This window comes from Dendropsophus ebraccatus, chromosome 1 (assembly GCF_027789765.1).
Source record: "Dendropsophus ebraccatus isolate aDenEbr1 chromosome 1, aDenEbr1.pat, whole genome shotgun sequence".
NCBI classification, from domain to species: Eukaryota; Metazoa; Chordata; class Amphibia; order Anura; family Hylidae; genus Dendropsophus; species Dendropsophus ebraccatus.
Window position 1 is genome coordinate 55,181,041 of NC_091454.1, and position 144,179 is coordinate 55,325,219.

The 144,179-nt window shown below is 44.1% G+C and overlaps 1 protein-coding gene across 1 annotated transcript; it reads left to right on the forward strand.

The window, feature by feature from the left end:
• The first annotated feature begins 9,152 nt into the window (after positions 1-9,152).
• On the forward strand, positions 9,153-74,514 carry RAD50 (RAD50 double strand break repair protein). Its single transcript, XM_069971061.1, has 26 exons — positions 9,153-9,273; positions 12,110-12,271; positions 13,066-13,149; positions 13,559-13,710; positions 17,504-17,689; positions 18,362-18,566; positions 20,129-20,257; positions 20,374-20,539; positions 24,636-24,829; positions 24,952-25,158; positions 30,084-30,266; positions 30,997-31,154; positions 32,109-32,284; positions 33,879-34,116; positions 37,922-38,111; positions 39,171-39,297; positions 43,311-43,504; positions 44,870-44,980; positions 45,611-45,703; positions 45,810-45,923; positions 61,021-61,148; positions 61,874-62,098; positions 70,122-70,207; positions 71,129-71,271; positions 72,921-73,054; positions 74,235-74,514. The coding sequence occupies exons 2-26, from the start codon at positions 12,143-12,145 to the stop codon at positions 74,419-74,421; spliced, it is 3,939 nt and encodes a 1,312-aa protein (XP_069827162.1). The 5' UTR covers positions 9,153-9,273; positions 12,110-12,142; the 3' UTR covers positions 74,422-74,514.
• The last annotated feature ends 69,665 nt before the right edge of the window (positions 74,515-144,179 follow it).

Consider the following 144,179-nt stretch of genomic DNA (forward strand, 5'->3'; position numbering starts at 1 on the left):
TGGATCGGAGACCCCCAAAAGAGCATAATGATGGGACAAGGGGTGTAGGAGGGGTCTGGTCCCGCTTTGGGGGGAAGGGGGACGGGGTGGTAGTGGCCTAGTTGGAGGCGTGAGGTCGAGCGGAATACTATGGGAGGAGCCATGGACCTGTGACGCTTGATTACCTAAGAAATTTAAATAATGAGTACGTTTTAATATCAGTTGATAACTTCCGGTTAAAGCATAATAGGGGTGATACTGAGAGCTGTTGGTTCATTATATATGGATCAGGGCTTGAAGTGATGCCCTTGAGTCTGGGAGTTTACTATTATTGATATCAGTTAAGGTTCATAATGATAAGCTGGAGTGTGATTTAAGGGGGAGTAACAGGGTTTAGTGGTTCATTATATATGCACTTATGCCTCGGAGTGAAGATCCCCTATATATATGCGTACATGTACTTGTTTTTTTTTTCGTTTAATAGTTGTTATAATGTGTATTATAAGTGACTAGGGGTACCTGGCGTCAGAATGGTGACCTGACTCGACCTTGCGACCCTGTGGGTCCGTGTCCTTCCGTCCTCCGGCCCAACTTGGGGGGATAGGATTCTCTCATTAGAGGAGGGTTCTTCTCTTCTGTGCTCTTCTTTCTACTTTTTTGGGGTTGTCTAGATTTCATTATGGGTAAATAACTAGTAGGGGGTAATTAGGGGAGTGGGGGGGGGCCTCCGAAACAGTAGGTTGTACAATGTTATGGTAATTGAGTATAGGAATAGACCAATGAAAGATCAACTCAATGTCTATGTAATGGGAATCAATGGCAGAGAGAAAATCTGAGAGGTTAATGTTTAGAAAGAAAAATAGAAGATATTTAAAGTGTAAATATTTGTGGTTTGGATTTTGCCTCTTTTATATACTTATTTTTATTATTTATTTATTTTCATTTTTTTATTATTATTATTTATTTATTTTATTTTATTTTTTTGGGGGGGGGGAGGGAGGAAGGGAGAGGTAATTTTGTTGTAATACATTGTGATATGGCGTTTTTCTTAAAAAAAAAAAGTTTAATTTAAAAAAAAAAAAATAAACCTGCGCGTCCCATCTATCGTTTGTCTCCCAGGTACAAACCCCACTTGGTCACCCCCTATCAGGGAGGGCAGAACCACTGCCAATCTATTAGCTATCAACTTGCTATATAATTTCAAGTCCCCATTTAACAGGGAGATGGGGCGGAAATTAGCAGCCAAGTCAGGGGACTTCCCCGGTTTAGGCAGAGTTATAACTAGGGCCTGAAGCATTTCAGCTGGAAACTGGGTGCCATTAAGAATACCATTGAATACTCTAGTTAGATACGGGACTAAGACCCCTTTATGCTGTTTATAATATTCATTAGAAAACCCATCGGGTCCAGGTGCCTTATTATTCTTAAGTGATTTAATTACGCTGAGTACCTCTTCATCTGTTACTGGTTTGGATAGTTGGGAAAGTTGAGTAGAGGACACAGAAGGGAGATTTATATTATCTAGAAATTTAGCAATCAGTGATTCTGTCGGTTGGGGTGTATTGGGATCTTTTTTCAGGTTATAAAGTGCATCATAGAAATCGGCAAGATTATCCGCTATGCCCTGAGGGTCCAGTATTTTTTCCTTTTGTGCATTATACAAAAAGGGGATACGTGCTTTAAGGCCCTATTCCACCAACAGATCTGACGACAGATTATCTGCCAAAGATTTGAAGCCAAACTCAGGAACAGACTATAAAAAGAGAACAGGTCATAAAGGAAAGACTAGATTTCTCCTCTTTTCAAATCCACTCCTGGGTTTGGCTTCAAATCTTTGGCAGATAATCTGTCATCAGATCTGTTGGTGGAATAGGGCCTTTAGCTGCTCTATTAGTGAGTTGCTTGGCCAATAATGCTGAGGTTCTATTACCCTGCCAATAGAATTGCATTTTCAGTCTCCTCATAGCTAGGTCAAATTTATGAGCGTTTAGGTCGTGGAGTTGTCTAGTGAGGTCTGAGATCACAGTCGCCCTGTCTGCTTGAAATACTAATTTATTCAATCTGTGAAGTTCTGATAGTCGTGATTGGAGAGACAGTTGTAGTTGTGTTCGTAGTCTTTTATCTGTAGAGGCCTGTTTCATAAAATGTCCTCTCATGGTGGCCTTATGGGCACACCACAAGACAGTGTCAGACACTTCTCCATTATCATTAAAGGCAAAGTATTCTTTTAGAGCTGAGTTCGTGGCTAGGGAGTATTTGGGATGCTGCAGACTGTATCTCTAACCGCGATACAGACACCACACTTCTTATGGGAAGCTGGTGCGGAAAGGATAAATGGGAAGTTTTTATGTTTAAACCTATATTGATCCTCAACGTTAAGATGGGACTCTTGTATAAAAATCACATCAGCTTTTTGCTGTTGTGCCTCCCTCCAGGTCCGGGATCTCTTATAGGGTGATTTGAGGCCCTTAACATTTATAGATAATATTTTAATACCCATTTATAACCAGCATAATGTGTTGTGTGGACGCCTCCCACAAGCGTGGTGTCTGCACCGCAGCACTCCCATGAGGGACTGGTGTGAATTAAGATGATCGTACTATAGGACTGTAAGAACATATAACATAAAACTACAAACATAAAACTTGTCAGTGAAAAAAACATCAATTTGGCCACTAGGGGAATTAAGGCACTTAGTACCATAATCTCACATAAACATGCCCTGGGCAGCCAGAGGATCAGAATATGACCAGCGGTCTCATAGTGTGAAACAAAACAGTATAATTACTATGATATATAGCCACCATCTCCCTTCAGGTAGTCGTCTTCGCGAACAGAAACTGAGAATTGACCATGTCCTCAGTCACGAGACCTCTTCTTGTGATGTTGCACAGTGCTCCAGTCCTGTTGCACATGAGAGCGATTCGCTCTATTCTCACTGGATGCTGCCGATGCCTTCCTTGTGAGGTTCCACTTCTTACAAAGCAGCATAGCGTCCTCCGGGGAGTGTGCAATGCTTTTGGCTCCGTTATAAGTAATGAGCAATTTGACCGGGAACCCCCATCTGTATTGCACGTTGTTTTCTCTGAGGATTTGTGTACTGTCAGCAAAAGCACGTCGTCTTGTCATAGTTTCTGCAGATAAATCTGCGTACACTGAAATGTCCTGAAACCTTGGAGGCAGATCAGGTTTTTGTCTGACTGCGGTCATGAGCTTCTCTTTGACATGAAAAAAATGCACACGCAGTATAACGTCCCGTGGGACAGAGTCAGAGAGATGTCTGGGTCTGGGGAGGCGATGTACTCTATCCACAAGCAAATCTGATGTTGAGGCTGACGGCAGCAGACATGTAAAGTAGTCAGTCACATATTCCCGCAGGTCATCGTTGGTGACTGATTCAGGGACCCCTCGCAGGCGTAGATTATTCCTGCGGGACCTATCTTCAATGTCTGCTAACTTTAGTTCCAAGGCCTCCACTTTTTCTTCCAACACATTAACTATATCCACCACCTCATTGTGGGCTGAGGTTAAGGCACCCATTTTATCTTCTATATGGGAGGTTCTTTCTCCTATACCATCCAGATCTTTGCGTAGACCTGTACACATGTTTTTCATATCTGCTTGCCATGAGCTTTTCAGATCATTCATAAAGTCCCTCATAACTGCCACAGTGATCGGTGCGTCATCACTCATGTTATCAGCAGTGCCTTTCCTATTGCCAGGGGTAACTGACCTGGCAGGTGTAGGGTAAGACGCTTTCCATGATAGAGGAGTTGGAGGCAAAGAGGGGGGATCGTCGGCTGTTATATTGCCTCTAATACTGAGCTGCTGCTCATCGTCCTCCCTGATAAACGCCATGCTTGATGTGGCCCCATCCCTGTCAGATGCTGGACTTGCCGTGCTGGAGGCCGGTAATGACAGTAAGGTGCCCGGGGTGTCGCATATGTTGGCTTCCTCTGGAAGAGTCGACAGGGGTGAATAGCGTCCTGAAGAGGTACGTGGAGGAGTTATCTGCCCCGCAGCTCCTACCTCAGATCTTGCATGCTGTGCGGCGGCGCCATTTTGAGAAGGCGCGCCTGCCGGCCGAAACATCTCCAGGTGCATTTGCTTCTTCTTTTTCTTCTTGCCGCCTCTCATTTTGTTCCTGCGGTGTGGGGACACAACGTGGACCCGTCAGGGTGGTAGGTCACTCGCCAGAAACCGCTTTTTTAAGCCGGGTTGGGCTGCTGTGGACGGGAGCTCGAGTACTGCACGTCCTACTCCATCAACTTCCGGGCACGCCCCCCTCACAGACCTTTTAATTTAAGTCCAAAATAATGCATTTCATGGTAAGGGTGGGTTCACATTGAGGAATTCTCGAGGATAAACTCTGCGGAATTCCGCTGGCTGTACGTGGCCTTTCCGCCCGCTCCATAGCCAGCGGAAAGGTGCGCGTCCATGAGTGCACACAGTCGTCGGAATTCCGCGGAGTTTATCTGCGAGAATTCCACAATGTGAACCCACCCTAATAGTAACCCTTCTTCAGATCATGGACATATAAACAACATGCACACACACCAGACCTATATAGGAATCTGTCTCAAAGGAAGTGCAAGTCCTTTGGACCAGGAACCGGTTTGACTTATGTCCCTGGAGCCACTTAAAAAAGAAAACATTTTTCTAGATTTAACTAAAAAAAGTAAGAATGCTCCCATCATCATGGTGTTCATGTACAGATCAAGATAAAGGTCAGTTTTTTGGATTCCATTTTTGTCTATACTTGAGCATCCATATCTGTATCACGATTGCAGTGTGTATTCCACCTCGGTCTGTTGGTGGAACCAGAAATGCGTCACCTGGTATGTGCGTCACTCTGGACGATGCATGGAAAGCAGATAACAATGCCAGACGCACAGAGAGGGCTCGGAAACTCGGTGGAAAGCAAAAATGATTTATCAATGCATGGAGTGCACATGGAATGCAGATAAAATTCAACAATATGTCCAAATGGAACCTAGATTGATTACAGTGTCACAATCGCTTCCACACCATATTCATGGATGTACAAGCTCCACATAAAGACAACATACTGTACATATAAGATGATCAGGATTGTTTATGTGATTTTATCTCTGTTTTTAAAGGGAATCTATCAGTACCCGGGCTCTACCTGAGGTGCTGACAGTGTGCTGTAGTTAGCTGGCCTCTGAAGAGCATGTTGCCTTTTGGTAGTAATTTGTCCATGCAGTGGATTATGCACAATAGAGATCTTAAAGGGGTTATCCAGTGCTACAAAAACATGGCCACTTTTCCCCTACTGTTGTCTCCATTTCAGGTGCAGTTTGCAATTAAGCTCCATTTACTTCAATGGAACTGAGTTTCAAAACCCCACCCAAACTGGAGACAACAGAAGGGGGAAAGTGGCCATGTTTTTGTAGCGCTGGATAACCCCTTTAACTTCCTTTCTGCGCTATGTCCAGGATTAGAAAGAGGGTTGTAGTATAGTTCCAGTTTGGACAAATGCTTCTGCATCCATAGATACACAAATGTCTTTATAGACTAATGGATCACTTTAACAGAATCAGAAATTTCTTATAGCCAAATAAACGTTCTTAGTCTCTGAGTAAGACTGTGGCCCGCTAGGAAGTTCAAATGCAGATCCGCACCAGGGGATCACTGTGCGCAAACCGATGTACTGAAAACCCGTAACCAGGAATGATGGTGGTAGTAGTGTTATGGTCACAATGTTGCCAACACATAAAAGGGGAGAACAAACACCCTCTGCGGTGGCGCGGCGGCTGGGTGCAATTTCCTCGTGTGCAATGAGAGTGCAGTTAACTTTGAGCAACAATTGATACATAGACATTCTATATTGTTTTAATAGTTACTTTGTTTGTACCATTTGTAAGCAACCAAAAGGGTCCTGTGGCATATGTTATATTATTTTATAAATGATTTTATTATGTTGATTAAATCATTGGGTCATTTGTCTAAGCACTTATGGAGCGTTTACACAGAGAGATTTGACAGATCTTTGAAGCCAAAGCCAGAAACAGACTATAAACAGAGAACAGGTCATAAAAGAAAGACTGGGATCTATCCTCTTTTTAAATCCATTCCTGGCTTTGGCTTCAATGTCAAATATGTCAGATAAATCTTTCTGTATAAATGCACCGTTAGGGGACAGACTCATTTACTTTTATTAGGCATTATTAAACTTTGTATACTCTTTAATGGAGAAGTTACAAGCTATCCTTATACTGCATTATGTTTAAGGGGTTTTCCCATAATAATTACCTCTTTTTTTGCAGTTAGTGTAAACAGGATTTTACATAGTTATGCCGTAGTCACTGTTCTCTGGGATTTCTGGTATCACTTATCATCAAAACAATCCCATGATGAGCTCACATGAGAGATACAATAGACAAAATGAAACAGAAACATGTGAATGGCACCCAAATAAACACTGTAGCTATTGCAAGTTATTGCACACACTCTTTATGTAAGATCATACAACATACACAAAACTGTCTTACAGGTTTATTCATTTGTACAGATATTAAAGGGGTACTCCAGAAAAAGAATAGTGCTTTCAAATTAACTGGTGTCAGAAAGTTATACAGATTTGTAAATTACTTCTATTTAAAAATATCAAGTCTTCAAGTACTTATCAGCTGCTGTATGCCCTGCAGGAAGTGGCATTTTCTTTACAGTCTGACACAGTGCTCTCTGCTGCTACCTCTGTCCGTGACAGGAACTGTTCAGAGCTGTAGCAAATCCCCATAGAAAACCTCTTCTGCTCTTGACAGAGGTGGCAGCAAGATTAAGATTTCACACAGACACATACATCACATACATTACTGTAGGGTAAGGTCTGCAGCGGCTGATATCTCCGTGACCCGACCGGATCCAGAAGTGGGATCAGGTGAGTATAGGGGGCTGTAGCGGGGGATCGGGAGCCTGTCACCCCGGCACGGGGGGTGACAGGTTCCCTTTAAATACAATGCAACAGATCTGAGGTGGAAAGACGAGTTTCTGGTTTCTGTAAAGTCCACCACACAGCATGGCACATGACCTTTCATCCGCAGCCATGGCTTATCAGACAGGGGCATCCACATAGCAACACATGTTGAGGACTTGGGACTTCTGTTTGGTGGCACTGATCACGGCCCCAACACACAATCGTAACTACTTCATGGCACAAGTCCATGAAGCAAAAAAGAAATGCAGCACTCACCATAATGAAGTGGTTTTAATCTTCCATCCCATCTGGCTGGGATACAGGGAGCAAAAAGAAAAAAAATCACATCGTTTATTGCAAGGCTACGACCGTTTCCGGGCTTACCCGCTTCTTCTGGCCAGAGCAGGTAACCCCGCAAAACAGTCATACTTTTTCTTCTTGCTCCCTGTATCCCAGACATGAATGGAAGATTAAAACCACTTTATTGAGGTGACTGCTGCATTTTATTTGCTTTATAGACTTGTGCTATTATTACAGTATCCTATTTTAAATACTACATTGCTGAACCCCATTAGTAAAGTTCAGAGCCTGAGTTGTCCCATGCGATTTGCCTACACCCAAGTGCTCTGTAGAGTGTGTAAATACTTTCTACTATTGGCATGATAGTGCCGTTTTTTCCTCTGACCTTTAGTGTATAGAAATGAATGGGTCTGCATCCTGTCTACATTTGCAGGTCCACAATTATGGACAGAATATGTGGATGGGGAAATGGGGGGCCTTAAAGGGAACCAATCACACTAAAATTGGGCATAAAGGTAAGGAAACGTGCTGGTACATCAGCCAGCAAGCTTCCTAACCATCCCCCCCCCCCCCCCCCCCGTCCCATGAACATTCAGCCCGCAAAGTTAGTTTAATTGTGTCCATGCGCAGTACAGTGGGTGAAGCCGCTGCTGTACTACGCTGCGCAAGCACAGTACAGCAGCGTCTTCTCAGGCTGCACTGCGCATGCGCAGCTTAGTAAAGACGTCGGCGTGGCCGACGTGCAATGCCGCCCCCCCCGAGTGACGTCACCAGGCGCCGCTTTACAACACGCCCGAAGGGGCGTGATTACAGCGCAGGAGCCGGCCCAGGACCCAGTGACTACTTGACGAAGACCCCGCCCACCGTGACTACTCGAACAGCCGTCCCGCCCACCGTGACTACTTGTATGGTAATTTGCAGAGAGCGCGGGACACGGTTAAACTAACTTTGCGGGCTGAATGTTCATGGGACATGGTTAGGAAGCGTGCTGGCTGATGTACCAGCACGTTTCCTTACCTTTATGCCCAATTTTAGTGTGATTGGTTCCCTTTAAAAGGACTGTACCAGCAGGCCCAGGCTGAAGCACTGGGGCGGGCCGACCTACCCTTAGTGGGAGGAAACCCCCGCCCCTCTATGATAGGGTTCCATTGATTCTAATGGAGTCACGTCATGGAGGGGCTGGGGTTTCTTCCCACTAAGGGTGCTTCAGCCTGGGCCTAATGGTACAGTCACTTTAAGGGTGCCTTCACACGTACCGTATCGCTGCGTTTTTATCGCGTTTTTTACATGCGCGTTTTGATTTTCACATGATTTTCATGTGAAAATCTAAATTTGCATGTAAAAATCGGACCAAAAACGCAGCGATAAAGACGCAGCGATACGGTACGTGTGAAGGCACCCTTAGTGTCAGTCACACGTTCTGTGCAATTTTTTGCACAACATTGTTGCACAGATATTAGTTTTTTGTGTTACCCAGCTAGTGACTACATTCAGTTATTTTGGACAGAATTTTGGATGCCAATTCCAAAGTGTTATCCAGGCTTACAGACAATGGCTGCTATCTCCCGGCACCAGTCTCAGTTATGGGTTTTGCAGCCCAGTTCCATTGAACACCACACACAAGCTGAGAATAGGGGGGATGGTTTTTTGTTTCTAATCCTGGATAACCCCTATAATTCATCCTAAATACACAGGTGTGAATGAGGCTTCTCTACAACTTCCTGGCTGCCTTTCTCTTTTTATGAAGCTGTTGACATACAGGACAATAATCTGCCATTGTTTCTTATCACAAACCGGAGTACAACGTAACCAGAGAGCATATAGCAGCTGTACGTTCTGTCTGTGACTCCTGCGGTACCGCCTGGTGACTTGTCAGTGAGACGCGTCACCTAACCTGACCCGCGGCACACGGAGTCACACAAGCTTTGCTGCTGCCCGTGCAGGCTCCGCCATTGGCTGACAGCGGAGAGGCGGGCAGAGGAACGGGGACGTGACCACGGGGGACGTCACGGGCAGACCTCGGTACAGGCCAGTGGTACGGTGGCGGATAACGGGTGGGTGAGCAGCCCGGGCAGTGTGAGGCACTCCGGTACCGCGTCCGTCCTGCGCCGCCGCCTCCACACGTGTGTCATGCGGCCGGCGTGACAGGAAGTGGCGGGAAAGTAGAAGCTGCTTCTGGTTAGAGGTTACACGTCTCCTAATGTGCTGCAGCCTGAGAGTGTGAGGGAAGAAGGGGATAAGATGTTCTGCAGCAGCTGGGCCTGTGTACATTAATTATAGTAAACATTGCAGCTCCTGCAGAACCCTTTGAGGTAAAACTTAGCCTTTAGTTTCCTCAGAACAGCTTAGATGAGGCAGTGAGGAGCCCATCACAGTATGATACCAGGCTGCGCCAGGTTGGCACCTGTCAGGAAGGGATGCCCATGTGTTCTAGTTAGTTCCATGGGCTAAATGCAATACATTTCCTGAACACAGACTTTGGAGGGGAGAATTTGCCTTGAGGGGCTCATAGCGCTGATCTGAAATCCCCCTCTCTGCTGGATTTATCAAGAGACGCAGGTTTCAGGGTTATCTGGCTGCTTAGTAGCCTCAGAAATCCCCACCAGCTCCGAACACACAGATTTTAAAATCTTCTTGGTGGGCAGGCCATGTCTCCATTCACACAGTACAGTGCCCCCCCCCAACCCACACCCACACCTTTTATGTGCAAGACGCAAAAATGTGGCCAGCCATGTTTAAGGCCAGGTTCACACTGAGTTTTCTATATTTGCCACAGATATCCTTTGGAATCTTTAAATTATTGGGTCCTGCTGCTGTCTGCCACAGTATAGGTCAGAATCCTGTTTTCTTACATCCCCATATGTACAGTATATCCATTAGGGAAATGGACTTAACACTGTCGCAGTGGCCACCAGCACACCCTTTTACAGAGGTCACTAAGTGACCCTACTGCAACCCATACAACGTTTTACAGCGGGGTCCAAGTAAGGCGATTTGGGGCTCCCTCTGTAACTGCTGCACTCTGGTAGTTTAACCTGTTACATGCTGCAGTAAGATCATAACCATGTCATGAAATGGATCATTGTCAGTCCAGCGACGCAATTGCCAGATGCTGATGGGTATCCATAGCCTTTAGAAGGCCCCCTGGCCTGCCATGCATTTCTTTCCAGCATGGCTTTACAGATTGCCTCTCCAACAATTTGTGCCTAATAGCTTCTCATGTCTATCTGTAATAATGCACAGAGAGATTTATCTGACAGATCTTTGAAGCCAAAGCCAGGAACAAGACTATAAACAGAGAACAGGTCATAAAGGATAGACTGAGATTTCTCCTCTTTTCAAATCCATTCCTGGCTTTGGCTTAAAAAATATGGCAGATAAATCTCTGTAAACACACCGTGTGTCTTGGGTATCCATGATCTAGTTATCAGTTCACAGGTTTCCTTTTTTGGGTTAGTTTTTGAAGGTACTATCCACTACATACAGGACTAGGAGAGCTTGTCTTTTAACTTTTTCAAGCGAATGTACCATGAGGTACATTCACTTTAACATGACCCACGGATAGATCGATTTATTTCAAATTTTACGTAACAACGGCAACAATCGGGTACAGCAACAGGACAGGGGAGACTATCAGGTACATCAACGGCACTGGGATAATGATCAGGTACAGCAACGGGACTGGAATAATGATCAGGTACAGCAATGGGACTGGGATAATGATCAGGTACAGCAATGGGACTGGGATAATGATCAGGTACAGCAATGGGACTGGGATAATGATCAGGTACAGCAATAGGACTGGGATAATGATCAGGTACAGCAATAGGACTGGGATAATGATCAGGTACAGCAATGGGACTGGGATAATGATCAGGTACAGCAACCGGATGGGTGACAATCAGGGGTAATTCGTGTCTGTTTTTCATACTGTATTGTACCACAGGGCTGTACAGGATTAGAGCAGGAAAAGCTTTCAAAAGCCTGCCCCTCCTGACACTTTGGTCCGTCATGGGCCAATCGCAGCAAGCCCTTGCTGAGGTAAGTGGTGATAGGTCACTGGCTGGTTGCTGGGACATGTCACCACTTCCTGACTTCCGTTAAATGGAAACCAATCACCTCCCTGGTAAAGTGTGAACTGGCCCCATTACCTTATAGCTGCCGGGTACAGCTCTACGATGCTCTGCCCGGCAGTCTATGGCAGGGCGGCAAGTAAAAAAACAAAATTTTTTTATCCCTGGCCTCGGACAGCCCACTCAGCCAATTACTGGCTGCAGCATTGTGCCGCCTATCAGTGCCACTTTCTTTGCAGATATTACAAATATATGTAAATGCTTTAGTTAGGTTACTTATGCACACTGTAGGTACACCTGCTGTGCCTCAGGTAAAGTCCTGCTCCTTGCTCCCTCATCTATCACAGCGGTTCAGATGGCAAACCCATCCATAAAATGGCTGGCTGTGGAGGACCGTTTGACCATGCACCTTGCTGGGCATCCTCAATTGCATTGCCATTTAAACCAAAAGAGGAAAAGGGAAGTCTTCACCTATCTGAGCAATGGGACAAAGCAGGACTGCAGTATTCATAAGTAACATAACCAAAGCATTAAAGGGGTATTCTGTCATTTAAAAAAAAATGCTGGAGCTGTGGAAGCCGCTGCAGCTCCCACTTTTTTCACAATGGCGGTATACGACTTTGACATACAGTACATTTCTTATTTGGTAAGAAAATGTCCAACCCATTTAGTTATTTATATTTGTGACACCTGTTTTGATTTTATGGCTTTTTGATATTTAGCTATTTGTGTTTCTGGTTGTAGTGCAGTAGTACATATATATGGCATATACAATGTAGTGTTTAGTAATAACAGTTCTATGTTTGTGTTTTTTTAGGCGTTTCAAGGACATAAAGTCATATTCATCAAGATGTCCAAAATAGAGAAAATGAGTATCATGGGTGTGAGAAGTTTTGGAGTGGAAGATAAAGATAAACAAGTTATAACATTCTTCACTCCACTGACAATTTTAGTAGGACCAAATGGAGCAGGAAAAACTGTAAGTTGTATATGTATTAGTATGTATATATAATGAAAACATTGTTTGGCCTCGGTATAAATGTGGCTAAGGTATAATATTGTAGAATGGTGGGGAAAAAATCTGTGCAGCCTACAGAAAGTGTGAATGTGGCCTACTACTGATGGTTATGCTGCACTGCAGTTACTATAACAGATGATTGCAGCTTCAAGTCCCGTAAGGGTGTGTTCACACGTACAGGATCCGCAGCAAATCCGGAGCTGATTTGATTCCACAGATTTGATGCTGTGCCCCACCTAGGTGACACTGTCTACTGATGAAATGAGGCGAGGGTAAGGGGGGGGGGGTGATAGTATCAATTTACGATTACAATCAATTGATTCTAATGGAGGAGCATCACAAAGGGGAGGGGATATCATTACACTGGGGGCGGCTGCCCCCCTCCAGTGTATAGAGCAAGTCGCTGCACATGAAGAATACCAGTGCCGAGCGCAGGAACCAGGTGGTGTTTTGAAAAATGAAAAGCATGACCGGGATCCCCACTCTGGCACAGACAAGGTAGTTGACTAAGAAAAACTTTCGGTTAGCAAATGGTACATTCACTTTACAGCGCACTTCCAGTTATAAAGAAAAATTCTACAGGAATGTGCACTATAATTATTTTTCTAAAAAAAAAAAATTTCTAAGCATGTTAAGAATAGTTAAGATTTTTGTGGAAAAGATGACTTCTTGAACCCAATGTGTGCAGATGACTGTATTACTGAAAAGCACATTATTCAAATATAAGTAACAAAAGTTCTTTTATGCAATTTCAGACCATTATTGAGTGCCTAAAGTATATTACGACAGGGGATTTTCCACCTGGATCAAAAGGGAATACCTTTGTGCATGATCCTAAGGTAATTCGTAGATATTTTTGTAATCACTCATGGGCCATTCTAATACTGCATACTAATTTAAAATAATTGTACAAATGAAATTTAACATCTTCTTCAGTCCTATTATGTTTAAATTTATCGTCCCTGCACCCAGCGTACTCCAGGAAAAAGCTGCACTTCTGCACAAATCAGCTGGTTTGCGCTAAAATCTATGACTTTTATTGCAAAGTATGCCCTGCTTGTCTGATGGGGCAGGTCGATACGTGTAATACGGGCTTTACACCTGCAAGCAGAGGCAAGCCTCACATTCGGCAGATTTACTGGTGTGGGAAATAGGGGCGGAGATTTAGCTAAGACCAGTGTACAGATAAGTAATGATATAATTATTTATTGGCTAACTGTTTAGATCCATTTAATTTCACATTCCCAGGTTGCACATGAAACAGATGTAAGAGCCCAGATCCGTTTACAGCTACGGGACGTGAATGGAGGAGTTGTAGCTGTTCAGAGGTCCATGGTGTGTACACAGAAAGGGAAAAAGACTGAATTTAAAACACTGGAAGGAGTCATCACAAGAATGAAGTAAGCTAGTTACATTTACATTTTCAGACCAGTAGAGGACCCAAAAAATGTATGTGGACCAATGACATGAGGGAAATTTTAAAAGTGCAAAAGTTTATGGGATCTTTAATCCGTTAGTGAAAAAGAAATGTGGTGGGACACTTACGTCATCCCATAAGTCATGTTTAACATGAAGTTTTCTGAAATTTTCGCTAGTTTAGCAGGTTTAATCACTTCTGGAATGCCATGAGATCTGTTGGGTTATTTTTTAGTCAATGTAAAAACATCCACAACCCTTATTCTGGTGGATTTGACAAAGCTACGAGCAACTGTATCAAGATGCGCTGATCCATATTATGCATGTTAATAGGGTTTTTAGTCACAGTGTTGAAGGTAAATTCCTAGGCTTATGGGTTTGATAGATATATAGGCACTTCCCTCCCCCTCCCATTTCATTCATTTGAACAGCTCAATTCTATTTTGTATCTGCAAGAAAGATTAGAAGGTCACTGAGAGATGAGGTTACATGCTTTCTATACAGGTCTATGGAGGGGGGGCAATGAGGGAGAAGGGAGGGGAAGTCATTGGAGAGAGCCAGAAGCAGTTAGAAGCCCCTTTAACCAGCCGACTGGAGCATACTGTACCTGCTCCGCGCTGCGGCTGCATCTGAGGCTCCCGTTGGTTCCGCTCAGCCAATCAGTGCTTGGCCCCGCCGCAGTCACTGATTGGCTGAGCCGACCGACGGGAGCCTCAGGTTCAGCCGGAGCGCGGAGCAGGTAATGTATGCGATGGTTTAAAGGGGCGGCATTTACATACTCGCAGCAGGATGACAATCTCGTTGTGAGTATGTCTTCTCATTGAAAACGACTGGTATCCGCTGCGGATTTCGCTGCAAACTCGCAGCGTGAAATCTGCTGCGGATACGATACGTGTGAACCCGCCCTAAAGGAGTATTCAAAGTCAAATCAGTTATCGTCTGTCTACATGGGGGTGTCAGATAACAGAGGTCAAGCTGGGACCCCTTGCAATCTCGAAAGTGGGAAAATGTCAGCAGCACTCGGCTATCTTTAGCAGTTCCATAGACAATGAATGGATCAGTGTTGCTTATGTGCATGCACAACTTGCCACTTTGTTTAAAACAAACACTCAGGTCCACGTTCTCTAGATCAGGGTTTCTCCACCTGTGGTACCCCTCGGGGTACGCGCCGCAGTTTGAGGGGGTAAGCAGGAAAAAATAAACTTTTGGTTTTAGTGCCGGGACACTGCTATCACTCAGCAGTGTCCCGGCACCAATCACCATTGCGGCTCTGATCTTCCTTCCTCCAGCAGCAGCTCACCCGCGGTACTAGGATTCTGTGTGGGTAATGCTGATGGGGGGGAAATAGGGAAGTCAGGGACGTTCCTATCAGCCGGCGACCACGCGGGAAGCTGCCAGTGACACCCTCCGGACCCCACTCAGCTTGCGATAGTACCCCGACTCCCCTTTCCTCCCTGACCCCACTGTGAGGATAGCAGCGGCCCACCCTCCCCCTGGCTCAGCATAGATTGGGTCCAGGGATGGAGGGATGCCCCCCCCCCCCAACTGACTTCTCTCCCCCCCCCCCCAGCAGCAGAGAAGGGGCGCTTGCGGATTGCGCCTCAGACACCAAATTCCACCCCCTCTCTCTCCCTCCTTTACTTCCTTTCTCCCCCCTTCTCCTCTCTTGCCCCTACTCCTCCTCTCTCTCCCCCCCTTCACCTCCTCTCTCCCCCTTTACCTCCTCTCTCCCCCCTTTACCTCCTTTCTCCCCCCTTTACCTCCTCTCTCCCCCCTTTACCTCCTTTCTTCCCCCTTTACCTCCTTTCTTCCCCCTTTACCTCCTTTCTTCCTCCTTCACCTTCTCTCTCCCCCCTTTACCTCCTCTCTCCCCTTCTTCACCTCTTCTCTCCCCCTTCTCCTCCTCTCCCCCCCCCCTTCTCCTCCTCTCTCCCCTTCTTCACCTCTTCTCTCCCCCCCTTCACCTCAACTCTCCCCCTTTCTTCTCTTCCCTTCAGACCTCACTCTGCAGCACCATGGCTCACTTAGCTTTTTCTGGCTCAGGGACTGGAGAAGAGAGTTTAAGGATAAGGTGAGTATGAAGTTTGTTTTATCTGTTTTGGGGCATGGGAGGGGGGCATTACTATGTGACAGGACAGGGGACATTTACTATCGGGCACAGTAGGGAGCAAGGCAATATTACTATGAGGGCACAGCAGGAAGCATTATTACTATATGTCGGCACAGCAGAGGACATTATTACTATATGGGGGCACAGCAGGAGGCATTATTAATACATGGGGGCACAGCAGGAGACATTACTATATTGGGGTAAATCAGAGGAACATGTATACAGGGGGCAACCCACATATCTACTCACTTTACTACACATGACACCATGATTATTGTATGGAAGCCTATAGGTGGGGAAAAAGGGAAGGAAGTTGCTAGAAATTTACCGAGCCTGAGATGTTTGTCTGGCAGGTTCTGAAAAGATGAATTGTAGCTGCAAGAAATCATCATGGAGCGCTAGTGAAAAAAAGGGTGAAAAAAGACATCACCTGTGAGTCACTGAATGATGACTTATTATTTTGTATTTCGTAGAACGTTATTTGGTAGGGGTGCCCCGAGGTAAAAAGAAATTTCCAAGGGGTGACCCCTCACAGACCTCTCTCAGTTCAACATTAATAGATCGCAACGTCAAATCAACCATCAAAACAACTGACTACATGGGGGAGGTATCTGACTACATGGGGGAGGTATCTGACTACATGGGGGAGGTATCTGACTACATGGGGGAGGTATCTGACTACATGGGGGAGGTATCTGGCTATATGGGGGAGGTATCTGGCTATATGGGGGAGGTATCTGGCTACATGGGGGAGGTATCTGGCTACATGGGGGAGGTGTCAGGCTACATGAAGAGGTATCTGGCTACATGTGAAGGTATCAGTATATTGGGGGAGGTATCTGACAACATAGAAGGAGGTGTCTTGACAACATAGGGAGGTATCTGGCTGCAAGGGGGAAGGTATCTGGCGACGTTGGGTGTGTTTTTGGCTGCAGGGGGACATATCCGGCTCCATAGGACACATCTGGCTAGGGGCATTTCCAGCTTCAGGGGGCATACATGGCTAGGGGCACATCTGGCTCCATGGGACATACCTGGCTGCAAGAGGCATACCTAGCCAAAAGGGGCATATGTGGCTGCATGTGACATATCTGGCTCCTAGGGGCATATCATTACCTGTCCAAGCTTCTACCCGCTTCCCTGGCTTCCGACTCACTGACTGCCCGCCGCAGCCACTGATTGGCTGGGTGGGCAGTGACCTGCAAGACTGAGAAGCAGAGGGAGCGTTGTCAGATAAGTATGATCTGTAAGGCCAGGCAGCTAATAAGTAAAAATAAGTAGGCTGTGGCTTTTCATAGCGGAATGAAAATGTGCTGCAAGAATGCAGAGCCATAGGCCATAACAGTACCGCAGCGGAGTATCGCAGCAGATTTTGCTGCAAAACATACGCGTGAATGTACCCTAGGGCAAAGATTATAATCGATCGCATCCATCGGGGTACTCGGCTGGAGCATCTTGTCGCATGGGGGTACTTGTCTTGAAATGGTTTAGAAACACTGCTCTAGATCACAGGGGGTCCCAGCGAGCAGACCTCTGCGATTTGACACTTAATCTGTAGATAGAGTATTTAACTTGAAATATCCCTTTAATGATAGAGGCTGTATTGTTTTGGAAGAGAAACCTACTGCAATGTGTATATGCTGATAATAATTTCCCTTTGCTTATAGGCATGGTGAAAAAGTAAGCCTGAGTACAAAGTGTGCAGAAATGGACAAAGAGATGATAAGTGCCTTAGGAGTGTCGACTGCTGTTCTCAACAACGTCATATTTTGCCACCAGGAAGATTCTAACTGGCCTTTGAGTGAAGGAAGGCAGCTGAAAATAAAGTTTGATGAAATCTTTTCAGCAACTAGGTAAATGTTTAATTTTGTTTCACCTCTAAAATCTAAAATCCCATTATAATAATATTTATTCTTAATATTTCTGTCACTCCTTTGCACATTCCTACTGAGTGTATTTAAAGGAATTGTATCACCTAGATTTTTTTACAGATTAGAAACAGATAATGAAACGTGTTCTTTTTTTAACAACATTATGGATGTAGCAATGTTGTCTGACTGTGCGTCTCTTAGTGAATTTGGCCGGGGAAAAGGGGACAGGCCGGGGAAAAGTATGCAGTTCTTCATAAATCCCCCCTAGGTGTAAGGCTATGTTCTTGCACATTATTTTTATTAGCCTTTGTTTTGTATTTTGGACAGTGTTTTAACCCAAAACCAGAAATGAAAATGACACACAGAAAAACTATTACAGACAGATTGACACCTTGTCCTGTGTTTTATGCTTAGGTTTTGGTAAAAATACTGACCAAAATAAGAATAAAAATACTGTCCATTTATTTGTGTATATGTTTATGTCAGGTACCTTGTGAGTGTGTTTTTTGCATTACTGTGGTGAGCGTTAGCACTGAGTATTTCTTTATTATAATATGCCAGGTATTCAGTATAGTATGAGATTAGTGAGTTACATCAATAGGGCACAACTTAAAGAGTTATAAACTTTGCAGTCAAATTTATTTTCCTCTACAGATACATTAAAGCCCTAGAAACGTTGAGGCAAGTGAGAATGAAGCAGGCCCAGCGTATAAAAGAGTGTCAGGCAGAACTTAAATATCTTAAACAGAACAAGGAGAAAGCCCAGGAAATCCGAGACAATCTCCGCAGTAAAGAAACGCAGCTGACAGCTTCTAGGGAAAATGTGAAGTCTATTGACAATCAACTTGAACCTCTCAAAGTATGTAAGAGATTCGTTATCATATTTGTCATATGTCAAATCGTCATACAGTCAGTTTTGCTTCCTTATTTCCTGGCCACTCTGAATTGCAAGTGTTAAAATGACTAAGAGCTCATTGGGTAACTTGTAGTGTCAGGATTGACTTGTTTGAACAACTAAGTTTCAGATTACAGGTCTATCCACAGAAACTTAATCGTAGGTGTTCCCCTCTTGGAAGTACACAAATCAGCTATGTGCAAGTGTGGAAGTAAATATTGTTTCTGTTAATGAGAGAAAGCAGCCCCCAATAAATTAGTGGACATCCTTGTTCCTTTTTCACTATGTTTATCCAGTGTGTGCAATGACTATGGCTCCTATGAAAACTTTAAAGGGGTTGTCCGGCGATAAAAAATTATTCACAGAATAACACACATTACAAAGTTATACAACTTTGTAATGTATGTTATGTCTGTGAATGGCCCCCTTCCTCGTGTTTCCCCCCACCCACGCTAGACCCGGAAGTGTGGTGCATTATACTCACCGCATCTCGTGTCGTCCACGGTCTCCGATCGTCAGCAGTGACGTCTTCTTCGGGAGGCCGGCGGATCTTCCCGAGTGCCGGCAACCCTCTGCAGCGTCATCCGAAGCTCAGCCGCGATTGGCTGAGCATAACTGTGCTCAGCCAATCGCGGCTGAGCGGCTGATGACGCGGCCACGTCATCAGCTGCTCAGCCGCGATTGGCTGAGCACAGTTATGCTCAGCCAATCGCGGCTGAGCTTCGGATGACGCTGCAGAGGGCGGCCGGCACTCGGGAAGATCCGTGGCCTCCCGAAGAAGACGTCACTGCTGAGGATCGGAGACCGTGGTCGGCACGTGACAGGTAATGTATAGCGCACCACACTTCCGGGTACACGGGTGGGGGTGGTGGGACACGGGGAAGGGGGCCATTCACAGACATAACATACATTACAAAGTTGTATAACTTTGTAATGTGTGTTATTCTGTGAATAATTTTTTATCGCCGGACAACCCCTTTAATTACAGGACAAACAGTGTTGTAAATATTTAGCCACAATGTCTCCCAAAGGTATGACCTTATGTGGGGCACATTGTATAAACAACAAACATATTAGTATAAATACAAAAAATACAATCCATAATATTAGCCCCAGAGAGGCATCACAAGACTGCCTGTGTCATAGATGAAAATGAGGAAACCAGAAAGGGAAATCCATGTTACGTTTTTATATTAGTGTTACTGCATTCAGATTATTAACTTGGGCCTGTGCAAAGCGCAAATACATCAACAGGTGATTTTTAGATTATGCAAACATTTCTGTGTCTTAATTCAAACTTGTTTGAATTAAGTTTTTGAAGGTATTAACCAATCATATTTGAGATATCTTTTAAAAAAGACCTTTTTCTTTTCTTTTTTTTTTTTTAAATCAGAACTACATGATTGGTTTATGTGCCCCTGTCATTTAAAAACCAATGATCCTGAAATATATGGTGCCTTGCAAGTAAAGTGCACATTTTATCTGTATATTTGAATATATTATACTTTAATAGTGTTTCATTTTAGAGTCGTCTATCTGACATTCAGAGAAACCTTTCTAAAGTGATGAAATTTGACAACGACATCAGATCTTTGGAAAGCAGAAAAAGAACTATGGAGAAAGATAACCAAGACTTGGAAGAGAAAATTGAGAAGGTCTTACAATAAGATATTTATACTTGACCACCTATTAAAGAGAACCTGTTATCTCACTGTAAAATTGATAAATTTATAGGTGTATGGTTGTATAATGTAATGTGTTGTCACTTAAGGTCTTTCAAGGAAGTGATGAAGAGCTAAATGAGATGTATCAAAATCACCAGAGGACTGTCAGAGAGAAAGAAAGAAAACTGAATGATTACCAGCGTGAAATTGACAGATCGGCTAAAGACTATCAAAGATTCAACCGAGAGAAGGCAGACCTGCTAGTGCAGCAAGGTTTTTGAATATTTTTTTGTAACATTTCACCTTACTTTACAAATATTTTCTAAGCTGAATGCACCAGAATTGTGACTATACCATGCACTAAAATTGTGTTTTACTGAAGGGTTCATGGTTTAAAATGTGCCCAAATTGCACCAAAACTTTGGTGCAATATAATGTCTTGGGTCAAAATGTTATATTCATCAATATAGTGTATAGAGATACAGGCCCTAATTCATCAAAGGGTGTAAAATATACACTGGAGTAAACTGCCCACAGCAACCAGTCAGAGCTCCTCTTTCATTTTCCCAGGGCTGAAAGCTGAGCTCTAATTGGCTGCTGTGGGCAGTTTACACCATTGTATATTTTACACCCTTTGATAAATCTCATCCACAGTGTAGACATTCAGGGGTGTAGCTACAGGCTGATGGGCCCTTGGGCAAAATTGTATGTACTGTACCACTGCCTTCACCTCATGTGCTGTACCACTGTCCCCTATACTCCTATAATTAATGGACTGTACTGTGTCATTCTCCAATCATTGACTCTCCAGCTGAAAAACTACAACTCCCATCATGAACCACTAGCAGCCTATGATGAGGTTGTAGTACTGTAATCTGGAGAGCCACATGTTGCAAAACTACTATTCCCATCATGAACTTCCAGCAGGACATGATAAGGTTGTAGTGCAGCAACCTGGAGAGACAGAAGACTACAAAAATTCAACTCCCATCATGAGCTTCCAGTAGGACATGATGGAGGTTGTAGTGCTGCAACCTAAAGAGACTGCAAAACTACAACTCCCATCATGAGCTGCCAGAAGGCCATGATGGGGTTGTAGTGCTGCAACCTGGAGAGCCACATGCTGCAAAACTACAACTATCATCATGAACAATCAGCAGGGCATGATGAAGGCTGTAGTTCTAGGGATAACTTGTCCAGGTTCCTGCTCTTCTATGGGGCTCACATCTACACACATACTGTACATACATACACCATAAACATACATTGTATACACATATACTGTGCAGGCATACATCATATACACACATACTGTACATGCATACGCCATATACATATCACATACACACATACTGTACATGCATACACATATACACACATACTGTACATGCATACACCTATATATACCAGTCCATAATGAAACACATACAATACTTCTTTTTTCAAATGCTCAAATCTCCCCCAGCACATACGCCCCAGCTTCAGAGAAGTTCAGTCTTTGACATCTCAGGTGCTGCAACGTTTCAAGGGAAAACGCTCTCTTTGTGAAGGCTTGAAACGTTGCACGTGTATCATGGAACCTTTTGTCTCACCTCTGTGAACAACGCCTGAGATGTCAAAGACTGAACTTGGAGGAATAGATGTTCTCAGAAGCTGCATCGTATGCACTGGGGGATATACATGGATGTTATTTACTAATGTACATTTGTATATGCTGCTGGAATTTACCAATAATGAAGATTTGACCATTTGAAAAGAAGTATTGTATGTGTTTCATTATGGACGGATACATGATTGTGACAGCTGTGGGGCGGCTGTAGTGAAACACACCCAACACCCAGGTACAACATAGCATCCTGTTCACACTGTTATATAGACTACACATATACATACTGCACATATATCACCTACACACATACTGTCCACGCATCATACACCCATACTGTACATGCATCACATACACACCCATACTGTACATGCATCATATACTGTACACACCCATACTGTACATGCATCATATACACACACCCATACTGTACATGCATCATATACACACACCCATACTGTACATGCATCATATACACACCCATACTGTACATGCATCATATACACACCCATACTGCACATGCATCATATACACACCCATACTGTACCTGCATACACATATACATACATCATATACACACATACTGTACATCCTTTACACACACAATACACATACTGAGCACATTACATAGAGAAACACACTTTATACACATATACTTGCACACTGCATATTTACATCCACAGTTCTCATACACAGAGACAGGCAGACAAACACAGAGCACAGAGAAACACACAGCACAGACACTTACTTATTATGAGGAAACGTCACTTTCTCAGCAGCTCCATGCCTCCCTCCTTCTCTTCCTCCTGGTGCCGGACCATGCTCTCCCACCCCTCCTTCACACGGACAGCAGAGTGCAGCAGGAAACAGGTGATGGGGAGGAATCAGGACTCTAAACTGCAGCGTTAGACAGCCTGCTGGATCACAGTGCAGTTCTCCCGAATTGTCTGCTATTAACACAGCTGATTCTGGGGAAAAGAGAGAGGCAAGAAGTGGCGAGGGAGCTCGGCGGGCCCCCTGTAGCTAGGGGCCCGGTCGTCGTTGCGACCCCTATAGCTACGCCACTGTAGTCATCGAACTGTCAAAAGGAGATGAAAAGAACAGGTATACCAAAAGGAGTTGAGTTTTCTAAATGAATGTATTTGCAGAAGTATTTATCTTGACAAGCCCTACATGTTTAACAATGTTAGTTATGATGGGAATACCCATTTAACAGGATATACTGAGACCATCAATTTCTAAAAACCTTATATCTGACTTACCGTATTTTTCGCTTTATAGGACGCACCTTTTGATAAGACGCACCCCTGATTTTAGGGGAGAAAAATAGAAAAAAAAATATTTTGCTCATTGTCACAGTTTGGAGATAGCATATAGTGCCCACATAGTAGCCAATCCCCCATAAAGTGCCCCACATAGTAGCCAGTGCCCCACATAGTAGCCAGTGCCCCCCATAGTAGCCAGTGCCCCCCATAGTAGCCAATCCCCCCATAGTAGCCAGTGCCCCTCATAGTAGCCAATCCCCTCATAGTAGCCAATCCCCCCATAGTAGCCAGTGCCCCTCATAGTAGCCAGTGCCCCTCATAGTAGCCAGTGCCCCTCATAGTAGCCAGTGCCCCTCATAGTAGCCAGTGCCCCCATAGTAGCCAGTGACCCCCATAGTAGCCAGTGCCCCCATAGTAGCCAGTGACCCCCTTAGTACCCTGTGCCCCCCATAGCAGCCATTTCCCCCCCCCTAAAACAACAAACCAGTAACTCACCTGTCCGGCGGCCCCAGCAGCTCCTGTCTCCCGTCGGCCATGCGCACTTCCGACATCCTCCGGGCACAGGCAGCGGGGTACAGAGACGCTGCCTGTGCCGGAAGTGTCCTGCAACCTCTATCATGAATGATAGAGGCTGCAGAACACATCCAGGACACAGGCAGTCTCTGTACCCCGCTGCCTGAGCCCGGAGGATGTCGGAAGTGCGCACGGCCGACGGGAGACAGGAGCTGCTGGGGCCGCCGGACAGGTGAGTTCCGGGACCACCTCCGCCCGCTCGCTCGCTCAGCTGACAGCCGATCAGGAGCCCAGGAAAGTGCTGCTCATTGCACTTTCCCGGGCTTCTGATCAGCTCAGCTGAGCGGCGATGGAGGGGCAGGCTGGGCGGGCGGAGGGGATCGCTCAGAGCCGCTCACTATGCATATGCATAGTGAGCGGCAGTACAGGGGGCGGGCGGGACGGCTTCCATGCGGTGCTCTGCACTGCTTGGGAGCCGTCTTCGCTTTATAAGACGCACTTAGATTTTCCTCCCACTTTGGGAGGAAAAAAAGTGCGTCTTATAAAGCGAAAAATACGGTAGTATGAGTATTTATGTTTTTTAGTTTTTTTTTTTCACAGAAGTTCACTTGCTATATTCAGTAATGTACCTTTAGGCCCCATTCACACTACAGAATCGTCGCTGAGATCCCTGTGTAGATTCCCTTGTGGATCCCATGTAGATGCGGACTCGGCGCCAAATCCTGCCTTCAATGTGTTTGAACGGGAGGGCTCATGCGCCTCCGCTCTCCACTTAAATAATTGACTTGTCAATTCTCTGAGCAGAGGCGCGCGCAATCCCTCCCATTCAAAGAGATTGAATGCAGGGGGGTTTCTGCACTGAATCTCGGTGCTGATTCTGTAGTGTGAACGGGGCCTTATTTGCGTTATTTGTACAATTAGTGTTTATTTTTAATCTATCTATCTATCTATCTATTTATATATAAATTGTCTTTTTTTTATCCAGGACGACTTCAAATGGAGGCTGACCAGCATCAACAACATATCAGAACACGAGACTCTCTTATAAAGGCCTTGGCAGTTCAACTGGAGTTAGATGGATTTGAGCGTACTCCATTTAACAACAGACAGACAACTAGCTTTCAGAGACTAATCAAAGAGAGACAAGAAAAGGATGAAGCAGATCTAAAACAAATGATGGTAAGGATGCAATGCAGGTATCTGTTGGGTTATTACACTCTCGTTTTTCACATGTTCCTAATGAAAATGATCTTTTATTTTCTCTACTACATGCTAATGCATTATTTTTGTCTGCATTGAAGAAAGAATTTTCAGATAAGGAAACAATTAAACAGAGACAAATAGATGAAATAAGAGACAAGAAGACAGGCCTTGAACGTACGGTTGAACTAAAATTGAGTATGCAAAGCAAAAAACAAGCAGACCTAAAAAACATTAAGTTGGAACTTCAGCAGCTTGAAGGCTCCTCAGACAGACTTCAAGAACTTGATGAAGAACTCATAAAAACGGTGAGCTGTATCTCAGAACCATTTTAAAGTGATTGTGTCATAGGTTGTCAAACCTGCTGTTGTCTTTTCTGTCTACTGGTGTCTTTTTTCACTGTAAGGCCCCGTTCCCACTGAGGAAAGGTAGCGGAATTCCGCGACGGAATTGTCCGCCGCGGAATGCCGTTAGCCTCCCGCTCATAATGGGAGTCTATGGGAGGCGCGCGCTCCTGCCCTGTCCGCGCTGAAGAATGAACATGTTCATTCTTCAGCGCGAACATGTTCATTCTTCGCGCCTCCCATAGACTCCCATTATGAGCGGGAGGCTAACGGCATTCCTCGGCGGACAATTCCGTCGCGGAATTCCGCTACCTTTCCTCAGTGGGAACGGGGCCTAATGCTGAACAGATCACTTTCCAGCAGCCTTCTCTTTATCATCACACATAAGTGGAAGCCACAGCCTAGTGCCCAGAATAATAACTACAAGATTTCAGGATTAATTTGTGATATACATATCTTAAAAATAATGATATAGTAAAATTTAAAATGACAAAACAAATCAAATATTTTAATGGGAAAACTTGATTTAAATAGGTAGCCTTCTGATTACACATTCCCTTTAAGTATATCAGTGTGTTACCTGCTGCAAAGACCATCTTCCCCTCCCCTGGAGGAACTCTGTGCATCCTTTTTGTCATTATAAACCATTCATTGAATGGATGCTATGACATTGCCCACATTGACATCTCTGTTTACATTACCATCCTGGAATCTATTTATAACAGGGTTATTACAATTGTAAGGGTCCTGTTAAAGCAACCTTAAGGGATCCAGTATTTGGATGAGAATTGCACTGCAGACTGTGTATCATTATTATTTTTATGTTTATTATTATTAGCATTTTTTAAATCTATAACCCTATAGAGCATGCAAAGTAAAGGAAGTTTTTACTTTTTCTAACCAGACAAGGCTTTAGGTTTAGCGAGTCGTAATATTATCATTACAAGGGGTTTCCTAGTCAAAATGGCCTATCCTTAGTCATCAGTAGTTAGAACCCAGACAATCAGCTGTTTGGGAAAGTTGCAGCACCCAGGTAAAACACAGTTTATCCAGTTGGATGCCTGCCAGGGCTGTGGAGTCGGAAAAAAATGTACCAATATACATTGATTATTTTTTTGTTGTTATCATGCTGTAACACAAAGCTGAACTTACCAGAAATCCAGGTCCAGTCTCCTGAAGGCAGATTTTCTGACTTGTGCTGGTTGTAAAAAACAGACTAAACACAGGAATTCCAGCCAATACAGAGAGTCACGGCTCAATGTGTCTGTCAGTCACATGACTGTCGTCTCTCTGTGAGTGCTCAGATGGCCTGGGATACACAGGGCTTCCTGTTTTTTTGAGAAAAAAAAGAGTCAGAAAATAGGTTGTGCCGTGTTCTGCATGATAACTAAAAAAAAATAATGAATGTATATTGCAAACTTGCTTTATATAACACCTACGGTTGATTTAGAAAGTTATAACGACAGTGACACTAAGTAGTGTAGCAGTAATCTCTGTCTTCAATGTGGTGTTTTCTCTCTGTGAGAAGATTGTGTGTTTTTCTTTACTGTGCTATGGCTGTAGCAGGCTGTGTGTGTATGTGTGTGCGCTATGGCTGCAGCAGGGTTTAAGTATGTGTGCTATGGCTGCAGCAGTCTGTGTGTGTGTGTGTGTGTGTGTGTGTGCTCGCTATGGCTGCAGCAGGGTGTATATATGTGTGCTATGGCTGCAGCAGTCTGTGTGTGTGTGTGTGCTATGTCTGCAGCAGGCTGCGTGTGCGTTCTCTGGCTGCAGCAGGCTGTGTGTGTGTACTATGGCTGCAGCAGGCTGTGTGTGTGTGTGTGTGTGTGTGTGTGTGAGAGAGAGGCAGAAGTTAAAGGTTTATTCTGGGCAACAATAAAAAAAATCCAGGGGGACGGGGATGGTGGGATCATAATAAAGAAGTCCTATTTACTCATCACCACTTGTGGTCCCCGTCAGTCTCCCAATACTGTAATGTCAGGCCCCACTCAGAAATGCCCACTAAGTATATAAGTAAGTGAGGCGGGATACAGCTGCAGTCACTGACTGGCTGAGAGGGTAGTTCCTGTGGGGCCACAGTGATTCAGTAGCACTGATGCTGACAGAGAGCTGATAAATCTGGGCCTGTGTCTGACCTTTTACATCACAGGTATCTGGCATTTTCAGTTTTTCTTTTGTGTATGGTGAATAGTTAGAAACATTGAAGGTTGTTAGCAGAAAACGAACACCTGCTTTATCTAGTCTAGTTTTGTTTTCTTCAGGACAGGGTGGCTGGAGACACATGCACAGAGGAGAATCTGCTTTATATTTATTCCTTAGGGCCCTATTCCACGGGACGATTATTGTTCAGATTATCGTTGTCATTTGAATCTAAGCGATAATCGTTTGTTTGAATAGCAGTCAACGATTAACGACCGCACAAGAAATCGTTGAACGCTTAATAAGACCTGGAACTATTTTTATTGTTGCTTGTTCGCAAATTGTTCGCATTGAATAAGACGTCGTTCAGTCATTCGTAGTAGTGACAAACGCAATAGCGACGACAGCAAGAACAATCATAAGTAACAATTATCGTTCCATGTAAATGGGTGAACGATTTCAGGTCTTTCGCAATAGCGGTCGTTTGAGATCGTTTATCGTTAACAATTATGCGAACGATAATCGTCCCGTTGAATGGGGCCCTTATTCCCTCAGATGTCGCCCCAGGATCATGTAGGGCATTATGAAGAAGCTGCTGAGTCAGTGTGATAAATAGCTCCCCTGGTATCTGACTGACCATTTATGAAGGAGTTAGAGTTGGTGGTTGATAAAAAAAAATTCAGGAGTTGTAGTCAGAGCTGCGGGTTACGGACTCCATAGTCATGGCCACTACATAATGTACAGGGCTAAGGCTTACAGCTCCCTACACTTTGTTTACTGTACAATTAGAAAAGGTGTGGTACCCCAGTTTAGGCACCCCAAAAGTGTCAGTTATACTGTACATACCACCTACCCCACTGCATATGTTTCAGCCAGTTCCTTTTCACATCCATTTACTTTTGCCTGGATTTTTTTTATTTTTTAGAAAACTACAAAAAACTCCACACATGCAAAAATGACATAAAACAGCACTATGTCTGTTCCTATGCTGCACTTCCAATTCAACTCCACTTTCCTTACTGCTAGGATAGGGGTGCATAGACATTGCTCTAACTGTGTAATAATGTCTTACTTAAAGTGGTTGGCCACTTTATACTAAAATTGTTCAGTGTACAGTATTAGTAAGTGTGCTCACTGTATATACTGACAGCAGCTCACTGTGTACCTCATAGAGCTAAAATCAGACTCCTCTCCTCCAGGCTGTGCTGCCCTGCTCTGTGGTGAGTCTGTCAATAAGATGACTAAAATGGAGGAGCATGTGACCAGGCCCCATCCCCCAGTGTCCACCACTGAGCCTGTATATGCCTATGGAGGACACTGGAGGCAGGGCATGGTCCATGTCGGCCAACTTATGGACAGAATCACCACAGATCAAGACAGCACAGCCTGGACGAGGAGAATCAGATTTTAGCTCTATGAGGTACACAGGGAGCTGCTGTCAGTACATACAGTGAGTACACTTACTAATACTGTACACTGAACTATTTTACTATAAAGTGGCCAACCCCTTTAACAACTGATACCAGTTTGAGCCATGGTATTTGTCATCCTGTACCACTGTACAGTGTCAAAGTAACTGTACCATAGTTCCCAGGCTGTTCACAAAACTTGTGCCCCCACCACCACTGTAACTATGGCAGCACTAAAGTGGCGTTTAAGGGATAAATGTTGTATTTAATGATGTTATATTTAACATATGTCAGCGATTTTGCTCAGATCATGGTGAAACTGCAACAGTGTGACAGTGCAGCAGGTAAAGTACATGTCTGTTTTGGGTAGTCGGAAGCCTAGTTGGCCACCCAAAATGTATCTATTAGAATCTCTGTCTTTGCAAATAAATTTGTATGTAGGTCATATAGGGCTTGTGTTTGACCTCTCTAACCTTGCTATCTTGCTTTATGAGTCATTAAGGGAGTTCTGTAGGAGGTAGTCACACTGTCCTCATACTGTGCTTTTGTTGTGGCCATATGTACATTCATAGCCTGGGAGGAATTTACATTACTTATTTCCATATGGGGTACTTGGCATACAAACATTTCATTTTATGTATTCTTTATAAGCTTTTATATGCCATGATTTATGGCCTCTATAAAGAACATGACAAAGTGGGGTTTTAGCATTAAAGAAGAAAGCACAATAAGGGTGAAAGTTAATTTACAAAAGAAAATGTGCTTTTGTTCCTTAATTCGAGCCAGTAAATAGAGACAAAAGTATACGGCTTTCTCAAGCCAGAGTCTCTCCATATGCCTTGTCAGAGTCATTTCACCAGACCAGGAAGACCCTGAAACCGCATACAGAGAGACTCTGGCTTGAGAAAGGTCCAGGAGGACCAAAATGTTGCCCCATATACTTATTGTCTCTGTTAAAATACTGGTACTAATGAACAAATGCACTTTCTTTTGTAAATTACCTTTCACCCGTATCACATTATTACCAGAGGGCCAGGGTTTCTTCCTTCATGTTGATGTAGTCTTGAGGAACCCTTTTCTACAGAGAACCTCATGTGCATGGTGTGCTATTAGAAATCTCCTTGAATAGGAAGTGGTTTTTAGGGAAAAACAAAGTACCCAATTTAAGGCCACTGTTTTACTTGCCAATGTATCGAAGTGTATGTTTTACTGCCACTGATTTGTTACCGAAGTTCTTTGTATTATATGTTCAAATAGGGTTTATATAAGGATTTATTAAAACAAAAAAAATAAATCGGCCAAGTATGAACATTAATTAATTATTTTTTTAATTAATGTCAGGAACGTGAGTTGGAGCGTGTAGAGAGAAGTTGCAATGTGGAGGCCCTAAAAACTGAAGTCTTGCAGCTACAAAATCAGAGATCCGAGTTGGATAGAACAGTCCGTAAGCTGGATCAGGAAATGGAGCAAATGAACATGCATACAATGACTCGTACACAGATGGACATGCTAAAGAAGGATAAGGTGAAGTATTTTGTAAAATAGCATTTATGCAGTATTGTTTGAATTATTTTCTTTATTTCCTTGTTTAAAGTGTCACTGTCGTTAACAATTTTTTTTTCAGAAATCAATAGTCCAGGCAATTTTAAGAAACTTTGTAATTGGGTTTATTAGCCAAATATGCCACTATCTGCATGTAAAAAGCCTTTTCCCAGGTCCCCCCCCCCCCTCCTCTCCTTTCTGTCATCCACTCCTCAGAATCAGAAAATCTCGACTGTTTTTTCATCAGTCGGACCTGTGTGGTCTATGAAGAGGCGGGGTGGGGGGGGGTTTGGGGGAGGAGGGAGATTAGCGGGCAGCTGAGAGCCCAGAACAAAGGATTACACAGTGGGGGAGCTATTCAGGGACCTAATTAGAGGTCAGAGAGGTCCATGGTGCCTTTGAAAGGAGAGAGCCCGGGATGTGGATGTAAATTAACTCTTTGTTGTCCTGTTTTGCTGCTTTTACTTTCTCTCTCCATAGGAAAACCATGAAGACAGGGGGGAGAGCTTCAAACTGCTTTTTCATGATAAAAATTCATTTTTCGGCTAATAAACCCAATTACAAAGCTTCTTAAAATCGCCTGGACTATTGATTTCTGCAATAAAAATTTTAACGACAGTGACACTTTAGGATTATTGGCTTTCCCTTTATACTATTTTCACTTTACTAATAAATATTTTCCACTGTATTTTTTCACCTCATTATGATTTAGGCCGAAAAAGATGAACATATTAGAAAAATAAAGTCTAGACACAGTGATGAGTTAACTTCGTTGCTGGGTCATTTTCCAAACAAAAAGCAACTTGAAGATTGGTTGTATGCAAAACATAAGGAAATTAATCAGACCAGAGACAAACTGGCCAGGCTAACGTAAGTGTGTTCTTTTCACATAATTTTTTTTAAGGTGGTGTACTTGCTTCTTTAGTTTTCACTTGCCTGGGTGAGGTAAAGGTGACCAAAGGGGCCCATTTTCTTTACATCTTTCACACACTGCGAGGAATATATAAAATCTGTGTAATTTTAAAGTCTCTTTGTGACTGTGTAATTTAAGTTTACATCTTTTGTAAGTTACTGTAGATTTATTTTCAGTTTGTATTTGGTGCATTTGTGGTACATTTCTAATGCATTTAAAGGGGTACTCCAGAGAATAAAAAACCTTTAAATCAACCTGTGTCAGAAAGTTATACAGATGTGTAAATTTCTTTTATTTCATTGTGGCACAGAAGTGTTTTAGTATTTGGAAAGAGTATACATCCTCAATGTACTTTCTTTGTGAGTGTAATACATTAGATTTTCCAAGTTGCCTAAATAGGATCAATCCCTTCATAGTACTTCCCAAATTTCTGCAGAAAAAACAAAGTCCTGGTATAGATTCTTATCTAGTGAAGTGATTCTTGAAAAGGCACATTCATCCTCCAGTGTGTGGTTTTGGATGCAGCCCTTGCATCACCGAAACTGTGACTGATAATATAATTTCCTCATTTTGGCAGCACAAACAAAATTCCTCCAAGAGAAGACTGGCGTTTAAAAGCATACTTGTCATGATAAAGCTTTTCCTGATCGGTGTGCAGACGCTTTTATCACTGAGCAAACTGGTACCCATGCACACATGGTTGCCGGGAGCGACTGCACACAATCAGTATCATCATGACATGTACACTGTAAGGCTGGGTTCACATTACATTTCTGCAATCAATTTTTTTTTATCCGTTTTTGCAAAATGCGTTTTGATCCGTTTTTTAAAATAATAGAAGTCAATAGAAAAATGGATTGCAAAAAGGTAGTGTGAACCCAGCCTTAGCTATTTGAATTTTTATATCGCAGAAAGGAGCTGGTCTCAGCTGAACAAAATAAAAACCATATGAACAACGAATTGCGTAAAAAAGAAGAACAGTGTGCATCATACGAAGAAAAAGTCTTCGACGTTTGTGGTAGCCAGGACTTTGACAGTGATTTGACTCGTCTTCAGGACGATATAGAAAAATCATCTAAACAGCGAGGTAAGGGGCTTTTGTTTAATTGGATTCAGTTAGGCCCGATTCACACATCCGTATTGCTCCTGGAGCCGTGGACCATCTGTGATCGTCTGCATTTGTGCAGATCCATTAATTTAAGAGGTGGATCCATTTAAGGCCTTATTCACACGTTCCGTAATTTACGGATCCGTATTTACGGATCCGAGTTAGTGCACATTGAAGTCTATTGGGCTATTCACACGATCAGTAGCAGAAATGGATGAAAATCAATCCGTAAAAAAAAAAAGACATGTCCTAGTGCGGACCGGGTGCGGACCCATTTTTTTTTGCGGATCCTCTCATTGAAATCAATTGTTTACGGATTGTAACATGTTGCCATCCGTATTTCCGCAAAAAAATCCGGATGAAGTGCATTGAAAAGCAATGAATAGTAAAAAAATGGAATTACGGAAATACAGATGGAATACGGATGGAAGGGCCTTAGTGTGTTCAAGGTATTTACTAGCATGTGTTTTTAACCTATTTTTTGTCTATGCAGCAGCTTAGCTTAGACAAATCTGATAGCGAAACAAGAGTCCGTGGAGTCTCGGTTGCGAGTCTCAAAACACGGGATAGCCAGATATCTCTAGCCTGTTGCCACAGGGTGCTTCCATGATGGGGAGAGCACCACACCAGCCTGATAGGTAGCCCCTTAAGTCCCACTCGGTTGCGAGTATTGGAACATATATAGGGAAATACCAGGGTGGACCCTTTTTGTCAATGTCTAACTCATAGTACGAGTATTGCGATCATGACAAGGGCTTGCCAAGGCAGGCTTCCATCCACAGACAGCCGTTTCGGGGTATTTGCCCCTCGTCAATGTGGAGTAGGATTCTGGCTAGTTGGGGTGATGGAGGCACCCCGTGGCAACAGGCTAGAGATATCTGGCTATCCCGTGTTTTGAGACTCGCAACCGAGACTCCACAGACTCTTGTTTTGCATATTTACATTTTTGGGGGCATCAGTGGGGACTCTTGAGTACTTCATTGAAGTTTTTTTCACTGTTCTCCTTGAGTTTAGTGATTACTGTGTTTTGTTGGTAAATCTGATAGCGCCCTGATGTCCACGGGGCACTGAGGTTTACGGTAAGTCTCTTACCTTTATCCTTGGCACCGTTCCCACGCAGTTTGTAGTGTAATACTGTGTCCGATAAAACCATTTGGAACACTGTGAGTGGGGCTATTGGTGCTCTTAGCTAGGGGGAGGGCACAGGATTACACTACAAAATGCACAGGAACAGAGCCAAGGATGAAGGTAAGAGACTTACCGTCATCCTCAGCGCCCTGTGCACAATAGGGAGCCTTCAGCAGGTTATATTAATCTTTAAGAAGAAATACCTACTCCACCTCAGTCAGTGATTGGCTGAGCAAGCACTTCTTGCAGGCAGGACGCTTTATCGGAAACCAGAAAGAAGTAGCACTGACGCATGGGGGACAGGGAACATCAGTTTAGCAGCTGCGGATGTCAGACATATGTACCCCTTTAATCCCTCCTATTGTTAAGCCATTTCACATGTTAAAATGTTAGACTAGCTTTATACTAATTGCTTTAAAAGCTATAATATTTAAAATTTTTACAGCTATGTTGGCTGGAGCAACTGCAGTATACACACAGTTTATAACTCAGCTGACAGAGGAGAACCAACCCTGCTGTCCAGTTTGCCAAAGAATCTTTCCATCAGAAGCTGAGCTGCAGGATGTAATCAATGACATGCAGTCCAAACTCAGACTGGTCCCAGATAAGCTGAAGACTACTGAAACAGAATTAAAAAGAAGAGAGAAAAGAAGGGATGATATGATGGAGCTAAAACCAATGAGGCAAGTGTACCATGATTTGTTTTATTCATCTACTAGTTAGACTAATATCAATTTAGGCTGATGTGTGTAAGGGCTCTCTGACACACTGCTGTTTTTGCTCAGGTTGTTTGATACAGCTTTAAAACAAAAAACAGTTTTGCATCATAATGAATTACATAATATATAAAGCATGCTACTTCTATTTTTTTTAATCCACTCCCAGCGGAAACCAAACCCACATCTCTCCCCCAATTGCTGCACATTATCTGCAGAATTGCACAACTATTGGGGAAGAAATAAGGGTATGGTTCTAAAGCATTCGGAAAGCATATTTAGAAAAACAGCCTTATTGGCTTATTTATTTATTACAATTTTCTTTTGTTTCCAAGAAATTGCACTTACAGTCCTCCAGTACTTTCAACTTTAAACAAATGGGTAGTCTACAGTTAACTTTAAAATGACGTTCCATAACATCCTTACAAAGTCTACAGCTGCACAGAAATTGAACCATTGCAGGTTAGTTAGTCAGCAACAGCTAGGCTGTCCTGAGAGAAATTGTAAAGAAACCAATCATCCACGGCACTGTTCACACTCGGAGCAGTATATTTAGGGAGAAGTGAGAGGGTGATTGTCGGACACTCGGGGGAGATTTACAAAGGCTGCAGTCAGGGCGTACACCAGGGAGAAGGCACAGATTCGCCCCTTCTCCCTGGCATATGCCTGCCATATGCCAGCATGCTTGTTTGGGGTTAGGGGAAGGCACAGCATGGTGGGGAGGAGGCGTGGCCTCCCCCCATGCCTGATTTATCATGATACAAATCCGGGTTTATCTAGAGGCGTGTGCCTCTTAGTAATTCCAGACAGGAAAAAGGGAATGGGGATTAATTTAAGTTTGCCGGTGTTCATAATTGTCCCCCTCAATGTTGTTCCTCAGCAGCCATATAGTTACAGTCCAACGATACATTTTTCTTCAGAAGAGAAAAAGAAGCTGCAGTGCACACTATTGTATCTGGTTATAAGTACAAGGATATCTAGTATGGGTGGGTCTGGTTTTGAATCAGCTGTTGACAAAGACTCTAAAAAAAAAGCCTACGGTGGCAGAGTAAGCCTATTCCTTACTTCGTCAGGGCTTATTCCCATGTCCCCTATTCCACGGATCTTACAGGCTGAGAAGCCCTGCATTGGACTCTTTCCCCGCTCGGCATCATGTATCAGCATGATGCCGGGAACAGGAAAAGTGTTTGAATCTTCGCGGCACTGTAATGAAGTAGCTGCTAAAATTTACCAAAGAGATCTGTTCATTTGGTGGGCTTTTTTATGTATGCTTTGTAGAAAACATGTAAGGGGTCAAATGTACATATCTAGCTTATATGGTGGTGCAAAGTAAAATGAAAGCAGCCTTTCCAACCGCATTATACTTAAAGAAGAAGTCCAGGGATTTTGAAAATGTGTCAGGGGAAAAATTGATAACAAGTACCAACTTACCTCTCCCCATGCCTGCGTTGAGTGGCGGGACCAGCCTCAGGACCACCGCCCCCCCCCGAAAGTCATTTTCCCCCAAGTTGTGATGACGTCCCGCCCCAGTTACTGACTGGATATGCTGCCAATCCATCAGCCTGGTCAGGACATGTACACTCCAAAGATCCCGTAGCCACTCACCACAGGCACGGGGAGAGGTAAGCTGGTACTTGTTATCAAATTCACCCCTGCCACATTTTCAAGATCCTCGTACTTCTCCTTTAAAGGGAATCTTTTATTTGTAGTTTACATTCCAAACATCTGATACTGTTAGGACAAGGAGACGTGGCACGTTTCATATATCCAGCTGTGCTTCCAGGAAGTAGAAAAATGCTTTTATTCATTTGTACAGAGCCAAAGAGGCTTTCCAAGTTCCTGAATATCTGCAAGCTGGAATATCTCCTCTCTCCCCCCTCCCTGCTTGATTGACACCTAAAGCTGAGTCCAAAGCAGGATAGGGGTGTTAGGAGGTGTTACAGATTGCTGCACTTCAGGAGCTCAGAAAAGCCTCTTTAACTCTTTGTACTATATAATAAAAGCATTTTTGTACGTTCTGGAAGCACTGACAGAACTATGAAAGTGTCTTCTTTACCGAACAGTTATCTAACAGTGGCATAAGTTACAGCTGACAGATTCCCTTAAATTTGATGAAATCTTATTTCTTGCCACAAGAGGGCAACATTTAGCAAATTTCTGCTGCAGTAGGTCAACATAGTACCACAGGATGGAAACATTTTACAGGTTCTGTGCAGTAAGGGTCCGGTGAGCAAACAGCCACAGACTTTTGCTAAATAAATTGCATTGTCAGAACACATAAACATTGAATGAATGTTCTGAACAGGATTAAAATAATGGGCTATCCCCTTGTTTGTCGTTGCAGTCTAAGGTAGGTAGGAGTAAAAGTAGATTCAGTCTTTGTCTTTTTGTGTAGCCATCACAATTTGGCCATTTTTGGAGATGCCCAGATACCTACACCTGTTCTTTTTTTGTTGTTTCCAACATACGTTCAAGAACTTACTCTTCTGCTGCATAATATATAATTGCCTCACCAATCAGTAGTTAATCTGTGTGTGTGTGTATGCACGTGTGTTTACATACACACGTATATTTGTATAAATATATACACTTAGGCTACGTTCACACAGAGCAAAAGGGGCGGATTACACGAGGAAATATTTCCGCCTGAATTCAACTGACGCTGAGTTCCGAGCAGAATGTAAGCAGAATCCCTGCGTATTCCGCTAGGAAAGTGTTCAGCTCGTAATCAGCTCTTGACAAATTCGTCGCGGAATACTCGAGGAATCCCCGCTGAATCCGCATGCATTCAGCGCTGAAATTCAGCGAGTATTTGGCGAGTAAACTAGACTATACCAGAATATATACTAGAATCCTCCCCCCCCCCTTTTTCCCCATTTCCGCGCTGATTCAGCGCGTAATTTCCGCTTGTATTCCGCACTGAAACAGAAAATCAGAGCCCCATTGGTTTGTTTAGGCTTCCGCTAGCGGAAGAATGAACATGTTCATTCTTCTGGCGGAAAGCGGATTAGTTCAGTGCGGAAATTCCACCGTGTGAACTGCAGAGCAGAATTTCCATTCAACACAATGGAAATTAGCTCTGCACCTATTTTAACGGATGAAATTTCAGCACTGATTCAGCGCAGAAATTCAGCTGCTTTTGCTCTGTGTGAACGAGCCCTAATGAGCCATTATAATGTATGTCCCCCTATTACCACCAAAACAGGTCTGACTTGTTGAAACATGAACTTTACAAAGATCCTTTTAAGTCCTTTAAGTTATGTGGTGGGGGATTTTTCAAGCACATTTTGGGTCCAAATAAGGTCTGCAACATCCTTATGAATGCCAGGACCCAAGGTTTACTAGCTGAACACGGTCCAGGGCGTCACATCTTCTCAGGCCACCCACATGATGTGAAAGAAAATGTGATTACCTAGGCTGCATGCACATGTTCATATTCTGTCTGTAAAACACGGTCCGTGTGCTGGCCGCATTTAGTGGACTGAGATTTACAGCATCATACTGAATTATGATGCAGTGAGCTCCTGAGAAATATACATAGTGAGAAATTATTTACAGCTGTGCAATAGTTTTCTGCAACAAAAAGGCACATTCCAGAGTATGAAATAATCGTACTAAAACAAAAAAAAATGTTTTTTTTGTTTTGGGGTTTTTTTTTTCTTGCTGTTTTATGCTTTGCTCAGCTCAGCTATTTACCATTGAAGTTCAGGTAGTTAGGTTATGATGTAGTGCATTCGTATAACATGCTTTTTTCAAATCAATTTTTTCTTAGACAAATGCTCACTGAACTTAAGGAAAAAGACATCCCAGAACTAAGGAACAAGCTTGTAGCAATAAATAGGGAAATACAACGGCTGAAAAATGACGTGGAAGAGCAAGAAACTCTCATAGCAACATTTATGTCTGAAGAGGAGAGCGCAAAGGCCTGTTTGCAGGACATTTCCCTCATGGAACGATATCAGGTAAATCCTTACATGGTTATAACTTTTATACTCTTTATCTACACAAAGATTAAGTTTCAAACTGGAAATATTAAAACTAAGAAGCTTTAAAAAAAATCTTATACTGTATACTGTGAAACATAAGACATGACTTCTTATTCCAAATAAATAGAGCTAAAATTCTTATATGAATGAATGCATCCAAGTCAGTAAACTGTGTTTGATGTTACAGGGGCCTTTGATATAAAAGCTTTGATATTCAAGCCCCAACAGAGAATTTACTTGACTCCTTTACATTATGTTACAACTTTTTTTTATTTACATGGGTAAATAAAGTAAAATATTTATCACTTTTCTTTCACTTTTATAAACCCTAGAGTGATTTGGTAATTTATTTTGGAACCTAGTCATTGGTTGCAAAATTAGGTTATTATAAATGTCCCTTTTCTCTGTAATTTGGACTTATTCAGTATTGAAAAGTGTTACCAGTCTTAAGGCCCTATTACACGGCCCAAAAATCCGAGGGGAGAGCACTGACCTGTCAGCTTAGGGCTCACTTCCCCCTCATTGCCCATTTGCTGCCTGTTCTATTACTTAGATAGTGATTGGGGAGCAGCGGGAGGCGCAACCCGAATGATCCTTTGATCGTTTTGGCAGACCTTTAAACTACATCCTATTACATGGTGCAAAGTTCTGCAGACCGTCGCTAATTAGCTGATATAGTGCATTTTACATAATATGTCAGTATAGACCTAGTTTTCTTCGTAAAACAACCCCTTTAAGAAAGAGTTGGCTAAAATTCTTTACAGTGGACATTTAAAGTCTGCCTAGTCATAGTGCAATATTATTGTAATTACTCTTTAGCCTGGATTTTAATGTACTGTATGAGCATTGTTCATCACTCGTTCCTGTCCTGTTCTGTGATTAGCTGAAAAATTCCCTAAGGTGTGAAAAAGTTACTTTAATACTGGTGAAGTCCTATATTATAAAAATCACAAGATAAACTTACGGCTCGTCAATAGTGCTTGCATACAGTATGACTATCCCTTACCTTTTTATTATTGAACATTGTTATTATAGATGGAGTTGAGAGATGTAGAGAGAAGGATAGCACAGCATGCTACAAAACTGCAAGGAGTAGACCTCAGCCGCACTGTTCAAGTGGTGAACCAGCAGAAGCAAGAAAAGCAGCATGACTTGGATAATGGTAAGTAGATGTGACAGACACCAGTTTATGTTCAGAACACCTTATTATGTTGCCTTCTAAATGCTGAATTAACCTTTTCCAATTGACATAATATTACATTATTTATTAGGTGGAAAAGTATAAAGCAGGGTTAAAGGGGTAGTCCAGGCAAGAACGAAAAATGCAGTGCGGCCAGGGGAGATCATAATAAAGAATGTATACTTACCAGTTCCTGTGTTGAGGCTCCTGGACCCCACTAAATATAATTTTCTTCTCTTTTAGAGTAGAGTTCTTAAGAACTTAAAGGATACCTGTCACCCCCTGTGCTGGGGTGACAGGCTTCCGACCCCCCGTTAGAGCGCCCTATACTTACCTAATCGCGCTGGGTCCCGCTTCCTGATGCGGAGATTTCAGCTCCCGAAGCCCGGAGCGCGCGTGCTGACAGGAAAGTCCGATGCGCATAGAGAATGACGGAGCATCGGACTCCCCATTCATTCTCTATGAGCTGAAATCTCCGTGACCCGACCGCATCAGGAAGCGGGACCCGGCACGATTAGGTGAGTATAGGGGGATCTAGCAGGGTGTCAGGAGCCTGTCACCCCGGCACGGGGGGTGACAGGTCCTCTTTAAAGGTATGCTCTAGAAACCCGATTGAAGAGCAGTGTTGTTTGATTTGGAGAAAGGTGAATGGGACTTAGATGTTTGCAAGTAAAGGGCTGGAATGTGGATGACAGGAGAGTAGTGATCTATTGCTTTTCTTTAAGGCTTTGTTTACACATGCAGTAATTGTGCAGTTTTGCGGCAGCTTGCGTAATTGTGGTAAAATAGCGCTATTTCAAAATCATGCCAAAAACGCATATTTAATGCTTATTAAACACTGTGTGATCATGGCCTAAATAACGAGTCCACTTAATTTTGTACATGGATTTCTAATCGGGAAATACAGATCGATATTCTGCCCTGACCCTGGGTTATATTGGGCACAGACACCCTTCAGGATGTTTCTTGAAGGATGTCCATTCTAGAAAATAGGTCAGGAAACTATAGAACCTGTCCTATTTTTGTCCAAAATTTAGTCACAGATGCCCCCATAGAAGTCTATCGGAGCGTCCGGAAATTATTCTGGATGCTATATTTTTTTTTTTCCTGAAGGTACTCCTGGTGGTTTCCTGACCATAAATACTAATTACTGTCAGAAAATCAGGATCTGCCCAGAGAACCTGCTGATATGCTGCAGGAGCTCTTTACCGTATAAGTAGATTGCTGTTATTAACGATTTTCTTCTCCTCCACATTCTTGATTTAAAGGGGTATTCCCCCCCAAATTATTTTTGCATTAGTACTTTGCCCACCCCTAGCTTTCCATCTTTCCAATATCAATTTATTATAAATTCTGCACAGTTTTGCTGTTATCTAGGTACATTCACCCCCACCAAACGCATAAAATCATTAAATCCCAGTCCAACCCGTCACCACTCCCTGCTCCTGGCTCCCACCCTCCGAGACGGCATCACTGTCCTCCATCTCTTCAATGGGCCGGGTTAGCGCTTATAACCCAGTACACTGAAGTGAAGGAGGACACTGACGGGGGTGGCTGCTGTTAAAGAGGAAGACAGTGATCAGTGGAGCTGTCTCTCTCTCTAACAGCAGCCGCCCCCGTCACCCGCACCATGTGCCCCCCCTCACCCGCGACACCCCCGCGGGTCACTCGCAGCTGCGTTTACCAGCGGCGCTTCCGCCCCCCCCCCCCCCCCCCCCCCTTCGCTGGGCTCATTTGCGATTGCGGCACCTCCCGCGGCACCCCTGTCACCCGCGGCTCACATGCTCCGCTCACCCGCGGCACCCCTGTTACCCGCCGCTCACCCCCCCTCTCGCCCTGGTTACCGAGCTTATTCGCGGCACCCCCGTCACCCCTGGCACACAAGCGCCACTCACCCGCGACACCCGCGGGTCACTGGCGGCTGCATTTACCGGCGGTGCTTATGGCCCCCCTTCGCTGGGCTCATTTGCGATTGCGGCACCCCTGTCACCCGCGGCTCACTTGCTCCGCTCACCCGCGGCACCCCTGTAACCCACCGCTCACCCCCCCTCTCGCCCTGGTTACCGGGCTTATTCGCGGCACCCCCGTCACCCCTGGCTCACAAGCGCCACTCACCCGCGACACCCCCGCGGGTCACTGGCGGCTGCTCTTACCGGCGGCGCTTATGGCCCCCCTTCGCTGGGCTCATTTGCGATTGCGGCACCCCTATCACCCGCGGCTCACATGCTCCGCTCACCCGCGGCACCCCTGTTACCCGCCACTCACCCCCCCTCTCACCCTGGTTACCGGGCTTATTCGTGGCACCCCCGTTACCCCTGGCTCACAAGCGCCTCTCACACGTGGCACCTTCGTCACACGCGGCACCCCCCCCAACCCCCTCCCCCCCTTGGGATCATTTGCATCATCACCATCTCAGCTCTGCTACTTCACCGTCATCAGGCATAAGCATTGCATGATGGGAAATGTAGTTTCCTATCTTGATAATAGACCATCTTTTAGAAAAACTTGTAACTCAGGAACGGCAGCAGCTAGAAAGATGGGAGATGGCTCAAAATACTCAGGGGGAATTGATGAGTAAGACCAGCTAGGTTTGGGAGCATTACATTTTTTTTTTGCTCTTGGGGGGAATACCCCTTTAATTTCCTAATTGTCCCTATGCAAATATGTGGCTTAAGAGCATTTGGGGCGTTGCTCACTGGCTCCGAGCAACACCGCATCCCGCCCAGCCCACTATGCATATTCAGAGATGCATAGTGGCCTCTTCACTGCGCAGTGCCTGGAAGATGTCCCGTCGGAGACGGGCTGCCTTTTCCGTGCACGCGCAATTCTGCCAGCCATCCTGACATAGTAAGAAAAATCCTGCTTCAGCCAAGTTGTCATCATCCCTGAGGTCACTGACAAAAGTAAGTATGATGAAACCTTCGCTGCAGCAGGATTCTTCTTACTGCATCAGAAAGAGGCCACTATGCATCTATGCATTTCTCACAGACTCTTTAGAAAATGAAAGGTGGAATCTGACTGGTTGCTAGGGACAACTGAGCCAGTTTTACTTTTCACCATGTTTGATAAATCTCCCCCTATATTTTGCATAGGTAGAACAATAGTACAAATGAATATAAGAAACACATATATCTTATTAGACAAAAATGCTTTCTTCTCCTGTCACAAAGCATCATCTTCCCTCTTTCCTCTTCCATAACTTTAGTAACAACTTTTGTTTACTGGTTGTCATCCCTGATCTAGCTACAAGTCTTTTGAGGGAGAAGGACTTTCTGCAACAAATCTGAAGTTACCCTATGGGTAGCTTCAGACGTACCGACTCGCAGCGTTAATAACGCTCCGAGTCGTTTAGGTCCTGGCAGATCACTTTCACTACATACACACAGCGAGGACAGGTAATGTATACAGAGCGGAGCGGGAGGCGGGCGGCAGCTGAAGGGGTTAAGCAGCCAGCAGAATTACATACACGCAGCGGTCGTTCAGAACGCTGTGTGTATGTAGTGAAAGTGATCTGCCAGGACCTAGCCGACTCGGTACGTGTGAAGCTACCCTATAGAAGGCTTTGTCATTATAAAAAACAATTTACACGTTGCAGGGACATGTCATATGTTTCAATCTGTCAGGTTGTGAACATTCAGTCCCCCTCCAATCTCTAAATAAGAGCAAGGAGAAGCGCTAATAATAAGACTATAGACCTTAGATATCACTGTAATCATACAGTACTTTGAGCCATTCCTAAAAGCAAAACCACAAAAGGTCCTTTGGTACTCTCCCTAGACAGTGGCAATCCCAGCAATCTGCTGTACAGTAAACTGAAACATAATCCATTAACTTCAAAATCTGTCATGTACTGGCACTTAACTTGTACTGAAGCCCCTCCAATCAAACAGCCACCAATGAGAAAGTACTCTTTTAAGTTCATTTAAAATAACACACTTTTAGGAATCCATATGTGTTTATGTAGAAACAAGTTAATTACTCCTCTTAATTTTTAGTTTCAGGTAAAATTGAGCTGTTACGTAAACGAATACAGGACCAACAAGACCAAGTCCAGCAACTGAAAAGCTCAGCGAATGAATTAAGGGCAGAGAAACTTAATATTTCTAGTAGGCTCCAACGCCGACAACAACTGGAGGAGCAGAATGTTGAACTTACTACTGAGCTCCAGTGTTTGTCAAGAGAGATTAAGGCATGTTTATCTACTTGATGTAAATGATTTGTAAATAAGGTTTTTATGTAAAACTTTAACAATCTAATGTAAACAATTTAATGTAAATGTATGTATATCAAGAAAAATGGTCATAACTATCATAGTTCACATTTGGAAACCACTTTGGGATTTAACGTTTTAGCCTGCTATGCTGTTTGGCACCTCAGAAAGAACTTTTTAGGATACAGTCACAATGGACAAAGTGCTACAAATTTATTGCCTAAATTTGCAGGCAAAAAAGAAACATTTCCACATGAAATCCACAGTGGCAAATCCATACCAGACTGTCCAGATTTGTTTGTGAAGATTTTGGTGTGGAGTCTTAGTGGAAAAAAAAGTCAATTAGGTAAAAGGTAAAAATAATGGTTTTGCTCAAAAGTAGTATAGATTGAATTCAGTGGAGAAAATTTGCAACATGTCGGCAGCATAAATTGCTGCAGATCTAAAATATTTTCAGTGTCTGAGGCGGTGCAAGGAACTGCACTGTTATCCTAATGAAGGGAACAGGGCAACCCTGCAGTTCCTTGCACTGCCACCACTTATAGTAATGCAGTTGCAACGATTAGTGCAAGTAAAAGGGTTGCACGGTCCCATCAAACAGCTGATAAGGAGGAATGCTTATCCAAAGGATAGGTCATAACTTCTTCAGCCTGGATAACCCCTTCAATTCATTTTTGTAGTATAGTTCATAAGAAATTGTATATCAGAATAGGGATATATTCTTTGAAATGTAGGGCATGAGAGTATGACATGAAAAACCCCAAAAGAGGATGTGGTTCTTGTATACTATGAGATAATGCAAGTGCAATTATCAGATAAGTGTGTCCCATTCTAAGAATATGCCCTCTTTAGTGGCTATATTAATAATTATGCTAGGTTCACATTGGCTTCGTTAGAAACTGGCTTGTGGTTGACAAACTATTTCTAAAGTTAATTGATGTGTCTTATCTACAGCGCATTGTCCATCACACATATAATAATCTATCTTGGTGCTGCTACTCAGCACCTAATGCAGTCATTTATAAAATTAGAAAAGTGTCTTTAGCAACATAATGCCTACATACAAACTGAGTCTCAGCATCTCCAGCTCTGGCATACTTTATTTAGTTAAGAGTAATAGTTGTTGGAGCAGATCACCACTAGGATCTTAATAGCCGCCTTTACAACATAAATGAAAAACGTGCTGTTAAAAAAAAATATCTGTACCTGAGTGTAATTTCGTGTTTACGTGTATTCTTGAAATTGATCACTCTCCTTTTAAAATACTCGACTTAAGCAGTATTTCTGCATGTAAAATACTTATACAAGGTTTTATCAAATTAACTGTTGTTTATTTCTGTTCAGGAAGCCAGAGAGCAAGTTTTCCCATTGGAATCAACTCTTGAAAAACTACAGCATGAGAAACAGGATATTATGGAGAGAAAAGACTCCAGCAACAGAGCAGCACAAGAAAAGGTAAAAGGTCCCAGCCTTTGGTGCACGATTATCGAGCTGTGTAATAGGCTCATTAAATGACAACCAGATTTTACAGCGTTCACTGCATAATAAAATTGACATGTTATCTGTATTCCTCAGGTTGGCACTGTTACAACCATATGCAATTTGTGTAGTTTTTGTCATGCTTTACTACTTTGAAAAAAACACTTTCACACACTGTAGCCCCCCCCCCCACCCCTTCCCCGGGAGACTTATATAAGCAGTCACTTAAATGCTCATACAGATCAGTGCACTATATATGTTTTAAATTGATCCATTAGATTAATGCTTTATTGTTATGGCCTGTTGTAGGCAAGCTTCATCAACTACTTTGTCACGCAGAGGCCTTAGACTGCACTGACAATGGATCTGCCTCCTGCAATTGCCCTTTGCCCTTTTTTACTGGGTATGGAGTGAGCAACAGTCCCAAGCCCTCTCCATACCCCCTTAATGGTCCCATGACAAAAATAGTGTCATGGGTCATTAAGGAGTTAAAGTGAATGTGTTGTCTAGCATTTAAACATGACTTGAGCAATAGGAAAGCTTTTTATTCCCTTTCTTTTTTACATCCTATTTAATACATTCTTCACTATTTAATTTTTTTCCTAGATCAACGAGATTAAGGAAAAAGTGAAAAAAATCACCTTATTTATGAAAGATATTGATAAATATCTGAATGATGGGCGAGAGGAATACAAAGAGGTAATTTTTTTCTTTAAATTAAAGATAGCCAAAAAAAGAATTTTAATGAATGTTTTAAAAGATAATAATATTATTTTATTTATTTATTTATTTATTTATTTTACAGCAAAAGGATGCTGAACTACAGGAGTTAATTAATCGACTGAATGATTGTGAAAGGGAGAAAGAAAAAATTAATAAAGAGATGATCACTCTTAGACAGGATATAGACACACAAAAAGTAAGTATGATGTCACTTGGCATCATCATATTACTTTATATAATATAGCGAGCTGTGTGTATTAGCACAGCTAGGCTTACACAGCGTTTTGCATACATTTCACTGTATCGTTTTTGAAGGTTTAATATTAACATACAGAAAAGTGTGGTCAACCATGTTTTCTTGTGCGTCTTATTGGGGGGACACAGACACCATGGGTATAGGCTGCTTCCACTAGGCGGCTGACACTAAGAAAAAACAAAGTAAGCCGGCCCCTCCCAGCAGGCTATACCCGCCCACTGGCACTGAGCTAATTCAGTTTAGCTTAGTGTCAGTAGGAGGCAGACGCAGGTCTGGTTACTCCAGACCAGTTTCTGCTTGTTTTTCTTTACATTGTTTAATTTTTCCTTCCTAACAGGTTGGGGCACGGTGGGTCACTAAAGACTCACCCTGATCCCCCCTTTATGCAACCAGGGCACAGAACCTAAATGGAAAGGGGCTGTTTACCCTAGGTTGCCACCGGCCGGACCCAGCGCCCAGGACACAGACTAGCCCAGCTGTCTGTTGCTCCTTCATGTGGACTTGCTCTGCCAGCACCTGCCCGCCTAGCCTCCCAAAGTTGAGCGCGGCACAGTGTCGGCAGAAGATCTGAAAGCATCGGGGGTAAGTATATTCCTCCCCTGCTCTCTCTCTCCCCGGGCTACTCAGGTCCCTCGGTCCCCTCCTGCGGCCTATTCAAACTTTCAGCCCGCCGCCGCCTTCCCCATGCACCTCCAGCTTTCCGGGTCCCCCCGCGCTCTTTCAGTGCCCCAGCTGTGTTACGGTCCTCCCTTTCCTGACCGCATGTGGGGGATCAGTAACCGGGATGCCGGTATTCTGTGCCGGGCGTGGGGCCTCTTTTTCTGTACGGACCGCGCACGGCCCGCGACTTCCGGTGCGCGGCCCGTGACTTCCGGTTCGCGGTCTCTGCTCTGCGCGCACACCGCTCCTCCTCCCCTCGGATCCTCCTGCCATTTTTTTAATTTCCCACGTGCGGTTCTCTGTTCTCCCGCGCGGGCCAGTGCCTGACGTCACTCTGCACGCAACACGGCATCCGTGCGGCCCTGTTGGTGCGGCATCCGGCATATTGCACAGCTCCACGGTCTGCAAGAGACCTCAAGCCATGGAACTACAACCCCCAGCCTATTTACCTGGCTGGGATTCTTCTCCTGAGGACCCATCCTTGCCCTCAGCAGCCGTCCTGTGCCCTGACCAGACCTATGCCATCTTTCTGACTTGTTCCTGGTAAGCTCCCTTCTGGGACTATCTATTGCCTATTATTTCTGTTGCCTTTCGCTCCTCTCAAAGGGAGTGATTGTTCCCGTCCCTCCTCTTTAACGGTTCCGCGGGTTCTATTCGAACCTCTTCGTGGTCCCAAAGAAGGACGGTTCGGTACGTCCGATTTTAGACCTCAAACGTCTGAATCGTCATGTCCGACTATCTCATTTCCGGATGGAGTCCCTGCGCTCTGTGATCACATCTCTGGAGCCGGGCGAGTTTCTCTCTTCAGTGGATATTCAGGACGCGTATCTTCACGTGCCGATTTTTCCTCCTCATCAACGGTTCCTGCACTTTGCAGTAGGGGCAGAGCATTATCAGTTCGTGGCTCTCCCGTTCGGCCTGGCTTCGGCCCCTCGGGTTTTCACAAAGACCATGGCGGCGGTCATGGCTCTTCTTCGGGCTCGAGGAATCTCAGTAACCCCTTACTTGGACGACATACTCGTCAAAGCCCCGTCCGAGGACCAGAACTTAGAGAGCCTCCATATCACCCTGGACACGCTCTCACATTTCTGTTGGCTGCTCAACCGCCCCAAGTCCTCCCTGATCCCTTCCCAGTCCATTGTTTTTTTGGGAATGCGTTTGGATTCACTGCAGGCCCGCGTCTTCCTTCCGGAGAAAAAGTTGCAGTCCCTTCAGTCCGACATCAGAGCTCTTTGCAGCCACCGCCCAGTTCCCATACGTTCTTGTATGAGGGTACTGGGGAAGATAGTGGCGTCTATGGAGGCAATCCCTTTTGCCCAGTTTCATTCCTGTCCTCTGCAGCTCTTCCTGCTGTCACGGTGGGACAGGTCTCTCCCCTCCCTGGATCGGAGGGTGAAACTACCAGCTCGCCTCAGTCGCGATCTTCAGTGGTGGCTGCGGTCTCCGAGCCTCTCTCTGGGTCGCTCCTTTCTTCCCATTCGTTGGCAGATCGTGACCTCTGATGCCAGCCTGCAGGGTTGGGGAGGAGTTTGGAACGATCCGACGGTTCAGGGAACCTGGTCGTCCAGGGAAGCTTGCCTCCCCATCAACATCCTCGAGCTGCGGGCGATTCGTCTCTCCCTTCTGCACTGGCAGTCACAGCTCCACGGTCTCCCCGTTCGGGTGCAGACAAACAACGCCACTGCAGTGGCTTATGTGAATCATGAGGGCGGGACCCGCAGCAAGGCCGCCTCGATGGAAGTGGCGCTGATCCTCTCCTGGGCAGAGGAAACCGTGCTTGCCTTGTCCGCTGTTCACATCCCGGGATTGGACAATTGGATGGCCGACTATCTGAGTCGTGCACGAGTGGATCCAGGGGAATGGACCCTGCATCCCGAGGTGTTCTCCCAGATCTGTCGCAGGTGGGGGACACCGGATCTGATGGAGTCTCGCTTCAACCACAGACTGCCGAGGTTCGTCTGCCGGGCACGGGACCCTCTGGCTCTGGCCTCGGACGCCTTGGTGATTCCCTGGCATCGGTTCAGCCTTCCTTACATTTTTCCTCCTCTCCCGCTTCTGCCGCGGCTGGTGAGGAAGATCAAGTCGGAAGGAGTTCCAGTAATCCTCGTGGCCGCGGCGAGCCTGGTACACTGATCTCGTGAACCTCGCCGCCGACGTCCCCTGGCATCCCCCAGACCGTCCAGATCTTCTCACTCAAGGACCACTCTGCCACCCGCATTTAGCCACGCTTCGTTTGACGGCGTGGCTATTGAAACCTGGATTCTGAAATCACGCGGTTTCTCTGATACGGTCGTCAGGACCATGATTAGGGCCCGGAAGCCGGCGTCTGCGAAGATTTATTATCGTTGTTGGAGGGCCTACCTCCGTCATTGTGAGGCCTGTTCTGCGCCCATCACTTTCTTTCTCTCTGGCGCGACTCCTTGCCTTCCTTCAGGCAAGCCTGGACTCCGGCTTATCCCTGAGCTCTCTTAAGGGCCAGGTCTCCGCTCTTTCAGTTTTTTTCCAGAGGCCCTTGGCGTCAGTTCCCCAAGTCAGGAGGCATGTTGCGCCTCCTTATCAGCACCCAGTTCCCCCCTGGGATCTGAACCTTGTCCTGGATGCTCTACAGTCTCCACCGTTTGAGCCCCTCCGGGATGTGCCTTTGGCCATCCTGTCCTTTAAGGTGGTTTTCCTGGTGGCGGTCACGTCTGTCCTGGCGGATTTCGGAGTTGGCAGCTCTTTTGTGCCGTCCTCCCCTGCTGGTTTTGCACCAGGACAAGGCGGTCCTTAGGCCCGTGGCTTCCTTCCAGCCCAAGGTGGTTTCCCCCTTCCACCTTAACGAAGATATTGTTCTTCCTTCTTTCTGCCCGGCCCCCTCTCATCCGAGGGAGCGCGCGCTACACAATCTGGATGTGGTTCGCGCCCTGCGCATCTATCTCTCCAGGACGAAGTCTCTTCAGAACTCGGACTCCCTCTTCGTCATCCCTGAGGGTCCTCGGAAGGGGTCAGCGGCGTCTAAGGCGACCCTTGCCCGCTGGGTCCGCTCCGCCATCGCTCAGGCTTACCGGAGTAAGGGTAAGTCACCCCCGTTCCGGATTGCAGCTCACTCGACTCGTTCGGTTGGGGCTTCGTGGGCTATCCGTCATGGGGCCTCAGCTCTTCAAATCTGCAAGGCCGCCACATGGTCCTCACTGCACACCTTTTCGAGGTTCTACCGTGTGGACACCTTTGCATCGGCTGATGCGAGTCTGGGCCGCAAGGTCTTGCAGGCGGCAGTGGCTTCTTCCTCTTCTTAGCTCCACTCTGTCTCTTCCCACCCAAGGGACTGCTTTTGGACGTCCCATGGTGTCTGTGTCCCCCAATAAGACGCACGAGAAAGGAGGAGTTTTTACTCACCGTAAACTCTCTTTCTCGCAGTCTTTATTGGGGGACACAGCACCCACCCTCTGTTGTCTGTCTTAGAGTTGCCTGTTGGCCTGTGTTTTCAGATTTTGAGTGTGGACTTTTTTTCTGTTTATTTCAGCTCCTCCTACTGCTTTTTCACTACTGAATTAGCTCAGTGCCAGTGTGGGGGGGGGGGGGGTATAGCCTGCTGGGAGGGGCCGGCTTACTTTGTTTTTTCTTAGTGTCAGCCTCCTAGTGGCAGCAGCCTATACCCATGGTGTCTGTATCCCCCAATGAAGACTACGAGAAAGAGAGTTTACGGTGAGTAAAAACTCCTCCTTTTGTGTACGCTAAAAAAAATTGATCCACTTCAAACCGTTTTTTCTTTAAAATGTAAGTCAAGGGAGAATGGTTACTGATGGGTGGCATACTACTGTATTTGTTTTTACCATACGTTCCCCCCCCCCCCCATAAATCAAATCCACATTGTCTCCTGCTTCTTCTGCTATCCCCCCTTAGGAGACAAATCTTCCATTACTCTGTCTCACATTGTGTGTGTTTTCTGAGATCAGGCTGATGATGCAGACAGGGGGCAGGGCGTGATGTCACAGGAGGCTTGGTTGGATCCCCCAATCCCCTGAGTGATTCTCCGTCTCTGACTGGCCAGAAGCAGGTGTTGCACTGATTTCTCATTTCTAACTGTGCAGAAGTGTGCAGTTCACACATGTTGGAGTGTTATTGCAGTACTGCAGCGTATTCACAAATATGATGCAGTAACACAAGTAAATGATGCTAAGCGACAGAGAGGATCAGAGCTTTATTGTGGGGCTCAACTTCAAAGATAACAGATGCTTGATCATAATAAGTTCTTTACTTTATTCCAATATCAGCGTTACAGGTAGAGAATACAGCGTGCTGTGTGGTGTTACAGGTAGAGAATACAGTGTGCTGCTGTGTGGTGTTACAGGTAGAGAATACAGTGTGCTGCTGTGTGGTGTTACAGGTAGAGAATACAGTGTGCTGTGTGGTGTTACAGGTAGAGAATACAGCGTGCTGTGTGGTGTTACAGGTAGAGAATACAGCGTGCTGTGTGGTGTTACAGGTAGCGAATACAGCGTGCTGTGTGGTGTTACAGGTAGAGAATACAGCGTGCTGTGTGGTGTTATAGGTAGAGAATACAGTGTGCTGTGTGGTGTTACAGGTAAAGAATACAGTGTGCAGTGTGGTGTTACAGGTAAAGAATACAGTGTGCTGTGTGGTGTTACAGGTAGAGAATACAGCGCTGTGTGGTGTTACAGGTAGAGAATACAGCGTGCTGTTTGGTGTTACAGGTAGAGAATACAGTGTGCTGTGTGGTGTTACAGGTAGAGAATACAGCGTCCTGTGAGGTGTGGGTGGGACCACAATGAAATCAAATTACTGCAAATAATTCAGTAACACAGTGAAACTGCAATGTGTGAACACAGCCCAGATATTCTGCTACGGCTTTGGGCAGAGAATAGTCAGGGTGGAGAACTGTGATGAACAGCTGAGGGAAAGCATTGCATTCTGGAACCTGTAGTACTGTGTACAACTGATAAACCAGGAAGTGCAGAAACACAAAACAGAACAAAACCCCCCAAAACAAATGGATATTTGGTAGTTTCAAAACTGGAATAGATAGGTAAGTAATGCTTTATGCTTCTGCAGAAGTTTAATTTTTTTTAACCTCTACCTGGAGTTGCCCTTTAAGGAGAAGCAGAGAGGGCTCACAGCATCGGCCCTCTCCACAGAGCGCGGCACCCGGCTGTTATGTATAGCCAGGGACCGCACGTATTATCCGCCGCGGCCGATCGCCACCCCCAGATAATTAGCTAGTTAGATGCAGCTGTCAAAGCTGATAGCTGCATCTAAATAGCTGTTACAGCCCCATCCCTGGTGTCTAGTGGGGGACATTGCCGTCCCACATGATGTGATCGCGGAGGGGCGATCCCTTCTTCCTTTCTACCCTTGCTGGGCCTCATCATCTGAATAACGCTGATCCCGGCTCGTTAATAGATTGCTTCTGGCTCCAGCAGCCCTAAGCAATCTATCACTGATCTAATGGATCATTGTATTATAATTATACTACTCTGATCTCTATGAGAGATCAGTGCAGTAATAATAAAAGTCCCCCAGGGGGACTAAAAGTTAAAGTAAGGGGAAAAAAAAATATTTGGTCCCATCAATAAAAAAAAATCCCCTCCCATAATAAAAGTCTGAATCACCCCCCTTTTCCTATTTTATATATAAATAAACATACATACCTATTTGGTATTGCCGCATGCGTAATCGCCCAATCTATTAAATTATCACATTTCTGATCACGCATGTTTAATGGAGTAAGCACAAAAACCCGCCAAAGTGCAAAATCACATCAAATCCCGAAACAATGTAATAAAATGTTATCAAAAAGTCGCATTTACTGATAGAAAGTACAGATCATGGCATAAATAAAGCAATTTTAAGAACTTTTATTTTTTTTTAAAGGTTTTCATTTTTTAAAAGCCATCAAATAAAATTTATACAAGTTTCCTATCATTGTTATCGTACTAACTTGAGGAACATAGAAAACATGTTAGTTTTACCATAGGGCAAACTGCATAAACATAAAACCTCCCCAAAATAAAAAATGCCCTTTTTTTCAATTTCGCTGCACAAATAATTTTTTTCCCGATTGTACAGCATATTTTATGGAAAAATTAAGTCGGTTATTGCAAAGTACAACTGGTGTCATAAAAAATAAGGGCTCATGTGGGTCTGTAGGTGAAAAGATGCAAGTACTATGGCCTTTTAAACACAAGGAGGATAAAATGAAATAGCTAAAATGAAAATTGGCTCTGTCCTTAAAAGTTTAAGTGGTCCAGCCAGAGCCCTCACTCAATTGAACATCTCAGAAGAGACCTTAAAATACTTGTCCACCGATGATGCCCATCTGACCTGACCGAGGATCTGCAGAGAAGGATAGCAAAAATCCAGGCAAAAACCCAAGGGTACCAATCAAGCATGCATGGCTGGGAGGAGGGCGAAGGCAGCGTGACCTGGGGGGTTTATAAGGTACTGGGGGTTTACAGACCATGAGGAACATGACAGGTTCCCTTTTACCACTTATAGGTAGCTGTTTTGTCCCCTAGCAGCCCTAGTCTAGCAGCTTTCCCGTCAAAGTCGGTACCTTTCAGAGAAGAAAAATCTCATCAGATTGTAATTTATCTCTGTTAAAATAAAAGTAAAATCTGTTTCCCTGTAATAGTGAAGGGAAATCACCAGATTTTCTATTAATATGTATTCGAGAAAAGCCTTATAACTTCTTTTGCTGTCATTTATTTATATTTTCTCAAAACTGAAAGGTCCTCTTTAACCCCTTCAAGACCAAGCCTATTTGCACCTAAAAGACCAAGCTCATTTTTCAAAATCTGACCTGTCTCACTTTATGCGCTTATAGCTCAGTGATGCTTTAACGTATGCTAGCGATTCTGAGATTGTTTTTTCGTCACATATGGCACTTTATATTAGTGGCAAAATTTGGTCACTATTTTGTGTGTTTTTTGTGAAAAACATCAAAATATCATGAAAAATTTAAAAAATTAGCATTTTATGAACTTTGAAATTCTCTGCTTCTAAAAAAAGAAAGTCGTATCACATAAATTAGTTACTAAGTCACATTACCGATATGTCCTCTTTATTCTGGCTTTATTTCATAAACATATTTTACTTTTTTAGGGTGTTACGGGGCTTAGAAACTTATCAGCAAATTACCATATTTTCGTGAAAGTTTCCAAAACTGATTTATTTAGGGACCAGTACTTTTTTTTAAGTTGATTTAGGAGGTTTGTATCCTGAAAACCCCCATAAGTGACCCCATTTTGGAAACTACACACCTTAAAAAATTAATCTAGCGGTATAATGAGCATTTTAACCCTACAGGGGCTGGAGGAAAGTATTCACCATCAGGCCATAAAAAAATGAAAAATTAAAATTTTCCAATAATATATACGTTTAGATTAAATTTTCTCATTTTCAAAAGGAACATGAGAGAAAAAGCACCCCAAAATGTGTAATGCAGGTTCTCTTGAGTACAACGGTACCCCATATGTGGGCATAAACCACTGTATGGGCACACAGCCGGGCTCAGAAGGGAAGTAGCGCCAATAAGCTTTTTCAATGCAGATTTTGCAGAAGTTTCTGAGCGCCAGGTGCATTTGCAGAGCCCCTGTAGTGTCAGCAGAGAGAAAAACCCCCATAAGTCACCCCATTTTGGAAAGTACACCCCTCAGAGAATTCATCTTGGGGTAGGATGAGCATTTTGACCCCACAGGTGTTAGAGGAAAGTATTCAAAATTAGACTGTAAAAATCAAAAACTCGAATTTTTCCAATAATATGTTCCTTTAGTTTGAAATTTCTCAATTTCACGAGGAACAAGAGAAAAAAAGTGCCCCAAAATTTGTAACGCAGGTTCTCCTGAGTACAACGGTACCCCATATGTGGGCATAATACACTGTATGGGCACACAGCCGGGCTCAGAAGGGAAGGAGCGCCAATAAGCTTTTTCAATGCAGATTTTGCTGAAGAAGTTTCTGAGCGCCTGGTGCATTTGCAGAGCCCCTGTAGTGTCAGCAGAGAGAAAACCCCCCATAAGTCACCCCATTTTGGAAAGTACACCCCTCAGAGAATTCATCTTGGGGTAGGATGAGCATTTTGACTCCACAGGTGTTAGAGGAAAGTATTCAAAATTAGACTGTAAAAATCAAAAACTCGAATTTTTCCAATAATATGTTCCTTCAGTTTGAAATTTCTCAATTTCACGAGGAACAAGAGAAAAAAAGTGCCCCAAAATTTGTAACGCAGTTTCTCCTGAGTACCACGGTACCCCATATGTGGGCATAATACACTGTATGGGCACACAGCTGGGCTCAGAAGGGAAGGAGCGCCAATAAGCTTTTTCAATGCAGATTTTGAAGAAGTTTCTGAGCGCCAGGTGCATTTGCAGAGCCCCTGTAGTGTCAGCAGAGAGAAAACCCCCCATAAGTCACCCCATTTTGGAAAGTACACCCCTCAGAGAATTAATCTTGGGGTAGGATGAGCATTTTGACCCCACAGGTGTTAAAGGAAAGTATTCAAAATTAGACTGTAAAAATCTAAAACTCGAATTTTTCCAATAATATGTTCCTTCAGTTTGAAATTTCTCAATTTCACGAGGAACAAGAGAAAAAAAGTGCCCCAAAATTTGTAACGCAGGTTCTCCTGAGTACAACGGTACCCCATATGTGGGCATAATACACTGTATGGGCACACAGCCGGGCTCAGAAGGGAAGGAACGCCATTGAGCATTTTTAGCACAGATTTAGCTGGAATTGGATTCAGGCACCATGTCACATTTGCAACATTACTGTGGTATCAGTAGAGTTGAAACCCCCAGAAATGACCCCTTTTTGAAAACTAGACCCCTCAAGGAATTCATCTAGAGGTATAGTGAGTGTTTAGTGTTTGAGGAAACCTTTTAGAATCAGGCAGAGAAAGTGAAAATTTGCTTTTTTTTCTTAAAATTTCTACTTAATAAACAAAAAAAAGCAATTTGAAAAGGAATAAAGAGATAAAAGCACCCCTTATTGTATTCAGCAATTTCTCCGGAATAAAAAAACACCCCATATGTGGTCCTAATATACTGTTAAGGCCCTTGGCAAGGCTCAGAAGAGAAGGAGCGCCATTGAGAATTTTAAGCACAGATTTTGCTTGAACTGGATTCAGGTACCATGTCAAGCACTATTTGCACCATTTGCAATGTATTCATTTATATGTATATTGATATTTGTAACAGACATTCTGATTTTGTGTGAGTAAAACTATAATGACGCTTGTCTATGTATTCATCTAGGGGTATATTGAAAAATTAAAAGGGGGAGGGTTGTGAATTTTACAGCCCACAAACTACAAGTTACTAAAGAAAAGAGATGGGAACACTGCTCAGTATGAGCGTGCCCTACTTGTGTACGTAACCAACTGCTAGGGCATTTCATTGTGCCCAGACCTAAGATGGACTCTTTTCATTAGCAAATGGGGTTACAATACTTTACTATAGAACAATAAGTTTACGTTTTTAGAAACAAATGAGATAAAGGGAGTAACAAAAATTTATTTTCACTACTGAGGCTATATTTTTTCTAAAGAACAGCAATTTTAAAAGTGTGGGGCTGTGTGATAGATTTTAAAACAGTGTTGTATGCACAGTGGTGGCAGAGAGGGGCAATCAGGGCACAAATATCTTGTGTCTCGCCTTAAACCTTTTTTTGAACAAACACGGCATCTTCTCTGAGGACTTCTTTGGTTTAGTGTTGGAGGAATTGCTGCAATAAAATGCCTTTGAGTCAGTCTGCTTATATCCTCAGGTTGAATTGGCAACATAGGGCCTGTAGTGGGGTACAGCAATTTTTCTAAAATTTCTTCCTGGTATAAAAGAAATGTATGAGTTCCTCCAGAATATTTGTACAAGACAAAAGAATTGTACATTGAGGTCTGCATGAGATATATTGCAACTTTTTTGTACCATACATACATTTTGCGCATTGCCTCGTAGGGTTTAAGAACCTGGTCTGATAAGTCAACCCCCCCCATGTATTTGTTGTAATCTACTACACACACAGGTTTTTGTTTTTCAGTGGTTGACCCCCTTTCTGTTACGGGCACTGTGGTTTCTCTGTGAATAGTACTCACCATAAGGACATCTTTTTTGTCCCTGTAGCGCAGTGCCAGTAAGTTGCCACTACGGAGGCTATCAGATTGTCCCTTTTCTAATTTATTGGCCAAAAGAGATTGTGGGAAACCTTTGCGGTTTTTCCTGAATGTGCCACATGCTCCTGTATTTGCCTTTTGCAGGTTTTGTAAAAGGGGAATGCTTGTGTACTAATTATCAATGTATAATTTATATCCCTTGTGCAACATTGGGCCCATTAGTTCCCAAACAATTTTTGCACTTGTTCCAATTCCAGTTGGGCATCCAGGGGGGTTTAATTGACTATCTTTCCCTTGGTAAATTCGAAACGCAGAAGTGTAGCCTGTTGTGCTCTCACATAATTTGTAAAGTTTTATGCCATATCTGGCTCGTTTTGATGGAAGAAACTGTTTGAAATGCAACCTTCCTTTAAATTTAACAAGTGACTCATCAACTGATATATTTTCAGAGGGTGTATAGACTGATAAAAAATTTTCAGACAGATAATTTAGAAGTGGCCTAATTTTATACAACCGGTCATAATCAGGAGAAGAACTTTGGGGGCATTGACTGTTGTCATTGAAATGGAAAAATTTCATAAGGATTTCGTATCGATATCTGGGCATAACAGCTTGAAAACATGGGGTGCTATGGATGGGGCTTGCTTCCAAATAAGACCGCAGTGTAGGTTTTTTTACAATACCCATTAAAAGTGTTAACCCTAGAAATTTTTTCAATTCATCTACATTTGTGGGTGTCCACTGTCCAGTCCTAGCATAGTATGACAAGGGGTTTTGGGAAATAAATTGGGCTGCATATAAATTTGTCTCTTTAACAAAAATCTCAACTAGTTCATTAGTTATGAACAGCTGAAAAAAATGTAGAGGGTCAAATCCTGTTACATCCAAATTAACACCAGGGACCACATTAAATTCTGGGACAAAGGGGGAGCCTGTATTTGGTGTTTGCCAATTCAGAGTAGGAAATTCAGGGAGCTGCTCCGGTAAAAGTTCAGCAGACACCTGCTCACTGCTTGTAGTTGGCATGTCTGTACTGGTGCTTGGCATGGCTAAATTTTGCATCCTGGTTCTGCGGATTTTTGCTAATGGGGCAGCATGCCCATTACTATCAGAGCTTTCAGTGTCACTTTCCTCAAAGCCTCTAAAACTGATGTCACTGGCATTCTCAGAATGATCACTGCTCGAGAACAACAGTTCATATGCCTCCTCCACACTGTACCTTTTGCGAGACATTTTTTTTTATTGTTTAGTTTTTTTTTTGTATATTTTTTAATGTAGATAGGTAACCAATTTAGGGACAGACTTAAAGCAATATATTTGCAACAGTATCAGTGAGTGCACCTTAGTGATTTATGGATATCTAATACAACAAATCACTTAAGAACAGACCTATAGAAATATATATAACACTATGAGCAAGCGCACCTTATTGACCGATGGATATACAGTAGATGTATATCTAATACAACAAATCACCTAAGAACAAACCTATAGAAATATATATAACACTATGAGCAAGCGCACCTTATTGACTGATGGATATACAGTAGATGTATATCTAATACAACAAATCACCTAAGAACAAACCTATAGAAATATATATAACACTATAAGCAAGCACACCTAACTGACCTATAGATATAGATGTATATCTAATACAACAAATCACCTAAGAACAAACCTATAGAAATATATATAACACTATGAGCAAGCACACCTAACTGACCTATAGATATAGATGTATATCTAATACAACAAATCACCTAAGAACAAACCTATAGAAATATATATAACACTATGAGCAAGCGCACCTAACTGACCTATAGATATAGATGTATATCTAATACAACAAATCACCTAAGAACAAACCTATAGAAATATATATAACACTATGAGCAAGCGCACCTTACTGACCTATAGATATAGATGTATATCTAATACAACAAAAGATTTAAGAACAGACCTACAGAAATATATATGTAATACTATATTATAGATTTATATATGAAATGCAACCTAACTGTATTTCTTTATTAGATATAACAAGTTATCAGTCTATATATGCAATTGTATATCTGTAACTTTTCTGAGTCTTTTTTTCTCTTTATTCTTCTCCGGCTCCTTCTTCTTCTTTTCTTGTTTCTTCTGCCTTCTTTTCTTCTACCCTACCTAACTGTATCACTAAGATGGACAAGAGATAATATGTATAATGTGTGTAACGTATTTGATTCTCCTTCCCTACCTGCCTAACTGTATCACTAAGATGGACAGGAGATAAAATATAGATAGAACTTTTCTAATTCTTCTTGACTTTTTACACTATAGATATATATTCTTCACTGTAGAAGCTTTGTAAGAATTTTCCCCTCTCTCTCACTCGCAGCCAGACTGAAACTGCAAGCTGCTCAGAGTTCAGAGCAGAGGGCAAGTTTGTTTTGCAAATAAACTTTCTTCTGCTCACTATGATTGGAGAATGATGGAAATCATCTGCCCAGAGATTGTTCATTGGCCCATGATCTCTGGGCAGAAACCAGGGAGAAGGGAGGAGGTGACACTAAGGTGTGGGGGAGTGTGTGTGTGTGTGTTGGGGGAGGGGGGATATGACGGGAGACTGAAAAAGAGAGGAAAGAATTCTGGAGTTCTGGGCTGTACTATTGATTGATGGCTCTCTTCACCCTTCACCAGATAATGACTTTCCAGCTGCTGTCCCATGAGATTTCATTCATTCCCCTACTGTATGATCCCTGGCAGAGCTTAGATTTACAGTGCTGAGAGATATAACATCAGAGAAGATCGTTTACTGCTATTATGTGTAGCACTGTAATCTAAGCTGTGTCAGGGATCGTACAGCACGGGAATGAATGAAATCTTATGAAACAGCAGCTGAAATTTCTAAAGAAAGCCATCATTTAGTAATCTACAGGGTGGCAATCAATAAAGCACTAATAAGAGCTGTAATACACACATCCCTGCTTCTACTATGTGTAGTACTGCATTTCTAAGCTCTGACAGGGATCGTGCAACAGGAGGGTGAAGGAGATCCCATGGGACTGCTGCTGAAACTTATAAAGTTAAGAAATATTGAGAAATTTCAGCAGCAGTCCCATGGGATCTCCTTCACCCTCCTGCTGCACGATCCCTGTCAGAGCTAAGAAAGTGCAGCGGTACATGTAATGGAAGCTGCAAACTCTTCTTCTCTATGCTACAGCTGTCAGCAGTGCTTCAAAGACTGATAAGCTGTAGTTTACTAAATGATAGCTTTCTTTAGAAGCTTCAGCATCTGTCCCATGAGATTTCATTCATTCCTGTGCTGTAGGATCGCTAGCAGAGCTTAGATTTACAGTGCTGAGAGCTATAGCAGAATATCGGCTGCTTCTATTATGTGCAGCACTGTAAATCTAAGCTCTGCTAGCGATCCTACAGCACGGGAATGAATGAAATCTCATGGGACAGATGCTGAAGCTTCTAAAGAAAGCTATCATTTAGTAAACTACAGCTTATCAGTCTTTTAAGCACTGCTGACAGCTGTAGCATAGAGAAGAAGAGTTTGCAGCTTCCATTACATGTACCGCTGCACTTTCTTAGCTCTGACAGTGATCGTGCAGAAGGGAGGTGAAGGAAATCCCGTGGGAGACCTACTAGAATATATAAAGAAAGGTTTCATGCAGTAAAGCAGTCACTAAAGCAGTCCTACACACTTCAAATTCCCCTCCAAGCCAGGAACGTATATATACATTGCAACTGCACGGGGCATCGGCAATTTGAACGTATATAGCCGTATGGCTGACGTGAAGGGGTTAAACATTATGGCTGGTGAAATGCACTAAAACAAATTATAGAAATAACCTTTGTCCCCAGGGCTGTGCCCTTAAAGGCTTATAGAGGTCCCATACTATACCCTTTATAATTTTTATCCCTTTAGGATCCACATCTATTTTTTAAATCAAATTTGTATTTGTTGGTTTATGGTTAAGTAAAAAAGTTTTAAAAAGTAGTTTGTTCTTCCCTTACAGAGAATTCCTTTGCATTATTAGACTAAAAGAAGCATCTTTGGAAGGCATTTGTTAATGTATTGTAATGAGACGATTCTAAGCTGTGTTCACATATAAATATTTGTAATTACAGTTATCAAGTCCTTCATTTTTGACCTGTTCCTGGTTTTCTAATCAATAATTGCAAAAAAACCTCAATGTTTAAACACACCCTTCGAAAAAGCTGTAATTGACCATGAAATGAACCTTAATTTAGTGAAGATTTCCATTTACTCAGATACAAGAACGATGTCTACAAGACAACCTAACTCTCAGAAAAAGAAAAGAAGAACTTAAGAAGGTTGAAGAGGAAAGAGACAGGCTATTAAAAGAGATGGGACAAATGAATGCTACACAACTTAGAAAGTAAATATGGTTTCATTTTTTTCATGTATTTCTTGACTACTGTAGTTACTACTGTGTATTTAGGACTGTTAGGAATGTTTCAAATATACTCGCATGCAGAATTGTTTGAACTACTAAAAGATAATTTTGTTCTGTGTAAAAAGTAAATAAATTGGTACCTATTAATATTTTTGACATGTCATCAGGCATAGAAGGTGGAAAAATTCAACTGCAGTCAGTGTTCAATAATACTCCTCAAGCTTTATTATATATCAGGGACATTTTGACTCTATGGGTGTAGCATAGGGTCGAGCCAGAGATACTTTATCAGCGACAGAGAGTATTATGGACATCAAGCTTGTAAAATGACCCAGTGGTGTCCCGCAGTCATGTTGCAGGGGTGCTAATCGGTCACCTGACGAGCACGGCACCTGTTCAGCCTATTCATAGCCACAATCATTTTGGCATTTAAACTTTGGCATTGAAAGAGTTAAACGATTGCACCAGAGGGGATCACTGGTGTCAGTCATTAGTGTTGGGTTCTGGTACACATAGCTGTCTATGGAGCCGAGGAGCTGAGCCTATTAACCCAATGTAAATACCCGTATGGCTGACATGAAGGGGTTAAAGACGGTGTATTTCTTTTGAAGTTTTAGGGCCCTACATGTTTGATGAAGCTTCTAATGTTCAATTTCAATGCTTGCAGCTAAGTGGTAGGACTTATTTTTTTTTTGTTTACTGTTTAGCGAGCATCAGGAATTGGAAAACAAAATTGAAACATTAAAAACAAGCCACAGCTTGGCCCTCGGCCGACAAAAGGGGTACGAGGATGAAATCATGCGTTTTAAGAAGGAATTGCGTGAACCGCAGTACAAAGATGCCGAAGAAAAGCACAGAGAGATGATGATAGTTATGAGGACTACAGAGCTGGCTAACAAAGACCTGGATATTTATTACAAGACTTTGGACCAGTAAGTAGTTATACCTCAGATTACCTAATTGTTATATTGTAATGATGCAGAAAACACAATGTGGTTAAGAAGCATGAGAAGTCCTACTTTTCAGTCCTGGTTGCCTGTCTGTAAACTCATAAGGACTGTTTTCCAATGTGTTTAATGAAGTGTAGGGGCAGCTGTGAAATATTTGAAGCTAAAAGAAGTTTGTGGAGATTACTTTGACTGTAGTCAGGGGTGTTACTAGGGTCCTAAAACATAATTAACCCCTTCAAGACCAAGCCTATTTGCACCTAAAAGACCAGGCTCATTTTTCAAAATCTGACCTGTCTCACTTTCTGCGCTTATAGCTCAGTGATGCTTTAACGTATGCTAACGATTCTGAGATTGTTTTTTTGTCACACATGGCACTTTATATTAGTGGCATTTTATGAACTTTGAAATTCTCTGCTTCTAAAAAAAGAAAGTCGTATCATATAAATTAGTTACTAAGTCACACTACCGATATGTCCTCTTTATTCTGGCTTCATTTCATAAACATATTTTACTTTTTTAGGGTGTTATGGGGCTTAGAAATTTATCAGCAAATTACCACATTTTCGTGAAAGTTTCCAAAACTTATTTTAAGTTGATTTAGGAGATTTGTATACTGGAAACCCCCATAAGTGACCCCATTTTGGAAACTAGACACCTTAAAGAATTAATCTAGGGGTATAATGAGCATTTTAACCCTACAGGGGCTGGAGGAAAGTATTCACCATTAGGCCGTAAAAAAAATGAAAAATTTAAATTTTCCAATAATATATACGTTTAGATTAAAGTTTCTCATTTTCAAAAGGAACATGAGAGGAAAAAGCACCCCAAAATTTGTAACGCCGGTTTTCTTGAGTACTACGGTACCCCATATGTGGGCGTAAACCACTGTATGGGCACACAGCGGGGCTCAGAAGGGAAGGAGTGCCAATTAGCTTTTCCATTGCAGATTTTGCTGAAGAAGTTTCTGAGCTCCAGGTGCATTTGCAGAGCCCCTGTAGTGTCAGCAGAGAGAAAAACCCCCATAAGTCACCCCATTTTGGAAAGTACACCCCTCAAAGAATTCATCTTCGGGTAGGATGAGCATTTTGACCCCACAGGTGTTAGAGGAAAGTTTTCAAAATTAGACAGTAAAAATGAAAAACTCCAATTTTTTCCAATAATATGTTCGTTTAGTTTGAAATTTCTCAATTTCACGAAGCACAAGAGAAAAAAAGTACCCCAAAATTTGTAACGCAGGTTCTCCTGAGTTAAAAGGTACCTCATATGTGGGCATAAACCACTGCATGGGCACACAGCAGGGCTCAGAAGGAAAGGAGCGCCAATTAGCTTTTTCAATGCAGATTTTGCTGAAGAAGTTTCTGAGCGCCAGGTGTGTTTGCAGAGCCCCTGTAGTGTCAGCAGAGCAAAATCTCCCCATAAGTCACCCCATTTTGGAAAGTGCACCCCTCAAAGAATTCATTTTGGGGTGTGGTGAGCATTTTGACCCCACAGGTATTAGAGGAAAGTATTCAAAAGTAGACAGTAAAAATGAAAAACTCGAATTTTTCCAATAATATGTTCCTTTAGTTTGAAATTTCTCAATTTCACGAGGCACAAGAGAAAAAAAGTACCCCAAAATTTGTAACGCAGGTTCTCCTGAGTAAAAAGGTACCTAATATGTCGGTATAAACCACTGTATGGGCACACAGCAGGGCTCAGAAGAGAAGGAGCGCCAATTAGATTTTTCAATGCAGATTTTGCTGAAGAAGTTTCTGAGCGCCAGGTGCGTTTGCAGTGCCGCTGTAGTGCCAGCGGAGTAAAATCTCGCAATAAGTCACGCCATTTTGGAAAGTGCACCCCTCAAAGAATTCATCTTGGTGTGTGGTGAGCATTTTGACCCCACAGGTATTAGAGGAAAGTATTCAAAAGTAGACAGTAGAAATGAAAAACTCAAATTTTTCCAATAATATGTTCCTTTAGTTTGAAATTTCTCAATTTCACGAGAAACAGGAGAGAAACTTCACCTCAAAATCTGTAACGCAGGTTCTCCTGAGTAGAACGGTACCACATATGTGGGCATAAACCACTGCATGGGCACACAGCCGGGCTCAGAAGGGAAGGAGCGCCAATTAGCATTTTCTGTGCAGATTTTTCTGAAGAAGTTTCTGAGCACCAGGTGCGTTTGCAGAGCCCCTGTAATGTCTACAGAATAGAACCCCCCCAAAAGTCACCCCATTTCGGAAAGTACACCCCTCAAAGAATTCATCTTGGGGTAGGATGAGCATTTTGGCCCCACAGGTATTAGAGGAAAGTATTCAAAATTGGCCAGTAAAAATGAAAAGCTTGAATTTTTCCAATAATATGTTGGTTTAGTTTGAAATTTCTAAATTTCACAAGGAACAGGAGAAAAAATGTACCCCAAAATCTGTAACGCAGGTTCTCCTGAGTACAACGGTACCCCATATGTGGGCATAAACCACTGTATGGGCACACAGCAGGGCTCAGAAGGGAAGGAGCGCCAATTTGCTGGAGCAAAACCGCAGCTAGTAACAGTTATTAGAATAGCGCAGTTACTAAAATAAAATAAAAAAATTAGATTACAGGTAATGTGGGGTAGTTACGGACAGTCTGGGGTGGTTCCGGGTAATCTAGAGGTGGTTACGGGCAGTCTGAGGTGGTTACGGGTAATCTGGGGTGGTTACGGGTAATCTGGGGTGGATACGGTCAACATGGGGTGGTCACAGGCAACCTGCTGTGGTTACGGCAACCTGGGGTGGTTACAGGCAACCTGGGGTGGTTACAGTTAACCTTGGGGTGGTTACGGGCAACGTGGGATGGATACGGACAACCTGCTGTGGTTACAGACAATCTGGTATGGTTACAGGCAACCTGCTGTGGTTAGAGGCAACGTGGGGTGGTTACGGACAATCTGGGGTGGTTACAGACAACCTGGGGTGGTTACAGACAATCTGGGGTGGTTACAGGCAACCTGCTGTGGTTACGGATAAACTGAAGTGCTAATAGGTAATCTGAGGTGGGTACCTGTAATCTGGCGTGGTTACGGGCAATCTGGAGGGGGTCACTGGCAATTTGGGGTGGTTAGAAGCAAGGTGCGGTGGTCAGAGGCAAGGTGCGGTGGTCAGAGGCAAGGTGCGGTGGTCAGAGGCAAGGTGCGGTGGTCAGAGGCAAGGTGCGGTGGTCAGAGGCAAGGTGCGGTGGTCAGTGGTCAGAGGCAAGGTGCAGTGGTCAGAGGCAAGGTGCGGTGGTCAGAGGCGACGTGCGGTGGTCAGAGGCTAGGTGCGGTGGTCATAGGCGACGTACGGTGGTCATAGGCGACGTGCGGTGGTCAGAGGCGACCTGCGGTGGTCAGACGCAACCTGCGGTGGTTGCGTGCAATCTGGGGGGTTACATGTAATCTGGCATGATTACGAGCAACCTGGGGTGGTTATGCCCAACCTGCGGTGGTTACGGGCAACCTGGGGGGGTTACAGACAATCTAGAATTGTTACAGATAAACTGAAGTGCTTATAGGTAATCTGGGGTGGGTACATGTAATTTGGGGTGGTTACAGGCAATCTGGGGTGATTACGGACAATCTGGAGGGGGTCACTGGCAACGTGCGGTGGTTACGGGCAACGTGCGGTGGTTACGGGCAACGTGCGGTGGTTACGGGCAACGTGCGGTGGTTACGGGCAACGTGCGGTGGTTATGGGCAACGTGCGGTGGTTACGTGCAATCTGATGTGATTACGGACAACCTGGGGTGGTTATGGGCAACGTGCGGTGGTTACGGGTAATCTGGGGGGGTTAGGGGTAATTTGGGAGTAAACTGCAATTATTACTATAATAAAAAGTGTGTTTTTTTTTTTTATGTATGTTTGTCACTTTTTGTACTTTATACATTCATGTTCACTGTATTACTATGATTACTGTGATATTTTCTATCACAGTAATCATAGTTCAGTGACAGAGACCAAATTGGTCTCTGTCACTTTAAATTTTCAGAGCTTGGCCGGTGGGGGGAGATGAAATACAGCGGCGGCACCGGCCCATTAGTGAGCGCCGTTTCGGCAGTCACTAAGGGGTTAATGGGGGTCAACTGCGGGATCGCAGCTGATCCTCATTATCTCCGGTGCTGTACACAGATGAGAGCGGGATCGCTGTCCCTGCAGCGATCCCGCTCTCATCAGAAAGCACCCACAAGTCAGGAACGTATATGTACATTCCTACTGCACGGGGCATGTGTAATAGGAACGTATATATACAGATTGCTGACGTGAAGGGGTTAACAATGAAAAAAATACCCAACACAATAAAATCCCAACGCACAGTTCAATATATACAAACAAAAGAGAAGCGTTTATAGGGAAAATATGAATATTTTTTATTTATTGTTTTAAAAGATATAAAAAACACACACTTACACAAACACCATAACTGGGGTGAAGAAGGACACTTATGACCACACAAATGCAAAAAATGGGATCCCATGACACCCCTAAATGAATATATCTAGTATAGTGATATTGCCATCATGCAATGTCCCCCCTACACATAGAATAAAATCAATAAGTATATATACAGTCAACCAACCAGTTATACATCCAATAGGCAGTAACATGAGGGGGAAAAAATACACATAAAGTATGCAGCATCACAAGGACAGGGGGGGTTTGACAGTAAGGCACCAGTACGCCTATCACACATCCCCTGCCACAAACCTGTGTATCAGCAGTGGAGGGTCTTGGGTCCACAACCCGATGCACGTTTCGCTACAATAGCTTCTTCCGGGTCCTAAAACATTCAGGACACGTGGGCTTTGAGTTGATATACTGTAAGACGATCATGGGAGAGATCTCTGCACTGATGATATACTGCACTGCTTACCTAGCAGCTGCTGGCTCCCTCTTCCAGTGGATCCGGCTCCTCTACCTGTCCTGCAGCAGCTCCCAGCACCATTCTCTAAGCCGCTGGTGCCCATGCTCCGGCACTGACAGCCCTCCACAATACAGAAGACAGCTCCCCCTTCTTCCCGCCACCTCTGCTGACTCCCCAAGCTGCAGGGATAACCCTCGCCAGCCTGCCCCAGCTCCTGGCACCCCTCTCCAGGCTTCTAAGCTGTCCGCTGGCCGCTGATCCTGCGCGAAATTCAGGAGCCTAGAGAGAGGTGCTAGGAGCTGGGGCAGGCTGGCGGGGGTGATCCCCGCAGCTTGGGGAGTCAGCAGAGGTGGTGGGAATAAGCGAGAGCCGGTGGCTGTGGTGCCTGCTCCAGCATCGGCTGCCTAAAGGAGGCTGCCAGGAGCTGCTGCAGGACTAGTGGAGGAGTCGGATCTGCTGGGGGAAGAGGGAGACAGCGGTTGCTAGGTGAGAGGTGGAGGGGGGGCGTCAGTGCAAGGGATTCCCTTATTCCCAGCAGCAGAGAGAAAGGCAGGAGAAGCCGGCTGTTTAAACTTGCCACGCACTCCTGCTTCTCTCAGCTGTTGGGGACACCCTGTAAAGAAGCAGGGATTCCTGTCATAATGACCTGAATTCCTGCTCATGTTCCCGAACACCTTAACTGTCAGCTGAACAATAGTTGAGCTGACAGTTATCGCTCCTGATTTTGTTCAGATACCAAACAATGTTTGAGTACCAAGCAAAGCTTCAGGGGGAAATTTTGTTCGAACACAAGGTGTTAGGGAACCAAGGTATTACTGTATTTGCAATGATGTCATTTGTTTCATTGACGTGGTTATTCTTGATAAGCTGCTGTGGTTTTAAACCTTGAGTCACAGTTAAGGGTGGGAATATGCAGAATTTTCTGTTTTGACTTGTGACCTTGTTGGATGATATTGCAAGTAGAGATAACAAATTGAGGTAATTTGTGTAATGATACACATCTCTCTCTCCCAATGTCACTATTACTCTGATTCATTTCCTGTTTCTGAAGCATGCAAATAATAAATAATAATAATGCTTTTATTTGTATAGCAAATCATGCAAATAGCATATTTGTAGTGACAACCCCGTCCAGTAAAATAAAATTGAAAAACAATTGAGGCAGTGGGGCAACTGACCATCGGCTAGCAGTCCGATAGTACCCAGGTCCCCCCTGATCTCCACTATGCTAGATCCTTTTTCCACACAGGAATTGCCTACTTAGCCAATCACTAACTGTGAAGGGTGCTCACCTTACACATTGATTTGTTGAGCCATTGAATAGCACTAGAAGCTCAATACAGTGTATAGTGTCTGTGCTAGGTTACTGCAGCTTAACTTCCATTGAAGCGAATGGGAGTGTTAGCACCCTGCTGATGCCTGATGATGGCCTATTCCTGTGGATATGTGATGTGAATATATTTTCTCTGGAAAACCCCTGTAAGGCTGGGTTTGAAAAAAACAGGTTGCAAAACGGCAGTGTGGCCCTAGCCTAACACTTATAATGAAGAAAATCAGTAAATAATTATGTTACATTTTGCAGTTAGGTAAACTACTAAGGGGGTGTACACATGTTCCAAGATTATTGCCCGTTCTCGGAAGATGTGACACGTACCATAATCACAGAGCTTGGGAATGTCCCCTAAGTTTACTATGTACAGTGTATATTTCATTTCATGGAGTATTTTAAAGCAAATGTACCAGTGCTGTATGAACTGGCCTCGGGCCCAACGCCCCCAGTTTAATGGTATCCCCTTATCTCTGTGACATGGCCAGATGTGATTCTAATGGAGGCGTGTCACTGAGGGAAGGGGATATCATTACACTGGGGGTACCAGGCCCACCTCCACTGTATAGAGCAGACCGATGCACAAATTTTCAAAAATGGACCTCACCACCAGGATCTCTGCGTCAGTGTATTTTACTAAGCGAACTGGTGTAGTCCCTTTAAATTATTAGAAATTTAAATGTGTTTTTAAACAAACACACACTGCTGTTACTCCCCATCAGCTTTTTCCAATAATCAGTCATCCTGATAGGTTGCTGTCAAATGCTGCGTTTACAAGGAGCGATAATTCGCCCGATCGTATGATTAAAGAGGATGTACCACCAGGTACATCCTCTTTAACCTGAACCCACTGATCGAACGGCGTCGGCGCGGGGAAGTCGGTTCCCGTGCACGGCGCCGTTCTATGCACTGGAACCGGCTGGTGCTCAAGCACTGGAGGCCGGCCCGGCCGCCCCCAGTGGGAGGGAATTCCCTCCGCTGTATGACACGGCTCCATTCATTCTAAGGGAGCCGCTGATCGAACGGCGCCGTGCGCTGGAACTGGGCCTCGGTCCGAAAAACAGACCACGGCACCGGCTTCCCCGTATCGGCACCAGTCGATCAGTGGGTTCAGGTTAAAGAAGATGTACCTGGTGGTACATCCTCTTTTAACAATATCGAAAGAACAATGTTTTTTTAAGAACAATCAGCGTTTAGATGGAACGATATATTGTACGGAAAAATCGTTTTGCGATCGCTTAAGCCTATCTCGCACATAGGTAAAATCGGTGAACGACTGTTTACACTGAACAATCTGCTAATTTTTTGCAAACGACGATTTTAGAACATGTAAGATGAAAATTAACGATTTCTCACTCGCTTGATCGGTCGCTGCGTTTACACGTACAATTTTCGTTCAAATTCGATCGTTATCGTGCAAATTCGCACGATAATCGTTCTGTGTAAACGCAGCATAACTCTAAGCAGACAACACACTGTTCAAATATTTGTTCCCCTAATATTTGAGCCCCTTACTTTCATGGACCTGTCACACCTGTGCTGTACTCCTGTTCCCCTTCTTATTGGGGCAGACATTCCCATTACTGTTAGAGGACATATCTTGCAAAATCTTTGTGACGCTCCTGAACTAATCCTACTCATCTGTCAACTTGGAAACCTTGTTGGGGCAGGCCCGATCAGGATCAGCCACCCTGACACTCTACTTTTCACTTACCTAGCTACCTCATTGTCCCGCATCCCACACTGTCATCCTTTGCTTGTTGTTCATATGTAAAAATGTGTGCAAGGGAACAAAACCATATTTTGCATGTTATTCTTACAGAGCTATAATGAAGTTTCACAGCATGAAAATGGAAGAAATCAATAAAATTATTCGTGACCTCTGGCGGAGTACCTACAGAGGACAAGGTAGTTCCTTGTGTATTACTATGTTTGTTAGCATTTATTTTTTGTCAAGTATTTAAAACGTTTGCTCAATTGCCTTGTTAGTCACAGTACTAGAAGACCTACAACAACTCTTATCTGGCATAGAGAATGCACTAACATTAGATGCATTAATCATGGGTCTTGAGACATTTTAGAATATGTCAAAGTATATAAAATGTACTGGCAGCTTTAACACAGCGCAAGAACATCTTCATACAATACCATCATACAGCAGGTGTGACCTATTGTCTTTTTAGTTAGAATAGTAGTAATAGTAAATGAAACTACTGGTTTGGAAAAAAAATGCTGGTTATTTCCCAGTTACACAAAATATACCAAACACAATGACAACTTAATTTTTAATAATATAGTTTTATCAGATGAGATGTGTGGGAGGTGAAAGATAAATATCTTATAGAGTAATGTACTTCTTGGAAGTTAAGCAGAATGCATCATGTTCCATAAGTGTGCTAAAATACGTTCTGCATAGGTGTCCTGCGCCTCCTTGGAGCATGTGCACTGCTTATGACAGCATAGCCCGACTTGTTACCGCCAATAACTTTTTGGTCATCTTTTTCAATCATGGTCACAGTTGGATTAAGGTTTTTTTTATCTGGGACTGGGGAGCCCCCACATTTAGCCTGGGAGCCTTAGAAAGGATTTAAAATCCTGTTACAAGCCTGTTGTAAGGGCACACTCAACATTTCCCTAAGAATGGCATAATGATACAGAGGATAAAATAGCAGCATACACACAAGTATGAGTTAAATAAAGGAGAAAAATAGAAATGCCTTTATGGGATTTGAATAAAAATTTGATAGCGTATGATGTACATGATGTGTTTTACATTACAAAATGTAAACAAAATTACATACCGAAAATGTGTTTTTTGCTTCTTTCCAGACATAGAGTATATTGAGATCAGATCAGATGCTGATGAAACTGTGTCAGCTGCAGATAAAAGGAGAACGTATAACTACAGAGTAGTAATGATAAAAGGAGATACCGCATTGGACATGAGAGGACGCTGTAGTGCAGGCCAAAAGGTACAGTCACATTCTATATTACAATAACAGGCTGCCATGGTTGCATATTTTATGTTTTTGTTTGTAACCATGCTAACTTAAATCTTTTCTGGAGGTGCGGATAATTTACAATGAGAAAATAAAAACAATTGTAAAAAAATAAAGAACACGTCAGTATCCAGCTCAAAAAAGTAAATAAAACAAACAAACATATTCTTTAAAGGGTAACCATCATTCTGATTAAAACTCCAGCAGGTACATAGTCTGCTCATAAATCAAGCAGTCTATGAAACTGCCGGAAGCGCTATAGCCTTGAATTGTAAGTGTATTTCAGTGCAAGTCTATGGAGCTTCCGGCAGATCCTTAGACTCTTCACTTTAGGAGCGGACTACATACCTGTCAGAGCTTTAATAGACTATCCTGTCGTGCTAGCGCAATGGTAGTTACCACTTAAAGAGAACCTATCATCTAAATTTCACTGTCCCTAATATTAAAGTATATCTTTCCCTAAGTCTATCTATGAAGATACAGACTGCCTTTGCAGTCTGTATCTTATGCCTTACCTACTCTTTCGTATCTGTGTAAGCAAGGCCGGGCGCCGCCATCTTGATGACGTCATTTGCGTTCCACCGTTGGAACGCAAGTTGCGTCATCAAGATGGCGGGGCCTGGCCTTGCTTGCACAGAAACAGAGGATTAGGTAAAGTAGAAGATACAGACTGTAAAGGCAGTCTGTATCTTCATGAAGTCTATTTATGAAGATACAGACTGCCTTTGCAGTCTGTATCTTATGCCTTACCTACTACTTCGTGCCGGTGCAGCAGGGCCGGCGCCGCCATCTTGATTACGTCTTTGCGTTCCACCGCTGGAACGCAAGTTACGTCATCAAGATGGCGGCGCCGGCCTTGCTGCACAGAACAGAGTAAGTAAAGTAGAAGATACAGACTGTAAAGGCAGTCTGTATCTTCATGAAGTCTATTTATGAAGATACAGACTGTCTTTACAGTCTGTATCTTCTACTTTACCTAATCCTCCGTTCTGTGCAGCAAGGCCGGCGCCGCCATCTTGATGACGTAACTTGCGTTCCAGCGGTGGAACGCAAAGACGTAATCAAGATGGCGGCGCCGGCCCTGCTGCAACGGCACAGAGTAGTAGGTAAGGCATAAGATACAGACTGCAAAGGCAGTCTGTATCTTCATAAATAGACTTCATGAAGATACAGACTGCCTTTACAGTCTTATACTTTACCTAATCCGCTTGTTTGGTGTAGCTAGGCCGGGGGGGGGGGGGGGGGGGGGGGGGGCGCCATCTTGAAGACGTGACTTGCGTTCCAGCGGTGGAACGCAAGTGACGTCATCAAGATGGCGGGCCCCCACCGGCCTTGCTGCCGCTCTGCATGACGGGAGTTTCCTGTCTCGCGCTTGCTCTTTTGAAAAGAGCCGGCGCGAGGCAGGAAAGTAAAACAGAAATATTTTAAAAAAACGCAGCTTTAAAATTAATTAATTATATTTACAAATATTGTTAAAATTAAGATTTACATCTAATTAGGGAATAAAAAAAAATTCATTTTTGCCCGTGATTGGTTCTCTTTAAGCTATCTCTGTATAATTTGCAGACATAACTACATTATATTTTAAGACTTAATGTATTACCATTCTCGCTATCATCCAGGTTCTAGCCTCGCTCATAATTCGTTTGGCACTAGCAGAGACATTTTGCCTGAACTGTGGTATACTTGCTCTGGATGAACCTACTACGAATTTGGATCGTGAAAATATAGAGTCTTTGGCCCATGCATTGGTTGAGTAAGTTAATTGGTTGCTGTATGTCAATCATATTAAAACTTCCGTAATAGGTAATGAATTGCCCAAACACTAGTTCAGTCATCTGGGGATCTCTGTTAGGAAGGGGGAAAACTTACCAAAGTTTTGTTTGGCAATGTTAAGGCCATTCACCTTCAATAACTGACGGCCAAATCGCCCTCTCCACACATGGAAACATTTGACACAACAGGGTTAAGCCGTCCTCTCGCTGTGGCTTATCTTTCCATGAAAAAAGGGGTCCGCCTGAAATTTTCCATGACATCACTACCGACATTTGTTCTAGAAGGCACCTTACACCTTAGATTAATGTGGTGGATTTGGCCGCACAAGTCTAAGGTGTATGGGAACCTTTAATCCCTTTATGACCGTAGTATAGCTATATACAGTATGTCAGCATCCAGGAACAGATGTATGTAAAAAGGTTTTTTAAATTCCTCTTCCTTAAATTTTAATCACCACCTTTTCCTATTTTGCTTTAAAAAAAAAAGTAACATATTTAGTGTCACCTTATGCAGAAATGTCTGAACTTTTCAAATATAATGTTGTATTTACCCTTTTAGCTGATGTGGCATGCATAGGCATGTCTATTTTCTTACTACAATTATGTCCTAATAGTATCCTATATTTCCCATTATGCCTCTGGCTCTGCAGAGATCTGTAGTTTTTGCTGCGATATTCCAAAATCACAGTAAAAATTGTGAGAAAAATTTGTGCAGTCACAATATAATGGGTGGGTCAAGGTTGCTGTGCAGTCCCCCTTTACTTGCCTTAGCTGCAATGCAGTGCAATCTACACAATATGACACAACAATCTTTGGTTGCGCAACCCGTCACCATGTAGCCCAAGCTACATGGTGACGGGTTGCGCAACCAAAGCTAATTTGTCTATGTTACAAAACTAAGTATCTCTGCAACTATTTTATGTAACATGTCTTTCTGTGTCTATGTCTTTTCAGTTTTCCCATATTTACATCTTGTGTAACATTTTGTAAGTGACTAAAAAGAATTCAATGTAAATACAAGGCATACAATATAATTTTTCTTCACTTGCAAAATTAGATCACTGCCTTCCTGTTTTTTTACAGCCTTCCTTTTATGTGGCATTCTTTCTGCTTTAGATTTGGATTTGCTCGATGTTTACTTTATTTTGTCTATGTCTGCAGGATCATTAAAAGTCGCTCCAGACAACGAAATTTCCAGCTTCTTGTGATCACACATGATGAAGATTTTGTAGAGCTGTTGGGACGCTCAGAATATGTTGAACATTTCTATAGGATTAAAAAAAATATGGACCAATGTTCTGAGATTGTTAAATGCAGTGTCAACTCCTTGGGAAATTATGTTTATTGAAAATTATGCTTTTTGCACATGTAATAGCACATTATACCTTGTTGTGAAATTTACTTTTTTAAAAGTAAATAAAAACACTTTTGGTTTGCCTGAGCCTTTACTATTAATAACCAGACACACAAATGTGGACACACATTTCACTTAGCAGTTCCAATAGCTAAATCTTGGAACATGTAGTTGAAGGTAGAATATTTAGCTATTTTGTGTGGCGTCATCTATTTACGGAGCCTGCATAGTTTACCAGTACAGGGGTGCCTTGGATTACGAGCATAATTCGTTTTGGGACTGTGCTTGTAATCCAAATCCACTCTTAAACCAAAACAAAATTTCCCATAACAAATCATTGAAATGCAGACAATTGGTTCCACACCCAAATATATGATTTCCCAATTCTCACTAACATGTAAACCAATGAAACAACCATTCAGAAACAGCTGAATATTTCATATTATAAGTTAATGTACAGTATAGCAATCAGCATGTGGAGTATAATATATAGTATGTGGATAAATCTCAAAAAACAGCATCAGTTTGTCAGAGGTCTGTGTGGTTACATGACAGCAATGGGGAAGAGGTGTGTGGACCAATTAGGAAGTGAAAATCACAGAGCTGTGCAGGAGGACAATGACAGAAACTTTTCTATTCAGCAGTGTGAATTGGCTGAGTGTAAGTGCAGGCACATTATAGCTGCAGTGTGTATAGCTGAGTGTAAGTGCAGGCACATTATAGCAGGAATGGAGAGGATCGGAGAAACTGACAGAGACTGAGGGGAGCATGAAGGAATGAGCAGGGCATATGTGAGTACAGTATATCAGTACTCTCTGTCCAAGGAGAGAGGGGTTACAGCTTTGAGATTAAGCTATGAGCTAAGAGATTACCTCCACAGTCCACTCCCCTAATGTAAGCCCCAGCCTGAAGTGGATCTGCTATGATTTGGAAGGTGAGGGAGACTTCCTGGGTCAGAGTACAGTGCTGTAGAACAGGCTATGCAGACCATGCCGCTCCCACCCAGTACAGGTTGCTCTTAAACCAAAGCAATGCAATTAAATTTTGAAAAACCTCTTGCAAAACGCTCTCAGTCCAAGTTACTCTTAAACAAAGGTACCACTGTATTTTTATATCTCTATATTGCAAAAGTCATTTTTTTTTTTTTTTTTTTTGGCATAGTAATATGACAAATAACATTAACACAAAAAACAATGCTTTTCTCTGAAATGCTGAATCATTTTTAGAAAAATCATAGGTTTAAAACCTACTGGAAACAAACGAACTAGTCAATGAGGCTCCGTTCTTTGTCTACCTTGATTAATAGGGCTCTTCCTATGTACATTTTGTCCTTATGCACACTGGGGGAAATTTATCAAAGTTATGACTGGTGTATACTTTGCACGCCTGACGAACAGACGAGCATGGCAAGGAAGGGAGGCGGCGTGGCCTCCTCCTATACCTAACTTATCATGATTTATGCCTGCTAGCAGGCATAAATCATAGCAGAGACCCATGCCTGCTCCAGAGTAGGCATAGATTTTTGTGCCTGCCATGTGGGCTTTGCCATAGTAAATCTGGTGTGGTGGGGATTAATATAAGTCCAACATACGGGTTCATTGATCTTGATAAATTTCCCTCATTGTCTTTCATGCTACCTATTTTTTTTTTTTTTTTTTTTGTCACCCTCCAAATTAAAGCCATATGCAGGCTTGTTTTTTGCAGAATTTTTTTTTATTATTAGCGCTATTTTGAGATTCATGTAACTTATTGATTAACTTATTGAGGGGATAAAGAGAAAAAAATATTTTATTTTTTATTTTTTAATATTAAGTTAACAATATTTAGCAAGTAAGTATTTTAAGTATTACAGATTTGGCACAATAGAAATGTTTTTTGAAAGAAACAACAAAAACTGTTGCCACATTTTAAGATCCATAACTTTTTTATTTTTCTTGTAACTGGGTGTGGGCTCAAATTTGTAGGAAGAAGTATAGTTTTTATTGATTCCAATTTTTACATATACAATGGGGAAAAAAAGTATTTAATAAACTGCTAATTTTGCAAGTTTTCCCACCTACAAAGAATGGGGAGGTCTGTAATGTTTAATTGTAGGTACACTTCAACTGTGAGACACAGAATCTTTAATCCCGAAATCATATTGTATGATTTTCAAATAATTAGTATGCATTTTATTGCATGAAATATGTATTTAATCACATACCAACCAGTATTCTCACAGTTAGTTGTTCTTTCAGAAGCCCCTCCTACTCTGCACTTATTACCTGTATTAGGTTGCATTCACAGGTCCCGTGCTCGTTCCGTGAAGCATAGATGGGGAATCCCTGTACTGGAGTGAACACAGGACGTGTGAATGCAGCCTTGATTGCTGCTGTTGGAACTCGTTACCTGTATGAAAACATCTGTCCACACAATCACTCTCCAACCCGTCCACCATGGCCAAAACCAAGGAGCTGTCTTAGGAAGTAACACCTTCCACCAGCACCACTGCTGCACAGGGAATGGAGGCAGCTACTTCCCACTCCATTCTCACTACAGCTGTAGTTCGAAGGCCGAGCAGCTGATTGGAAGGCAAATGTTTTATCCCGGACAACCCTGTTAAATGACACTATCCACAGGATTCCTAACAACAGAAAAGCAAGAAATTCAATCAGGAAGTTACACTAGTTATACTAAATAGTTTTCCATGAAGATATATTATCTGCTAAACTCCTCCTGCTCTGTAACATAATACCAATAGCTTATAAAGCATTTTCGTGGTAACAGGTTCCCCTTAAAAGATTTCAGAAGATTGAATGTTTTCCCTCTTCCATACATAGGGTTGAAGTTTGAGAAAGACATTTTGTAAATGGCAGAGTGTTGCTTTATTCAAGATGGTTCTGTTGACCGAGATAGTATATGTTGTGGGTAAAAGCTCAGTGTGGGTAAAAGATAAGGGGGAAATTTATCAATGGTTTTGAGTAGGTTTTGGTGTATAATTATCTCACATTTTTGAACAGTCCCTTTTTTGCTAAAAATATGTGACTTTTTCTGTGTTTGCACAAGAATTTGAGGGAATTGTGCAAAAAAGGCAACTTTTTTCTGCACAAGGTTGTCTGTGAAAGCATTGATAAATTCCCCAAATGTGTTTAGATAGATAATAGATAAGGGTAGTTTTACTACTGAACAATGTGCACCAAAAATCTGCTCACATGCCGTGACCCACATTTATCATCTGTTTAGACACTTTATCCACTGCATATAAAATATGGAGGCTTCAATTTAAAAAAAAAAAAACAGGTTTTAGGAACTTGAGGATTTTAAATGAATTTTATAAAAAGTTGAAAATAAATTCCAGTGCACTTGGTGGTATAGAAAACCATAGGACAAAAAAGTGTATTGAAAAATGTGCCAAGTTTATCATACTGTATATTGCGTTATTATAGTGCTTAACCCCTTCAAGACTAAGCCTATTTGGGCCTTAATGACCAGGCTCATTTTTCAAAATCTGACCTGTCTCACTTTATGCGCTCATAGCTCAGTGATGCTTTAACATATGCTAGCGATTCTGAGATTGTTTTTTTGTCACATATGGCACTTTATATTAGTGGCAAAATTTGGTCACTACTTTGTGTGTTTTTTGTGAAAAACATCAACATATCATGAAAAATTTAAAAAATGTGCATTTTATGAACTTTGAAATTCTCTGCTTCTAAAAAAAGAAAGTCGTAGCACATAAATTAGTTACTAAGTCACATTACCGATATGTCCTCTTTATTCTGGCTTCATTTCATAAACATATTTTAATTTTTTAGGGTGTTACGGGGCTTAGAAATTTATCAGCAAATTACCACATTTTCGTGAAAGTTTCCAAAACTGATTTTTTTAGGGACCAGTTCTTTTCTTAAGTTGATTTAGGAGGGTTGTATACTGGAAACCCCCATAAGTGACCCCATTTTGGAAACTACACACCTTAAAGAATTAATCTTGGGGTATAATGAGCATCTTAACTCTACAGGGGCTGGAGCAAAGTATTCACTATTAGGCCGTAAAAAAATGGAAAATTAAAATTTTCCAATAATATATACGTTTAGAGTAAAGTTTCTAATTTTCAAAAGGAACATGAGAGAAAAAGCACCCCAAAATTTGTAACGCAGGTTCTCATGAGTACAACGGTACCCCATATGTGGGCATAAACCACTGTATGGGCACACAGCGGGGCTCAGAAGAAAGGGAGCGCCAATTAGCTTTTTCAATGCAGATTTTGCTGTAGAAGTTTCTGAGCGCCAGGTGCGTTTGCAGTGCCCCTGTAGTGCCAGCGGAGTAAAATCCCGCCATAAGTCACCCCATTTTGGAAAGTGCACCCCTCAGAGAATTCATCTTGGGGTAAGATGAGCATTTTGACCCCACAGGTATTAGAGGAAAGTATTCAAAAGTAGACAGTAAAAATGAAAAACGCGAATTTTTCCAATAATGTGTTCCTTTAGTTTGAAATTTCTCAATTTCTTGAGAAACAGGAGAGAAAGTTCACCGCAAAATCTGTAACGCAGGTTCTCCTGAGTAGAACGGTACCCCATATGTGGGCATAAACCACTGTATGGGCACACAGCAGGGCTCAGAACGGAAGGAGCGCCAATTAGCATTTTCAGTGCAGATTTTTCTGAAGACGTTTCTGAGCGCCAGGTGCGTTTGCAGAGCCCCTGTAGTGCCAGTGGAGTGAACCCACCCCATAAGTCACCCCATTTTGGAAAGTGCACCCCTCAAAGAATTCATCTTGGTGTGTGGTGAGCATTTTGACCCAACAGGTATTGGAGGAAAGTATTCAAAATTGGCTAGTAACAATGAAAAACTCGAATTTTTCCAATAATATGTTCATTTAGTTTAAAATTTCTAAATTTCACAAGGAACAGGAGAAAAAATGTACCACAAAATCTGTAAAGCAGGTTCTCCTGAGTAGAACGGTACCCCATATGTGGGCATAAACCACTGTATGGGCACACAACAGGGCTCAGAAGGGAAGGAGCGCCAATTTGCTGGAGCAAAACCGCAGCTAGTATCGGTTATTAGAATAGCGCAGTTACTAAAATACAATAAAAAAATGAGATTAAAGGTAACGTGGGGTGGTTACGGACAGTCTGGGGTGGTTCCAGGTAATCTGGAGGTTCTTACGGGCAACCTGGGGTGCTTATGGGTAATCTGGGGTGGATACGGACAACCTGCTGTGGTTACTGGTAGTCTGGGGTGGATACGAACAACCTGGGGTGGATACGGTGAACATGGGGTGGTCACAGGCAACCTGGGGTGGTTACGGGCAACGTGACATGGATACGGACAACCTGCTGTGGTTACAGGCAACCTGGGGTGGTTACAGGCAACCTGCTGTGGTTACGGGCAACGTGGGGTGGTTACAGACAACGTGGGGTGGTTACGGGCAACGTGGGGTGGTTACGGACAATCTGGGGTGGTTACGGGCAATCTGGGGTGGTTACGGATAAACTGAAGTGCTCATAGGTAATCAGAGGTGGGTACCTGTAATCTGGCGTGGTTACGGGCAATCTGGAGGCGGTCATTGGCAATTTGGGGTGGTTAGCGGCAACGTGCGGTGGTCAGTGGCAACGTGCGGTGGTCAGTGGCAACATGCGGTGGTCAGTGGCAACGTGCGGTGGTCGGAGGCAACGTGCGGTGGTCAGAGGCAACCTGCTGTGGTTGCGTGCAATCTGGGGGGGTTACATGTAATCTGGCATGATTACGGCAACCTGGGGTGGTCACGGGAAACCTGGGGGGGGTTACAGACAATCTGGCATTGTTACGGATAAACTGAAGTGCTTATAGGTAATCTGGGGTGGGTACATGTAATTTGGGGTGATTATGGACAATCTGGAGGGGGTCACTGGCAACGTGCGATAGTTACGGGCAACGTTAGGTGGTTACGGGCAACGTGCGGTGGTTACGTGTAATCTAGGGGGTTACGTGCAATCTGGCGTGATTACGGACAACCTGGGGCGGTTACGGGTAATCTGGGGGGGTTAAGGGTAATTTGGGAGTAAACTGCAATTATTACTATAATAAAAAGTGTGTTTTATTTTTTTTGTATGTTTGTCACTTTTTGTACTTTATACATTCATTTTCACTGTATTACTATGATTACTGTGATATTTTCTATCACAGTAATCATAGTTCAGTGACAGAGACCAAATTGGTCTCTGTCACTTAAAATTTTCAGAGTTGGCTGGTTATGGAGCGCATGCGCACTTCATTACCAGCCTGGACGTCGAGGAGGAAGGAGCTCCAGGAGCAGGTAATGTATAAGGGGCAGGGGGGTGACTTGGGGGGGGGGCACGGTGACACTTTTTATCCCCTGACACCAATCATTTATGGTGACAGGGGATAAAAAGTGCTGATCAGCAGTGGGAACAGGCGATCAGCGGTATATAGTATATACCGCTGATCGCCTGTTCCGGGACCACACGGGGGGGTCCCCGATCACTGGCCCATGCTCTCCGCTACCTCCGGTGGCGGAGAGCATGGGTGTTTCATTCATTTTTATTTTCTGATCACTGTGAACAGACATTAGTCTGTTCACAGTGATTGCGGCAGCCATCTTGGATCTGATGGCCGCCGCGGGGAGGGAGAGGGTTAGTGACCAGCCCACTAGGGGGGCTGATCTGGGGGCTGATTGACTTATTTCATCTCCCCCCGCCGTGGATTCACGGTGGGGGAGATGAAATGCAGTACAGCGCCAGCCCATTAGTGACCGCCGTATCGGCGGTCACTAAGGGGTTAACTGCCGGGATCCGGGCACGGCCCGGATCTCGGCAGTTGCGGCGGGTGCCCGGCTATCACTGACAGCCGGGCCCCGCCGGGGATGACAGGAGTGCAGCTCCTGCGCCCCTGTCATCCCGTGGACGTACCGGCACGTCCATCTGCAGGAACTGTATGCAGATTTGGACGTGCCGATACGTCCATATGCGGGAAGGGGTTAAAAAAGCACTATATTGTAATCCGTATTCTTCTGTTTCTTCTTCCAGCCATTCTTCTGCGATTAAAACAGCCCGAACCACTTTGCGCATAGACGCCGTTCAAACTGCGTTTCGAAACCCTCGCCGGTGACAGGTGTGCTTTTTTGGGGGGTTCAGATCGGATTTGTTTTTTAAAATTTATGTTTAAAGACCCCTAATTTCCCATAGAAAATAATGGCCCATTGGAAATAATGGCCACACTGTAAACACTAACAGCCAATCACAGCACAGCACATATGCAAATAGCTGAAATATGGCAGCCAATAGAAATTCTAAGGTCATGTCAGTCGCTGCCTCACAACATCCACACAGTCACATGTCCACTATTGGCCAATAGAAGATGGAAGGTCCTTAACAATTTTGTCTCACTGACATGAATAATATTGTCATGGTAACTGAGCAATGATCTTTACCGTTATAAGGAGCAGGGTTTAATCAGTAAAGTAGCAGAGCTGAGCTAGCCATGTAGCAGAGCTGAGCCAGCCGTGTAGCAGAGCCTATACCCGCACTACATAGTACGGCTGAGCCAACCGTGTAGCAGAGCTGAGCCAGCCGTGTAGCAAAGCCGACTCACGCACTGTAGCAGAGCTGAGCCAGCCGTGTAGCAAAGCCGACTCACGCACTGTAGCAGAGCTGAGGAAGCGGCGTAGCAGAGCTGAGGCAGCTGTGTAGCAAATCTCTCTTAGAGGGATGATTCTTGTCTCTCCTGAGAGGACGGTACCCAAGTCGCTCTTAAAGGGACCGTACCCAAGTCACTCTAAAAGGGGCGGTACCCAAGCCGCTCTTAAGGGGATGGTACCCAAGTCGCTCTTAAAGGGAGGGTATCAAGGGTTAAAGTTTCTCTTAAAAGGAAGTTACTGTTAAAGGGGTGCTCTTTTCAAGAATTATGTATTTCCCTGGAAATGCAAATCTAGTTACATGTACAATTAGAGATACGCAAATCTACAGTATTAGCAAAGAAAAGTTTCCGAGGGCTGCATCTAGAGTTCAAAGCCGGTCTGAAAAGCCGATGGCGAAGCAAAGCACTCATCTCTACATTTGAGCCATAAGTGAAAGATAGAAAAAGTGAAAGATGGAAAATTAGGAAGAAAAAAGTGCAAATGATAAATTTTCCCCAATGTGTTTGGAGGCCAATTTTAAAGACATTTTGAGACAAGACAAAAAAAAAATTCAACATAATTTTTTTTTTAATAATTCTTTATCACCTTATCAGAGGAAAACAACCATTTCCAAAAACAGTAAGTGGGGAGTACAGACTTCCCTCCAAAATAACTTAATAACAAAGTTAAAGAATAAGAACAAACCATATGGTTAACAATAAGATTCTCTGAACTTATTCCGAGGGGAGGGGGATCCTGTGCATCCCCAGGTCGATCCGCAGTAATGTAACTGTGTTATAATGACCTTAGGGTCCATCAAATAAAATCCAGGAATTGCCATACATTTTGAGATGGTTGAGATGACTAAGACCCCCTATATTGCACTAAGCCAGCACAGCACAATAGCAGAACAGTGGCTTATCACTCCAAAGATTCCATCATACCTGGCCCCTATCTTTACCGACATCATCTGTTGGTGGAAACCCGAGGGGCCCCCATACACTTTATACTGACATCAGTATAAAGTGTATGGAGACCTTTACATGCACTACCCATCTGTACCATGCCAACAGTAAGTAAAACACATACAAAGATATTTTTTCCATTATTGCAAACATAATATGCAAACACATGTAATTAAAAAAAAAAAAAAAAAAAAAAGAACGAAAACAAACCTAAATTCATCATAAATTAACCCCTTAACGACAAAGGGAGTATAGGTACGCCCTATTGCCGGTAAGGGCGTTCAGAGCGGGGCCGCACGGCGACCCCGCTCTGAACCGTGGCGGTCCCAGGTGCCGCTTGTAGCCCGGGACCGTAGGTATTAGCGGGCACGGTCCGATCGCCGTGCCCGCTAATACAGTAATCAGATGCAGCTGTCAAACATGACAGCTGCATCCGATTACCGGATCCAGCGTCTCCCTGGTGTCTAGTGGCGGAGATCGCTCCTCCGGGATGTTATCCAGGAGGAGCGATCTCCGTTTCTGAAGCTCCAAGATGGCGCCATCCCCGCCTCGGTACTCGTTTACTTCCGGCTGCAGCAGCCGAAAGCAAACGAGTGCCGATCTCATGGATCTCTGCAGCATATCTATGCTGCAGAGATCTCAATGAGAGATCAAAGTGTATATACTAGAAGTCCCCTAGGGGGCTTCTTGTATATGTGTAAAAAAAATATATATAGTGTTGTCAATAAAAAGCCCCCTCCCCTAATAAAAGTCTGAATCACCCCCCTTTTCCCAGGTTATAAATAAAAGTAAACAAATAAATAAATAAACAAACATGTTTGCTATCGCCGCGTGCGTAATCGCCCGAACTATTAATTAACCACATTCCTGATCTCGTACGGTGAACGGCGTAAGCGCCCAAAAAAATCCCAAAGTGCAAAATTGCGCATTTTTGGTCGCATCAAATCCAGAAAGATTGTAATAAAAAGCGATCAAAAAGTCGTATATGCGCAATCAAGGTACCGATAGAAAGAACACATCATGGCGCAAAGAATGACACCTGACACAGCCCCATAGACCAAAGGATAAAAGCGCTATAAGCCTGGGAATGGAGTGGTTTTAAGTGACGTATATTTGTTGACAATGGTTGGAATTTTTTACAGGCCATCCGATACAATATAAGTTATACATGTTATATATTGTTTTAATCGTAACGACTTGAGGAACGTGCATAACAAGTCAATTTTACCCCAGGGCGAATGGCGTAAAAACACATTTCCCCCAAATAAACAAAATGCGTTAGTTTTTTTCAATTTCACAACACTTTGAATTTTTTCCTGGTTTCGCAGTGTACTTTATGCAAAAATTCAGCCTGTCATTGCAAAGTACAATTAGTGACGCAAAAAATAAGGGCTCATGTGGGTTTCTAGGTGGAAAAATGCAAGTGCTATGGCCTTTGATGCACAAGGAGGAAAAAACGAAAACGCAAAAATCGAAATTGGCTCTGTCCTTAAGGGGTTAAAGGACCACATTTTTGTCTTAATCGAACACTGTTTGAATAATATTTAAAGGGGTTGACCACTTTATAGTAAAATAGGTCAGTACAAAGTATTAGTAAGTGTGCTCACTGTATATACTGACAGCAGCTCCCTGTGTACCTCATAAAGCTAAAATCGGACTCCCCTTCACCAGGCTGGGATACCCTGCTCTGTTTTGTTTCATTCCATACAATTACAATGGCTGACATGGAGGAGCATGTGACCAGGCCCTGTCCCCTCTGTCCTCCATAGACATATACAGGCTCAGTGGTGGACACTGGGGGGCGGGGCCTGGTCACATGCTCCTCCATGAAAGCAATCTTATAGACCAAAACACCACAGAGCAGGGCAGAGCAGGGGACTCTGATTTTAGCTTTTATGAGGTACACAGGGAGCTGCTGTCAGTAAGTGCAGTGAGTACACTTACTAATACTGTACACTGACCTATTTTACTATAAAGTGGCCAACCCCTTTAAGTACTAGAAAATATCAATTAGAGTGCACAACAATTCATCGGGTAAATATCATTATAATAACTGCAAAACAAAATCAATTCATATAATAATATAGGTAAAATAAAACAGTAATACTGTAATTATGAAAAAAAGGACAAAGAAACACAATATAACTGCAAACAGTCTTTCTTTTCTCTATTATGAAATACACGTTTTTACAATAAAGTGTCACTGGCATTATAACTTTCAAAATCTAAATCAACAGTAGATGTGATATAAAGCAAGTTTACAATTTACATTTTTTTTTTGTTATCATGGAAAACACGACACTTCCTGTGTTCTATAAGTTTAAAAATAGGAAGTATTTCCCAGGTCATCTAAGTGCTCACAGAAAGAAGGCAGTCATGTGACTGATGGACACATTGAGCCGTGACTCTCTGTACTGTTCGGAATTCCTGTGTTCCTGTGTCTTTTTTTCTACCAGCACAAGACTAAAAATCTGCCTTCAGGAGACTGGACCTGGATTTCTGGTAAGTACAGCTTTGTTTTACAGCATAACAACAACAAAAAATAATAAATGTATATTGCAAACTTGCAATATATTTATATCACATCTATTGTTGATTTAGATTTTAAAAGTTATAACGACAGTGACAGTTTAACCTCTTAAGGACGGCATACGTCCGGAAGAGGAGTTCAGAGGGGGGCCGGCTATTAGCGGGAGCGGGCCGATTGCTGCTCCCGCTAATTAACACCGTTAGATGCAGCTGTCAAACATGACAGCTGGATCTAACAGTGTTATTTGCAGCCCATCCATGGTGTCTAGTGGCGGGATCCCCGCCATTTTTTTTTTTTTCAATTTCACAGCGCATATTTTTTTCTGGTTTCAGGCATTTTTTATGCAAAAATTAAGTCTGCTTGTTAAAATAAATCTTAAACTTTCTCCCCTGCCTTTACCTGGCATAAAAGAACAGACAAGGAATACTTAAACTCCCTCGTTTCTCCTGCTGCTCCCAATGTGTGATCTTCCTGTCCCGGCTATATGTACAGTATTGCTCATTTGTTGTTTAATGCCATGAAAAGGCAGTAGGGAGACTTTAACATTTCCCAAGACAACCTCTTTAACTTTATTCATGTTGGTGATCATTTTTTTTATTTTTGTAGGTGTTATACAGTGAAACCTTGGATCATGAGCATAACTCATTCCAGGAACGTGCTTGTAATCCAAATCACTTATATATGAAAGCTAATTTTTCCTTAAATAACTGAAATGCAGACAATCTGTTCTGTATCAATAAAGACCACTGTATCAGTAAAGAACGGGTTAATCAGTTAACTCTTCCTGCACACCCAACTCACCAGGTGGCTGCAAACCTGCTGGTGCTGATGCAATTATTGGTGCACGTTCTCAAACCAAGTAATTTATAATCCAAAGTTTCACTGTAATTTATATTACGTTTGGCTCTGGATATGTTTCAGATGTTTGTTTTTTGTAGATTAGTTAGGGACTGTCTCAGCAGATTCATGCTGCCCTAGCCATGAAATACCAGCAAGCTCCCTCATAACTCATAACTCTGAAATGTTGTGCCATAGTTTTAAGAATAGCTGATCACAGAGGGAAGTGTCTTCTGGCTCCTTACCATCCAGCTTAGATTCATTCATAGGTCCATCTCTATTTCCTAGCCACTGCTTGACAGTGTGCTCGTTTTTGGAAGCAGGAGGGAATGGTCAGTGTATTTAATATTACTATATGAGACATTAAAAAGATTAGGATTTAAGTCAGGTCACACATTGTGTTACGTCTAGGGTAAAGTTTGCTAAACGGCAGCTGACAACATGGTTTGGGCATTTTCTTTTAATCTTACCATCAATGTTTTGCAATCTATGCGGTATCTTAACGTATTATCTTACTAGGTAATGCCAAGCAGGTTTGTAGGCTGTCATTACACATGTAGGGTTTGAAACATTGGTATTGTGGCTTTAAGTTATACTAGTTTTAGTGTAAAAAATAAATCCCCATTAATTCCCAACAATATCTGTTTTCCATGAAATCACCCCCATGGGAAATTTTGCCTGTAATTCACTTATTATATAAGGAGAGTAAAGTCTCACAGATCAATATATCCAATAACGGTGAAGACAGAAATAGCAAAGCCTTTGTTTAGTAAATTATATATTTAATCTTAGTCAATTATGTTTATTTTAAAGTGCACCATTGTCCTAGTCCTGGTGGCTTTCACCAACAGTGCGGCCATCAACAAAAAACTTCCTCTAAGAGAGATTTTAAAAACTATTGATAATGCACATGGGAAGATGGTAAGTATATTTATTAATTGTCTGCCTATCTAGATTGTAAAAAGGGGATGGAAATTTTATAAAATTCTAGTTTAGTTTTCTAATTGTTATTTTTATTATTACAATTGCCTCAATTATGGTGCGTTTTGCTTATGTATTATATATTTTTTTGTTTGTTTAAGGATCCCTGTGGAAGTTATGTTCCTAATATTTTCCATGGGATGGTAAGACTTTTGGACTGATGAGTAATTGCAAAATTAAATTATATAAGTGTGTATATATCATTCTGTGTTTATTGTGTTTAAAGGGTGAGCCTTCATTTTGCCAAGTTGCTAAAGTGCTCTCTGAAGAGTCCTGTCCAAGCAAGAGGATGTATATAAATCTGATCACGTCAAATTTAGATTACTTCACTACACATGTAAGTACCGTCTGCTGGTTTTCTTATCCTCAATGAATCATTGAATATATACAGGAAATCTTGATTTTCTTATTCTGATTTTGTGCTACCATTTTAATGAAGAACATTCATTTCTTACATGTAAGACAATATTAACTGTTGCGCTCCTGCTATACTGTAAGTGTTAGTTTGTCGTAGCTAGAGGACCTGATGGGCCAGACATGCACATTTAATTATATTATATTCTTGGTGATAATTGTGCATACAGGCCATAACATCAATATGATCTAGTAGGTTTTAACTTTAATTTTTAATTGGCAATATTTAAAATGGATTAAAGGGGTATGAAGGGCTCGTGAAGTTAAATATTATTTTTGCAAATACATTAATTTATCAAACTTGCCTTCTCTGTATATGCCCACACTTTCCCTCCCATTGTTGTCTAGCTTACCAACCACCACTCCACTCTAAAAGCAGTGGCCTGCCTGGTGTATATATAGATAACAAATAATATATAACTATATATACTATAGATATATACCAGCCAGACCACTGCTTTACGAGCAGACTGATGGTCTGTAACGTAGACAGACAAAGAGCTGGCAACAATGGAAGGGAAAAAGCAGCTTATCAAGAGAAGTTTTGATAAATGAATGTATTTGCAAAAAGCCCCACAAGTTTTACTCTCATTAGTTGAGCTAGGTTTACCCCTTTAACTCAGATCCAAATAGAGTTCCCTTTATGTGGACCTTTGGGGCATATTTAGTTTTTATTATGTCCCAGTCTATGCCCACCACAGTAACCCCTGGTGGTCCAGGCCATCCATGCTTACTTTGACTGCAGGTTTATTATAATATTACATTATTTTAATTGTATTGTAATTGTTTACATCTCTCCATTTGTGACATACGTGTGTCTTTTTGGACTGTTGTTCATATACTAGCAACAGAAAATTGCTGCTTTATTACCTATAGTATTATGCTGAGAATTACTGAACATGGATGAAAAGCAATTGAATTGAACTTCGTTTCGAAGTACAGTTTATATAGTCCTATATTATTTGAGAAACTTGATTTTGGTCATTCCAAATAAAACAGCTGTTTTGTCTTTACATTTTGAAATTATGCAGGGATATAGGGTAGCAGAAAGTATCTTAGTATATTTATTCATTTTTAATTTGTATTCCTCTCTCAATAGGATTGTACAGTTGAAGATGGGTTACCTCAAGTTCCTTTCAATGATTTTCTTCACTCACTAAAAAAATTTGTATCAAAGAAAATGTTTACTCAATCTATATAACTTTCTTTTACCTAAAACATTATTCTAAGATTAAAATATTAATGACATGTGTTCTATCAGATCTATGGGGTGAATTGGACAAGGCTGAAATATTATACACAGTTCTTACAACCACATGTATAGCATGGGGGTGTATAGAGTTAAAAAAAGGAAACAGAGAGTTAGCCGCCCCATTAATCTAATATCAATTACCTATCTTGAGGATGGGCCATCAATATTTTGACCTAAGAAAACCCCTTTAAATTTTACAATTTTTATTTAATGTATGTGTGACAACCTATTCTATATGAATGTTTGGGGGGGAAATAAAGTGTTGCTTGTGGATTTATTTTTGAAGTTTGTCAAATTATTCATTTCAGGAAAAAAAACAACTAAAATGCTTTTAGCAAGCAAACAAATATACAATAATTTATTGTTTAGTTGGATTTTAAAGCACCCTTTTGGCTTTTTGGGTGAATCACAAGTAGCAGCTTTGCAGTCTTCTTTACACTTACTGTATTACATAGAATAGTAAGTATTTTAGGAATGGGAAAAGGGTAAGAATGTGGATGTAGGAATAGAAGGGTGGTGGTACATTTGTAAGACCCACATGCCACTTCAGATACCCCTGGAGACAGATCTTTATTTTTATTATTTTTTTTTTTCTTAATAGTATGTATGCTTTTTATGAGCAGCATTGCAACACATTGCTACTGGAACTCTTCTATATAAGCCTAAATCTAGCGCCATTCAGTACAGTACATAGTATTAAAAATAGTCATCCAATCAAGGGGAAACACTTCCCGGCACCACATAGTCCTTACTTTGGCAAAGAACAATCACATTCACCGCTATAGGATGACCTCTGTACTGTTGAGGGGTGTTGCTCAACAACCAGACCAAGTGTCCATATTGCAGCAAAAAGAAAAAATTGTGGCACTCACCCCCAATTAACAGTTTAAAAAGCCTTTATTGCAGAGCGGCTCGGTGAGGACGCTGACTAGTGACTGGGCTACAGCCGTTTCACACGCATGCGCAGCGCGCTTCCTCAAGGCCTCCCCGAGCCGCTCTGCAATAAAGGCTTTTTAAACTGTTTATTGGGGTGAGTGCCACAATTTTTTCTTTTTGCTGCAGTATTAAAAATAGTTGTCTCCAGATGTCTAGGAAAAAAAGATATTCTGTTAATACTATACAGTAGGGAGAAGCTATACAAATCTCTAATTGGAATCAATATATGATATATCTTACATAGTTTTGGCAAAAAAGTGTATTCTTTATATAATTCTCTAATATATTTTCTGTATTTGTTTAAACTGTATCTTCAAAAGATATTTAAAAAAAAAATAAATAAATTGACTCACAGGATACAAAAAGAGACAAATATATGCAAGGTTACAAATGTCAAGGCCTATCACATAACGTACAACAATTACACAATAAACACCAAAACCACTGTAAACCACATAGTATATTGAGTCTATGCTTCAGAGAGCGCAGCAAAAAAAAATGAAAATGGTAATAGATTCCCTTTACGAAACCGAGTTATGCAGCTCTAGCAGCCAGGGGCATTGCTATGTTTAAGGATAGCTTCACATGTACCGACTCGCAGTGTTAATAACGCTGCGAGTCGGCTAGGTCCTGGCAGATTACTTTCACTACATACACGCAGCGGTCTGAACGACCGCTGCGTGTATGTAATTCTGCCGGCCGCTTAATGCCTTCAGCTCCCGCCCCCACTACGCTGTATACAGTTAGGGCCAGAAATATTTGGACAGTGACACAATTTTCGCGAGTTTGGCTCTGCATGCCACCGCATTGGATTTGAAATGAAACCTCTACAACAGAATTCAAGTGCAGATTGTAATGTTTAATTTGAAGGGTTGAACAAAAATATCTGATAGAAAATGTAGGAATTGTGCACATTTCTTTACAAACACTCCACATTTTAGGAGCTCAAAAGTAATTGGACAAATAAACACAACCCAAACAAAATATATATTTTTTCAATATTTTGTTGCGAATCCTTTGGAGGCAATCACTGCCATAAGTCTGGAACCCATGGACATCACCAAACGCTGGGTTTCTTCCTTCTTAATGCTTTGCCAGGCCTTTACAGCCGCAGCCTTTAGGTCTTGCTTGTTTGTGGGTCTTTCCGTCTTAAGTCTGGATTTGAGCAAGTGAAATGCATGCTCAATTGGGTTAAGATCTGGTGATTGACTTGGCCATTGCAGAATGTTCCACTTTTTTGCACTCATGAACTCCTGGGTAGCTTTGGCTGTATGCTTGGGGTCATTGTCCATCTGTACTATGAAGCGCCATTTGGCTGAATCTGGGCTGAAAGTATATCCCGGTACACTTCATAATTCATCTGACTACTCTTGTCTGCTGTTATGTCATAAATAAACACAAGTGACCCAGTGCCATTGAAAGCCATGCATGCCCATGCCATCACGTTGCCTCCACCATGTTTTACAGAGGATGTGGTGGGCCTTGGATCATGTGCCATTCCCTTTCTTCTCCAAACTTTTTTCTTCCCATCATTCTGGTACAGGTTGATCTTTGTCTCATCTGTCCATAGAATACTTTTCCAGAACTGAGCTGGCTTCTTGAGGTGTTTTTCGGCAAATTTAACTCTGGCCTGTCTATTTTTGGAATTGATGAATGGTTTGCATCTAGATGTGAACCCTTTGTATTTACTTTCATGGAGTCTTCTCTTTACTGTTGACTTAGAGACAGATACACCTACTTCCCTGAGAGTGTTCTGGACTTCCTTTGATGTTGTGAACGGGTTCTTCTTCACCAAAGAAAGTATGCGGCGATCATCCACCACTGTTGTCTTCCGTGGACGCCCAGGCCCTTTTGAGTTCCCAAGCTCACCAGTCAATTCCTTTTTTCTCAGAATGTACCAGACTGTTGATTTTGCTACTCCAAGCATGTCTGCTATCTCTCTGATGGATTTTTTCTTTTTTTCAGCCTCAGGATGTTCTGCTTCACCTCAATTGAGAGTTCCTTTGACCGCATGTTGTCTGGTCACAGCAACAGCTTCCAAATGCAAAACCACACACCTGGAATCAACCCCAGACCTTTTAACTACTTCATTGATTACAAGTTAACGAGGTAGACACCTTCAGAGTTAATTGCAGCCCTTAGAGTCCATTGTCCAATTACTTTTGGTCCCTTGAAAAAGAGGAGGCTATGCATTACAGAGCTATGATTCCTAAAGCCTTTCTCCGATTTGGATGTGGAAACTCTCATATTGCAGCTAGGAGTGTGCACTTTCAGCCCATATTATATATATCATTGTATTTCTGAACATGTTAATGTAAACAGCTAAAATAACAAAACTTGTGTCACTGTCCAAATATTTCTGGCCCTAACTGTACATTACCTGTCCTCGCTTCACAAGGTCCCAGCGTACTGCTCTCCCGCCCGGCCAATCAGTGGCTGCGACAGGGCAACACACTGATTGGCCGGGCGGGAGAGCAGTACGCCGGGACCCCGTGCAGCGAGGACAGGTAATGTATACAGAGCGGGTGCGGGAGCCGGGCGGCAACAAAAGGGGTTAAGCGGCCGGCAGAATTACATACACGCAGCAGTCGTTCAGACCGCTGTGTGTATGTAGTGAAAGTGATCTGCCAGGATCTAGACGACTCGCAGCGTTATTAACGCTGCGAGTCGGTACGTGTGAAGCAACCCTAAAAATAATTACTTATGTATTAGGAGAATGGCTAAAACAGAATGATGTGAGTAATACACCAATCTGTTCAGCATTTCTGTTACTAGTTTATGCTGCCCTCATTTAAGGTGGTATAAACAGATTTCCTTTAATTAAAAACGACTGGCAAAACCCCTTTTTCTGACACCAGCCTGTTCAAAACAATCACAACTTACTGTCGACTTCACCAGAGAATCTGCTCTATCAAGCAAAACATGCAATGGGTATTGTTACCACTATATTTGTATATATTGACTATAATTAATGTACTTCAAATGTGTATAGTAAGGACCCAAACGTACTTTGCAGTAGCGGTATGGTTTAAAGCTAAACTACTACATCAACCCAAAAACAGTAGAAAAAAATTAAAGGTTTTATTGGCCCCCAATAGTTATACAAATCATCATTATACACTTATAACAGGAAATGCTTATAGTGTACTTTTTCTCTGCACTTACTAAGGCTTCACTTCCTGGATAAAATGGTGATGTCACGACCCGACTCCCAGAGCTGTGCGGGCTGTGGCTGCTGGAGAGGATGATGGCAGGGGGATGCTCAGTGTCCCTCCAGTGCCCTGTGTCCCCCTGCCATCATCCTCTCCAGCAGCCACAGCCCGCACAGCTCTGGGAGTCGGGTCGTGACATCCCCATTTTATCCAGGAAGTGAAGCCTTGATGCAGTAGTAAGTGCAGGGAATAAAGCACTTTATAAGCATTTCCCAGTAGAAAGTGTATATTGGGTATTTGTATAACTTTTGGGGGGGGCAATACAATACTTAAATAAAAATTTTCACTGGACTTCTCTATTAAGACATTTGGTTTTTGTTACAATGACAGCACTATAGTTCCTTCTATGGGGAACCACATTGCGGAACTGCTTGTAAAAACTGTTTGTGGTTTGCTTTTAAGCTGTTTCTAATACTAATACCACAGGAGGGAGCCAGAATTCTAGTTTAAGTCATGTACTTTATTCTGTTTATCTTTTTATCAATAGACAGTTTACCTATTTTTTAACACAACCCTGACATTTGACATATATGTACTACAACATATCAGGGAAGGGAACTAAGGAACAGGCTTAGAAGCTGAGCGTGTTCCATACACCGTCGATGCTATCAGTTTACTACAATCAATTTCCAATTGCAATGCCTGATGATGCGTTTACACGAAGCAATAATTCGCCCAATTGATCGTTTAACAATTTTGAAGCAACGATTTGGTTTGTATAACGATCAGCATTTAGACGAATAAATCGTTAGAAAAATCGTAAGAAAAATCGTTATTGCGATCGTTTTTAAGATCGCTTAAAGAGAACCAATCACCTAAAATTCACTATCCCTATTATCAAAGTTTCTCTCTCCCTAAGTCTATCTATGAAGATACAGACTGCCTTTGCAGTCTGTATCTTATTCTTTACCTAATTCCTCCTCTTCTGTGAAGTATTGCCAGGCGCCGCCATCTTGATGACGTCACCCTGGAACGCACCGCTGGAACGCAATTGACGTCATCAAGATGGCGGCGGCCAGCATTAATGCACCGGAACAAAGGAGCAGGTAAAGTATAAGATACAGACTGCAAAGGCAGTCTGTATCTTTATGAAGTCTATTTATGATGATACAGACTGCATTTGCAGTCTGTATCTAATACTTTACCTGCTCCTTTGTTCCGGTGCAGTAATGCCGGCCGCCGCCATCTTGATGACGTCACGTGCGTTCCAGCGTGACGTCAACAAGATGGCGGCGGCCGCCATTACTGCATCGGAACAAAGGAGCAGGTAAAGTATTAGATACAGACTGCAAAAGCAGTCTGTATCTTCATTTTGTCTATTTATAAAGATACAGACTGCCTTTGCAGTCTGTATCTTATACTTTACCTGATCCTCTTGTTCGGTGCAGTAAGGCCGGCGCCGCCATCTTGATTACGCTACTTGCGTTCCACCGCTGGAACGCAAGTGACATAATCAAGATGGTGGCGCCCGGCCTTCCTCCACCGAACAAGAGGATCAGGTAAAGTATAAGATACAGACTGCAAAGGCAGTCTGTATCTTCATTTTGTCTATTGCAGTCTGTATCTTATACTTAACCTGATCCTCTGGTCCGCTGTAGCATGGTCGGGCGCCGCCATCTTGATTTAGTCTCTTGCATTCCAGCGGTGGAACGCAAGTGACGTCGTTAAGATGGCGGCGCCCGGCCTTGACGCTCTGCATGACGGGAGCTTTTACAAAGAGCCGGCGCGAGACAGGAAAGTAAAAAGTAAATATTTTAAAAACGCAACCCAAAAAATTATCAATTATATTTACAAATATTAATAAAATAATGAAATACATCTAATTAGGATGATTATCATCCATGATTGGTTCTCTGTAAGCCCATCTTTTACATAGGGTGAATCTTTGAAAGACTGTTTTCACGAAGCGGTCTGCGAATTTTTAGCGAACGATGAACGACGATTTGTGAACATGTTGAAAGATCAAAATGAATGATTTTTCGCTCGTCGCTTAATCGTTTGCTGTGTTTACACAGAGCGATTATCGCTCAAATGCGATTGTTATAGCGAAAATTTGAACGATGATCGTTCTGTGTAAACACAGCATGAGCCACATCATTCATATGTCTTCCCTTCCACACCCTCCCTGTCTTGACTAATTGATGTACAAGTCTGGAGGCTGAGCCCTGGACATCAGTCAATCAAGACTGGGAAGGTGTGGAAGGGAAAAGACAAAGGCATCATGTGTTTTATCTCCTTATCACCTATCAGCCTGTGTATACAGCTCTGTTCCTGATGAAGGTGACAACCTTCTGGTCATTACCTCTCCAAGAACAACTGCACCATCACAATAAAGGTGTAGCCCATCCAGTGGCGGATTAAATGTACCCTGGGCCCCAGGCTGTCCACCCAACCTGCCCCCCCCCAGTCAATTCGCCCACATTATAATCTGCTACTGCGCCCCCCCCCCCCACTGTCCCCAATAAACACTGCCTGCCTGCCTCCCCTCCCTGCTGGCCCCAATAAACATAATGTTTGGTCCCTTGCTACCCCCGGTAAGCATTGCCCACCCCACCTCCACTGCCCCCAATAAACATATCGCCACCTCACCTGGTCCCCTGATGTTGCCCCCCCCAAGGTCACAGCAGCACAAAGGATGTCAGGAGAGGAGGGTGCTGATCTTATAGGAGAGGTCCAAGCAGCACAGAGGATGTCAGGAGAAGAGGGTGCTGATCTTATAGGAGAGGTCCCAGCAGCACAGAGGATGTCAGGAGAGGAGGGTGCTGATCTATAGGGGAGGTCCCAGCAGCACAGAGGATGTCAGGAGAGGAGGGTGCTAATCCTATAGGAGATAGTCCCCCTTTATAGATGGTCTCCCTCTTTCCCCCTCTATAGATGGTCCCCCTCTTTCCCCCGTTATAGATGGTCCCCCTCTTTCCCCCTCTATAGATGGTCCCCCTCTTTCCCCCCTTATAGATGGTCCCCCTCTTTCCCCCCTTATAGATGGTCCCCCTCTTTCCCCCCTTATAGATGGTCCCCCTCTTTCCCCCTCTATACATGGTCCCCCTCTTTCCCCCCTTTATAGATGGTCTCCCTCTTTCCCCCTCTATAGATGGTCCCCCTCTTTCCCCCCTTATAGATGGTCCCCCTCTTTCCCCCCTTATAGATGGTCCCCCTCTTTCCCCCTTTATACATGGTCCCCCTCTTTCCCCCCTTATAGATGGTCCCCCTCTTTCCCCCTCTATACATGGTCCCCCTCTTTCCCCCCTTTATAGATGGTCTCCCTCTTTCCCCCTCTATACATGGTCCCCCTCTTTCCCCCCTTTATAGATGGTCCCCCTCTTTCCCTCTCTATAGATGGTCCCCCTCTTTCCCCCCTTATAGATGGTCCCCCTCTTTCCCCCTCTATAGATGGTCCCCCTCTTTCCCCCCTTATAGATGGTCCCCCTCTTTCCCCCCTTATAGATGGTCCCCCTCTTTCCCCCTCTATACATGGTCCCCCTCTTTCCCCCCTTTATAGATGGTCTCCCTCTTTCCCCCTCTATAGATGGTCTCCCTCTTTCCCCCTCTATAGATGGTCCCCATCTTTCCCCCCTTATAGATGGTCCCCCTCTTTCCCCCCTTATAGATGGTCCCCCTCTTTCCCCCTCTATACATGGTCCCCCTCTTTCCCCCCTTATAGATGGTCCCCCTCTTTCCCCCTCTATACATGGTCCCCCTCTTCCCCCCCTTTATAGATGGTCTCCCTCTTTCCCCCTCTATACATGGTCCCCCTCTTTCCCCCCTTTATAGATGGTCCCCCTCTTTCCCTCTCTATAGATGGTCCCCCTCTTTCCCCCCTTATAGATGGTCCCCCTCTCTCCCCCTCTATAGATGGTCCCCCTCTTTCCCCCCTTATAGATGGTCCCCCTCTTTCCCCCTCTATAGATGGTCCCCCTCTTTCCCCCCTTATAGATGGTCCCCCTCTTTCCCCCTCTATACATGGTCCCCCTCTTTCCCCCTCTATAGATGGTCCCCCTCTTTCCCCCCTTATAGATGGTCCCCCTCTTTCCCCCTCTATAGATGGTCCCCCTCTTTCCCCCCTTATAGATGGTCCCCCTCTTTCCCCCTTATAGATGGTCCCCCTCTTTCCCCCCTTATAGATGGTCCCCCTCTTTCCCCCTCTATACATGGTCCCCCTCTTCCCCCCCTTTATAGATGGTCCCCCTCTTTCCCCCTCTATAGATGGTCCCCCTCTTTCCCCCCTTATAGATGGTCCCCCTCTTTCCCCCTCTATAGATGGTCCCCCTCTTTCCCCCTCTATAGATGGTCCCCCTCTTTCCCCCTTATAAATGGTCCCCCTCTTTTCCCCTTTATAGATGGTCCCCCTCTTTCCCCCCTTATAGATGGTCCCCCTCTTTCCCCCCTTATAGATGGCCCCCCTCTTTCCCCCCTTATAGATGGTCCCCCTCTTTCCCCCTTATAGATGGTCCCCCTCTTTCCCCCTTATAGATGGTCCCCCTCTTTCCCCCTTATAGATGGTCCCCCTCTTTCCCCCTTTATAGATGGTCCCCCTCTTTCCCCCCTTATAGATGGTCCCCCTCCTCCCCCCTTATAGATGGTCCCCCTCTTTCCCCCTTTATAGATGGCCCCCCTCTTTCCCCCCTTATAGATGGTCCCCCTCCTCCCCCCTTATAGATGGTCCCCCTCTTTCCCCCTTATAGATGGTCCCCCTCTTTCCCCCTTATAGATGGTCCCCCTCTTTCCCCCTTTATAGATGGTCCCCCTCTTTCCCCCCTTATAGATGGTCCCCCTCCTCCCCCCTTATAGATGGTCCCCCTCTTCCCTCTCCCCCCTTATAGCTAGTCCCCCTCTTCCCCCCCCCTTTCCTTATAGCTGGTCCCCCTCTTCCCCCCCCCCTTTCCTTATAGCTGGTCCTCCTCTTCCCCCCCCCCTTATAGCTGGTCCCCCTCTTTCCCCCCCCTTTCCTTATAGCTGGTCCCCCTCCCCCCCCCCTTATAGCTGGTCCCCCTCTTCCCCCCCCCTTATAGCTGGTCCCCCTCTTCCCCCCCTTATAGCTGGTCCCCCTCTTTCCCCCCCCCTTTCCTTATAGCTGGTCCCCCTCTCCCCCCCCCTTATAGATGGTCCCCCTCTTTCCCCCCTTATAGATGGTCCCCCTCTTCCCCCCCCCCCTTATAGCTGGTCCCCCTCTTCTCCCCTTTATAGAAGCCCCCCCAGTCAGTAAATAACACACAAATAAAAAAATATAACTCACCTACCCTGCGTTCCCCCGTCGATCCTCTCTCCATTTGCAGTCTCCGGCTGATGCGCGGCTGCCAGGGGTGTCCGGTCCTCTTCCCGGAAGCGCGCGCATCACACAGCTCCTAGTGCCGCCTGGGCCCTGACTTCCGGTACGTGCGCTCCCAGTACCGGAAGTCAGGGCCCCAGGCGGCACTAGGAGCTGTGTGATGCGCGCGCTGCCGGGGAGAGGACGGGACACCCCCAGCAGCCGCGCATCAGCCGGAGGCAGCCGGAGACTCTTGTGACCGCAAGCGAAACAATGCTTGCGGTCACAAGAGTGCAGTGGCGAGGGGGCCTCCCGGGCGGCATTATAATGTGGGCGGCAAGGCATGGGCCCCCCCGGAGCCTCGGGCCCCGGGCGGCCACCCAAACCGCCTACATTATAATCCGCCATTGAGCCCATCCTATGATCTGGTCTGTAACCAACAGAAAAGTTGACCCAATTCTCCATGAACCCAAACCCCTCCTTTCTTCTCCAGTTTAAAAGCCACCTCAACTTCCGTTACTTCTCTGGTATGGCACACGTACATATGGTACAGATAGTTTATCAGGAAATACTACAGGGTTACTGATGTGTGAATGGGACCTAAGGATGCAGTCACACATAAAGGATCTACTGCAGATTTGCAGATATCAATGTAACTAAATGCATCAATCTGCAGCAGATCCTGTATATGTGATTGCATCAATCTGCAGCAGATCATGTATGTGTGATTGCATCAATCTGCAGCAGGTCCTGTATGTGTGATTGGATCAATCTGCAGCAGATCATGTATGTGTGATTGCATCAATCTGCAGCAGGTCCTGTATGTGTGATTGGATCAATCTGCAGCAGATCCTGTATGTGTAATTGCATCAATCTGCAGCAGATACTGTATGTGTGATTGCATTAATCTGCAGCAGATACTGTAAATGTGAATGCATCCTTGAATTAAAAAGTATAGAAATGTCTGTAAAATTTTCCAAGAGTGAGCCAAAAGTGTCCCTCTTTGGCTGTCCAAAAAGTTGGGAGGTACAGATATAACAACTATGCACAGTTTCTATAGTAAACACAGTTCCTATAGCAACCAATCACAGTTCCTATAGCAACCAATAACAGCTCCAATAGCAACCATGCACAGTTCCTATAGCAACCAATAACAGTTCCAATAACAACAACAGTTCCTATATCAACCAGTCACAATACCTATAGATTTCAATCACAGTTCCTATTACAATGAATCATAGCTCATACAATAACCAGTACCGATTCCTATAGCAACCAGGCACAGTTCCTATAGCAACCACAGTTCTTATAGCAACTAGTCACAGTTACTATAGCCACCAGTTACAGTTTCTATAGCAACTGGCCACAGTTACTATAGCAACCACTTAAAGTACCTAAAGTACAGCTGATATACCTCAAGTACAGCTGATATAGGAATAAGTCATAGTTCCTATAGCAACCTGTCATATTTCCTCTAGAAACCAATCAATGTTCCTATAGCAACCAATCTCAATTCCTGTAGCAACCAATAACAGCTGCAGTTGCCATAGCAAAAAACACAGTTCCAATAACAATCAATCAGTTGCCATAGCAAAAAACACAGTTCCAATAACAATCAATCACAGTTCCTGCAACAACCAGGTGTTGTTCATATAGCAACCACAGTTCCTATAGCAACCAGTCACATTTCCTCTAGCAACTAATCACTGTTCCTATAGCACACAAAATCAGTTCCTATAGCAACCAATAACATCTGCTATAGCAATAAGTCACAGTTCCCATAGGAACCAATCACAGTTCCAATAGCAACCAATCACAGCTCTTATAGCAACCAATCACATTTCCTGTAGCAACTAGGCACTGCTCCTATAGCAACCACAGTTCCTATAACAACCCATCAGAGTTTTTAGAGCAATCAATCACAGCTCAAATAGCAACTGGTTACGGTTCTTATAGCATCAATCTGCAGCAGATACTGTATGCGTGATTGCATCAATCTGCAGCAGATACTGTATATGTGAATGCATCCTTGAATTAAAAAGTATAGAAATGTCTGTAAAATTTTCCTGGAGTGAGCCAAAAGTGTCCCTCTTTGGCCATCCAAAAAGTTGGGAGGTACAGATATAGCAACTATGCACAGTTTCTATAGTAAACACAGTTCCTATAGCAACCGATCACAGTTCCTATAGCAACCAATAACAGCTCCAATAGCAACCATGCACAGTTCCTATAGCAACCAATAACCGTTCCAATAGCAACAACACATCCTATATCAACCAGTCACAATACCTATAGATTTCAATCACAGTTCCTATTACAATGAATCATAGCTCATGTAGCAACCAGTAACGGTTCCTACAGTAAGTAGGCACAGTTCCTGTAGCAACCAGTCACAGTTACTATCGCTACCAGTTACAGTTCCCATAGCAACTAGTCTCAGTTCCTGTAGCAACCAATTTGCCCAGGGCCACATTAAAACCGGCCTTGACTGTGTGAAAGTTTTAGGCAGGTGTGAAATGCTGCAAATAAGGACGCCAATGTCATTAAGAGTTATCTTCAATAAAGGGAAAATTTTAACATTATAAAATCTGTCTGGGATTACATGAAGAGACAGAAGGATTCAAGCAGAAGATCTGTGGTTAGTTCTCCAAGATGATGAAAATAAAAAATAAGCTATTTTAGGCTGGGTTCACACTACGTATATTTCAGTCAGTGTTGTGGTCCTCATATTGCAACCAAAACCAGGAGTGGATTAAAAACACAGGAAGGATCTGTTCACACAATGTTGAAATTGAGTGGATGGCCGCCAGTTAATGGCAAATATTTGCTGTTATTTTAAAACAACGGCTGTTATATTGAAATAATGGCCGTTATTTACTGTTATATGGCGGCCATCCACTCAATTTCACCATTGTGTGAACAGAGCCTTTCTGTGTTTTTAATCCACTCCTGGTTTTGGTTGCAATACGAGGACCACAATACTGACTGAAATATACGTAGTGTGAACCCAGCCAAAAAGTGCAAACACATTGTGTAACAAAAAAAAACTTATAAACAAATCCCTGCTTCTTATTATTTGTTGTCAGGGAATGGCCGAAAGAAATACATAGTGCATGGAATGGTCATTGCCAGCAACACACCTGCCTCTGTTTCCCTCTCCATGCATGTTTGATGTGATCCACTTATAACCTGCTAGTGGTAGCTACAAATAGTGAATCCCATCTTATGTTTTCTTTTTTACATTCACCATTTTAGGAATTTTTAAAATCACTTTTTATTCTGTTTTCTGGAATGTGATGTGACAAAACAAACTGTACAATTCTGGCAATGGGTACTTTTTGGTTAACAGTAATCCCCATTCCTGATAGCTAACATTATATTTTAACAGTTTAGCCTTTTTAAAATGTAACAGTACCATATTTGATGGTATTTAAAGTTTAGATTCATTTCTTTTAAAAACTATTTTCTGTCATTTGATCAATCATTCAATACACTACAACACTACTGTATTGTACTGTTTTATCTGTGCTCTTCTCTACTCAACATAGTCAGGCTGCCCTAGAGGATCTATGCAAAAATAACACGGAAACTTCATGACATTTTTTCAACATCAGTGAGCTAGCAAGACCTTCTACTCGGAAGGAACAACAAGCCAAGGGGGGGTCTCTAGTCAAGGAAACCCCCTTCTAACAAGCCACAGTCAAGAATGACATGACTTGGAGAATACCAGGCAAGGAATCCATCTACAGACAACTGTTTCAGGGTATTTTCCCTGCTCATTAATGTGGAACAGGATTTTAGCAAGTGGGAGCAAAGTCTAGTAAGTGCATTCAAAAGAATGATGGTTGACCTCAGGGAGAAACACTTGATGGTATTTTTGCATATTTCATTTCCTAGAAGGCAATTTTTCTATATTCACTGATGTTAAGAAACACCTGATGTTGTTTCTGAGGTGTTTAGGTTGATCTACCTAGGGTCAATCATCATACTTTTCTTTTTCTTGTACTTGTACTTATGTACTTACTAGGCTTTGCTCCCACTAGACAGAATCCTGCTCCACGCTAATGAGGGACAAATTCTCTGTTATGTCATTCTTGAATGTTGCTTGTTGGAAGGTGCTTTCCTTGACTGGAGACCCCTTTTGGTTTGGGTGTTTCTTCCCGGTAGAAGGTTTGTATAGCTCACTGATGTTGACAAACATGTGATGGTGTCTCCACAGTATTTTTGCATATTATTTTTCCCAGGAAGCAATGTTCCTAGATTCACTGACATTGACAAACACGTAATGGTGTCTTTGCGATGTTTTGGTTGATCTCCCTGAGGTCAACCATCATTCTTTTAAATGCGCTAGAGGATCTAATGTGGCAGCCATTAAGGCCTTCAGAAAGCCCCTTGCTGCAATAATCAGTAACCTGTGATTGCTTTGCAGGAGTACTGATCGGAACCTGGTCAGCACCACCGCTTGTCAATTAACTCCCTAGATGCCCTAGTTTATGTTGACTGAGAATTAAAAGACTGGCAACATAATGAAGTTGGATTCAGAAGATAGCAGCTTACATCTGGCAAGTATGGAGCTGGTACAGCTTCTGGCTCACCCCCCATATTTTCCAACCATACATATGCCGTACATGTACGCCATACCATCAAGAAGGGGGTTAACGCATTTCTATAGGACTTCAACTGGTGACCAAATACAAAACTCTTTAACAGCCTCTATCAGTTTCATCTTATTCATGCATTTTATATAGGTCAAAGGGTGACAGATTAAAAAAAAAAAAGCTGTAGAGAGTTTTGAAACTAAATTGTCATCAGTTTTTCAATCATTTCGGATCAGTTGCAGATGGAAAAAAAATGCAAAACACAACTAGCCCAGCCTTATTCCTCATGTTTGGCGTTTCCTGGGGGGACAGCTACTATTCTTCATTCCTCAAAGCTGTGTAGCATTGTCTTTAAATTGTATCTGCTGAGCTGCCTCTACTTTATGGTATTGTCATCCTGCACAATACTCAGAATATTAATATCAATGATAAGCATCTGTCTCTATATCCCCATATGTTAAAGATTTGCACTTCCTGAAATCAGATTTTACAATAATTTTCGGCATGTACTGAACCCAGCCCACTGACAATAGTCAACTTGGGCAGGATGGGCTCAGGATCCTCCCCAGGGGAATGGCTGCTACAAAAACCTATTCACACAGCATCAGCTTTTACATTCTTGGTTTACATTCTTGGTCCTCAGGTAACTATAAAGTCGAGCCAAGTTGAAAACAACATCTATCATGCTTGAGGTGGGTTAAACCTCTTAGCAAGCTCCAAAAAAGTAAGTATTCGTTGCAGGACTTTCAGCAAAGGGGGGGGGGCATTCAATAATGGCTTTGATCTTATGTATAATTTGTTTTTATTAAACAATTTTTTTCTTAATTGCTTATAAACAATATAATTGAAGTTGAACAATATTAAAACTATATTAAGATGAGATAGAATGAAAAGAAAAAAAGGAAAACGGTAAATATAAAGAAAGTAGAAAAGGCAAACAAAAAATAAAAAAATAAAACTAAATAATTAAATATTAATAATAAAAATATTAATAAAAAAGGCAGGGAGAGAAACAGGGCACAGGGGATCTATCTCACACATTTCTCACACAAGTCAGCAGCTTTAAAAAGTTGGGAGATTCCATAAACTGTTGCCAGGGAAACTATGTGGTGCTAAACTTGTCAGAATAGCCATGCATAATGACTTTGATCTTAGTTGGATCCATATGAAATGATCTTGGAGTCAATATTTGTGATGACCCAGGGGTGAAAATCTAACCTGCTGATGGCTCCCTATTGCTCACGGGTGCTGAGGATGAAGGTAAGTATGTTACTTTCATCCTCAGCACCGTTTCTGTCTAGTTTGTAGTTTAGGGCTGGGTTCACACTACGTATACTTCAGTCGGTATTGTGGTCCTCATATTGCAACCAAAACCAGGAGTGGATTAAAAACACAGAAAGGCTCTGTTCACACAATGTTGAAATTGAGTGGATGGCCGCCATATAACAGTAAATAACTGCCATTATTTCAATATAACAGCCGTTGTTTTAAAATAACAGCAAATATTTGCCATTAACCCCTCAGCGTCCCATGGCGTACCTGGTACGTCATGGTGCCGCTGGGGGGTGTTCAGAGCGGGGTCCCGCCGGGACCCCGCTCTGAACGGCACCGATCCCGGCTGCAATCTGCAGCCGGGCAGTGCCTCTATTAGCCGGCGCGGGTCCCGCTGCCGCGCCGGCTAATTAAGCACTTCAATGCAGCTGTCAAACCTGACAACTGCATTGAAGTGCTTTGTACTGCACGTCCCTGGTGTCTAGTGGGACGGATCTCCCCCCCCCATGGCGCATCATGGCGCAAAAAATGACACCGGACATAGCCCCATAGACCAAAGGGTAAAAGCGCTATAAGCCTGGGAATGGAGCGATTTTAAGGAACATATATTTGTTAACAATGGTTTGAATTTTTTACAGGCCATCAGATAATATAAAAGTTATACATGTTACATATCATTGTAATCGTAACAACTTGAGGAACATGCATAACAAGTCAGTTTTACCATAGGGCGAACGGCGTAAATGCAAAACTCCCCGAAATCAAAACACTGCTGCTGCTGAGCACTGTTACCCTCTCCCCTCTCTGACAGCAGAGTGTACCCCCCCCCCCCAAGCTCACCCCACTGTGGCCGACGGCGAGCACCATCCCCCGTGATCTCCCGGTTAGCCGACCGCGAGCACCCCCCCTCCCCCGGTGATCTCCCGGTTAGCCGACCGCGAGCACCCCACCAGTGATCTACCGGTTTAGCCGACCGCGAGCATCCCCCCTCCTCCCGTGATCCCCCAGTGGCCGGCCGCTATCACCCAACACCCCTCGCCCCCCAACCGTGATCTCCCCGTGGCCGTCCACACAGCGCCCCCCGCACCAGCTCCCGGGCGCACAATCACCGGGCTCTGCAGCTGATCCCCACCGGCCACAGCTCACCCGGTCAGTGCAGCACCCCCTCCCCCAGTGCGACGATTCCTGCCTCAGGAGCTCGCCCCGGAGCTCCTGTGAGTGCAGCCCTCGTGTGATCTCCCCGTGGCCACCCGCCCCCGGCTCACCTGGTGCAGCCCCGTATCCAGGCCCTGGGTGGATGATTTCCTGGCCCCGCAGCCGCCAGCCGCCCGGTAAATGCAACTCCCCCGTCCCCCAGCACGCCCTTGGTCCCCCCCATCCCCCCCTCAGTAGAGCCCAGGGCAGCCGGCGCTCACCCACCTGCCCACAACTAACCCCCCCCCCCCCCGTGTGAGATCTCCTGGCTGCCCGACCACCATAACTCACCCCCCCATCCCGCAGCACACCTGGTGACTGCAGCCCCCCCTCAGCTCTGCTACATCGCCCTCTCAGCTCTGCTACATCGCCATCGCTTTCTCAGCTCTGCTACATCGCCATTGCTCTCTCAGCTCTGCTACATCGCCATCTCCGCTCTGCTACATCGCCATCTCCGCTCTGCTACATCGCCATTGCTCTCTCAGCTCTGCTACATCGCCATCGCTCCCTCAGCTCTGCTACATCGCCATCGCTCCCTCAGCTCTGCTACATCGCCATCGCTCTCTCAGCTCTGCTACATCGCCATCGCTCTCTCAGCTCTGCTACATCGCCATCGCTCTCTCAGCTCTGCTACATCGCCATCGCTCTCTCAGCTCTGCTACATCGCCATCGCTCTCTCAGCTCTGCTACATCGCCATCGCTCTCTCCGCTCTGTTACATCGCCATCTCCGCTCTGCTACATCGCCATCGCTCTCTCAGCTCCGCTACATCGCCATCATGAGGCAGAAGCATTGCATGATGGGAAATGTAGTTTCCTATCTTGAATATAGAACATCTTTTAGAAAAACTTGTAACTCAGGAACGGCAGCAGCTAGAAAGACGGGAGACGGTTCAAAATACTCAGGGGGACTTTGTGAGTAAGACCAGCTAGGTTTGGGAGCATTTCATTTTTTTTAGCTCTTGGGGGGAATAACCCTTTAATTCTGCATCTAGTAAAGCCGTTTAGAGCACTGAGGGTGGAGCTACCTCCAAAACCTCAACCCAGCCCCAACCCCGGCCAGGGACGGATCGGTAGTCTGAGGGCTGTATCCCCACCCCAGTGCTGAAAACAGTCTTACTAGAGGCAAGGTTAAACTACAAACTGCACTTAAACTGTGCCGAGAATGAGTAAGATACCCCTGAGCAAAAGGGAGCTATCAGCAAGTTAAAGGGGTATTCCACCCAAAATTATATTTGCATTAATATGTTACCCACCCGTAGCTTTCTATCTTTCCAATATAAAGTTATTAAGGATTCTGTACAGTTTTGCTGTTAGCTCGATGCATCCACCCCTACCAAATTCAGAGAATCATCAAACCTCAGTCCAACCCGACACGCTCCCTGCTCCTGGCCCGCACCCTCCGAGACGGCATCACATGTCCTCCATCTCTTCAATGGGCTGGGTTAGGCTTCTAACAAGGCCAATCAGAAGTGAGGGAGAACAGTGACGGCGGTGGCTGCTGTTAGAAAGCAAGACAGTAATCAATGCAGCTGTAACTGTCTCCCTAACAGCAGCTACCCCAGTCACCCGCACCATGTGCCCCCCCAGCCCCAGAGATCACCCTCTAACTGTTCCCCCTCACACCTCCGGTGCTTCCACTGGGCTCATTCACGACACCCGTTGCTCGCGGCGGTGCTCACCGGTGGCACACACCCCCCCCCCCATGCCGCTGAGCTCAATCGCGCCACCCTCCGTCACCCGCACTTCTGCGGGTCACTCGCGGGTCACTCACTCGCGACTTCTGGTTCCGGCGCCCAGGAACCTCTGGGATGCACGCGCTGCCGGGGATAAGACGCGACACCCCCGGCAGCCGCACAGCTGGGGACAGACCAGGAGAAGAGAGGATCAACGTGGGAGCGCGTTGTCAGGTGAGTTAAGTTTTCTTTTGTTTTTGTTTTTTTATCAGCCTGCACGGGGTGGGGGGGGGGGAGAGGGGGAATCTATGAGGGTGGGGGGAAAGAGGGGGGCATCTAAGGGTGAGGGGAAAGAGGGGGGCATCTATGAGGGTGGGGGGAAAGAGGGGGCCATCAATGAGGGTGGGGGGAAAGAGGGGAGCATCTATGAGGGTGGGGGGAAAGAGGGGGCCATCTATGAGGGTGGGGGAAAAGAGGGGGCATCTATGAGGGTAGGGGGAAAGAGGGGGCCATCTATGAGGGTGGGGGGAAAGAGGGGCCATCTAGGAGGGTGGGGGGGGAAAGAGGGGCCATCTAGGAGGGTGGGGGGGGAAAGATGGGGCCATCTAGGAGGGTGGGGGGAAAGGGGACCATCTATGAGGGTGGGGGGAAAGAGGGGGCCATCTATGAGGGTGGGGGGGGAAGAGGGGCCATCTATGAGGGTGGGGGGAAAGAGGGGCCATCTATGAGGGTGGGGAGGAAAGAGGGGCCATCTATGAGGGTGGGATTCTGTGGATTTGTGGCTCGGAGAAGTTCTCATAACGGCCCAGGACGGATGGAGAAGAAGATGAAAAGGAAAGAACTCTGATCAGAAAAGACGTCTCCTGTGAGTCACCTGATATAACTGCACTGTAATGTATATGGTGTATAGAACCTGTGTAGAGCTGGGGCCACCTTTATATGACTGGATGAGGTGATTTAGTATACTGGATTTGGTCAGTAACAACATGGTGGTGATGGTAGTGGTTGTGGTGTGGCGGTAATGTTTCCTTCCTATATACTGGTATTACTGGTAATATTGGTTTAAGTATACAGGATTTGGTCGGTAACAGTAAGGCGGTAATATGATAATACGGTGATAATACTTTCTCTTCCAATATGCTGGTGTTATTGGTAATATCTGTCTTGGTGTGTATTGTGACAGGACCAGGGGCAAAGTAGTGGATGGAATGTATGTTTCACCTAGGTTCCTGTCATATGTGTGTTAAATAAGCAGCCAGGGAGTTAGGATAGCAAGGAGAATATGTTTCCTTGCTATAGGTTTTGGCAAAGACTAGAAAATAGGGCCTGGCTGTTTTGGAGTAGGGGAGAGATGGGTGGGCTCCTACTCCACTTGGCCACTCCAGATATTGGGAGTGACTCTGGTTACTCAGGTGCAAGCCTGTGTGTGCTATAAAAGGGCAGACAGCTCACAAGATGATGGCTCTCTCTGCGAGTACACTGTGCTGCATGTTTTGTTTGAGAGCTGTGCAGTAGGCTCAGCTCTGGTTAGTGAGTTGATAACTGTTTAGTTAGTCGCCAGACGACGTAGGTTTTCTTTTGTATTATTGTTTCTTTTATCTGCTGCAAAGAAAAATAAAACTGGTTGCGGCCAGTTGCACCTTACTTGCTGGTGTGGACTGTGTTTTGTGCCAAAAAGCGCCCATCTAACCCAGGAGATGGTGATCCCATGATCTAATCCCCTCACAAATGGTGGAGGCTGCGCTGGCACAAAAATTGAACAAGTTGCATGTCGTTGGTTAAGTCTGCTGCTGTAGCAAAACCAAAGACTGCAGATATGGATGAAGTGGTGAAGCAACTGATCCAGGCTAACATTCAGCTGCAGAAAGCCAATGCTAACCAGCAAGAAACCAATCGCTTGCTCCTAGAGTCCACGCAAACTGCCTTCAGAGAGCAAAAAGCGATTAATGCTAGTCTGGTGGAGCAAATAAAACTGCTGGCGGAAAGGCCTCATGTTCAGGCCGAGTCTGTATCTGCTGCAAGGAGAGTGCAAGCCTCTCTGCAGAAAATGACTACAGAGGACGATGTGGAGGCGTTCCTGGTCATCTTTGAAAGAGCTGCTGAAAGAGAGAAACTTCCAGTGGACCAATGGGCAGACACAGTTGCTCCTTTTCTGAGTGGAGAACCTCAGAAAGCCTTCTTTGATTTGGGTGAGCCAGATGCAAGACTTTATCATAAACTGAAAGCAGAAATTCTTTCTCGCTTAGGTGTTACACCTGCTATCAGAGCCCAGCGGGTACATACCTGGACTTTCCAGCTGGATAAACCCGTGAGGTCACAAATGTATGACCTAATCCACCTGGCTAAAAAGTGGCTGCAACCCGAGGTCTCCACGGCAGCCCAGGTGGTTGAAAGAGTGGTCCTGGATCGATTTGTCCGAGCCCTGCCGGTCCGTATACAGCGCTGTGTGGGACAAGCGGAGTCCAGTGATGCAGATCACCTGGTCGCACTTGTGGAGCGGTACCTGAACACAGAGGAACATCTCCAGAGCCCCTCACCTACACGGCCGACCCCAAGGAACCAGAAGACCTCTGAACCTGGTAAGACTGTTCCTAATTATAAGGGGGTGAAGGAGGCCCATAAAGGAGGGTTGGGGACAGACTTTGTGGCCAGACATCTTAGGCCAGTTAGCCCTAAACATCCTCAGACTTTCAAGAACATTATTTGCTGGCGTTGTCAAGGGCTGGGACATGTAGCTGCCAATTGTCCTCTTGTGGATGAGCCTATGGAGTGTGTTAGTGGGCGGAGAAAGTCACTGTTTGCTAGACCTGCCTACTCTGCCTTGCTCTCACAAAATACAGAGCGACAATCTTGTAGCCTGGTCGTGGAAGGACATTCCGTGGAAGCTCTGTTGGACTCCGGCAGCCTGGTGACCCTTGTCCACTCCAGTTTGGTTGACACTAGAAAGTGGCAAAGCAGACATATGGGGGTCATCTGCATACATGGGGACACAAAAGACTATCCCACTGCTGTTGTTTCCTTTGAAACTCCATGTGGAAACATCACCCATGAGGTTGGGGTTGTAAAGACTTTAATGCACAAGGTCATTGTGGGATGTGATTTTCCATTTTTTTGGCAGTTGTGGGAAATGCTTGATAAATGTTTATCTGTGTCTGCTGTAGACCCTGCCCCACTAGCTGATGCTAACAATGTGCAAACAGTAGGGGTGACCCTGAGTGAGACCAATAATTTCCCTTTAGAGGTTTTTGCAGGAGATGTCGCAGTAGATGCTCCTGAAATTGGTCTCCCTGACTTGCCGGTCTCCGGTGATAATTTCGGGACCGCTCAACTCAGGGACCCTACGTTATCCCATGCATGGGAAAGTGCAAAAGTTATTAATGGGGTGCCCCAAGAACCTGGGGCTGAGAAAAGGTTTCCACATTTTGCTGTAGAAAATGATCTCCTCTACAGAGTAAATGAGGTGTCTGGACAAGCTCTGGAACAACTAGTAGTTCCTAAATCGCATCGCCTATAAGTGATGGATTTAGCCCACACACATGTACTAGGGGGACACTTGGCCTATGATAAAACAAAAGACAGGGTGTTGCAAAGGTTTTATTGGCCAGGGGTACATAAAGAGGTAAAAGAGTACTGTGACTCGTGCCCAAAGTGCCAGTTACATAACCCTGTACCGTCCTTAAAAGTCCCTTGGTGCCTCTCCCCATTATTGAGACCCCCTTTGAGAGAATTGCAATGGATCTGGTGGGACCTCTTGTTAAGTCCGCTAGAGGTCACTAGCATATCTTGGTTGTCCTCGATTACGCAACCCGTTATCCAGAAGCAATCCCTCTAAGGAAACCCACAGCTAAAGCCATCGCAAGGGAGTTATTCCATATGTTTACCAGGGTCGGGATACCAAAGGAGATACTTACTGATCAGGGGACGCCATTCATGTCCTAAAGTCACAAAGGAGTTGTGCAAACTGTTAAAAATAACTCACTTGCGTACTTCAGTTTACCATCCACAGACAGATGGCTTAGTGGAGAGGTTCAATAAAACTCTCAAGGGGATGCTTAGAAAAGTGGTGGCACAGGATGGGAGGGACTGGGATTGCCTCTTGCCTTATCTCATGTTTGCGGTACGGGAGGTACCCCAAGCATCCACAGGTTTCTCCCCTTTTGAGTTAGTGTATGGTCGACACCCCCGAGGTCTCCTGGATATAGCGAGAGAAACCTGGGAACAAGAGGCTACACCATACACAAGTGTTATTGAGCACATCACACAAATGAAGGATAGAATTGAGAAAGTTATGCCTATTGTTAAAGATCACTTACAGCAGGCCCAAGAGAGTCAGTCCAGGGTTTACAATAGGTCTGCAAAGCCAAGAAACTTCAACCCAGGTGACAGAGTACTGGTCCTTGTCCCTACCATGGAAAGTAAGTTCTTGGCTAAATGGCAGGGCCCATATGAAGTGGTGGAAAAGGTTGGAGCAGTCAACTACCGAGTTCATCAGCCAGGTAAACGTAAGCCATTCCAGATTTACCACGTAAATTTAATTAAACCATGGAAAGATCGGGAGGTATTGTTAGCAGACAGTACATGTAAAATAGATTGTGTGGCGGGGATACCAGAGGTAAAGATTGCAGAAACGTTGTCAGTATCCCAAATTCAGGAAGTAAAGGAATTTGTACAGGAAAATAGGGATGTGTTCTCTGATCTACCAGGGCGGACCAATGTGATCAAACATGATGTCATTGCAGAACCAGGGGTCAGAGTAAACCAAAAGCCATACAGAGTACCTGAGGCCAAGCGTGAGGCAATTGCAAAGGAGGTGCAGATGATGCTAAAGTTGGGGGTCATAGAGGAGTCTCATAGTGACGGGTCTAGTCCTATAGTCCTAATCCCAAAACCTGATGGCACGTTGATATTTTGTAACGACTTTAGAAAGTTGAATGCTGTGTCAAAGTTTGACGCTTATCCAATGCCTCGAGTGGATGAGCTAATTGATAGACTTGGTAACTCTAGGTACTTCACTACATTAGACCTTACAAAGGGTTACTGGCAGGTGCCACTGACAGAGGAGGCAAAAGAAAAGACAGCCTTTAGTGTTCCTGATGGCCATTATCAGTATGTGGTCCTTCCATTTGGTTTACATGGAGCCCCAGCCACATTCCAAAGGTTGATGGACAGAATTTTAAGATCACATCGCAAATATGCAGCAGCCTATCTGGATGATGTGATCATACATAGTCCTGACTGGGAGAGTCATTTAGCCAAGGTTCAAGTGGTTCTGAACTCCATTAGGGAAGCAGGTTTGACAGCAAACCCAAAAAAGTGTGCCATAGGACAGGAAGAGGCCAAATACCTTGGGTACACAATTGGGCGAGGTATTATCAAGCCTCAAATAAATAAAATTGAGGCTATTCAGAATTGGCCCAAGCCTTTAAAAAAAAAACAAGTCAGGGCATTCCTTGGTTTAACTGGGTACTACAGGCGTTTTATTGAAAATTTTGCCAGCATTGCAGCCCCTTTAACTGACCTCACGAAGGGTAAGGATTCAGTTATGGTTAAATGGTCCCCAGAGGCTGAGCAGGCCTTCCAGAGACTAAAACAGGCTCTATGTGCTCAGCCAGTGTTAATAACCCCTGATTTCAGGGCAGAGTTCATTGTGCAAACAGACGCCTCTGATGTTGGTGTAGGAGCGGTGTTGTCCCAAATGAGGGGTGGAGAAGAGCATCCTGTGGTTTACCTGAGTAGAAAGTTGAGCGACCATGAGAAAAGGTACTCCATTGTCGAAAAAGAGTGTCTGGCAATAAAGTGGGCATTAGAAGCCCTCAGGTATTATCTGCTTTGGAGAACATTTAAACTTGTCACTGACCATGCCCCTCTGAAATGGATGTGTGTAAACCGGGAGAAAAACAGGCGAGTAACCCGCTGGTTTATGTCATTGCAGGACTACAGCTTTACAGTGGAGCATAGACCCGGGCGCCAGTTGGGTAATGCCGATGCCCTATCTAGGGTGTACTGTTTAAGGGCACAGAGTGTTCCGTCCCCAAGGTCGAAACAGGGGGGGAGGATATGTGACAGGACCAGGGGCAAAGTAGTGGATGGAATGTATGTTTCACCTAGGTTCCTGTCATATGTGTGTTAAATAAGCAGCCAGGGAGTTAGGATAGCAAGGAGAATATGTTTCCTTGCTATAGGTTTTGGCAAAGACTAGAAAATAGGGCCTGGCTGCTTTGGAGTAGGGGAGAGATGGGTGGGCTCCTACTCCACTTGGCCACTCCAGGTATTTGGAGTGACTCTGGTTACTCAGGTGCAAGCCTGTGTGTGCTATAAAAGGACAGGCAGCTCACAAGATGATGGCTCTCTCTGCTCCTGGGTAAAACTTCATTGTAAGTAACAAAGTGCTGCATGTTTTGTTTGAGAGCTGTGCAGTAGGCTCAGCTCTGGTTAGTTAGTTGATAACTGTTTAGTTAGTCGCCAGACGGCGTAGGTTTTCTTTTGTATTATTGTTTCTTTTATCTGCTGCAAAGAAAAATAAAACTGGTTGCAGCCAGTTGCACCTTACTTGCTGGTGTGGACTGTGTTTTGTGCCAAAAAGCGCCCATCTAACCCAGGAGATGGTGATCCCATGAGCTAATCCCCTCACAGTATATATATATATATATATATATATATATATATATATATATATATTGTGGGGATATTTAGTAGGGGGTAGCGAGAATAATGCAGTCCTTATGCCAATTTAACATAAAAAGTCCAACTTTGTTTTATTGTGGCATAAAAATAAACATAGCAGCACTGTGCAAAAACAGGATACAAAATAAACACCTGCCCGGCTGGGCTCTAACTAAACAGAGGTCTCACCTGACTCAACCAAACAGAAATAAACAGCAGTAGTATCTGACACAGGTCAGTGGCTTCCAGGCTCTCAGCAACATTCAGCCCTCTGAGCTGCCTTTTATGAGCTGGAGCGATTAGCACCTGCTTACACCTGTGCGCAAGGTGTGGACTGGAGTGGGGAGGGAATGGCAGGTCCCACTACCAAACCTACCCGCCATTCAAGTAAAATCCAGGCCCGGAAATAATAAACAACAGTTCAGCAGAATATCTCTGCTGAACCACATCTTTCCCGGAGTTTACCATCTCATCCCAGCTAGCAGTCTGGGTGAGATGTACACCCCCTCCAGTATCTTACCATTCACCTTTCTACAATATATATATATATATATATATATATATATATATATATATATATATATATATATATATACACACTCACCGGCCACTTTATTAGGTACACCATGCTAGTAACGGGTGGTCTTCTGCTGCTGCAGCCCATCTGCCCCAAAGTTGGACGTACTGTGCGTTCAGAGATGCTCTTCTGCCTACCTTGGTTGTAACGGTTGGCTATTTGAGTCACTGTTGCCTTTCTATCAGCTCGAACCAGTCTGCCCATTCTCCTCTGACCTCTGGCATCAACAAGGCATTTCCGCCCACAGAACTGCCGCTCACTGGATGTTTTTTCTTTTTCGGACCATTCTCTGTAAACCCTAGAGATAGTTGTGCGTGAAAATCCCAGTAGATCAGCAGTTTCTGAAATACTCAGACCAGCCCTTCTGGCACCAACAACCATGCCACATTAAAAGGCACTCAAATCACCTTTCTTCCCCATACTGATGCTCGGTTTGAACTGCAGGAGATTGTCTTGACCATGTCTACATGCCTAAATGCACTGAGTTGCCGCCATGTGATTGGCTGATTAGAAATTAAGTGGTAACGTGCAGTTGGACAGGTGTACCTAATAAAGTGGCCGGTGAGTGTATATACACACCAATAGCATAACTTGGTCGTGAAAGGAGGGGGGAGGGGGGGGGGGGGGGGGCCCAAGTTGGCCTCTCGCACCAGGGCCCAGGAGACATTAGCTACGCCCCTGGCTAGAAAGATGGGAGACGGCTCAAAATACTCATGGGGACTTGGTGAGTAAGGCCAGCTAGGTTTGGGAGCATTACATTTTTTATGCTCTTGGGGGGAATACCCCTTTAAATTCATCTAGCCTGCTGACAGTTTCCCCTTAAATGCAAGAGCTGATGTTCCCTTACCACTGAGGCACTTGGGGCTCAGAGGGGTAGTAGCTCTCCCTAGGTACCTGCACACGCCTGTTAAAAGTGTCCCTGGTGTTCCCTCTGCATTGTGAGTTTCCTTTATAATGTTTTTTTTTTTTTTTTGTGAATCCTGCTTTAGCAGTTGGACTGTAGACAGACACTACTTTTGTTAAAGAGTCACTGTCGTATTTTTTTTTTTGCAGAAATCAATAGTCCAGGCGATTTTAAGAAACTTTGTAATTGGGTTTATTAGCCAAATCTGCCATTATCTGGATGTAAAAAGCCTTTTCCCAGGTCCCCCCCTCCTTCCTCTTTTTCATCCACTCCAAAAAATCTGAAAATTGTGACTTGTTGCAGGAGTCGTACCCTGTCTGCTCTAGGGAGGGGGGAGGGGGGAGGAGGGAGTTAGCCGGCAGCAGAAAGCAGATAACAGAGGATTACAGGCACGGAGCTGGGCGACAGCTGTAATCTGAGCTCAGACAGGTCACTGGTGATGGTCAGAAGAGATAACGGGTGAGGGATTTGTAGATTAACTCTTTGTTGTCCTGTTTTGGTCTTTTCTTTAGCTCTCTCCATAGGAGAACAATGAAGACAGGGGGGAGAGCTTCAAACTGCTTTTTCATGATAAAAATGCATTTTTCGGATAATAAACCCAATTACAAAGTTTCTTAAAATCGCCTGGACTATTGATTTCTGCAAAAAAAATTTCACGACAGTGACACTTTAAGTCTCTGGAAGTTTTAGTGAAGACTTGTACTTGTGGTGCTGGAGGGGACCTGTCCATATATGCAAGTCAGTCTGTTGGGGGAATTCTGACAACCTTGCCATAAACTTTAGACATAGAAGAAACTCGGCTATGACTGATCGGTCAATGCTGCCCAAGTACACAAGTGCCATATCCAGTAAAATGGGTCTCAGGTTTGCACAACTACTGAGGAACTTAGAAATAAGGATCAACTTACACTAGGTGTCAGTGTATGATAGGTGGTGTAGTGTGAGGCACTCAAGCTACTGATTGGCAAACAGAAATCAGAAGAATAGGGGAGAGTAAGGGTATGTTCACACTGAGCAAATACGGCGGAATTCCGCAGTGAATCTCTCCGCTGCAGAATCCCGTTGTGCTCAGTGTCCCGCTGTGAGTGAATGAGAGGGCGCACACTCCTCCGCTGCCGCCGCTCTGCGCTCATAGAAGTGACATGTCACTTCTTTGAGCCGAGAGCGGCAGCTGTGGAGGAGCGTGCGCTCTCCCATAGACGGGCTATGGGACACTGAGACAGGCGGGAATCCACCATGGAATTCTGCCTGTTTTACTCAGTGTGAACATACACTAAAACACCAAGTGGTGAAAGTACAAAACAGCAGCCTTCAGCTCAGACTGTGACACCTCACAGAAGAACCTTTTTACAGGTGACATAGAAACATAGTGGCATACCTGTTCTGGGATACTACAGAAATTGCACCTGTTCTGAGCACTTGGCCTCTCCACTTTATAAGTTATGGCCAGGACTTGTTTCCTATTGGTGGAGCAGGCTGTGGGGTTCCTTGGCATCAGATAAGGCAGAACTGAAGGGAAACTTTTGCAGGCCCTGAGGTAGGGAGGTAGCTGGCACACTTCCATTCAAGCACTTACAGTTTGTCACATACCTTTAAAGGTTATCCAACGTTAGAAAAACATGGCCACTTTCTTCCAGGGACAGCACCACTCTTGTCTCCAGTTTGGGTGCAGGCTTTGCAACTCAGTTCTATTGAAGTGAATGGAATTGTAACCCACACCTGAAATAGAGAAAAGAGTGGTGCGGTCTCTGGAAGAATGTTTTTCTAACGTCGGATAACTCCTGCAGCATCCTTCAGCATGTGCTCTCTATGGAAGAATAAAATTACTGCCATCTAGTGTTCAAAATGCATCAACACCTCCACCCAGACATTACCCTGCATTAGTGCCGACCTACATACATGTATACACAGCAGTGGCACAGTTTCTGGGACAATGTAGATTTACCCAAGAAATAGTGTCTTGTAAAATCTGCAAGACCTGATGCACATGTTAGATATGGATAGACCAATGGGACCCCAAAAGATATTGTTAGCAAGATTATGGAAAGCTGTAGGAGCATTACACAACCCGAAGAGCATAACCAAGTATTTAAAATGTCCCTCCAAAGTGTTGAATGGCTGCCCCCCCCCCCCCCCAAATTATCTTGTTAACCCCTATCTTATGGATAGGGACTAACAAGCCCAGACTAGGATACCCCTTTAAAAGACTGTAATCAGAATAATCTTGGATGCAAAGGACTAGTGTCACCTGTAGATAAGGCTAGGTTCACACTGCGTTTTTAGCATCCGTTTAACGGATCAGTTTTTTGCAAAAAACTGATTGCAAAAACGGATGCATTTGTGTGCATCCGTTTTTGATCCGTTTTTCCATTGACTTCCATTATAAAAAAAAAACGGATCAAAACGGATGCGTTTTTTTTTTTTTGACGCACAATAAAGTACTGTTGACACTACTTTTTTGACCGCTAAAAAAAACGGATCCGTTAAACGGATGCTGAAAACGTAGTGTGAACCTACCCTAACACTATACATCAAGAAGGGGTTAATTGATTTCTATAGGACTCAAACTGGTGACAGGATATATAACTCTTTAATTGTCTCTATCAGTTTCATCATAATCTTTTTTTTATTTTATTTTTTTATACGTGAAACGGTGACAGATTAAAAAAAAAGTGGCGGAGACTTTTGAAACTAAATTGTCATCGGTTTTTAATCATTTTGGATCAGTTGCAGATGAAAGAAAAATGCAAAACACAAGTATAAGCCCAGCCTTACTCCTCATGTTTGGAGTTTCCTGGGGAGGACTATTCTTCATTTTTCAAAGCTGTGTAGCATTGTCTTTACAATTGTATTTGCTGAGCTGCCTCTGCTTAATGGTATCGGCATCCTGCCCAATACTCAGAATATTAATATCAATGATAAGCATCTGTCTCAATATCCCCATATGTTTAAGAGTTACACTTCCTGAAGTCAGATTTTACTATGTTTTCTTGAAATAGTTTGTTTATCTGTATATTTATTCTCCTGGTAATGTAAGTGTTTTTCCTGCTAGTGGCTTATTTTGGTGCAGAGATTTACCATAGATAAGACTTTATGCTTTGTAATAACTACTGTTTCCAGTGAACCTAATGAACTAGAAACCCAATGATGCTTGCAAAAAAAAACAGTTTTCTCCAAAACCTAGCTACAGGAATCATTTTATAGGTTAAAAGATGTCGGGAAAGATTTACCAAACATTGCGCAAAAGAACCATTAAATTCCATATTAAAAAAGATCTCCGAAAAATGAAGGCTGGAATCTGATCTGTTGTCATGAGCTGCTCCACTTTTTATTTGCACAAAGTTGGATCAATATTCCCCACTAATTCCAAATCTGGCAGCACAGGAGGTGTAGTAGCCTTCTCCATTATATTAAGGGGGGGGGGGGGGGTGTAGATTGAGGTGACGGTTACTTTGTGCATACATAGTGATTGCTTATAGAATAGAGGTCTGATTGTTTGATTACTGGTGTTTTAACCACTGGGATGCACAGATGCTAAGAAAGAAAGAGGGCTGGCATTATGCTGCTGTCACACATTGCATTTTTTTCTTCAGCTTTCACTGACCCAAAGAAGTGGAACTATAAGTCCCTCATTTTAGTGCTTGAAAAGCACTATATTGTAATCCGTATTCTTCTTCGTCTTCTTCTTTTTCCGTTTCTTCTTCTTCTTCCAGCTATTTTTCTGCGCGTAATACAGCCCGAACCGCTTTACACACAGACTCCGTTCAAACTGCGTTTCGAAGCCCTCGGCGGTGTGTGGTGTGTTATCTATTTTTCGTTTCGATCAGATTTGTCGTTTTTAAGAAATTTACGTTTAAAGACCCCAAATTTCCCATAGAAAATAATGGCCCATTGCAAATAATGGCCACACTCTAACCGCTAACAGCCAATCACAGCACATATGCAAATAGCTGAGATATAGCAGCCAATAGGAACTCTACGGTCTCGTCAGGCAATGTCTCACACCATCCACAATAAATGCAAAAAACAAAGTTTCAGCAGCACAAGAAAAAAAGAATGAGGGTGCAAGTCTCACCAAACCGGACCCAGGTTCGTATATAATATCCAAGAAGATGTAGGAGACCGCACTTCCAAAAAGAATATCCACTTTATTCACACCAATGCAACGTTTCGGCTCTATGTGTGTAGCCTTTCTCAAGCAGTGATACAAAACACTCCAATGTCAGAGTATATATGCATGTGTACATAATCGCAAGTAATCAATCAATCAAGTGAAAAATACATAAACAATGTGAATAATATGTGATCGGTAATAGCAAAATGGTGCATCAACACAGGTTTTTATAAAGAACTAGTAGGAGACCAAACTCTCATTGTGCTAAGTTGTGATCAACATAAGTACAGTGCAGAAAAAAATATACAAACATAATGAGGTGACATTCACAGCTGTGATAACAAACAAAAACAAGAATACATACATACAAAGCGCCAAAGCAGGGAATCCACATGGAGAGGACCGCACCGGGAACGCTAGCGTCGCCCGCTGATGACGTCACACTCGGCTCTGCGCCCGGACCACGATAGGACGGACCACATGACATGGGGATGTCACATGATCGGCGCAATCCCGGGCGCATGCGCCGGGCAGTCACCAAGCCAGCAGCGGCGCACGCATGCCCAGTAAGATCCAGAGGAAACAGCCACCATATTGGAAAAGGGAAAACTGCCCTTACAGCATAGGTCATACAAAGTATGGGTCAAAATATTATGCTAATAAAGAGTATGGCAAAGGCTTAAACGGAATGTGGGAGATTGGATAACTAGGATAATTCGTATGGGTATTACTATGGGTATTACTAATAGGGAATGAATGGTGCGAAATGACCAGTACCAAAATGGAGCACAGGGTAAAGTGTCACACAGACGAGGGGGAGCAGCAGGTCAACAAAGGGCAAAAAGATGACTCACAACACCATACGGTCCTGTGGACACCAATGTCCTAAGAACCCACCCCATAAACCACACTAGTGCAGAAGAAATGGGGTAGGTAAAATGACCACATCCGCTCCCTAGCGGTAGCATAACTGTATTTACACAGCTTAGACACAAACCCCATCCATGTATCCGTACCTCGGGTCATGCATCCTGTGGCTTCAAGGAGCTATACATCCTGTGGATACAGGGGGCCAAAGTAAATTAAATGGGCCATAAATGTATAAAAATGAGTTTTAATATAGTCACCCATACAAAATGACAGAAACCGAAAAAGCTAGTGCATGAATGCAAAAATAAATAAATAAATGCGCTAGATAAAATAGCAGTGGCATCAATAAAGAAAAAGAGAAATAAGGTCCATGTAAGGATTCAGGCAGATGGATGTAGTAGCTTGAAAACAATCCATAATCATTCTGAGAGCAGTTTTTCATCCTGCAAGAAACATGAGAGAAAAGCCAATCAATTTACAAATAAAGTATATACATGTATGTACAATAATCAGTTTGTGATGAAAAAAATTCCAACTTGGGTAAGTGGTAATATAAATGTAGTAGAGAGAATGGTGGGAGACTTATGTATCAAAGTTTTCCTACCATGGGGGGGGGGGGGGGGGGGGGGCAGAAAATCACAGCAAGGCATCAAAGGATGAAAAAAGAAAAAGAGGAAAGAAAAAGTTAACCAGTGCCAGGTCCCAGTTTAAAGTCAATGTTCATACCACCAGGTGTAAGTGTCCCCAGCTTGTAGATCCACTCCAATTCACATTTTTTTAGACGGGCAATCCTATCCCCACCCCTCCTAGACCTAGGGATGTGGTCCACAATAGCAAATTTGAGATCGGAAACCGGATGGTTGTGTTCCATAAAATGTTTGGGGACAGGCAACTCACATTTTTGGGTGCGTATGGTGGATTTATGTTGATTAAGTTGTATTCTGCATTCTCCAGTAGTCTCCCCCACATACAACATGTTGCAGGGGCATTGTAACACATATACAACGTACACTGTTCTGCAGGTGACAAAATGTTTAATGGGAAAAGAGCGTCCTGTCCTAGGATGTGTAAATGACTCACCCTTAACCCCTTCGTGCTGCAGCTAGTTTGGGCCTTAATGACCGGACAAATTTTTCAAAATCTGACCTGTCTCACTTTATGCTCTTATAGCTCAGTGATGCTTTAACGTATGCTAGCGATTCTGAGATTGTTTTTTCGTCACATATGGCACTTTATGTTAGTGGCAAAATTTGGTCACTACTTTGTGTGTTTTTTGTGAAAAACATCAAAATATCATGAAAAATTAAAAAAATTTGCATTTTATGAACTTTGAAATTCTCTGCTTCTAAAAAAAGAACGTCGTAGCACATAAATTAGTTACTAAGTCACATTACCAATATGTCCTCTTTATTCTGGAATAATTTGGTAAACATATTTTACATATTTAGGGTGTTATGGGGCTTAGAAATTTATCAGCAAATTATCACATTTTCGTGAAAGTTTCCAAAACTGATTTTTTTAGGGACCAGTTCTTTTTTTAAATGGATTTAGAAGTCTGGTATCCTGAAAACCCTCATCAGTGACCCCATTTTGGAAACTACACACCTTAAAGAATCTAGGGATATAATGAGCATTTTAACCCTACAGGGGCTGGAGGAAAGTATTCACAATTAGGCAGTAAAAAAATGGAAAATTTAAATTTTCCAATAATATATACGTTTAGATTAAAGTTTCTCATTTTCAAAAGGAATATGAGAGAAAAAGCACCCCAAAATTTGTAATGCAGGTTCTCTTGAGTACAACGGTACCCCATATGTGGGCGTAAACCACTGTATGGGCACACAGCAGGGCTCAGAAGGAAGGGAGCGCCAATTAGCTTTTCCAATGCAAATTTTGCTGAAGAAGTATCTGAGCGCCAGGTGCAATTGCAGTGCCCCTGTAGTGTCAGCAGAGAAACCCCCCCCCATAAGTCACCCCATTTTGGAAAGTGCACCCCTCAAAGAATTCATCTTGGTGTGTGGTGACCATTTTGACCCCACAGGTGTTACAGGAAAGTATTCAAAAGAAGACAGTAAAAATGAAAAACTCGAATTCTTCCAATAATATGTTCGTTTAGTTTGAAATTTCTCAATTTCACGAGGAACAAGAGGAAAAAAGTACCCCAAAATTTGTAACACAGGTTCTCCTGAGTACAATGGTACCCCATATGTGGGCATAAACCACTGCATGGGCACACAGGAGGGCTCAGAAGGGAAGGAGCGCCAATTAGCTTTTTCAATGCAGATTTTGCTGCAGAAGTTTCCGAGCGACAGGTGCGTTTGCAGTGCCCCTGTAGTGCCATCAGAGTAAAATCTTGCCATAAGTCACCCCATTTTGGAAAGTGCACCCCTCAAAGTATTCATCTTGGTGTGTGGTGACCATTTTGACCCCATAGGTATTAGAGGAAAGTATTCAAAAGTAGACAGTAAAAATGAAAAACTCAAATTTTTCCAATATTATGTTCTTTTAGTTTGAAATTTCTAAATTTTATGAGGAACAAGAGGAAAAATGTACCCCAAAATTTGTAACGCAGGTTCTCCTAAGTGAAAAGGTACCTCATATGTGGGCATAAACCACTGCATGGGCACACAGCAGGGCTCAGAAGGAAAGGAGCGCCAATTAGCTTTTTCAATGCAGATTTTGCTGAAGAAGTTTCCGAGCGCCAGGTGCTTTTGCAGAGCCCCTGTAGTGTCCGCAGAGTAAAATCTCCCAATAAGTCACTCCATTTTGGAAAGTGCACCCCTCAAAGAATTCATTTTGGGGTGTGGTGAGCATTTTGACCCCACAGGTATTAGAGGAAAGTATTCAAAAGTAGACATTAAAAATGAAAAACTCGAATTTTTCCAATAATATGTTCCTTTAGTTTTAAATTTCTCAATTTCACGAGGAACAGGAGAGAAATGTCACCCCAATATATGTAAAACAGGTTCTCATGAGTAGAACTGTACCCCTTATGTGGGCATAAACCACTGCATGGGCACACAGCCGGGCTCAGAAGGGAAGGAGCGCCAATTAGCATTTTCAGTGCAGATTTTTCTGAAGAAGTTTCTGAGCGCCAGGTGCGTTTGCAGAGCCCCTGTAGTGTCAGCAGAATAGATTCCCCCCAAAAGTCACCCCATTTTGGAAAGTGCACCCCTCAAAGAATTCATCTTGGGGTGTGGTGACCATTTTTACCCCACAGGTATTAGAGGAAAGTATTCAAAATTGGCCAGTAAAAATGAAAAACTCGAATTTTTCCAATAATATGTTGGTTTAGTTAGAAATTTCTCAATTTGACGAGGAACAGGAGAGAAAACGTACCCCAAAATCTGTAACGCAGGTTCTCCTGAGTACAACAGTACCCCATATGTGGGCATAAACCACTGTATGGGCACACAGCAGGGCTCAGAAGGGAAGGAGCGCCAATTTACAGGAGCAAAAAAAATGAGATTACAGGTAATGTGGGGTGGTTACGGACAGCCTGGGGTGGTTACGGGTAATCTAGAGGTGGTTACAGGTAATCTGGGGTGGTTACGGACAACATGGGGTGGTCACGGGCAACCTGCTGTGGTTACGGCAACGTGGGGTGGTTACAGGCAACGTGGGGTGGTTACGGGCAACGTAGGTTGGTTACGGGCAACGTGTGGTGGTTATGGGCAACGTGTGGTGGACATGGGCAACCTGCTGTGGTTACGGCAACGTGGGGTGGTTACAGGCAACGTGGTCTGGTTACGGGCAATGTGGGGTGGTTACGGGCAACCTGCAGTGCTTACAGACAATCTGGGGTGGATACGGGCAACGTGGGGTGGTTACGGGCAACCTGCAGTGCTTACAGACAATCTGGGGTGGTTACAGGCAACGTGGGGTGGTTACGGGCAACCTGCAGTGCTTACAGACAATCTGGGGTGGATACGGGCAACGTGGGGTGGTTACGGGCAACCTGCAGTGCTTACAGACAATCTGGGGTGGTTACGGGCAACGTGGGGTGGTTACGGGCAATGTGGGGTGGTTACGGATAAACTGAAGTTCTTATAGGCAATCTGGGGTGGGTACCTGTAATCTGACATGGGCACCGCAATCTGGAGGGGGTCATTGTCAATTTAGGGTGGTCAGAGGCGCCGTGGCGTGGTCAGAGGCGACGTGTGGTGGTCAGAGGCGACGTGTGGTGGTCAGAGGCGACGTGTAGGGGTCAGAGGCGACGTGTGGTGGTCAGAGGCAACGTGCGGTGGTCAGAGGCATCGTGGCGTGGTCAGAGGCATCGTGGCATGGTCAGAGGCATCGTGGCGTGGTCAGAGGCAACGCGCGGTGGTTACGTGCAATCTGGGGGGGTTACATGTAATCTGGCATGATTACGGGGAACCTGGGGGGTTATGTGCAACCTGGAAGGGTTACAGACAATCTGGGATTGTTACTGATAAACTGAAGTGCTTATAGGTAATCTGGGGTGGGTACATGTAATTTGGGGTGGTTACGGGCAATCTGGAGGGGGTCACTGGCAATTTGGGGTGGTTACGGGCAATGTGCGGTGGTTACGGGCAACGTGCGGTGGTTACGGGCAACGTGCGGTGGTTACAGGTAATCTTGGGAGGGGTTAGGGGTAATTTGGGAGTAAACTGCAATTATTACTATAATAAAAAGTGTGTGTTTTATTTTTTTGTATGTTTGTCACTTTTTATACTTTACATATTCATTTTCACTGTATTACTATGATTACTGTGATATTTTCTATCACAGTAATCATAGTTCAGTGACCGAGACCGAATTGGTCTCTGTCACTTTAAATTTTCCAGAGTTGGCTGGTTGTGAAGCGCATGCGCACTTCATAACCAGCCAGGACGCCGAAGAGGAAGGAGCTCCAGGATCAGGTAAGGTATAAGGGGTAGGGGGGGGGGGGGGGTGACTGGGGGACGAGGGTGACAGGGGGGGTGGGGGGCGACTTGGGGGGTGGGGGGACATCACTTTTTATCCCCTGTCACCAATCATTCATGGTGACAGGGGATAAAAAGTGCCTGGAGCACATGGCACAAGCGATCAGCGGTATATAGTATATACCGCTGATCGCTTGTATCGGGACCCCACAGGGGGGGTGATCTTTTCCCTTTGTTTGTGGATGATGCGTGTTGGGTAACCCCTATCCAGAAACTTGCAGCACATATTGTCTAATTGAGCTTCACACTGTTGTGGATCTTCAACGATTCTTTTGACTCTGAGTAGTTGGCTATATGGTAGAGATTCTACCATGGGGCGTTGATGATGACTGGTGAAGTGCAAGAGTGTGTTGGGATCGGTCGGTTTGGAGTAGAGATCAGTACTGAGTTTGTGATTCTGTATAGAGATCTTAGTGTCTAGGAAGTTCAGAGATGTTGTGGAGAAATCCCTGATAAATTTGATGTCATCATCAACCTCATTGAGGAAAGTAAAGAATTCATCCAATTGGGGTTCGGTACCTATCCATATGACAAAGATGTCGTCTATGTATCTCCACCACCTCAGCACATGGCTGAAGTGGTGGGACACATAGACGTGTCTCTCCTCCAAGGACGCCATAAAGATGTTGGCATACGTGGGCGCAACGTTAGAGCCCATAGCCGTGCCCCTACATTGAACAAAAAAATCATTCTGGAAAAGGAAGTAATTCTCTGTAAGTATGGTGTGCAGTAAGGCTAACATGAAGTCAATAGCATGTTGTGAAAAATTGCTCGTGCTCAATGTCTGTTTGATGACTTCTAGGCCTCTGGTGTGATTGATAGACGTATAAAGGTCTTTAACATCAAATGAGACAAGGATACAATCTGGAATGTCCCCTAGTTCAGAGAGTCTGGTGAGGAAGTCTGAGGTGTCTTGAATGTAGGACCTGGCCCCAACTGCATGGGCGGAGGACTTTATCAAGGAACTGTGCTGCGGGATTGAAGACAGAACCCATCCCAGAAACAATGGGACGTGCTGGAGGTTTGATCAAGGATTTGTGAATCTTGGGTAAACCATATAGTACGGGGGTTATTGGAGATTTGACAGTGAGAAAGTCTTTCAATCCTTTGTCTATGATGTTTAGCATGCCTCATCTACTAGAGTATCAATGGTGTGTTTAATTCCCTGTGTGGGGTCCTGTGGTAAGCGTTCATATACATGTCTGTCATTCAATTGTCGCCTCATTTCATCAGTGTAGTCAGAGGTGTCCATGACCACCACCGCCCCACCTTTATCGGCTGGCTTGATGGTCACGGATTTGTCATGTCTGAGGTTGTGTAATGCTTTTTTCTCTTGGGAGGACAGGTTGGAAGGAGCAGATTGTGTATGGTGTTCTTTAAGTTTTAGGAGTTGTCGTTTGGTAGTCAGTAAAAATGTGTTGATCACAGGATCATGTAGGGGTGGATTGAAACCGCTTTTGTTGCGTAGACCCACCTCCCTGAGTGTAAGTTCACTGGGCATATAAGCTTCCTCCCTCCTGTTCTGTTGTGAGAACCATAACTTGAGTTTATTGTGTCTGACTAGTTCATGTAAATCAAATTCAATCTGGAACCAATCAAATGGTTCCACAGGACAGAAAGATAAACCCTTATGCAAAACACACATTTCATCAGTAGATAATATTTTGGATGAAATATTTACCACTGTGCAGTCTATCATTGGTTTCTCAATTCCTAATCCCTGATTTGTAGGGGATCCCTGGTCTGTGGAGGATCCCTGGCCTGTGGGGGATCTCTCGTTTGAGCTGTTGGAGAGTCCCTCTGCATTGTAGGTGGTCGGTCCTTCTTGGCAGCGCTTCCATAGCGGGGTCTTGTATGATCTTTGGTGCTTCTTGCCACCCCTCCTTGTCTTTCTCCAGGGGTGTCTACTTGACCTAAAAAAACAGCAGAGTCAGTGAAGTCAGTGTCTGTATCAGAATTCTGTAGGCGTCTTTTGCGTTTCTGTGGGCCTTTAGATGGGCCCCCTCTTTTAAGTAGTGTGCTGTCCCTTTGCCACATGTAAATTTTTCCGATTTTATAGTCGTCAGCGTCCCTTTGCCATTTCTGGCACCATCCACAGTCACATGTCCACTATTGGCCAATAGAAGATGTAATACATGGAAGGTCCTTAAAGGGGTTGTCCGGCGAAAAAAAATTATTCACAGAATAACACACATTACAAAGTTATACAACTTTGTAATGTATGTTATGTCTGTGAATGGCCCCCTTCCCCGTGTCCCACCACCCCCACCCGTGTACCCGGAAGTGTGGTGCGCTATACATTACCTGTCGCGTGCCGACCACGGTCTCCGATCGTCAGCAGTGACGTCTTCTTCGGGAGCTTGGCGGATCTTCCCGAGTGCCGGCCGCCCTCTGCAGCGTCATCCGAAGCTCAGCCGCGATTGGCTGAGCATAACTGTGCTCAGCCAATCGCGGCTGAGCAGCTGATGACGTGGCCGCGTCATCAGCCGCTCAGCCGCGATTGGCTGAGCACAGTTATGCTCAGCCAATCGCGGCTGAGCTTCGGATGACGCTGCAGAGGGTGGCCGGCACTCGGGAAGATCCGCCAAGCTCCCGAAGAAGACGTCACTGCTGACGATCGGAGACCGTGGACGACACGACATGCGGTGAGTATAATGCACCACACTTCCGGGTCTAGCGTGGGTGGGGGGAAACACGGGGAAGGGGGCCATTCACAGACATAACATACATTACAAAGTTGTATAACTTTGTAATGTGTGTTATTCTGTGAATAATTTTTTTTCGCCGGACAACCCCTTTAACGATTTTGTCTAACTGACATGAGTAAGGTTGTCATGGTAACCGAGCAATAATCTTTACTATTAAAAGGACCCAGATCGCTCTTAACCCTTTAAGGACATGGCCCATTTTCGTTTTTTACGTTTTCGGTTTTTCCTCCTTGTGTTTAAAAGGTCATAGCACTTGCATTTTTCCACCTAGAAACCCACATGACCCCTTATTTTTTGCGTCACTAATTGTACTTTGCAATTACAGGCTGAATTTTTGCATAAAGTACACTGCGAAACCAGAAAAAAATTCAAAGTGTAGTGAAATTGAAAAAAAAAACGCATTTCTTTTATTTGGGGGAAATGTGTTTTTACGCCATTCGCCCTGGGGTAAAACTGACTTGTTATGCATGTTCCTCAAGTCGTTACGATTAAAACGATATATAACATGTATAACTTATATTGTATCTGATGGCCTGTAAAAAATTCAAACCGTTGTTAACCAATATACGTTCCTTAAAATCGCTCCATTCCCAGGCTTATAGCGCTTTTTATCCTTTGGTCTATGGGGCTGTGCGAGGTGTCATTTTTTGCGCCATGATGTGATCTTTCTATCGGTACCTTGATTGCGCATATACGACTTTTTGATCGCTTTATATTACATTTTTTCTGGATTTGATGCGACCAAAAATGCGCAATTTTGCACTTTGGGATTTTTTTGCGCTGACGCCGTTTACCGTACGAGATCAGGAATGTGATTAATTAATAGTTCGGGCGATTACGCACGCGGCGATAGCAAACATGTTTATTTATTTATTTGTTTACTTTTATTTAAAACCTGGGAAAAGGGGGGTGATTCAGACTTTTATTAGGGGAGGGGGCATTTTACTATTAACAACACTATATATATATTTTTTTACACATATACTAGAAGCCCCCCTGGGGGACTTCTAGTATATACACTTGGATCTCTCATTGAGATCTCTGCAGCATAGATATGCTGCAGAGATCCATGAGATCGGCACTCGTTTGCTTTCGGCTGCTGCAGCCGAAAACGAACGAGTGCCGAGCCGAGGACGGCGCCATCTTGGACGCGTCCCCGGCCGGCATCAGTAACGGAGATCGCTCCTCCGGGACAAGGTCCCGGAGGAGCGATCTCCCCCACTAGACCCCAGGGAAACGTTGCCTCCGGTAATCGGAGGCAGCTGTCAACTTTGACAGCTGCCTCCGATTAGCTAATTAGCGGGCACGGCGATCAGACCGTGCCCGCTAATAGCAGCGGTCCCGGGCTACTCGCGGCACCCGGGATCGCGGCACTTCAAAGCGGGGCCGCCGCACGGCCCCGCTTTGAAGTGCAAGTGAGGACATATGACGTACGCATACGTCCTATGTCCTTAAGAGGTTAAGGGGACCCAGGTCGCCCTTAAAGGAACGCAAGTCGCTCTTAAAGGGACCCAAGTCGCTCTTAAAGGGGCGGGAGCCATGTCGCTCTTAAAAGGACCCAAGTCGTTTTTAAAAGGGACCCAAGTCGCTCTTAAAGGGACGGGACCCAATTTGCTCTTAAAGGGACGGGACCCAAGTCGCTCTTAAAGGGTCCCATGTAGCTCTTAAAGGGATCCAAGTCACTCTTAAAGGGACGGGACCCAAGTTGCTCTTAAACGGACGGGACGCGTGTTGCTCTTAAAGGGACCCAAGTCACTCCAAAAGGTATGGGACCCATGTCGCTCTTAAAGAGACCAATGTCGCTAGAGCGACCTGGGTCCCTTTAAGAGCGACTCGGGTCCTTTTAAGAGCGACCTGGGTCCCTTTGTGAGCGACCTAGGTCCCTTTAAGAGCGACCTGGGTCCTTTTAAGAGCAAAATATGTCCCTTCAAGAGCGACCTGGGTCCCTTTAAGAGCGACCTGGGTCCCTTTAAGAGCGAAATGGGTCCCTTTAAGAGCAAAATATGTCCCTTCAAGAGCGACCTGGGTCCCTTTAAGAGCGACCTGGGTCCCTTTAAGAGCGAAACGGGTCCCTTTAAGAGCAAAATATGTCCCTTCAAGAGCGACCTGGGTCCCTTTAAGAGCGAAATGGGTCCCTTTAAGAGCGAAATATGTCCGTTTAAGAGCAAAATGGGTCCTTTTAAGAGCGACCTGGGTCCCTTTAAGAGAGAAATGGGTCCCTTTAAGAGCAAAATATGTCCCTTTAAGAGCAAAATGGGTCCCTTTAAAAATGAAATTGGACCCTTTAAGAGCGACCTGGGTCCATTTAAGAGCAATCTGGGTCCCTTTAAGAGCGAAATGGGTCCCTTTAAGCGTGAAATTGGTCCCTTTAAGAGCAAAATATGTCCCTTTAAGAGCGAAATATGTCCCTTTAAGAGCAAAATGGGTCCTTTTAAGAGCGACCTGGGTCCCTTTAAGTGTGAAATTGGTCCCTTTAAGAGTGAAATTGGTCCCTTAAAGAGCGACCTGGGTCCCTTTAAGAGCTAAATGGGTCCCTTTAAAAGCGAAATGGGTCCCTTTAAGAGCGAAATGGGTCCCTTTAAGAGCGATCTGGGTCCCTTTAAGCGTGAAATTGGTCCCTTTAAGAGTGAAATTGGTCCCTTTAAGAGTGAAATTGGTCCCTTTAAGAGCGAAATGTGTCCCTTTAAGAGCGACCTGGGTCCCTTTAAGAGCTAAATGGGTCCCTTTAAGAGCAACCTGGGTCCCTTTAAGAGCTAAATATGTCCCTATAAGAGCGAAATGGGTCCCTTTAAGAGCAAAATGGGTCCCTTTAAGAGCGAAATTGGTCCCTTTAAAAGCAACCTGGGTCCCTTTAAGAGCGGCCTGGGTCCCTTTAAGAGCGATCGGGGTCCCATTAAAAGCTAAATGGATCCCTTTAAGCGTAAAATGGGTCCCTTTAAGAGCGAAATATGTCCCTTTAAGAGCGACCTGGGTCCCTTTAAGAGCGATCGGGGTCCCTTTAAGAGCAAAATGGGTCCTTTTAAGCAGGAAATTGGTCCCTTTAAGAGTGAAATTGGTCCCTTTAAGAGTGAAATGTTTCCCTTTAAGAGCAACCTGGGTCCCTTTAAGAGCTAAATGGGTCCCTTTAAAAGCGAAATGGGTCCCTTTAAGAGCGAAATGGGTCCCTTTAAGAGCGATCTGGGTCCCTTTAAGAGCAATCTGGGTCCCTTTAAGAGCGAAATGGGTCCTTTTAAGCGTGAAATTGGTCCCTTTAAGAGTGAAATTGGTCCCTTTAAGAGCGAAATGTGTCCCTTTAAGAGCAACCTGGGTCCCTTTAAGAGCTAAATGGGTCCCTTTAAAAGCGAAATGGGTCCCTTTAAGAGCGAAATGGGTCCCTTTAAGAGCGATCTGGGTCCCTTTAAGAGCGATCTGGGTCCCTTTAAGAGCGAAATGGGTCCTTTTAAGCGTGAAATTGGTCCCTTTAAGAGCGGCCTGGGTCCATTTAAGAGCAATCTGGGTCCCTTTAAGTGAAATCTGGGTCCCTTTAAGAGCGAAATGGGTCCCTTTAAGCGTGAAATTGGTCCCTTTAAGAGCGAAATATGTCCCTTTAAGAGCAAAATGGGTCCTTTTAAGAGCGACCTGGGTCCCTTTAAGCGTGAAATTGGTCCCTTAAAGAGCGACCTGGGTCCCTTTAAGAGCTAAATGGGTCCCTTTAAAAGCGAAATGGGTCCCTTTAAGAGCGAAATGGGTCCCTTTAAGAGCGATCTGGGTCCCTTTAAGCGTGATATTGGTCCCTTTAAGAGTGAAATTGGTCCCTTTAAGAGTGAAATTGGTCCCTTTAAGAGCGAAATGTGTCCCTTTAAGAGCGACCTGGGTCCCTTTAAGAGCTAAATGGGTCCCTTTAAGAGCAACCTGGGTCCCTTTAAGAGCTAAATATGTCCCTATAAGAGCGAAATGGGTCCCTTTAAGAGCAAAATGGGTCCCTTTAAGAGCGAAATTGGTCCCTTTAAAAGCAACCTGGGTCCCTTTAAGAGCGACCTGAGTCCCTTTAAGAGCGATCGGGGTCCCTTTAAAAGCTAAATGGATCCCTTTAAGCGTAAAATGGGTCCCTTTAAAAGCGAAATATGTCCCTTTAAGAGCGACCTGGGTCCCTTTAAGAGCGATCGGGGTCCCTTTAAGAGCGAAATGGGTCCTTTTAAGCGTGAAATTGGTCCCTTTAAGAGTGAAATTGGTCCCTTTAAGAGCGAAATGTGTCCCTTTAAGAGCGACCTGGGTCCCTTTAAGAGCGATCGGGGTCCCTTTAAGAGCAAAATATGTCCCTTTAAGAGCGAAATATGTCCCTTTAAGAGCAAAATGGGTCCTTTTAAGAGCGACCTGGGTCCCTTTAAGCGTGAAATTGGTCCCTTTAAGAGTGAAATTGGTCCCTTAAAGAGCGACCTGGGTCCCTTTAAGAGCTAAATGGGTCCCTTTAAAAGCGAAATGGGTCCCTTTAAGAGCGAAATGGGTCCCTTTAAGAGCGATCTGGGTCCCTTTAAGAGCGATCTGGGTCCCTTTAAGCGTGAAATTGGTCCCTTTAAGAATGAAATTGGTCCCTTTAAGAGTGAAATTGGTCCCTTAAAGAGCAAAATGTGTCCCTTTAAGAGCGACCTGGGTCCCTTTAAGAGCTAAATGGGTCCCTTTAAGAGCAACCTGGGTCCCTTTAAGAGCTAAATATGTCCCTATAAGAGCGAAATGGGTCCCTTTAAGAGCAAAATGGGTCCCTTTAAGAGCAAAATTGGTCCCTTTAAAAGCAACCTGGGTCCCTTTAAGAGCGACCTGAGTCCCTTTAAGAGCGATCGGGGTCCCTTTAAAAGCTAAATGGATCCCTTTTAGCGTGAAATGGGTCCCTTTAAGAGTGAAATTGGTCCCTTTAAGAGCGAAATATGTCCCTTTAAGAGCGACCTGGGTCCCTTTAAGAGCGATCGGGGTCCCTTTAAGAGCGAAATGGGTCCTTTTAAGCAGGAAATTGGTCCCTTTAAGAGTGAAATTGGTCCCTTTAAGAGCGAAATGTCTCCCTTTAAGAGCAACCTGGGTCCCTTTAAGAGCTAAATGGGTCCCTTTAAAAGCGAAATGGGTCCCTTTAAGAGCGAAATGGGTCCCTTTAAGAGCGATCTGGGTCCCTTTAAGCGTGATATTGGTCCCTTTAAGAGTGAAATTGGTCCCTTTAAGAGTGAAATTGGTCCCTTTAAGAGCGAAATGTGTCCCTTTAAGAGCAACCTGGGTCCCTTTAAGAGCTAAATGGGTCCCTTTAAGAGCAACCTGGGTCCCTTTAAGAGCTAAATATGTCCCTTTAAGAGCGAAATGGGTCCCTTTAAGAGCAAAATGGGTCCCTTTAAGAGCGAAATTGGTCCCTTTAAAAGCAACCTGGGTCCCTTTAAGAGCGACCTAAGTCCCTTTAAGAGCGATCGGGGTCCCTTTAAAAGCTAAATGGATCCCTTTAAGCGTGAAATGGGTCCCTTTGAGAGCGAAATTGGTCCCTTTAAGAGCGAAATATGTCCCTTTAAGAGCGACCTGGGTCCCTTTAAGAGCGATCGGGGTCCCTTTAAGAGCAAAATATGTCCCTTTAAGAGCGAAATATGTCCCTTTAGGAGCAAAATGGGTCCTTTTAAGAGCGACCTGGGTCCCTTTAAGCGTGAAATTGGTCCCTTAAAGAGCGACCTGGGTCCCTTTAAGAGCTAAATGGGTCCCTTTAAAAGCGAAATGGGTCCCTTTAAGAGCGAAATGGGTCCCTTTAAGAGCGATATGGGTCCCTTTAAGAGCGATCTGGGTCCCTTTAAGAGCGAAATGGGTCCTTTTAAGCGTGAAATTGGTCCCTTTAAGAGCGACCTGGGTCCATTTAAGAGCAACCTGGGTCCCTTTAAGAGCAATCTGGGTCCCTTTAAGAGCGAAATGGGTCCCTTTAAGCGTGAAATTGGTCCTTTTAAGAGCAAAATATGTCCCTTTAAGAGCAAAATATGTCCCTTTAAGAGCAAAATGGGTCCTTTTAAGAGCGACCTGGGTCCCTTTAAGCGTGAAATTGGTCCCTTTAAGAGTGAAATTGGTCCCCTAAAGAGCGACCTGAGTCCCTTTAAGAGCTAAATGGGTCCCTTTAAAAGCGAAATGGGTCCCTTAAAGAGCGAAATGGGTCCCTTTATGAGCGATCTGGGTCCCTTTAAGAGCGATCTGGGTCCCTTTAAGCGTGATATTGGTCCCTTTAAGAGTGAAATTGGTCCCTTTAAGAGTGAAATTGGTCCCTTTAAGAGCGAAATGTGTCCCTTTAAGAGCGACCTGGGTCCCTTTAAGAGCTAAATGGGTCCCTTTAAGAGCAACCTGGGTCCCTTTAAGAGCTAAATATGTCCCTATAAGAGCGAAATGGGTCCCTTTAAGAGCAAAATGGGTCCCTTTAAGAGCGAAATTGGTCCCTTTAACCCTTTAAGGACATGGCCCATTTTCGTTTTTACGTTTTCGGTTTTTCCTCCTTGTGTTTAAAAGGTCATAGCACTTGAATTTTTCCACCTAGAAACCCACATGACCCCTTATTTTTTGCGTCACTAATTGTACTTTGCAAGTACAGGCTGAATTTTTGCATAAAGTACACTGCGAAACCAGAAAAAAATTCAAAGTGTGGTGAAATTGAAAAAAAAAAACGCATTTCTTTTATTTGGGGGAAATGTGTTTTTACGCCATTCGCCCTGGGGTAAAACTGACTTGTTATGCATGTTCCTCAAGTTGTTACGATTAAAACGATATATAACATTTATAACTTATATTGTATCTGATGGCCTGTAAAAAATTCAAACCGTTGTTAACCAATATACGTTCCTTAAAATCGCTCCATTCCCAGGCTTATAGCGCTTTTATCCTTTGGTCTATGGGGCTGTGCGAGGTGTAATTTTTTGCGCCAGGATGTGATCTTTCTATCGGTACCTTGATTGCGCATATACGACTTTTTGATCGCTTTTTATTACATTTTTTCTGGATTTGATGCGACCAAAAATGCGCAATTTTGCACTTTGGGATTTTTTTGCGCTGACGCCATTTACCGTACGAGATCAGGAATGTGATTAATTAATAGTTCGGACGATTACGCACGCGGCGATACCAAACATGTTTATTTATTTATTTATTTGTTTACTTTTATTTAAAACCTGGGAAAAGGGGGGTGATTCAGACTTTTATTAGGGGAGGGGGCTTTTTACTATTAACAACACTATATATATATTTTTTTACACATATACTAGAAGCCCCCCTGGGGGACTTCTAGTATATACACTGTGATCTCTCATTGAGATCTCTGCAGCATAGATATGCTGCAGAGATCCATGAGATCGGCACTCGTTTGCTTTCGGCTGCTGCAGCCTAAAACGAACGAGTGCCGAGCCGAGGACGGCGCCATCTTGGACGCGTCCCCGGCCGGCATCAGTAACGGAGATCGCTCCTCCGGGACAAGGTCCCGGAGGAGCGATCTCCCCCACTAGACACCAGGGAAACGTTGCCTCCGGTAATCGGAGGCAGCTGTCAACTTTGACAGCTGCCTCCGATTAGCTAATTAGCGGGCACGGCGATCAGACCGTGCCCGCTAATAGCAGCGGTCCCGGGCTACTCGCGGCACCCGGGATCGCGGCACTTCAAAGCGGGGCCGCCGCGCGGCCCCGCTTTGAAGTGCAAGTGCGGACATATGACGTACCGGTACGTCATATGTCCTTAAGAGGTTAAAAGCAACCTGGGTCCCTTTAAGAGCGACCTGAGTCCCTTAAAGAGCGATCGGGTCCCTTTAAAAGCTAAATGGATCCCTTTAAGCGTGAAATGGGTCCCTTTAAGAGCGAAATATGTCCCTTTAAGAGCGAAATATGTCCCTTTAAGAGCGAAATATGTCCCTTTAAGAGCGACCTGGGTCCCTTTAAGAGCGATCGGGGTCCCTTTAAGAGCGAAATGGGTGCTTTTAAGCGTGAAATTGGTCCCTTTAAGAGTGAAATTGGTCCCTTTAAGAGCGAAATGTGTCCCTTTAAGAGCGACCTGGGTCCCTTTAAGAGCGATCGGGGTCCCTTTAAGAGCAAAATATGTCTCTTTAAGAGCTAAATATGTCCCTTTAAGAGCAAAATGGGTCCTTTTAAGCGTGAAATTGGTCCCTTTAAGAGTGAAATTGGTCCCTTAAAGAGCGACTTGGGTCCCTTTAAGAGCTAAATGGGTCCCTTTAAAAGCGAAATGGGTCCCTTTAAGAGCGAAATGGGTCCCTTTAAGAGCGATCTGGGTCCCTTTAAGAGCGATCTGGGTCCCTTTAAGCGTGAAATTGGTCCCTTTAAGAGTGAAATTGGTCCCTTTAAGAGTGAAATTGGTCCCTTAAAGAACGAAATGTGTCCCTTTAAGAGCGACCTGGGTCCCTTTAAGAGCTAAATGGGTCCCTTTAAGAGCAACCTGGGTCCCTTTAAGAGCTAAATATGTCCCTATAAGAGCGAAATGGGTCCCTTTAAGAGCAAAATGGGTCCCTTTAAGAGCGAAATTGGTCCCTTTAAAAGCAACCTGGGTCCCTTTAAGAGCGACCTGAGTCCCTTTAAGAGCGATCGGGGTCCCTTTAAAAGCTAAATGGATCCCTTTAAGCGTGAAATGGGTCCCTTTAAGAGTGAAATTGGTCCCTTTAAGAGCGAAATATGTCCCTTTAAGAGCGACCTGGGTCCCTTTAAGAGCGATCGGGGTCCCTTTAAGAGCGAAATGGGTCCTTTTAAGCGTGAAATTGGTCCCTTTAAGAGTGAAATGTGTCCCTTTAAGAGCGAAATGTGTCCCTTTAAGAGCGACCTGGGTCCCTTTAACCCCTTCGTGCTGCAGCTAGTTTGGGCCTTAATGACCAGGCTAATTTTTCAAAATCTGACCTGTCTCACTTTATGCTCTTATAGCTCAGTGATGCTTTAACGTATGATAGCCATTCTGAGATTGTTTTTTCGTGACATATGGCACTTTATGTTAGTGGCAAAATTTGGTCACTACTTTGTGTGTTTTTTGTGAAAAACATCAAAATATCATGAAAAATTTGAAAAATTTGCATTTTATGAACTTTGAAATTCTCTGCTTCTAAAAAAAGAAAGTCGTAGCACATAAATTAGTTACTAAGTCACATTACCAATATGTCTTCTTTATTCTGGCATAATTTGGTAAACATATTTTACTTTTTTAGGGTGTTATAGGGCTTAGAAATTTATCAGCAAATTATTACATTTTCGTGAAACTGATTTTTTTAGGGACCAGTTCTTTTTTTAAATGGATTTAGAAGTCTGGTATCCTGAAAACCCCCATAAGTGACCCCATTTTGGAAACTACACACCTTAAAGAATTAATCTAGGGGTATAATGAGCATTTTAACCCTACAGGGGCTGGAGGAAAGTATTCACAATTAGGCAGTAAAAAAATGGAAAATTTAAATTTTCCAATAATATATACGTTTAGATTAAAGTTTCTCATTTTCAAAAGGAATATGAGACAAAAAGCACCCCAAAATTTGTAATGCAGTTTCTCTTGAGTACAACGGTACCCCATATGTGTGCGTAAACCACTGTATGGGCACACAGCCGGGCTCAGAAGGAAGGGAGCGCCAATTAGCTTTTCCAATGCAAATTTTGCTGAAGAAGTTTCTGAGCGCCAGGTGCGTTTGCAGTGCCCCTGTAGTGTCAGCAGAGAGAAAAACCCCCATAAGTCACCCCATTTTGGAAAGTACACCCCTCAAAGAATTCATCTTGGTGTGTGGTGACCATTTTGACCCCACAGGTATTACAGGAAAGTATTCAAAAGAAGACAGTAAAAATGAAAAACTCGAATTCTTCCAATAATATGTTCGTTTAGTTTGAAATTTCTTAATTTCACGAGGAACAAGAGGAAAAAAGTACCCCAAAATTTGTAACGCAGGTTCTCCTGAGTACAATGGTACCCCATATGTGGGCATAAACCACTGCATGGGCACACAGGAGGGCTCAGAAGGGAAGGAGCGCCAATTAGCTTTTTCAATGCAGATTTTGCTGCAGAAGTTTCTGAGCGACAGGTGCGTTTGCAGTGCCCCTGTAGTGCCAGCGGAATAAAATCTCGCCATAAGTCACTCCATTTTGGAAAGTGCACCCCTCATAGTATTCATCTTGGTGTGTGGTGACCATTTTGACCCCACAGGTATTAGAGGAAAGTATTCAAAAGTAGACAGTAAAAATGAAAAACTCAAATTTTTCCAATATTATGTTCTTTTAGTGTGAAATTTCTCAATTTCTCGAGGAACAGGAGAGAAATGTCACCCCAATATATGTAAAGCAGGTTCTCCTGAGTAGAACGGTACCCCATATGTGGGCATATACCACTGCATGGGCACACAGCCAGGCTCAGAAGGGAAGGAGCGCCAATTAGCATTTTCAGTGCAGATTTTTCTGAAGAAGTTTCTGAGCGCCAGGTGCGTTTGCAGAGCCCCTGTAGTGTCAGCAGAATAGATTCCCCCCAAAAGTCACCCCATTTTGGAAAGTGCACCCCTCAAAGAATTCATCTTGGGGTGTGGTGACCATTTTTACCCCACAGGTATTTGAGGAAAGTATTCAAAATTGGCCAGTAAAAATGAAAAACTCGAATTTTTCCAATAATATGTTGGTTTAGTTTGAAATTTCTCAATTTGACGAGGAACAGGAGAGAAAACGTACCCCAAAATCTGTAACGCAGGTTCTCCTGAGTACAACGGTACCCCATATGTGGGCATAAACCACTGTATGGGCACACAGCAGGGCTCAGAAGGGAAGGAGCGCCAATTTAAAGGAGCAAAACCGCAGCTAGTAACAGTTATTAGAATAGCGCAGTTACTAAAATAAAATAAAAAAAATGAGATTACAGGTAATGTGGGGTGGTTACGGGCAACCAGGGGTGGTTATGGGCAACCTGAGGTGGTTACAGGTAATCTGGGGTGGTTACGGACAACATGGGGTGGTCACGGGCAACCTGCTGTGGTTACGACAACCTGGGGTGGTTACAGGCAACGTGGGGTGGTTACGGGCAACGAGGGGTGGTTATGGGCAACGTATGGTGGTCACGGGCAACCTGCAGTGGTTACGGCAACGTGGGGTGGTTACAGGCAACGTGGGCTGGTTACAGGCAACGTGGGCTGGTTACGGGCAATCTGCTGTGCTTACAGACAATCTGGGATGGTTACGGGAAACGTGGGGTGGTTACGGGCAACCTGCAGTGCTTACAGACAATCTGGGGTGGATACGGGCAACGTGGGGTGGTTACGGGCAACCTGCAGTGCTTACAGACAATCTGGGGTGGTTACGGGCAACGTGGGGTGGTTACGGGCAACCTGCAGTGCTTACAGACAATCTGGGGTGGTTACGGGCAACGTGGGGTGGTTACGGGCAACCTGCAGTGCTTACTGACAATCTGGGGTGGTTACGGGCAACGTGGGGTGGTTACGGGCAATGTGGGGTGGTTACGGATAAACTGAAGTTCTTATAGGCAATCTGGGGTGGATACCTGTAATCTGGCATAGGCACCGCAATCTGGAGGGGGTCATTAGCAATTTGGGGTGGTCAGAGGCGCCGTGGCGTGGTCAGAGGCGACGTGCGGTGGTCAGAGGCGATGTGCGGTGGTCAGAGGCGACGTGCGGTGGTCAGAGGCGACGTGCGGTGGTCAGAGGCGACGTGGCGTGGTCAGAGGCATCGTGGCGTGGTCAGAGGCATCGTGGCGTGGTCAGAGGCAACGCGCGGTAGTTACGTGCAATCTGGGGGGGTTACATGTAATCTGGCATGATTACGGGGAACCTGGGGGGGTTATGTGCAACCTGGAAGGGTTACAGACAATCTGGGATTATTACTGATAAACTGAAGAGTTTATAGGTAATCTGGGGTGGGTACATGTAATTTGGGGTGGTTACGGGCAATCGGGAGGGGGTCACTGGCAATTTGTGGTGGTTACGGGCAACGTGCGGTGGTTACGGGCAACGTGCGGTGGTTACGGCCAACGTGCGGTGGTTACGGCCAACGTGCGGTGGTTACGGGTAATCTGGGGAGGGGTTAGGGGTAATTTGGGAGTATGTATTTTGTATGTTTGTCACTTTTTGTACTTTACATATTCATTTTTACTGTATTACTATGATTACTGTGATATTTTCTATCTCAGTAATCGTAGTTCAGTGACAGAGACCAAATTGGTCTCTGTCACTTTAAATTTTCAGAGTTGGCTGGTTGTGAAGCGCATGCGCACTTCATAACCAGCCAAGACGTCGAGGAGGAAGGAGCTCCAGGAGCAGGTGAGTATATGGGGAAGGGGGGGGTGACTGGGGGACGGGGGTGACAGGGGGGGTGGGGGGGCGACTTGGGGGGTGGGGGGACATCACTTTTTATCCACTTTTTATCATTCATGGTGACAGGGGATAAAAAGTGCCAGGAGCACATGGTACAAGCGATCAGCGGTATATAGTATATACCGCTGATCGCTTGTACCGGGACCCAACAGGGGGGTCCCCGATGACTGCCCCATGCTCTCCGCTACCTCCGGTGGCGGAAGCATGGGGCTTTCATTCATTTGAACTTTTCCATCGCTGTGAACAGACATTAGTCGGTTCACAGCGATGGCGGCGGCCATCTTGGAAATGATGGCCGCCGGGGGAGGGAGGTTAGTGATCGCCCTACTAGGGGGGGCTGATCTGAGGTCTGTGGGACACTTATTTCATCTCCCCCCGCCGTAGATTCACGGAGGGGGGAGATGAAAGGCGGCGGCAGCACCGGTAATCTCCTTTACCGACGGCCGCCGCTATAACGTTAATAGCGGCGATCGTCGGTAAGGGGGGGGGGGCGGGACGGACCCCACACACTGCCCCAACCCCTCAGCTACCTCCCCAACCCCTCAGCCCCGTAGCCTTATTCTCTGCCATCGCCATAAAAAGCTGATGGCAGCAGAATAAGGACCCTTAGTGACCGCCGTAAAAAGCCGTATCGGCGGTCACTAAGGGGTTAAGAGCTAAATGGGTCCCTTTAAAAGCGAAATGGGTCCCTTTAAGAGCGAAATGGGTCCCTTTAAGAGCGAAATGGGTCCTTTTAAGCGTAAAATTGGTCCCTTTAAGAGTGAAATTGGTCCCTTTAAGAGCGAAATGTGTCCCTTTAAGAGCGACCTGGGTCCCTTTAAGAGCTAAATGGGTCTCTTTAAGAGCAACCTGGGTCCCTTTAAGAGCGGAATATGTCCCTATAAGAGCGAAATGGGTCCCTCTTAAGGACATATGACGTACCCCTACGTCATATGTCCTCACTTGCACTTCAAAGCGGGGCCGCGCGGCGGCCCCGCTTTGAAGTGCCGCAATCCCGGGTGCCGCGAGTAGCCCGGGACCGCTGCTATTAGCGGGCACGGTCTGATCGCCGTGCCCGCTAATTAGCTAATCGGAGGCAGCTGTCAAAGTTGACAGCTGCCTCCGATTACCGGAGGCAACGTTTCCCTGGGGTCTAGTGGGGGAGATCGCTCCTCCGGGACCTTGTCCCGGAGGAGCGATCTCCGTTACTGATGCCGGCCGGGGACGCGTCCAAGATGGCGCCGTCCTCGGCTCGGCACTCGTTCGTTTTCGGCTGCAGCAGCCGAAAGCAAACGAGTGCCGATCTCATGGATCTCTGCAGCATATCTATGCTGCAGAGATCTCAATGAGAGATCACAGTGTATATACTAGAAGTCCCCCAGGGGGGCTTCTAGTATATGTGTAAAAAAAAAAAAAAAAAAGTGTTGTTTATAGTAAAAAGCCCCCTCCCCTAATAAAAGTCTGAATCACCCCCCTTTTCCCAGGTTTTAAATAAAAGTAAACAAATAAATAAACATGTTTGCTATCGCCGCGTGCGTAATCCCCCAAACTATTAATTAATCACATTCCTGATCTCGTACGGTAAACGGCGTCAGCGCAAAAAAATCCCAAAGTGCAAAATTGCGCATTTTTGGTCGCATCAAATCCAGAAAAAATTTAATAAAAAGCGATCAAAAAGACGTATATGGGCAATCAAGGTACCGATAGAAAGATCACATCATGGCGCAAAAAATGACACCTCGCACAGCCCCATAGACCAAAGGATAAAAGCGCTATAAGCCTGGGAATGGAGCGATTTTAAGGAACGTATATTGGTTAACAACGGTTTGAATTTTTTACAGGCCATCAGATACAATATAAGTTATACATGTTATATATCGTTTTAATCGTAACAACTTGAGGAACATGCATAACAAGTCAGTTTTACCCCAGGGCGAATGGCGTAAAAACACATTTCCCCCAAATAAAAGAAATGCTTTTTTTTTTTCAATTTCACCACACTTTGAATTTTTTTCTGGTTTCGCAGTGTCCTTTATGCAAAACTTCAGCCTGTAATTGCAAAGTACAATTAGTGACGCAAAAAATAAGGGGTCATGTGGGTTTCTAGGTGGAAAAATGCAAGTGCTATGACCTTTTAAACACAAGGAGGAAAAACCGAAAACGTAAAAACGAAAATGGGCCCCGTCCTTAAAGGGTTAAAAGCAACCTGGGTCCCTTTGAGAGCGACCTGGGTCCCTTTAACAGCGATCGGGGTCCCTTTAAAAGCTAAATGAATCCCTTTAAGCCTGAAATGGTTCCCTTTAAGAGCAAAGTTGGTCCCTTTAAGAGCGAAATATGTCCCTTTAAGAGCGACCTGGGTCCCTTTAAGAGCGATTGGGGTCCCTTTAAGAGCAAAATGGGTCCCTTTAAGAGTGAAATTGGTCCCTTTAAGAGCTAAATATGTCCCTTTAAGTGCGAAATATGTCCCTTTAAGAGCAAAATGGGTCCTTTTAAGAGCGACCTGGGTCCCTTTAAGAGCGAAATGGGTCCCTTTAAGCGTGAAATTGGTCCCTTTAAGCGTGAAATTGGTCCCTTTAAGAGTGAAATTGGTCCCTTTAAGAGCGACCTGGGTCCCTTTAAGAGTGAAATGGGTCCCTTTAAGAGCGAAATGGGTCCCTTTAAGAGCAACCTGGGTCCCTTTAAGAGCGACCTGGGTCCCTTTAAGAGCGACCTGGGTCCCTTTAAGAGCGACCTGGGTACCTTTAAGAGCGATCTGGGTCCCTTTAAGAGCGAAATGGGTCCCTTTAAGCGTGAAATTGGTCCCTTTAAGAGCGAAATGGGTCCCTTTAAGCGTGAAATTGGTCCCTTTAAGAGTGAAATTGGCCCCTTTAAGAGTGAAATATGTCCCTTTAAGAGCAAAATGGGTGCTTTAAGAGCGACCTGGGTCCCTTCAAGAGCGAAATGGGTCCCTTTAAGCGTGAAATTGGTCCCTTTAAGAGTGAAATTGGTCCCTTTAAGAGCGATCTGGGTCCCTTTAAGAGCGATCTGGGTCCCTTTAAGAGCGAACTGGGTCCATTTAAGAGCGAACTGGGTCCCTTTAAGTGCGAAATGGGTCCCTTTAAGCGTGAATTTGGTCCCTTTAAAAGTGAAATTGGTCCCTTTAAGAGCGACCTGGGTCCCTTTAAGAGCGAAATGGGTCCCTTTAGAAGCGAAATGGGTCCCTTTTAAGAGCGACCTGGGTCCCTTTAAGAGCGAAATGGGTCCCTTTAAGAGCAACCTGGGTCCCTTTATGAGCGAAATATGTCCCTTTAAAAGCAAAATGGGTCCCTTTAAGAGCGAAATTGGTCCCTTTAGGAGCGACCTGGATCCCTTTAAGAGCGACCTGGGTCCCTTTAAGAGCGAAATGGGTCCCTTTTAGCGTCAAATTGGTCCCTTTAAGAGTCAAATTGGTACTTTTAAGAGCGAAATATGTCCCTTTAAGAGCAAAATATGTCCCTTTAAGAGTGAAATGGGTCCCTTTAAGAGCAATCTGGGTCCCTTTAAGAGCGAAATGGGTCCCTTTTAGCGTCAAATTGGTCCTTTTAAGAGCGAAATGCCCCTTTAAGAGCAAAATATGTCCCTTTAAGAGCAAAATATGTCCCTTTAAGAGCGACCTGGGTCCCTTTAAGAGTGAAATGGGTCCCTTTAAGAGCGAGCTGGGTCCCTTTAAGAGCGAAATGGTTCCCTTTAACCTCTTAAGGACCCATGACGTACCGACACGTCATGGATCACTGTCACTTAAGGACCCATGACGTACCGGTACGTCAGCCCTTTAAACGGGCGCCGCGGCCGGCCGGGTCCCGATCGGGGGAGATAGCCTGCTATAATACATAGCAGGCCATCTCTCCCTGTCGGCATGGAGGGTTGTTAACCCCCCCCATGCCGACGATCGCCGCTATTGGCTGATAAGCCCATAGCGGCGATCGGAACCTTTCCGGGCCATCGGTGGCCCGATG

Coding starts and splice junctions, on each gene's coding strand:
- RAD50 (XM_069971061.1), top strand. CDS start 12,143: ATGTCCAAAATAGAGAAAATGAGTATCATGGGTGTGAGAAGTTTTGGA. Junction 62,099..70,121: donor TATTACAAGACTTTGGACCA/GTAAGTAGTTAT, acceptor TTATTCTTACAG/AGCTATAATGAAGTTTCACA. Junction 73,055..74,234: donor TTGGCCCATGCATTGGTTGA/GTAAGTTAATTG, acceptor CTATGTCTGCAG/GATCATTAAAAGTCGCTCCA.